Below are 144,179 nucleotides of genomic sequence, written 5' to 3'. Positions count from 1 at the left end.
CTGAACACAATGCGGGTCATGTATAAAAAGTTTTGCAGCAGTTTTCGGGTCACGTTTATGGCACACTTGCCGTTTGTGTCTACTTATTGCCTTGCTTGGCCAGAATTTGCACCTCTTCTTACAATTTTTTTGCGTCACTTTTCTGATCTAATTTTCAGATCAAAATTATAACACTTGCTATGTATAAAAACGAGGCTCATCTCTTGCCCCTGTGTGGCAGAGTTACAGACAGTATTTGAGCTTTCTGAAAGGAAAGTGACATGTATAAAGGTTAGGGTATGAGATTTAGACATAATAATGTGGTGTGTCAGGAGAAAATAGGCACAGGTGTGAAATGAGTCCCATTTCATTTTATATATAACCCCTATTGTTACTTAGTGTTCTACTGGAGACCCCCATTCCCTACACACAAAGGGGTTATTTACTGAGGGTTGTACTCACTAAGGTCGTGAGGTCCCTTCTTAAATTAACTTACACTCTAAAGATGAGATTACGAGCTTTAGAGGAGCTTACAGTCTACTGATGAGTTCAGTCTAAGAGGAACTTGAGAGTTAAAGATGAGCTTACATTCAAAAAGGGAGTTTATAATCTAAATACAAGCTTACAGTCCCAAGAGTCATATATTCCAAAGACAATCTTACTGGCTAAAATTGACCTTACGGTCTAAGAAGAGTTTGCAATCTAAAGATGAGCAAGGTTCCAGTCTATATATGTGCTTAAAGGGACACAATAGTCACCCGAACAACTACAGCTTATTGAATTTGTTCTGGTGAGTAGAATCATTACCTTCAGGCTTTTTGCTGTAAACACTGTCTTTTCAGAGAAAATGCAGTGTTTACATTACAGCCTAGTGATAACTTCACTGGCCACTCCTCAGGTGGCTGTTAGAGATCCTTCCTGGGTCATGGCTGCCTAAAATGCATCCAAACATTCAGTGTCTCCTCCCTCTGCATGCAGACACTGAACTTTCCTCATAGAGATTCATTGATTCAATTTAATCTCTATGAGGAGATGCTGATTGGCCAGGACTGTGTTTGAATCATGCTGGCTCTGGCCCTGATCTGCCTCTTTGTCAGTCTCAGCCAATCTTATAGGGAAGCATTGTGATTGGATCAGGCTACCACTTCTGATGATGTCAGCAGACTGCTTGTTTTTCTGAGTCTAACAGCATGCAGAGTTACAGCTTCAGGCTTGAATACAGTAAGATTTTTCTATATTTATGGGGGCATGAGGGGCCCAGGGGGGCTAGATGGTGGTTTTAACACTATAGGGTCAGGAATACGTGTTTGTGTTCCTGACCCTACAGTGATCCTTTAATTCTTGAAACTAGCCTAAATACAAGCTGATAGTCTAAAGATGAACTCACAGTCAAGGCACTCTTAAGACATGCTTACAGACTAATGGTGTGCTTACAGACTAAAGACAAACCTGCAGTCTAAAGCTGTAGGTACTGTGATAAAGACTTGGTATCCTTAAGTTTCCATTAGTTGACCAAAACATTTAGTTTGCAATAAACTAATTAGACTCCAAAGTTCTGATCCACTAAGGCAAGTTTTATTCCTTAGTTATATGTATCTGGCTATGATTTACTTTGGTGATTATAAACTCAGGAAAATGATCTCTAAGATAATATTAGTGCCAATTTAGCCCAACCAGGGGGTTAAACCTCTTACCCTTAAACTCTCGTGGATTCAATAAAAATACTTTTAAAATCTTCCACAAATTGCTGAACCGATGAAAAACTGGCCAGCAAATCAAGTTTGGCGAGTTTCCCACTGAGCTGAACACCTGAGCCAAATCCAAATTTAAAATCAAAGGGACTTGAGCTGCGGACAGATCAGCGTGGATCAGATAATAGCTAATTTGTTGAGTGTTCCACTTTACCCGGGGTGATGAGTGCTCTAATCCTACAAAATTTTAGCTAAACGAAATCTTGGTGTGAGTGCATTTCATACAAGGGGGTTAATTTAAACGTATAAAGTTGTTGTGGTGTAATTGGAAGCTATGCTTTTAAAATTTAAGTTGTAAAATGAATGACATTATGTAACCAAGCTATTTTATGTAGTTAATTGGGGTCTGTTTATGTCTTGCGCTGTAAAGGAATGGGGTGTACTGCAGTCTGCTATATTTATTTTACTGTATCCTTGGGACAATGTCACCCTCACACGATGGCTAGTGCATATCAATTATTGTCTTTTATATATTGTATAATGTCGTCAAGTTCCACCTCAACAGACGTGTTTTCAAACATTTGTGTAACTATGTGCTATAAACTCCGAAGGAAGTCAGATCCAAGACTGCTTTTACTAATGCAATGCATATGAGGTTTATTCACCAAATACAGAATTGTAGTGAATTAAAAATTGAATTGCAAACGTAAGCCAAAACAGCTAATTGCATAATTATTCAGTTCAATTAAGTTAGTGTGTGCATGTGTGTGTTGTGTGAGTTAGAGTGATCCTGCCTGTAAGAATTTGAGTTTGTATAAAGGTGTGTGTGTGTGGAAGGTGGTGAAAGGTAGTGTTATTGTGCACGTGCAATTTAACAACTACAATCCCTCCATACATCCTGTATGAAAAAAAAATCTATTATTTATTTATTTATAAAATATTTCACCAGGAAGGATACATTGAGATTTCTCGCATTTTCAAGTAAGTTATACATATGTCTTAACATTTAAAGGGACTCTGTAGGCACCCAGACCACTTCATCTCAATGAAGTTGTCTGGGTGCAGTACCCCTATCAGCTTAACCCTGCAATTGTAATTATTGCAGTTATTGATAAACTGCAAAAATTACCTTGCAGGGTTAACTCCACCTCTAGTGACTGTCTATCAGACAGCCACTAGAGACGCTTCCGGGTTGTTAGGTGACTTTTGGTCTCACGTTCCTAATGCTTTCCTAAGGGGCTTTCCTAATGCACTCGCAGCCCTCGCCAGACATGCTCATTAGGTCCCCGATGTCAGCGGGGAGGATCGAAGGCAGAACCTGACCCAGCTCTGAGGGACATCGGCGCTGGAATCAGGTAAGTGACAAAAGGATTTTTAACCCTTTCTGTGCTAGGGCCTGTGTGCAAGGGATGCACTGTAGGGTACTATAATACTAGGAATACAAATTTGTATAGGTGCCCTTTAAAGAAACACTCCAACCCCCTAAAGCACTTCACTTGCTGTAGTGCTTTATGGGTTAAGACAATATCTTCTCTTTCACATTTTATAAGAGTGACAAATTCAAAATAAATTGGCACTTTTATAAAGGTTCTAAGTCACACCCTCACAGCTGTCAATCAGCAAGGAGATTGCTTTGTTTCCCAACACAAAGCAAAGGGCAATGCTTCTCATTGAGAATCACTACATGTAATGCTTCTAGAAACACTAGATTCATGTGCCTTGCTTCCAAATACTTCCCTGTGAGAAGAATTATTTGGGCATCTGATGATCTCCCAGCGAGTGGAGCGGAGCTGCAGTGAGAGATTGTTTAACCACTAGAATAGAGGTAAGTTAATCCATTATGTTATAGCTTTTAGGGAGAATAGGGACCAGTTAACACAAGCTGTTCCTGGTAGCATAAAACATTTATCTCAACTTTGAATCCAGAAAAGTCATCAATGTCTTCCTATAGCTATGCGGTTGTAAGAGGATGACGTCTACCCAGCACTACATTGCTATGTTGACTGCCAATTTTCAGTGATAGGTCCCATGTCCTAACTTGTGTTTCCCTCCCCCTTTTCCATAATGGATTGTGTTTCTGTTCAAAAGCTCCAAAACCTGGGGACATGAACACACTGAAATATATCACACATCTCTCTGGTTTCAACACCATTAATCAACTACTGATGAAGGGGTCACGGGCCTTGACCTTTGACACAACAGAAACTTTACAATGCCCAAGGTGTGGCTGCCTACCTCTAGCTACCAAACATTATTTTCCCATCATCTACTGGGCTAAGATCAAACCAGCAGTAAGTGGGAGATACACATGACTCTCTATAACCGTGTTGTAAGCAATTATCTTTATAATGCATCAATCCACAGGGAAAGGAAGAAAGCACGTTCGCCTGCTGTGCTAACGCGCAATAAGAGTTGAAAATCCATAGAATTCCTTAACCAATTCCCCTCATCTTCCTCATATACTTGTTATGCTTATCAAAATTTATATAGCTTCAAGATATTGCATTTTACAATAACAGCATATTTGCAAATAAGACAAACTATTACAAATGTTAACGGGAGGGCCCTTTTTTGAATGAGCTCACATTCGTTTTGAAGATATAAAAAAATATTGCAACCGCTAAGCTAAACTGCAAAATTATAAATGAGAAGAGGGCAATTGTGATACACCTCTGGCCGTCACATAGAAATATATGCTATGTAGTAAATATCTGGGCTGTTATGCTGGGTACATTTTTACAGGGTTATTCAAAGTAGTTTAAAGCCAAAGTAGCCAAACTGGAAACATAGATGGCTATTATGACACTAAATTTGAATTCCTACTTCAGTAAATAACCTTGTCAGTGCGACTCTGATACCTCAATTCACCTGCATGAAAATGTAATTGTCTCTAGGACCTAAAATGACACTATAGGCACCAAAAAAAAATTAGCTTAATAGAGCAGTTTCAGTGTACAGATCATGCCCCTGCAGTCTCAGCTCAGTTCTCTGCCAATTAGGAGTTAACGTGATTTGTTTATAGAGCCCTAGCCACACCTCCATGCATGTGACTTACACAGACTTCCTAAACGGCTCTTGTAAAGAGAGATCTAATGCTTAAACTTCCTTTATTGCACATTCTTTTTAATTTCGAATGTCTTATTTTCTGCTCTGTTAATAGGCTGCTGGATACTACAGGAGGTAAACAAAGCAGGAGATACAAACTTCTAAAGCAAGTTAACATATAATTAAACAATAAAAGATTTTTCAGTGTCAGTCACAGCCAGGGGAGCTGTGGCTAGAGCTTTATGGAAAAAAAAAAACGTTATTAAACTCCTAATAGGCAGAGGATTGAGCTGTGAGACTGCAGGGGCACGATCTATGCACCTAAACTGCTTCATTATGATAACGTTTTTTGGATGCCTTTTAAGCAGTGCCACAGATTTAGCCTTGCCTCGTTTTACAAAGATAGTGGTATATAATGATTATTTAGCACGCACTATTTAACACCTTTCAGTATGATTAAAATCTGACAGTATTTGTTCTCTTGCGGGGAAAAAAACGAAACTAAATAAAATTATTATTATTATAATAATACTGTTACGCATGTGATTTTAATGCCTTATCAGATAAACTTGTAAGAGCGAATTCGATTAGTTTTCATAATGCTTTCTAAATATATTCCCATATACATATATCCATGCACAGACAGTTTGGCTATAATTTGTAGCACTGACAGAACATATCAGTTAATTCAAGCTCAACAGCCATCACATCACAGAAGCACATCAAATGACTTAATCTACCACATATACCACCATTTGGATTATCTGTCATGTATTGTATGGCAGACTGTTTAAACCAATACTTAGTGGTGCTTATAAAGCAATGCAGTGTGATTGCAAAAATGCAAAGTTCCCAGAGCCTAACCAGACTCAGACACACCTGCCCACTTATTGAACCGGGATATGGGTTATTCTCCCCAACTGGCTACCCGACAGGCCACGGCTATACAATGAATGGGCCCAGATAACCATACAGTAACACATCCGCGTTATAGGCGGGCCTGCAGGGACAGACTGTACGACATTACACCTTGTCTTACGCTCCCATGTATCAATATGGTCGCGGAGATGAGTCTCCCCACTAGCCACCGTAGAGCCTAGACCACGCTGCACCATAACGACAGCCCACACGCTTACCGACTGACCTATTACTAGTACGATGTAATGACGATACCCACGAACGGAGCAGCGACATCCTAAGCGGAGACCCCACGAGCAATACCCAATCCCATACAGGGGAGCCCACATCATCCTAACATTTCACCTGCATGCACTATGGTCATTTACCCTCGTCCACCGGACTACCACAGACAGTCCACACGATCAGTTTGCCTTATCACTAGGTGCCCCTTCCAGCCATAGACCAAAACTGTACATAATACTCTTTAAACCATGTCTTATGTTTATAATACCTTCCAAAGATATGCTTGTAACAGCGGCTGTGGCTGCACAAGCCCATGGTTATATCCTACACAACCTTAAGCTACTGTAAAATCATATGTAGGATATCGGCGCAGGGAAGACAGATCTGCCCACAAGTAAGGCGTACTTATATCACTGGCTTAAATGCCCGACTTTTAGTCTGTCCTCACAGTTACAGCGCGCCAAGCGTAAGGATAGACAGATTAGTTATAGTTTTCATTTTGCTTTCTGCGCGCTGCAACTAAATTAGTCACCCTAGTGTCACTTACTATGCCAAAGCAGAGTTGTAATAACCTGGTGGTTTCTGACTTATTACTTATCTATCCCACCATGTACTCAAACTTTATTACTATGTCTACTTAAATACGCACGAAGATTGTTACATTCTAAAAATGTGCTGCATTCTATGTACAACTGTTTATAATTGACAAATCTATTTTTCGGTATATTTGTATGTTGTGCAATACTTGTTTTTTCACATGCAAAACAAAAATAAAGAATTAAAAAAAAAAAAAAAATGCAAAGTTGACTGTGTTATTTTGAGACCTGAGCAGGGATTTACCGAAGGACAAACTACTGAGTTTCTCTAAACTTTTCTCTGTTCTCAGAGTTCTCATATTCTGTGTTTGTATTGCAATGCATTAACTTGGCTCTCCCCAAGTTTAAAGAGTAATCCAGACGTGGACCCTGTGCTCACTGTGCCTAGAGTGGTATCAGCTACAACTCGCTGACGAGGTCCAAAGACGGCCGAAACGATAGTCTGGGGTTGCCGTATCTCTCGTGCAGAGGGAACTTGCTGGCATTTCAGATCTGGACTGCCTGTACGGGTGGGACCAGTCTGATATGCTTCAGATATGTTCTCTCTGTAAAGGCACAAGTAGGCAAAAACTATTTTGAGACCTGAATGGGGATTTATGGAAGGGCAAGCTACTAAGTTTCTCTAAGCTTTTGTCTGTCCTCAAAGTTCTTATATTCTTTGTTTTTGTACCTAATTTCAGCATCCTGTTCCTATTTTCTTTGATAAAATAATGTTTGATATCAAAGTCAATCAGATCTATCTTCAGGCTCTAAAAAATAAAAAATAAAGTCAGTTCAATGTTTAACGCATAAATTGCCCATCAGCGAAGCACTCCTGGAATTTATTTTATTCATTTTAGCAATATATTAATCCCCACTAATTACTAGATTCTGATCTCAATGAAAAGTTATCCTGTTTAAGATATTAATTAGGCCCCTTTTAATCAAAACATATAATACAACACATTGGTCAACTGACCGCTAGAAATAGGTAAGTAGTAGACATATGTGGATTGATTGATTAATTTATTTTAAAAAAACACACAAGCTGTCTCATTCCATATCTATTCCATGAATCCTAATCATATACTTATTATAGAGACCTGACTATACATAGACATGCCCAGTCCGTCTCCCGCATGCAGTGTAATTTCTGATGCCTGGGGCACAGGGGGATACAGCGACTAAACAATAGTTACTAGGAAACAAAACAAGAAAAGGACAAGGAAAATAATGTTATAATTAGTAATGGAAAGTGTCCTCTGGCAGTTTTGCAATGTATATAAAAGGCAGGAAGTGAAATTAACTGTACGACTGCAGCACTCACTACTTCATCTTTGCACTATTATATCTGCACATACTATTGCTGACCTGTGTACTAAAAAAATAAGACATTTGATTTCATTATTGCGATGGCCAAGGTTGTTTGTGTTTAAAGTAGTGAAGGTTGTTTGAGCTTAAATCTTTATTAAATACTCATATTGACTGTGTTGAAATTTAACTGAAATTCCAATCCAGTCAAAAGATATACTGACAACGAGTATGGACTACTTTGCATAGGTGTCAGGAAGAAGATGGCGGCGCCCGTGCGGGACAGTATCAGGTAAGTAAATCTCACATTTGTTAGAATTAAATGTTCATCGTTTTTACCTATTGTACATAGCTGTTGAATATGTTGGCGCTATATAAAAAATTGTAATTGTAGGAAAGGATGACGGTGTCCACGAGGGACAGGTTCAGGTAAGTAAATCTAATTTATCCCTGCCCCCTATGTTCATCGGACCCTTAGTGGCAATGTCGCCGTTGGGGGTCTTTGCGAATATCGCCTTGAGGATGTAGTTTTAGAAACTGGATTACCCTTTAAGGACACAAGCAATGTTTGCATTTTTTGCTGTTTGTGTTCAACCACAATTTGTAATTTTCTTATATATTACACCAACACATATCATATACAGTTTTTTAAAGGACAAAAGGGGCTTTCATTTGATGTGACATATACCTGTACATATATACATTGTTATTTATTCTAAAAATAAGCAAACAAAAAATGTTGTTTTTTTCACAGTTTTGACAATAATAACATGTGCATAATATGTCCAGCTTGGGAAAAATAAGTCAATATAAATTAATGTATGTGTTTTGATTTACAGAGTACATAGTATCTGTGGGATTTTTTTTTATTTTGAAAGTTACAGGTCACAAGAGTAAAATAAAATGTCAATGTGTAACAATTGTAAGTTTAATCGTCATCACAGAACACAAAATTACCACACAAACGTTAATATTTATATAAAGTAGACCTCACAGGCTATTAACGTAGGGTTATTTTGACACTTTTTATGTAGCCATTTCACCACAAATCTTTTCTAAACATTGTAGTAAAATTGTGTTCTTTTGTTTTTTGATATACAGACATATAACAATTTTTATAAGGTGTAAAGCTGATACATGCTATTCCTATACATTCCTGTTTTCATGGGATTGTGTCTCATTTTGGGCCATTACAGCAGTTTAACTGTTCAATAACAAAGGCCTTCCATTTGAGAAAGCAAACATTCCAGGGTATCTTGTGTGGTGTATATTGTGCCTTAACTTGGCATAATTTTTTCACCAATTTATGTCAAAGCTTGTGGTAAAAAAAGTATATTTTTACATACATGCTGCATTTTTGCTGGGTATTTTTTACAAATGCCCAGTGAGATAGCTCAGTGCGCTAATGCATCATCAGCAGAATCTGTTCAACCCTTGGGTAATAGTAACATCCCCTGGATGTTGGACAAAGGAAACATCCCCAAGACGTACTTGGAATCTAAAGTATATCTAAATGTATCTTTCCTAGTTAAACACTTTGTTATTATTATTAATATTTGATATGTGCCACTGTGATAAAATCTCATTGGTGGAAAATGGGCGTCCTAGGTGCTGGGTGGCTCAATTGACAATGCCCCTGTTGGCTGGAACTGGAGGGGTATTGTCATGCAGTACACACTTCTTTCACTACGTTCTTGCTCTTAGTGTGTTTGCACCTGAATAATTTAAGGCATAGAGTTATGGCAGTGTGACATGTCCTTGGTATTATTCAGGAGGAAACAGGGATGTATAGATGCAGAGCCAGAGCTGTGCATTGTGTGTGAATGCATATACTTTTGCTCTCCAAATCCTCTTGTTGGTATGCCCAATTCCTGGACTTGCTAGTTCCAAAACGGAAAACAAACATAAAAGTAGGAAATTGGATATCTAAGCTTGCTCCTTTCTCTCTCACTTTTGTCATATCATACAGGACAATTAAAACACTCCAAGCAAAATAGCCACTACTGCTCCTTGCAGTGGTTATGGTGCCAGGAGTTCCCCGTCACCCTCAATTGTAAGTAATCTATCTGCTGGCTATAAGTAGTCAAACCACTGTAGAATGGTTTGGATTCTTACCTGGGTTCTCCCAGGCACAGCTCCCCACCTCCACTACTGATGGAGAGCAATAAGCTCCTAAGCAGAAATTAGCTCTCCTAAGCTAAACCCTGGAATGCAGGGACCGGGTAACTCATTAACTGAGATAGTCAGCTGATTGCTTTCAGCCAATGAACTAAGCCTTGCATTGCATTTGACTCTCCACTGAAAAATGCTTGATCAGCAGCTGGTGGACCCCTGGAAATAAGTCAAATCATTCTAAAATGGCTTAACACTTTATAATGGGGTGAGCCAACACACTCCAAACAACAAAACCACTACAGTGAGCTATGGTGGTTATGGTGCTTGGAGTATTCCTTTGTGAATGACTGCACTGGTTAAGAATCCAATTCTGCAGATTTAATAGATGCTATGGAGTTTGAAGCTCATAGGGTTGACAAGTTGGTTGTGCTGAACAATCAGTACAAAGGCATAGACAAAGGGACACAAGGCAAAGAGCACAGCAGACCCCTAGTGCAGGTTACAGGAAGGAAGAAGTGAGTCGGGCCACAGGCAGTATCAGGACATACACTTAACCCTTGTGCCTGGAGCAGAAAATAAAACGAGACATTGGGAATAAGGCTTGCGAACAATAGAAACAAAGATATTGAAGGCAAGGAAGGCAAGACTAGAAAATAACTAAAATAAAAGTACTAAGTAGCACGGAAAATGATGCAATCTTGTTGAAAGAGCAGGTGTAGAAAATGCTAATTAACTCAGCCACCTGTCCTACCCCAGCAGACAGCAAAACAAAATGAATAAAGGGCAAAACAAAACAGGTAGAAGGATGGTTTCTGGTGATGCACCTGCAGCTGTGTGTTCGCCCACCCCAGGAGCTAGTATAGATTACTAGTCATGTTCCAAGAATGAGCTGAGCAGAGAGGCAGTGTACCCATAAATATACCAGGGGTACCCAGTCTTTTTACTACGCACACATACCCACACATGAAAAGCCCACACATGAAAAATACGAGTGTACCCTCTCTTTTGGGTATTCAAAAAAGTAGGAATTAAGAAGAATTGACAAAGGAAGTGTCAATTTTGTCCAAAATAGCTAAATTATAAAAAAAAGCAACTTAGCTATTTTTCCAGAAGTTCTCCTGTCGTTGCTCCTCAATTGGCGGTTTAGTGAATAGGCACATATGTGTTATCAGCAGACTACATTGGTTTGATGGTTTGCATATATGCTGTACCTTACCTATTTCATTGCGAGTCTCCCGCCCTGTCCATGTAATTGATATGTGTCTGGAAGCAGAAGGACTTTCTCTGCAGTAATTGGCTGTGATTAATGAGGGAGTCTGTTCGCTTTTTTAACAGGCAGAAGGTGACACTGACAGATGGTCCCTCTGGGCTAAGTGGAGAAAGGCGGGACTTGGGCACAGACCATTCTAAACCCAGTGGAAAAGAACACTAAATTAGGGATACTTAAAAAGCATCTACTATATTAACAAGACGAGGAATTGAAAGACCGATCTGGACCGTGCTTTCACTCAACAACATGTGTCACAAAGCACGGGGTACCCAAATTAAAAAAGGTAAAAATAAATTAAATTAAATTGCATGGGGACAACAAAAAGAGAAATAATGTGGATCGAATACTCTGCGCTTTGTAATGTGCAAGCAAAATTCGCGCCCTAGAATCTTAGTGTGAATTATTGACACCATGATTGTCAGTTTGATAGTACAGATTTGCCAATTCATTTCATGTACCTCGGTTTAAACACACCATTTGATTAAAATCCAAATTGTCTCAAAAGCAAGCCATAAATGTCTTTCCTGTAAATAATGCTGTGTTCTTTGCTCCAAGAGTAGTTACACCCTTCAAAACAAACGGAACTTATTATAAACATAGAGACAATGCTAGTACAGGATCCGGTGCTTTTAAGGCCAGGTAGGTTTGCCCTCTAGCAGATATTAAGAATTGTGACATCATCTTTGGGCCTTTATGTTTCTGAGCAGTTTTGTATTATTCTTTAAAATAAACGTGCCTCTATCTACTTGGTGCTATGCATACACACTCCTAATAAGCTGGTTTCGATAGGGGTTCCCTCATTTAAGCTGCATCGAAGAGGAATTCACTGATGTTATCTGCAGGTAGAAAGCAGTTCAGTTCTTCTGCTCCCACAGGTACTAAAACAGGAGCAAAGGAATGTCCAGTGGACATAAGAGAAGAAAATAAAATAAAGAAACAACGCAAAGACACCTTAATCGCTATAAAATAAATATATTTTATAACCAACAAGGCTAAAAATTTGAAATTTACTTTGAATTTCCTAGTATTTACATTTTAGTGAATAAAGAGAAGTTTAGGCGCTCTCTATAAAACCAAAACATGTGTGAGGCAGCAGTGAACCAGCAGGACCTCCCAATACCTGCTATATGGTGAACAGAAATGTGGAAATAGGAAAAGTGGTAAACCGTGCCAAAAAAAATGTGTTACAATAGTAAAATGATTATATCATACATACATATAGATCTCAGTTAGTACAGCATGGAAGAACCTCAAAAGAGGTTTGGCGCGGTTTACCACTTCTCCTATTTCCACATTTTAGTGAATAACTATGAAAGACAGATAGAGAGAGAGAGAGAGAGAGAGAGAGAGAGACTGACAACCTTTAGCACTATTGTGGACTTCGCATAAGATTCTCAGCAACCAAGACAGATGATGGCTAAGCATTATGAATGCCAAAAATGAAGGTGTAATAGAAGCTGCCTGTTTCAGCTGTAGGGAATTACATGTATCATGCTTTGTTTGTTACATTTTACTAACTATTTAGCAGGAATGATTTTTACCCAAATATGATGATCATAAGTCATCTGTACATGAAAATGTATTTGGATATACTAACAAAATTAAAAAACACGTTTAGTGTATGGTGCTCCAAATGTCACCTTTAAAAAGATGTAATAGAGATTTTGTAATGTCGAGGACACTACAGCTCATTTTATAATGCCAAATGCTATTACAGTGCATTGTACACTGCAGTACCTGTACTTGGTGCTGTCATGATGCTGGGTACATCATGTGGTCAAAATTTTCGAGTTCGGGTTGTTAGAGTATTAGGGATATCTGCCTTCAAGATGTAGTGCGCTGTAACTACCATGATTTTAGCTACGAGAAGTGCCATAACTCTAAGTTCCCTTAATGCTTAACACCAGACATTATTTCATTATGAACTGCAATTCTTCTGAAATTTGGCCGATTGGTTAATCACACAAATTCCAGAATTCTGACCCATAATGTAGTCGGTATCAGGACTTGACCCTAACACACAAACCTATGTAGAAACAAAGTAGGTATGCGTGGCCAGCCTCACACTGAGAAATGAGTCAGACTGTCTGCAAGCAGACACAGAATTCATGTTAACAAGCTGAGGTCAGGGAAAACAGAGGTACAGAGAAACGAGAAACAAGCCAAAGCCATACAGAAAGCAAGAATGGTCAAACAAGTCATTGTCAGAAAATGGAATAAGTTATATAACGCACTCTCGGGTATACAGAAAGCAGGAACTACCAGGAAGTTAAATACAATATACTATGTAGTGATTGGTTACAGGTATGTGTGATGTCATATAACAATAACATGTCATAAAACTGCACCCTGTATATTTAAATATATAAAGGAGCAGAGTGTCAGCGTTCCACATTATGAATGATGTTGGAACTAGGCTTCACACCATCAGGCAGGTGCATGGAGTCTCGGAGTCCAGAAGTAGTAGTGCCAGGTGTTGGGAACATACGGTGCCGCAGGGACGAGGTAATTCTACAGCCGGATCACTAACCAAAGAAAATGTGCAATGGACGAACATGTTCTTTTTGAATCGCGATTCAGAATTCCACCTGCGGCGCCAAGAAAAGAGATGATTGATTGGAAAAAAATATGGCTAGGTGATGGCCACTAAATGTAGATTTTATTCACACATCAAGTGAAAAGTGAGCAACAGATGGAAAAAAGGAGGAGTGGTAACAAAAATATCTGTATTTATATAAAATAATACATAAATATATAAATATACAGTTTTACTGCTCCTCTTCTTTTTTCCCTCTATTGGCTTCTTTTCCTCACTTGATCCGTGAGCCAAATGGCAACAATATTTGCCTATCAGTGTATGGCAAAATATATGCATAATATTAATATTATGTATATAGTTTGCAGTGCAGTGATTAGCCCATTTTCCCAGCCTTTTGGTTTGTCTAATTCGTTTTCCCAAATCGTTTTTCTTAACGAAATTTGGACAAGCTAAATGCAATATGGCCGAAACGTTGCCCTTCCAAAATTAATTTTTTTATTTTCAGAGAAGTTGTTTGGGTAAAAAAAAAATTGCAACACACAAGTCTCCTATAGACCCCATAACACCCTGAAACTTTAATTTTGCCCTGACATGAACCATTTAAGCTTTACTTTTTATACATTGTATTAGAAAATACAGCAACATTTCAATATTGCTCAAATGATGTTAGGATGACAACTATTCTATCGATATACATATCATTCCACACTTCATTTTATTTTACACTATTGTTAAACACTATTTATTAACTGTCTATTGTAAAATATATATACATATATTTCAACACAGCACATAGAAGTAACAGATGCTGCATTTTGTGCAATTAAACTACCTTTTCCCAATGTCATTTTCTACAATGAAATGGTTTCCATAAGGATTCTTCTCTATGTACTATTTAATTCAATTTAGGAAGACATACATCAAATTAGAGAAACAAACACAAACAGTCATAGGTAAAGCTAACTGGCATGATGTCTGTCAGGATTACGCTACATAAATAAAAACAGATATAAAACGAAACATAAATAACAATTAATACTAGAACATAGACACTTTTGTACTTTGTTCAAAAATATTACTTTTCAAAATTTTGTTTGCTCCTCTTTAAACGACCATTCATGATCACACAGTGGAAGGGCATATAAATATTTAATAAGGAATAAATCACAAAATTATGGAATACTAACTACCAAGAATCACTGCAATGCCCTTGTAATCTTATAGAGTATGGATGGATAATATATGTTATTCTTTATTACAACAGATGTCAGATTTGATCTGAGTGTCAATTTGACTTATCGCACATTGCACCTGTGCACCAAGGACCAACGCTAATTAGGAGGGCCTTTCGAGGCAGAAGAAAACAAGGAACCATTTCAACTAAACAGATTTCATCTTGGTGTATAATCCAAGTTAATCTCTTGCTAATTTGCATGCAATCTAAGTAGTCACCAATTTTGTAAATTCCTACCTGTTGACTGGATGTCCATACAATTAGCAATAGGTTGGTAATTATGGACTAGGTAGAAAGGGTTTCCCACCCTTGTCATTATTTGAGTTGTTTAGCTTGAAAGACTCAAAGGGAATTTTACTAAGGCATGGGATAATAAAAGTGCAATATTTAATTTGCTCGTACTAGTGCAGTGACCTTCAATGTAAGTATACATAATACAAAGAATGTGGGTTGGAAAAAGAATTCTGTATGGCCCTATAGGCATGCTTAGAAAGCTAACTCTCAACAGCCATCTTTAGATTACACAGACAAAGCAAATAAAACAATTATTCCAATAGGAATAATAAATATTTGATCTTTAAAAGACACGTCTCTGATTGCTATAATTGTTAGCTCACATCCATACAAACCATCTACAGGTCTTCAAAAAACAACGAACAAGTATTTAACATCAAACGGACATATCACTCTTTCCTACTGCTAGTTTGCTTTTATTTTGCTGTAAACAGACTGACAGACAAGCAAGTGACAGACAGACAAGTGACAGATAGATTGATAGACACACGCATACATATTTCATACATATTTAATCTTTCTATATAAAAAAAGAAGGTATTTAATCCCTTCTACATAATAAAAACATTTAAAAGATACCACATGGCTACTTCCATTCCTAAATATCAGTTCTAGCTTTTCACCTGCTTAAGTGACCAGAGATATGTAGGAAAAAAGGTTTCATTAGGGGGCCAGAGGTCTGCAATCAGGAAGGTCTGTCAGAATAAATAAAAGCAGATGGCTAAACATCGCCTGGCAAAATCTCACCTACCTCATAAGCTTAAAGTTAAAGGAACACTATAGTCACCTAAACAACTTTAGCTTAATGAAGCAGTTCTAGTGTATAGATACTGCCTCTCAGGTTTTACAATTCACTTCCATTTATTAGTTAAAGGAGCACTATAGGGTCAGGAACATAAACATGTATTACTGACCCTATAGTGTTAAAACCACCATGTAGCCGCCCTGGGCCCCTCATGCCTCCCTAAATATAGCAAACTCTTACTTGTATTTAAGCCTGAAGCTGTAGCTCTGCATGCTGTTTGCCTCAGAATAGCAAGCTGTCTGCTGACATCATCAGAAGTGGTGGCCTGATCCAATCACAGTGCTTCTCCATAGGATTGGTGAAACTGACATGGATGCAGATCAGGGGCAGAGCCAGCACAATTCAAACACAGCCCTAGCCAATCAGCATCTCCTCATAGAGATGTATTGAATCAATGAATCTCTATGAGGAAAGTTCAGTGTCTGCATGCAGAGGGTGGAGACACTGAATGTTTGGATGCATTTTAGGCAGCCATGACCCAGGAAGGATCTCTAACAACCATCTAAGGAGTGGCCAGTGAAGTTATCACTAGGCTGTAATGTAAACACTGCATTTTTTCTGGAAAGACAGTGTTTACAGCAAAAAGCCTGAAGGTAATGATTCTACTAACCAGAACAAATTCAATACGCTGTAGTTGTTCTGGTGACTATAGTGTCCCTTTAAATCACTTTGTTTCTGTTTATGCAGCCCTTGCCACACCTCCCCTGGCTATGATTGACACAACCTGCATGAGAAAATAATGGTTTCACTTTCAGTCAGATGTAATTTACCTTAAACAATTTTATCTCTTGCTCTGCAAATTGAACTTTAAGCACATACAGGAGGCTCTTACAGGGTCTAACAAGCTATTAACATAGCAGGGGATAAGAAAATCTAAATTAAACAGAAATTGCAATAAAGAAAGGATAAACTTTAGATGACTCTTTACAGGAAGTGTTTAGGAAGGCTGTGCAAGTCACATGCAGGGAGGTGTCACTAGGGTTCATAAATAAAAAGATTTAAATCCTAAATGGCAGAGAATTGAGAGCCATCAGCTTATTGTCTGGCAACCGACACTCACCCTAGACTGAATCTATCTCCAAACCCAGAAAGGACAGGCAGGTAGTTGGCCCAACCATCTTATCACCCGCCAGTGGAATCCCAAACACACAAGCCACCCATTCCAGCGTCCTAATCCTATCTGACACCCCTCTGAACCCACCGGCCTAACACAAAGGAAATTGTCAAGGTAATGGACCACGAGCTTGGTGTCCGCCCCCACTTTGACCACCCATTCCAGGAAACTACTGAACTTCTCAAAGTATGCACATGAGATGGAACACCCCATGGAAAGACAGAGATCAATAAAATCCCTCTAAAAAACAGCCCAGTAGAAGGTGACAGTCCGGGTGAATGGGTAACAGCAGTAAGGCTGCTTCCACATCTGCCTTAGCCAGTAACACTCCTTTTCTCGCGCGCCGAACCAACTCGACCACTTGGTCGAATGATGTATACGACACCGAGCAAAGGACCTTGTCAATATCATCATTCACCGATGAACCCTGCGGATACGGTAAATGGTGTATAAGCTGGTACTTACCAGGTTCCTTCTTGGGCACCACCCCCAATGGTGATACCCTAAGATCGCGCAGTGGGGATTCCCGAAATGGCCCAGCCATCCCCCCCAGCTGCACTTCCTTAAGAAGCTTGTCCCCCACAATGTCAGGAAATTCCCCTGCCGACTTCAAATTATGGAGGTGACAAACAACTACTCAATTACGATAAGGAATGACAAAACCTTCAGTGAAACCGTCCCTGAGCAGTGCCGCATCCTCCTGATTACCATAGCTGCTTAGCCATGGCAACATCGCGCCGACCTTCACCTGCGACAACCCCAACGGCAGCGGATGCCCATGGTGCTCCCTGTGCGTCCCCAGAGGTAGTAGACTTACTGCATTTGAAACATCAACCATATCCATGCGCACCCCCGCATCTGGAACATTCATGCTTGTAACGTCAAGCTTCCCCCACTTGCACTGGATATCGTTGAAAAGCCAGCAGAACCCTTTTTTATGAACGACCGACGAGGTAGAAAACGTCCCCGTGACGACCCCAGATAGCGATCCGGGAGGCGACCCTGGGTACATGGGGGATTTTCCTGTGTAGTGTTTTAAATTTAAAATTAAAATTAAACAGTGAAACTGCATGGGCATGACCTATACACCAAAACTAAAGTTGTTACGATGCCTATATATCTGGATTTAAAAAAAGGAAATGTAAGCTTTTTATAAAGATTGACTGTAATTATTCTTTCTCTTTCTTGTAAAAGGAGAAATGTTGAGCAGGATTCATTTTAAGTTGAAAGAAGGGGATTCTTCCAAAAATGAAAAGAAAACAGTGAGTGGGAACTGAAAACCCACTCACACCTTCAACCCTGACAAAAACTAAGCACTCAGACACATCCAGCCTGTAGACTCAGTGGCCGTCCTTCAGTGTAGGAAAAAATAGTGCCCTGTCAGCTAAATTTAATTTTAATTGGTGGGTAAACAAGGGGATGACTACCACCACCACCACCACAACTTTTTGGAACACTTTTTTCTATAAAAGGTTTTAAGAAAACAGACCTGCCAATGTCTGTCTGCATGGCATTCCTCAAAATATAGTATCTGACAGAGGTTCTCAGTTTGTGTCTCGGTTTTGGAGGGCTTCCAATAAACAATTAGGGAATGAATTGTCTTTTTCGTCCTCTTACCACTCCCAGACCAATGGTACAGCTGAGAGGGCTAACCAGTCCGTGGAATTATATTTGCGTTGTTTCGTTAATAGCACTCAAGACAATTGGTCCGAATTACTACCATGGGCAGAGTTTGCTAGGAACAATGCTGACCATGACTCCTCTGGGCATAGTCCATTTTTTGTTAATAATGGCAGGCATCCTACTGTCCTACCGGCTGTATCTTCTGATACGGCTATTCCTGCTTTGGATGACCGTATGGCTTCCATCCATGATACCTGGGTTGAAGTTCAATCTGCTCTGGGTACTGCTGCTGACCATTTCACGCATCATGCTAATACACGTCGAGGTGCCAACCCTGTTTACCAAGTGGGTGAGAGGATTTGGTTATCTTCTTGTAACATTAGGCTCAAAGTCCCTCGCATGAAATTTGCTCCTAGGTTCCTTGGACCTTTTCGTGTCCTTCGTAGGATCAATCCTGTTGTGTACTCTCTGGCCCTTCCGGCTTCCTTGAAAATTCCTAATACCTTTCATGTGTCCTTACTCAAACCTCTTGTGTCCCTCCTCCTCCCTTAGTTGTTTCTGGACAGGAAGAGTATGAGGTCTCCTCCATAATTGATTCCAGGTTTTCTCGGGGCACTTTACAGTACTTGGTGGATTGGAAAGATTATGGACCAGCCGATTGTTCTCGATATACATGCTGGCCGCAAGATCCGCTATTTTCACACCAAATTTCCTCTCAAGCCTGGTCCTGTGGGGGGTAATGTCACGTATTCATTCGCTTATAAAAATGTGGTTAATGACATTTACTGTCCACACAGGAAAAGTTGTGCCGAGCAGCAACCTAATCCACAGAAGGGTTAATGCTGAGCAGCAATTATGCAAATGGAAACCTGGTAACTGACTTTGGGGTCAAAGGCCGGTTACAGCCTATCAGATCTAGAGGAGGTGTATTTAGGCCCAGTTCTCATCCTGCTCAGTGCCCTGTCGTGGTTTCCCTTGTGGTTGTCCGAGAGCGCGTTATTGATTCTGGTATTTCTGGTTATTTGACTTTGGCATTGTTTTTGACTTCCCTGTTTTCTGGCATCCCTGACTCCTTTTTTTTTCTTATCATTGTGTCTCTTTCTGTATCCCTTGACCTCGGCTATTCCTGACTATTCTTTGGTACGTTAGTCCGGCCATTCTAAGGTCCGGTATACGTTACCTATCAGTCCTCTGTGTTACACAATTCTACGTGCTGGATCATTCTTTAATCCTGACAGCTATTTCCTAATCTGTTCCCCTACACCCACACACAATCCCTCCAAAAAAGTCTCGCACACATGCACACACACACATAGCACCCTCACATACACAGCACCCTTACATACACACACAGCACCCTCACATACACAGCACCCTTACATACACACACAGCACCCTCACAGCACACTACCAGCACTATCACACACACAGCACCCTCACACACACAGCACCCTCACACACACACAGCACCCTCACACACACACACACACAGCATCCTCACACATACACACAGCACACTACCAGCACTCTCTCTCTCACACACACACACACACACACACACACACACAGCACCCTTACACACACACAAACACACACACACAGCACCCTCAGACATACACACACAGCACCCTCACACACAGCACCCTCACACACACACATACAGCACCCTCACAAACACACACAAAGCACACTACCAGCACTCTCTCACACACACACACAGCACCCTCACATACACAGCACCCTTGCGCACACACACACATACATATACACATGGCGTGTGTGTTTGTGCTTTAGGGTGCACACCCTAATGCAATACACTGTGCGCGCCTATGGTTGGCATGTATTGCGGTTTGGGCACTCAGGCTCAAAAAGGTTTGCCATCACTGGTATAGATTATTTTACTGCTCCTCCTTTATTTTCCTATATTAGTCATTTGTCACTTGAACTGTGAATTAGATCAACATTTTGTGGCTGTACCATTACCATTAATCAGCTGTATTGTTTTTTGCAACCTCTTGATTGGACAGGAGATACATGCCATGTGATTGGGCAGACCTCTTGTTCATCATGACCTGCTAATTTCCTGCAAAAAAAAAAAGCCTATTCTCCATCCTATCTCCCTTTTTCCTGGTGCCAGGAACAGCACTCTAAATCTTAATCTACTACTGGAACAACCAAGTCGGTTCCCCTGAGATTCTGGCACGTGGTGGCTTAGAAATCTAAATTTTGGCTGATCACCCGATAGACCCGAATTCTGCCAAATCAAATTTGTTTGTCTAGTCTAGTTAAATGTATGTCAGTCAAATATAGACAAAAGGAAGCAGACAATTGACATTGTGCACCTGTCATGTTAAGCTTGACTTGGCAACACTGTTTAGCAGAATAAATTCATTATTATTATTATTATTGGCATTTATATAGTGCCAACTTATTCCACAGCGCTTTACAATATTCATCTATATATTGTGTGTCAAATTGCTAGCTAATGTCTAGTTGAGAAATTATTCCCATTCTGATTTTTTTTTTTTTTTATCTGACAGGCTTATTTATTAAAGTGAGAAGTCATAATGAATTCTAAGTGGATTTCAAATTTAAGGTCAAATTAGCCGAACTCGAAACATTTTCTTGTGTGTATAATGCATTTTCTAACTCAGCTATGCTTTCAGTTCAACTACTCTGGCCTTAAAATTAAAATTCACTTGGATACATCCCATAATTCCTTGAGTGATTTGATTTGCAGGTAACTGGTTTATTGAAATCATTTCCAGGCCTGCGTCCAGCTGAGACATGGATTGTGCGAATGCGCAGGGCAGGCTTTGAAAGGAGTATGGTAGGTGCCATATATGCTATATAGAACTGAAAGTAGTACATTTAGTAAGTGAAGCTAAGCACATCTGGAAACTCTCTAATGTGACCCTGAGCCACAGAGTTTTCCTTTCAATCTCAGGGTTACACAAGCTGGAGATGACTTTGTGTACAGTGTACACTGATCAGTGATGATGCGAAGTGAGCCTCCTAATTGGTCTTTCCTTACAGGATGGCACAAGCTAAAAGCACCACGTGCACCGCAGTGACTAAATCTTTCAAAGTGGGCCCGTCAGCAGAAAAAAAAGTTTACATTAATCGGCAGAGCAAGTAAAAATGTCTACATGCTGTGTTAACACTAAAAAGAAAATTCCACTAATTCCAAACTAGCGTGTTTTAATGCAAATCCATTGTAATTGGATTTGGTGAATATAGCTCAGGACAATAGATAGATAATACTAGCTTTAAGAACACATTTGCACACCAGGAGACACTGTCTGTCTTCCAGCATGTCTTCATCACCTACTTGATTGGCTGCTTATTTCCGGTTGTTTTACATTTTCAAGATGTGCTACAACTGCTGCAAAAACACACCATGCAGCAGTGCTGGATTTAGGCTCCTGTTCCGCCATCTTGGGTTGTTTTGCTAGTGTTCCAAATCCAGGGACGAGTGACAGCCTCCCATGCTGGCGTCACTCAAGGCTGAACAAACACAGTGTTGCTGAAGCATGGTCCTGGTACCTGGGCACCAATGTGCACAGCACTGGCATGTCTCATGATACACTTACACTGTTGACAGTTCCCTCTGCCTGGCATGCATAAATGCCAGGCTGCCCCTTTCCTTGCCCGTCCACCTGGGCCCTAATCCTCACTGGGTAAAGTTGGCAGATAAGCATAAACAAGGAGACAGGAACTGGATTAGATAAGAGCAACACCAGCATAATGTAATTCACTCATTGGCATAGAAAGTGGGGAAACATTGTTCCCCACGACCCCAACCGTATTCTATAGCAGGCATAGGCAACCTTCGGCACTCCAGATGTTTTGGACTACACCTTCCATGATGCTTTGCCAGCATTATGGGTGTAAGAGCACTATGGGAGATGTAGTCCACAACATCTGGAGTGCCGAAGGTTGCGTATCCCAGTTCTATAGTATATTCAATTTCTGATGGGCGGTAAGCTTCTAACTCTCTTCCTGCTGTCGGTGCTCAATGAGAGCAGCCTGGGGTTTATGTGTTTCTTCCAGTAACCCCCACCTAATACAGACAGAAACCTACCTCGCTAATACTTGAGCTACTTCCACCACAATGCATATTTAGAATTACCTCGCATTCTCTGGAGTTCAGTGGGAGCAAGGCAAAGTGCTTTTAAAACGACCATGAGAAATGGTTTGAGTACTCCTCTGGATCCTTACATCCTGTCCAGTAATATAAGTTATTCTTATCATCAATACTTGTAAAGTACCTACGTACCTACGTTTACACAGTGTTGTACAAAAGGTTCACAAGACGTACAAAAAAGTCAAACTTACAAGTAGTGAGGGTTCTACTCAAGTGAGCTTACAATCACTGGAGGAATTACCACGGTCGCAGGGGTCACAGCTGCGACCGGGCCCGTCACTCCAGGTGCCCGCCGGCATTGTGGTACGGCCCCGCCGCGGCCGCGTTGAAGGGGCCCATTGGGTGCCTATCAGGTGGCCCATGCTCATGGGGCCACCCAATGGCAATGGATTTCCTGGGGCCTGGTCAGCGCTGCAGCTCTTTAAAAGTGCAACCCCAGTGATGACATCAGAGTTGGGATAAAGCTGTCACTTCCTCCCTGCTAGCAGAGCGCCCCGCGGGAGGAGACTGCCTTGGAGAAGTGGAGGGAGTCAGAGTGGGAGCTGCAAGGGTATCTGTTTGCCTGTATGTGTATCTGAATGTTTGTCATTAAGTGTATCTTTGTATCTGCATGTGTGTCTGCATATGTGTATCTGCATATTTGTATCTGTTTGTATGTGTATCTGTTTGTCTGCATATGTGTCTGTATGTGTATCTGTATGTCTCTGTGCATCTGTATCTGTATGTGTATGTGTATCTGTTTGTATGCATGTGTATCTGTATGTGTATCTGTTTGTCTGCGTGTGTGTTAGTGTTTGCCCCTATGTATCTGTATGTGTGTCACTGTTTATATCTGTATGAGTGTCATTCTGTGTATGTGCATCTGCATGTGTGTCTATATGTGTGTCATTCTGTATGTGTGTCTCTGTATCCGCATGTGTATCAGTGTGTGTCTATGTATCTGTATGTGTGTCATTCTATGTATCTGTATGTGTGTCATTCTGTGTGTCTATGTATTAGCATGTGTGTCTGTCTGTGTATGTATCTGTATGTGTATGTGTTATACAAATGGAGAGGCGGGGGGAAGATGCATGGGGGGGCCCAGGGCACTTTTAGCAACAGGGCCCTGTGGTTTCTAGTTACGCCTCTGCTTACAATCTAATATTTATGGCATAATGGTTACAGTGTTGGGCAAATAAAAGTTGTAACTGTCCATGATATAGTACTTTAAAATTAGAGATTGATATAAATCAGTTTTTAAAATTGTGCAGTTATTTTCCAATGTTGTGGAGGAAACTGTTCCCATTAAAAGGTTAGCGTAGTTACTAAAAGCTCAATAAATAGATTAAATACAACATGTTCCTCATGCAAACGCTTCAAAAGTGTATAATTATATTAATCATGCATCATTTATTCATATTTAAATATCTCAAAATGAAGAATATAAAAAAAAAAACTTGAAACCTTTGCCACTTCAATTTCCTTGATTTTAATCCAACGTTATTGGTAATATGCATGTAGCACTTGTGTCTATTTTACTCTTTAATTTTATTATTAAATACAGAGTTTGGGTACATTTCTTGAAGGTATAGTAATTACCCATTTTTCTTTGCTTTATGTTATTGCCAGTGGCCTGAGATCTTAATGTAGCAGAATTGATGATCACTTCAATTGCGAAACTCCAACTTGACATTTGCACATGCAAAGGATTTTCTATTAATAATTCTAAGTACACCTTTCGCGTGCAAGCTGCAATTATATCGTTTCTGAAAAATTTGCCAAGTCGGCCTTTCGTGTAACATGAAAATTTCACACTTCGTTCTCTTTTTCTCTCCCTGTCTGTCTCTCTCATGTGCAACTCAATGTATAACGCATTCAAACATGGTCAAGGAGTTAACTTACTGTTCGTTGAGACATTTGAATGAGGAATGATATGTGCCGGTTTGACTGGAGTAAAATGGATTGTGCCACATATAATTGTTCCAACAGATCTGAGACGGCTAATCTCCTGGGAATCCCTACACTCTGTAGGGATTACAGAGAATAGGGCAATACAGAAAAAACATCAAGTGAGTGACTATTCGGAGGAAGGAAACACTTTGCTAACAAGAGATCTGGGCAGAGAAGAATAGCCAGACTCTTAACCACTTTTAACAGCAGTGTTGTGTATTACGACCTCTCTGAAAATACGTTGCGTTCATCTTTGAATTAGATAGGCTAGGACAGCAAAACAACACACTGGATTCTATTTCGGACAGTTAAGAACAGTTATGAAGCTTCAGAGGTTCACGATCAACATAATGGGATTGAAGAATTTGTATACACAAATCTATGTCTGCCGCTATATGCGGATAATAGGGTCAGAATTTGTTGTAAACCACATAAATATGTTGATACATCATGTTTTGTGTCTAAAATCTCTGCTGTGGCTAATGGTGCTGGAAGCATTTTCTTGGCTCACATTAACCCCTTAAGACCGCAGCCAAATGTACAAGTTGTGATCCAAAAAAACGTAAACAAAACCTGGCATTTGCGCTATATGTCTGTCCAACCATAATTCACCTCTTTCATATTAAATGCACCCCCCATTATTATATATCATTTTATTCAGGGGAAACGGGGCTTTCGTTTAACATCAAATATTTAGGTATGGAACATAATTTAATATGAAAAAAATATTTAAAAAATGGGAGAAAATAAGAATTTTTTAAATTTTTTTAGTTCTACGTGACATTCTAACTGTGAATGTCATAATACTGTTTGCTTTTACTGCAATACAATACACATATTTGTATTCAGCGATGTCTCGCGTGTAAAACAGTACCCCCTATGTACAGGTTTTATGGTGTTTTGGGAAGTTACAGGGTCAAATATAGCGTGTTACATATTTCAGTTTTTTTTACATTGAAATTCGCCAGATTGGTTACGTTGCCTTTGAGACCATATGGTAGCCCAGAAATAAGAATTACCCCCATGATGGCATACCATTTGCAAAAGTAGACAACCTAAGGTATTGCAAATTGAGTATGTCCAGTCTTTTTTAGTAGCCACTTGGTCACAAACACTGGCCAAAGTTAGTGTTAATATTTGAAAATGCAAAAAACTAATTTGAACGCAAATTTTGGCCAGTGTTTGTGACTAAGTGGCTACTAAAAAAACTGAACATACCCTATTTGCAATACCCTGGGTTGTCTACTATTGCAAATGGTATGCCATCATGGCAACCTGGCGAATTTTAATGTGAAAAAACTGAAACGCAAACCTTATATTTGACTCTGTAACTTTTGAAAACGCCATAAAACCTGTACATGAGGGGTACTGTTATACTCAGGAGACTTCACGGAACACAAATATTAGTGTTTCAAAACAGTAAAACGTATCACAACAATTATATCGTCAGTGTAAGTGCCATTTGTGTGTGAAAAATGCAAAAAATTTCACTGTCACTGACGATATCGTCGTTGTAATATATTTTACTGTTTTGAAACACTAATATTTGTGTTCAGCGAAGTCTTCCGAGTAAAACAGTACCCCCCATGTACAGGTTTCATGGTGTCTAGGAAAGTTACAGAGTTAAATATAGTGCTAGACAATGTAATTCCCTGAACTTTTGGCCTGGGTTGGCAGGCAGGTCCTGCAAATTGTAATTAATAAAATGACCTAATTATGTAAAATTATTACATAAATATATGCGTAGAATTATTATATATATATGTGTGTATATATATATATATATGTGTGTATATATATGTATATAATTTTTTTAAATTTTTTTTATTTATATATAGGTATATACATAGTGATATATACGTATATACTTATGTATATAGATATATATATTATTTCGTTCTACATGTATTTTGATATCAATATATATATATTAATTTTAAAATACAGTTAGAACGAAATTACGCATGTTTATATATTTTTTATCTATTTTTTTTCATTATTTTTTTATTATTTATTTATTTATTTTTTTAACGTATTTATATATTTATTTATTTTTTATTATATATAAATATATATATAATGAAAATTATATATATATTTAATCAATATCATTGTACGTGTATTTTGATATTAATATATATATATAATTATGTATATATTAATATTAAAATACACGTAGGCAGTGTATGCATATTTATGTGTATGTGTGTATATGTGTGTATATATATACTTAGATCATATATATAATAAATATATATATGATCTAAGTATATATAATTTATTTTTACACTGTTTTAACATTTTTTATTTTTTTTTCAGACAGCAGGGGGAGTACCTGTCATTACAGGCACTCCCCCTGCTGGCAATGCCTTGGACGGCTATGCCGTCCATGTGATCGCGGGGTCCTCGCAAGGACCTCGCGATCACATGGCCCTGGGCGGCTGAAGAGGACGCAGGGGGACTCCCTGGGCTCCCAGGTAAGTCCCCCATACCGCGATCGCCGGCGTGGGATCGCCGGCGACCGGGTAAGTACATAAGATCGCAGGACGTACTATGCCGTCCTGCGGCTTTTAGAGCCACCAAAATAAGGACGGCATAGTACGTCCTGCGGTCTTAAGGGGTTAAACTCCTTGATTACTGTGATTTCTCTAGTAACCACTGACTCCTGCTGATAATGCTAGCCAACCACTAGATCGGGGGTAGGCAACCTTCGACCTTCCTGATGTTGTGGACTACATCTCACATAATGCTCTTACAGCCATAATGCTGGCAAAGCACCATGGGAAATGTAGCCCACACCATCTGGAGTGCCGAAGGATGCCTACCCCTGCACTAGATAGACACCTCGCTAATCCTTTGCTTCCCTTGTTTTCTAGAAGTGCCATGCAGAGCAATAGTGCAGTCTGTGGTACAGTATTCACAATACTGTGTGAACGTCCATTGCTGGGTTGGTGCGTCTTGCATACCACTATCCCAGGTCCTCCCAATGGTCCTCAGTCCCTCTGGATGCTGCTCTTGGTATAAAACTCTTAAACGTATCTAAGGTTTCTTTTAATCCAGTTAGTCTCTTTTCATTGTGCATGTGTTGTTATAAACTGATTTACTGTATAAGTAGTCTTATAATAATAATAATAATAATAATAATAATAATAATAATAATAATAATCTGAATTATTGTATACATTTATTTTATTTTAAAGAATCATTAAAATATTGCACAAATACAAAAACTATTAACACATGACAGTTTTTTGTTATAATGATCACAATAAATTATGTTTTATGTGGTGATGAGGTTGCTTGATGTAGTGAGAAGATTTTGTTTCCATGGGGATCGCTGTAGGTACAATTTCACCAGCACAATGTTTGAATCACTTTACAGGTGTCACGATATCTGTCCCTGTGCAATCATGGAAATGATGTCTCTTCTTTTATCTGATGCATTCCCACTCATCCCTAGTTTCTGAGTGCCTCATGATGACAATATATATGACATGGAACCCTTCTGTTCGTCTCATTTTATAATGTCAGTCTATGTGGCGCTTATTGATGAGGTATACATACTTGTGACATCATGGCTCTCTATAACCAATCACAATCCAGTATAGGGTATATATACTTCCTGGCTGTCCTTTTTTCCTTGCCCTGACATGGTTCTTGTTACCTGACAGTGTGTTTATACAGTGTATTAGATTTACTGTTTTTTTACCTCGGTTTGTTTGACCATTCTTGCTCTCTGTTATCCTAACCTTGGATTGACTATCGATTCTGTGTATCTCTTTATCCTAGACCTTGGCCTGTCTCCCGTTAACTCTATGTCTGTTCCAAACATTTTATTTATCTGTCTTAGGCACTAGCCGGCCACTCTAAGAACTGGTACGTGTTCCATTAATGTTTCCTGTAGATATGAGTGTTAAAGTATCTCCATTCCTGATACCAGGATCTTTGTGAACGGGTACTGTGCCATTGATAGTTTCTGCAGTCTCATTGTCTGCTCACTATTAAAGGAATACTGTTGTCTTCATAACCACTTCAATAACTTAAAGTGGCTATGAAGCCTGGAGTCCATGGGCGTTGTACATAACTACTGAACTGTTTATTCATTATTCATGTTTATTTAGTAGAAATGTTTGGTCTGAAGTCTTGGCTCCAATGACAATATGGCAATATGGAGATATGCTTCCCCCTCATGCCATACCAATTCATACTAGGCACTGGGGTAGTCATTTGCTAGGAGAGCTCAGCTGGCACTGGGATAACAGGGCATTGGTCTGCATGCAACATTTTTTCATTGAAAGCTGGGCTTTAGGTTGCTGTGGACTGAGTGAATCAACCGTTTGGTAATGATGCTCAACCTGGCGTTCTTGGACTCCAGGTACCATAACCACTTCAATCTGATGAAGTGGTTTAAGGTCCTACAGTGTTCCTTAACCCCTTAAGGACACATGACGTGTGTGACACGTCATGATTCCCTTTTATTCCAGAAGTTTGGTCCTTAAGGGGTTAAAAACGGACATTTCACTGTCCAAATACAAAAAAAAAACATTGTTACAGCATACCAACTGCAGGTTTATCTAAAGCCAGCTTGCAAAGCCCAGTGTTTCTGTGACTGTCCAATCACAGACTTCCCAATACAGCTCAATGAGAAGGCTTTGCAAGGCTTGTGCTCTGAGCTATTGCTGCGTCTTGAGATTTGCTCCACCGAACTAACCAAACCAGGAAGTAAGAGGAGCTGTACTCTGATTGAAAGCCAAGGAGATGTAATCAGGTTAATTTATGAAAAGTGTAAATTTCTACTGAAATCTGCACTTTTTGCAAAATTAAAAAAAGAGGACACACAAAAAGATTTTCAGCAAGCTGAAGTGCTTTAGGGTTCTGGAGTGTCCCTTTAAATGTTTCAAGTGTGATTGATATTATTGGTACTTTATAATGAATTAACCCTTCAGTGCCAGGTATGTAACGTGGCTCTCTAACGATCGTATAAATAAGGGATAAGATTACATGTTTGCTCTTCAAATATTGCAAAGAACCCTGCCACATCAGGATTCCCTTGCATAGTTATACACGAAGTCTGTCAGAATACATACCATTGCAGTTGGACAAGCTTTTTCGTCATCCAAATTAAATGGAAAAAATGTATGTAGGCGGAAGAGTGAGAATTCCCCAGAGAAAGCGTATGACACATTAGAAAGATAGAGATGAAACCTGCAGGAGGTAGCGAGAGTGACAGAGACGGATAATAGGGAGGTGAAGACACGCCAGGTGAGGGAGCTGATATAGACCACACAGAAGATTCAGACCGTAACTGCAATCAGATTAAAGATATTCTGACACGCACCCAGACAGCAGCTGCCCGCCTCTGCCTCGGGGACTCTGCACGGTCTTGGTTACTCTGCCAAGAACACAGAGTGAGGAAGGAAAATGGCAGACTTAAAGCAGAGGGAACAAGCGAGGTCATGGGATACTTTAAAGGATGGTGACCTGTACTTGTTCTAACGCCTTGTGAGCATCATGCTACCTAACCCGTTTTGGAATTAAGAGGTGCTCATGTTACACACTTCCTATGCCTGGAACATCTCCTTCCTAGAAGACGTCAAGAGACATGAATGAACAAAAACTAGTGCAAAAAAATAGACATTAGCAAATTTTTATAATAAGTTTATTTTTGCATTTAGCACTTCTGGCATTAATTAACTAATCAAATAGGAGTTTATAAATGCCGTAACTGTGTGTATATGTATATTTATATATATATATATATGGCGTTGTGGCAGACTTAAGCAATGTATGATCATATACTGTAACTAAACCCCCATTATTTTTTGCCTAGGTGAGTTGTTTTTGAATAAACTATTACATTCTGGGAGCTTTGAAATTACTGTTTAGTAAATGAGTCAGTGCACTGGATCTTGTATGTTTTGAAATATATATTTATATATATATTAGACTAGTTTGAATTTATGTATATATATATGTATATTCAGAAATTGGAACTAGTTGTTTATGTTGACAGATCGCATGGATGTTAAAATCAGACAGTAATGCATTCCTTTAGCATGTTATTTGTGCAAGTGATATTTACTGTGAACATTTTTAGTCTTTATCAATCAAAGCGGAATGATTATTTTGCTATCTTTTGGACGGTTAAGGCACAAAGAAAGAAAATTCAGTTTAGTGTTCATTATGAATATTTATTTTCACACACTATTCATTTTTAAGATTTACTTTTGCGTTTGCATTTGGTTACTATATACCCCCTACATAGCTGTGTAACTAGGGGACTATTCAGTGGGTTGCATTGATTTTCTATTGCGAAGGAATACTTGTATCAGCACCATTCCCTTTTTGCATTTTCGTTCAAACTCCCTAGTCCCTAGTTCAGCTCCCGAACAAGGACCACCCCAGCACCACATTAGAACGTGGAACACCAGTTCTCAAGTGCGAAACCGCAAAGGAAACAATTAATAAATGCTCCTCTGGGTGGCCGACATTTCGTGCAACCGAACGCACATGGTCGACAGAATGGATGGCGGCCATTTTGTCTCCCGAATGCAGGCAGCGGTACGTGGTCGTCGAGTGCCTGGAACTCTTTTCGGCTAGGCATCCGTGTTCAGAAGATAGGAACTACTGACTGGGGGAGCATTTGCTACTTGACAGCATTCAAATATATTGTGTGGTTTTCGTTCATAAACCCCTGAACAGAGATCAGCACAGGGATTATCTCTCAGGTACAGGGAGGAGCTTGCTACATTCCTGTATGAAGACCCCCTGCTGGGGGGTCTGTGTATAGATTGAGAGTGCTTGCCTGAAATAAACAGATCTACTCCCAGCATTCAGCCTCGACTAATGCATGAGGGAAAAGCTATACCAGCTTTATTCACTTTCACTTCTTGATAGAGCTACTTCACACTAAGAAAGGGAGTCCGTGGCGGCGAAATACTGGCAGTCCTCCACATCTATCAACTCTTATAAGAACATTCAAGACAAAAAAAAATCTTACTGCTCAATGGATAAACCTCTAGATATTTAAACACTTTGTAATACTCAGTACATTCACTCAATGGCAACAGGCAGCTTATATAATTAACTCGCTGGAGATGGGTTGCACATTTATTAATTTTAACTCATTGAAGTCATAGTTGATAAGAGTCCCACTTTTACCAGTACAGTCCCACTTCTGTGCCAAAAAAAAGGGGGTTCCAAGCACCTATCACACACAAACCTTCCCAGCAGTTACAGGTAGGGATTGGTTTTAAAGTTTTTCAGTATTATGTACCCACTAGAATATTGGGTGTATAATAGATGCGTGATGCATGATAAAGTTAAGATATTCTATCCCAGCACATTGCTAGTTTACAGGAAGAAGAGGTCTGTGCATGTAGCCGCCGCAGAGTTGGTAGGCTACCAGTCAAAATGTGTGAGTAATCAATTGTAAAATGTATATTTAGAAAATAAAAAATATCTGGCTTACCTAAATTACAACCTTTTTTAAAAAATCATTTTTTTGCAACAAGTTTCCATTTGGTGTTTGTCAGACCACAATTAACAGTTTTTTGAACATATTGTCTAACTAATTTCCCCTTAGGACATAGAACCTTTAATAGCACAGAGGGAACAATTATTTTAAAAAATGTACCTGGACACTCTGACCATGCATGTGCTCTTCTGGATACTCATACATTGCTGAATGGACATTCCTAAAGCTGTACTGTGACTAATTTGTCTTTTAATAGTTTTACCACATGCAATGCTTGCATCCCATATAGTGTTCCTAACAGTTTAACAACTGGGTATGGATCGATGACCCTACAGTGGGGGTAGGGTTGCCATATTTATGCAGGACGCTAATAAATTCTATAGGCAGTGGGATAGGCCATTATAGTGATGCCCAGCAGTGTATGGAATTCCTTAGTTCTCAGTGTGAAATCAATTAATTAATCACAGCTAGGATCCCAAAAGAAATGCCACGATTAATGAATTTACTTCCCTGCAGGAGCACATGAATCCCTGCCCAACAGAATACAGATTTGATAAGTGTTCTGAATAAATATGGAGATCTGGGAACTTTGGGACGAAGGTGTTTATGATTGGCCAAAACGGTATTGTAATAGAAATTAAAAGGAAATTACAAAAAAAATTACAAAAAATGTTAATGGACCAAGTGCAAACAAATTGCTAGAAAACCTATATGGAAGTCAGTCGGTCACTGACAACAATACAGTATATTTTGTTATTGGATACCACTAAAAGAAGCTGCAGTCTGTATTTAGACTGATAGTAAATCACTCTGACCGTGACAAGTTTACCGAGATTAAATGGACCTTTTAACATAGCTCTAAATCTACACATTGTTGTGAACAGGAAATCAATGATTTGTCATTGTAACATCCACGATTCAATATTTACAGTTTGTAGTGTGTTAATTCCGTTTTACAATATGTTTTCTGCATTAGATGGCCTTCAGTGTCTGATTTTTCATCAGACGAAAACCATTGCTTTATTTTCAAAAAACATAGCTCACTATGTCCAATAACAAGCCTCGAGCAAAATCACTCATTTAGTACTTTAAGAGAGGAATGCCTGCTTCTTTTGACACTTCTTTCAAATGTATCCATCTTTATTAATCAACTGTAACACGACGCATTTAAAAGGCCTTGGTCAGGTCCTGTTATTTGTTTCATTCATAGACCTGGAATTTTTCAATTTAAAGGGACAGTATAGTAACCATGTTTGTATTCTTAACACTATAGCATTCCTTTAAGTACTGTACAAGATATGTGGCAACTTAAAAAATGCAGACTACACCGAGAAATCCAATGTCTAATATCATTTGCAATCTAGTACAAACGGGGTTACATACTAAAGCAAACATTTCTAGTAAATTCTGTGTTGATTTAACATTTAAAGGGACACTATATTCACCCAGACCAATTCAGCCCCCTTAGTCCTACAATGTAAAACATTGCAGTTCCAGAGACACTGCAGTGTTTACATTGCAGTACCAAGACAACCTCTACCAGAACGCCACTAGAGGCGCTTCTGGGAGTTTACTGGACTTGAGGTAACCTAACTAGCTCTGGACATGCTCACACTTTGCATGAGGACATCCATCATCAGTGAAATCCCCAGAGGAAATCATTGAATTAATGCTTTCCTATGGGGAGTGCCTAAGACGCTTGCAGTCCCCCCTCCAAATGACGCCAGAGGAGGCTGAGCACGGGACATCTGTGCTGGAATCAGGTAAGTATATAAAGTTTTTTTAACCTTTTATTATATGCTGATGGCATGAGGGACGGGGGAGGAGGGGGGGGCAGAAAGCACTATAACAGAATTCCTTTAAGGTAAAAATAGTTGAATGGGAAAACATTTTACAAATCAATCATGCTTTCAGTTTAACTCTTTTGGTCTAGAATGTTAAATTCTTTTTGAATTCCTGACTCTTGTCACATTCGTGAATAGCCCGGATTGTGTGGAAGAGAGTTAGACAGAAGAGTAAAAAGTAAGGATAAGTGCACTAGTAAAATTACAATGATTTGATCATTGATACTGAACTTTGTCATGTTTGTGATCTAGCTTACACAATATTAGTATTTTCATATATTGTCATACTTCTAGTCCAGATCAATATTTTTTCAAGAAGAAAAAGAATAGTAGCATTCATGAAATCTAAAGTATTTCAACCATGTTTAAAAGTGAAAAGTATTTAAGCTTTTTATACCCTTTTTTCGTGATGTAGATAGACCTGCAATTTGAAAATGGAAGCATTTATTGGGGTTCACAGGGCAGCCATCAGGGGGGTACAATTTGTACACCTGTAATGGGCCTTGGCTTTATATAGCCAAAAATAATAATATATAAAATTCAGAGAAACCAAGCACACTTCTAATAAATGAAAATTTCTTATCCCGGTGTGACTGCCAACCAGCTAACACACTCAATAAACAAGCAAATGCACTCGTGGGATTTGCTGTAGAAAAATCCTCACTGCTTTATTTCATGAAAAAACAGGCTATAACATACATTTCAATGTTTCCGTCTCACACGCGAGACTTTCATCGTTCCAATTTTTATATTCACTTAGAATTTCCAACAATGCATACGTGTGTAAAAAAGAAAAACATCTGATACACTTAATAAACATTTTTTTTTTTTTTTTTTTACATCATCGTTATATTTGGGTTTTCACACGCCATTCCCAACAAAGTGGCAATCCAGTAATTCAATTTGTGGTGGCCACATGTTAGAAAACGATGTTGCATGGATGAGCGATTTTGTTGTTGAAACTCCAAAGACTCCCTGTAATTATCCTGCAGATTTAATAAGTGATTTTTGCTGTGAGTGTCTAAGTGGGGTGAGGAGGTGTTGTGATTTCTGCTTTGTGTCTTGTTGTGTCCTGTCCTTTGAGCAGTTCAGATCATATCTCTTGCAAAGACACTGCCTCAAACTCCCTCCTGGGGAGGTGGCTACATTCCTGTCCTGGTTGAAAAGCCCAGGTATGTGAATACACAGAATAATATAGTCCTGAACACCACTCCATGTAGCCACATATGACACCGAGCAACTCTGTGTCACATTCCAGACTCCTGCAAGATATTCTGTACAGCTCACTATTTTACAGAGGCCCGCAGGATATTATCCAAAGTACTGCAGACTACAGAGCGCTGTCTACAGCTGTGATATACCCCATTAGGTACTTTGGATGGGCCCAGAGGGAAACACATACTAATGCTTGGAGAACAATCTGTCAGTGATTGTAGTACCTGGTGGGAAAAAATGATTCATATACAGCTCTGTAGGAGCATGACAAACGCTAGCACTCAGGGCCCTACAAATCGTATTGTCGGTTCCCCTGCTTTTGTGAGTACTCTCTATAAAACATTTGATAAACATAAACATCTATAAACAATAAATGTATTCAAAAGACTCAATTACGCTGAATTGAAAGCATAATTGGAAATTTTAGGTAATAATCGCTGATTTGGGAGAATTATCTGACTCGTCTATAGTCAAGTTGGTATTCCTCCTTTGAAACGTTTGGTATTCCGCCTTTGAAACGTTTGATTTGGTTTCAGTGCTTCACTATGAGAAGCATCAAATTGGCAGATTGTGGCGATAGTTATAGTTGTGTAATGTTTCTCTAAAAGTACCACTGGATTGGACCACCTATCACTAATCTTGATAATCTCACTTTGAGCGGATTAGGCTGCAGCGAGGAGTGTCTCGGCAGTGGATTGGCGTTATCTTTAGTCGCTTTTTGCAGTTCTATTAGTTTTTTTTCAACAAGGGAGCTCCGTAATGTAAATCAAACACCTCTAACGTAATCGGATCTGTTTTTACAGTTAGAGTGTTTGTGTAAGCTCCAATTCTGTACAAATTAGCCGAGTCACAAGCACATTAGTGTATGGGAAGTCTTATATGGAGCACAGTGAATCACATCAGGCATAATCTGGTCTAAAACAACTGATTTTCTTATACAGGGTTATTAATGAAGTGTGTACTGTCCAGAACTGTTAATTAAAAATAAATTTGTAATTTCAGGACAGAGTAGACAGACTGGAATTATTCTCCAAGAGGGACCATATACCTAGACCAATACCCTCACATTTAGACATTCACCTTCCTCCAATTTGCATGTGGCTGACGCTGACTGACTGAGCATTGTGGGAAAGGAAGTCCATACTAATGGCTATGTTTATTCTTCCCTGGTATCTATTACAGACTATTTAGATTCACTTTGAAATCACTGTGAATTCCTGACAATTCCCTCTTTGGTGAATAACCTTGGTAGTCTGGCATGGCTGGTTTTATTGGGGTTAATTCAGACTTTCTTTCTCTTGCAGTTTGTAGGTGAGTATGGCTGCACATACAGCGATACACAATGCTTTGATTACTTCCACTGCAAACAATGGGACTGGGCATCACATTACTGTTTCTTTGAAGTGAAAGCAGAAGTTGCCGTTCCGGTCTCCCTTCGTCCCCTCTTCTCAGATTTAAGGGCGGCCCAAGCTGTCACGAGTTCCAAACATAAGGGATGGAGTTGTGTAGTTTAAAAAAATGCCGCTTGAGGGCGCTGTTGTTCCATTAGTTAATAGACAGAGTTGGTCTAGTCAGGATATTTGCAGATCGATGTAATGAAATTAAAATAACAAAAGATGGAAAGAGCTGTGGTCATTTTACAAGGTAGGGACGGACTTGGACACCCTCCATTTCCACCCTTTTCCTTCTCCGTCTGTGCCAGAATAACTAACTTTGGCATCCCAGATGACGGTACCTAGCCAGCTTATGGGGTAGCTAAGCATCATGGGAATGCAGTTCAAAAATATCTGGAGTGCCAAGGGCAGCCACCATTGGTCTATATCAGGGATGGTATAAAGATAGTTCCTCACACTTTGTAGAACTACAACTCCCATTATGCGGTGCCAGTTTATTCTGGCAGAGCATTGTGGGTGTGTTCGTACTGCAGCAGATTGGGATCTTACCAGTTGGCCTTGCCTGGTCTCTACTACTACACAGAGCACGTGCAGAAGTGGCATAAGAACTTTCTGAAATTAAGAACCTTAATTTTAACATTTAACATTTCTTGCTAATTAGTCATCTCACGGCTCTTAAAAAAAAAAAAAAAAAAGTTTAAAACGAAAGCAGATATTTTGATTAGTGAGTGTATTTAATTGGTGAATTGATTCCCCTCTGCAGCAAATGAATTCTGCATATTGCAGGTAAGTACTTTTCATGCACTGCAATTTGTGTCCAGAAATATGGCAGTCCTGTGCAATACTACAGTGATTTAATGAAGCTTTAAATGATATACAGAATCAGTTTCCCTGTAAACGGATGGCAAATAGTCCCTCTCACCCAGATCTAAATAAACTGCCCTTCACTGCTTTAAAACTGGCAAACACTTGCTCCTGTCTAGTAGTACAGAACCCTCATATATCCCCAGTGCCCCCAAATTCCTAAAAGTGACCCTGGCCACAAAAGGATGCCTCTAAATAAACACACACAGCCCTGCCAGCTGTTGGTATGTGAAGCATGTTAGGACCCTGTGTAGATCAACCAGAAACTTAGATTTATGTCATATTACTCAACATGCCAATACATCTAAACAATAAATAATGCCCACATTTACACAGGGCTATTTGCAATCGTGTGAAATCATACGAATTTGATACAGGATGAGAAGATATTCCTTGGATTGTGTATGGGCTTTTATTAACCATTTAAGGATGATGATGTTGGCTAACACTGGCATGTGATTTGAGATCAGAGGCTTTTAAATTCTCATATTAGCTACAAAAACTGTGCTTTTATTGAGCTGCTACTTTAACACCTCGCAGATGAGCTGGGACAGAGATCTTATCAGTTGGATAAGTAAGTGAAGGGACTTCCTTCAATCAGCACTTAATTTTCCCCTAGCTTACTGCCTGCAGACTGACTCCCACCTTCCTCCCCTCCTCACTGCCTGCGGTGACTTCACAAATCAAACCCCCTTTGCTAATCTGTTTATCCAAAGATTTTAGCACTTTCTTAAATTCTTAACTATGCCTACTTCTGCCTTCCCTAGAAAGCTATGGAGTGCATTAACAGCCTAATGGAGACCTTGGTACATTGTCATGTGCGCTTCACTTAGTGAATGGCTGGTAAACATAACTAAACCCAAATTCTATTTACATTTCTGCACTGTAATGTCTACCCAAATATTTAGGCCCCCTTTCCCCTGTTTACAAATCCCAATATGTGTCTGTCACCTACATTTTATACAATTTGTTTTAAATTAGCGAGTACAATAAAATAGCCAATTTATGTTTTCTCCCACATGACTTTGATTGTAATTTGTTTTATATTAAGTTATGAGTTCACTTGTAGACTGAAACACCAATAAAGGATGTTTTGATCTCACTGCAATCTGAAGAGAATCCAGGGATCTGGTGTGAAATGTATGTTGTGCAAATGCATCTTTCTTTAATATATATTTTATACATTTTATTTTTTAATTAAAATTTGTTTATTAATATATATATATATATATATATATATATATATATATATATATTGGATGGCAATGTTTTTGTATTATTATATAGCTGCATAAATGTTTGTTTAAAGTATCATATATTTCATATTTTGAAATTGTTAAAAGTTACATCAATGAGAAAGAAACTTTCAGTCTGTTTGCAATAAAAATACTTTCACTCATACAAAACCGCACAAACAAAATCTCTAGAAATTTTAACCACCTGGATCTGAGCATATAAATCAAAGACATAAAACAGTCACACGGGCATCTTTTAATCCCCCTAATATGACCTAAAAATAAAGGAAGCCTTTAATATGCCCATAAAATTGTCATTATTAGCCGGTAAAACTCAGACCTCACCTAGTGTAAAACATGTTGCTGCAGATTCTAATGAGACGAACAAGGTAGCAAATTCCTTAAACAAGAATTCTGTGCAATGCTATTTATTTCACTTTTATAGGTCTGATGCTGTATATAATGGTAGACTTGTGAAACAGCAGTTTAAATAGTTCACATACACAAGTGATTCCAAACTTCTGTCAACAATCCCAGCATGGCTTATATTTTTGTATTATAAAATATTGTACAGTGAGATGATAAACAATTCTGAATCAACGTTCTAAAAGTTGTGCTATCACCATGGATACAATGGAATGTTGCTGTTCATTGCTCCAGTTTTAGAACGTTGCCCCAGTAGTGCTCTTTGTAACACAACTTTCAGGGTGTAAATATCACTATCACTACAAGAAACGGTATAAAATAGCTTCAGTTATTTACCAATCGCCCCACAAGTGTTGAAATACAATAATTATTTTATTAATGCTCATATAAAAAAAACAGAGCTTTTAAAATTTATATTATTCACTATTTTAATTGGATAAGAATATGTTCCATTCACAGCTAAGTATAAGAGTGACTATACATTTGTAGATGAAGGGCAGAGACAATGCTATTTGTGATATGTTTCATGTTTTAAAATAACTCAATTACAGCACATTCACTCCAATTATGCTCCTAAAATGTCAGGATTCTAGTTTCCTGGGAACTGAAAGGTGAGAGGGGACACCTGAGAGGGATCACTAACTGTCTATTTAGAGTGTTGAATAACAAGGAGCTAAACGAACAAGTTTATACAGAGCTGAATGGAGCTTTCTCATTGTGCAGGAAAGTAGTGTGACTAAGGAAGGGGGCAATGTGAAAAGAATCTAGAAGTGACCTGTCCATTGTTTGCTGAAACATTAAGATGTGCAGGTGAAGCATGCCTTCAAATCCTTCTATAGTATGTTATACACCTACTGAATGAGGGGGTCACCCAGGGACTGACTACTGCAATGAGTGAGGCTGTCCTTCTGGGAGCGAGATGAGTGAGGATCACTTTCTGTGGCTGAGATATATTCTCTCCCTATGATTGAGATATAATCAATCCCTGTGGCTGAGATATTATTTATTTATGCATGCATGTGTATGTATAGGAAATAGACTACCAGGCTTAATGCTCTCTTACTGATCTATTACTGATCAGCTTGCCTAATAAGTGGTACTGATTAATCTGTTCATGATCCTGACCCAGTTGAGCTATAATGACTAAACTTTGCCCCCCACCAGATATTTTTACATTGCAACTCCCATTGTGAGATGAGTTTAGTCCAGTCTAATCCTGGTGGTTTTCATAGTGGGTTAAGTTCCACTCATATTAAATGGCTGCCCATGAACTGGCACTGCTTCTGGTGTGAACTACAACTCCCATGATGCTCAGACAGCCGTTGGAGGGTACAGCAGCGGTGATGGCTGGCAGGTTGTGATGTCCCGGGCCGCACTGACTGAGGTGATAGGTTAAAGCGATTTGCAATGACAGGGACACGGCTCCAGCTCTGCATACAGCACTGACCGTGCGCGGTCTCTTTAATGGGCGGGGCTTAACAGTGGTTCCCTCCCATCGGGCAGTGAGGGCGGGGTTTCCGTGCACGGACCCCGTTCCAAGCGCTGTGATTGGCTGGGAGTGAGCCGTCTGTGGCCCCGCCCCCGGGGGCGGGGGTTGTTGCGAGTCGCGGGTGCCCTGTGCTCAGTGTGAGCCGAGCGGCTGCAGGGATTGGTTCTCAGTTTGCTGTCACCGAGGAGACCGGGCATCGGCAGCCAAGATCACCAGCCAGCGGATCTCAGGGCACCGAGGGCAGCGGGCATGGAGCCGTGAGGGGCCCGGACATTAGCGGAGTGAGCGGGGATATTACACAGCGCTCCGCAGCCGGGCATGGCCAGTTCGGATACCTAAGGGAGCTCGGGATTGGGTTCGGATATTGCTCGGGAAAAGTTCGGCTAAGCTTGGATCCCTGGTGAAGCGGCGGGAGCGGATGGAGGGTCCCTGGCAACTGCTCGGGCTCCTGCTCGCCGTGTGCAGGGTGTGCTCGGTGCTCAGCAAGAGCCTGGAGCCGGTCACATGGAACTCACAGAACCCGCGGTAAGGAGACACCCGGGACTCGCTCATAGTGTACTCAGCACTGTGCCCTGTGTACTCGGCATACTCAGCACTGTGCCCTGTGTAACCAAGCCCGCACTGTATACTCAGGACTGTATACCCACAGCCACACCGTGTACTCAGCACTGTGCCCAGTGTAACCAAACCCGCACTGTGTACCGATAGCCACACCGTGTACTCAGCACTGTGTATTGTATACCGGCCCTCTCACTGTACCGTGTGTATCGGCACCTCTAACTGTGTGCTCCTCACTATATCCCCCCCATACCTAATCACTGTACCCAGCATCTCATAGTGCACACGGTGTACCCCAGATTACCCGGACTCTCCTATAATCCAGACTCTGTGTAATCCCTCTCTGTACCCCGGGAGCCCCTCACACCCTGATCCTGCCTCGCCTAATAGTTTCCCGGGTACCAGCTCCCTGTGCTCACAGTACCCCCCCCCCCCCCCCTCCTCTTCTACTCCTACTGTTTCTTAATGGCCTCCCTGTACACCATGTACTGCTCCTAATAGCACTCGGGCACCATCACACCCTGCTGATACTTCTCAAACCCCAGTACTGCTCCAAATACCCGGGTACACCCCTCCCCTGTACTCCATACACAAACCCCAGTACTGCTCCCAATACCCGGGTACACCCCCCCCCCGCCCTTTACCCCAGTACTGCTCCCAATACCCGGGTACACCCCTCCCCTGTACCCCATAGTCTCAGTACACCAGCCATACAGACCCTCTGCTCCCAGGCTGGTGAGGAGAGGCTTTCCCTCTTACTATTAAACATTTACTCCAGTACTAAAATGTTTTATCTGCAAATGGGTTATTTGTGTTTTTCATAATTTTGTGAGTCCTCACAATCTCAGTATATTCTTTTACCAGAAATGCGATTCTACAATTCTTTCCTGTGAATACCCACATACTGGGGTTAACAGCCCCCTTTCCTTCCAGCCAGTGGCCTGGGGGCACATTACTCTGGGGCTGGTGAAGTCACCGTTTGCTGTTTAGAGGCATAATATGGATAGTCTAGTTTTTTTTAATAGTTTATACAACCACCACAGCCAGTTGGATGCATTTGGATGAGCGTCTCTCTAGACCTACTTTTCAGTGTGTTCTGTTGCATAAGATTGCCATTATTTTATCATGTTGCATTGTGCTCTTTGTATATCATGCAACACAGATAAGGCAGACAGTCTCCCATAGGTCTTTAATATCATAAAGGTCCCTGTGATGGCAGACTTTATTGCTATGATGTGGAGGTGCTATGGAACTGAAAGTACTCTTCCCTTCTTCTAATGTTAATTTTCGTAGGGTTTGTTTGATAAGCTGACATTACACAAAAGGCTTGCAAGTTTGGAGGCGACATTAAATTCTGTTGAGTGACAGTGAGTCAGTGCTAGGCAAAAAGAGACCTGGTTTTGCGTAGATCCATGTGCATTAAGGTTCCCCTTAAATTTTTTTTATTTTTGCCACTTCATTTAGCTTTTGTGGAAATGTGAAATGTTTGGGTTTTTCTTGGCAAGTTTCTTTTGTTGGCAGAGTATTTGTTTTATGAATGTGGATATGGCATCTATTTAAAATGTTGCTTAAACAAAACTTGTCTTGTATTCAAGAATGAATTCCTTTTGAAAGTCATGGAGGTATTTTGTGTCCATCAACTCTCAAACACAAATAGATCTTGGATTATATTCGAAATATTGAGCCGATTTAAAATAAAATAAGTGTGTATTAGTTTTTCGTCTGTGGTATTTCATAGTTATTTATTTTTCTCAATACTGAAATTCTGTGATGTTTTTATTTGGTTTAATTTTGGTTTATTAGAGGTAAAGAGCTAAAGCTTTAGATGAGGTGCTACAGTCCATAATTATGTGATGGATGATTTAGTATTCACATTCAGACTTTGCCCTCAAAGGACTATCCTTAGAATGGAAATCTAAAATGTAGTTGTAAGAAGTGTTGAACAAAGAACATATCTAGAGCAGTTCAATCGCTTGACATTAAATAGACTATTTGTAGAGTTTTAGAAGGTATTTTAGACAGGCTGGGTTTTGTGGTGAGTTGGATGTGACCTACACCTCACCTTGCGTTCCTTGAATGGGCCTGTTCCAACCTAGCCATCTTCTGCTTAGTGGTATTTCATCCATACAATGCCAGATGACCAAACCATTGTCTACTTGTAAACGGTTAAGTGTGTCCCAGTTATGGCGTTTGAGGAGCCTTAAAATGCAGAAAAAATTAAAATCTCAAGTTTAGGAAAAAGTGTTATACAATTTACAATATTAATAGAAAATTAATTTGTTTGTCTGTCACTGAAAGTTTTAGTTTGCTGATCTACTAAAAAAGTTTAACTATGTTTAATTTACACCACTATGGCGCTCCAGCCCAACTGGGGCTTGACATCTGAAGGATTTATTAAGACAGTTAATAAACAGTGAATTAACCGCTGTTATTAAATGGTTTTCAGACACACCCCACCTGATCCCCAGACACAAAATTGTCTTCTAGTGCTATTTTAAAGTGCACTCGCCCCATTCCTATTTGGGATTTGTTAATTATTATTTTTTTCTGCTAAAGAGATTTTCAACTCCTTTGTTGCTGTTTGGGCATGTATCACACAGTTAAGCATTCCTCCTCGGTTAGTGTACCCAATACTAATTTTTGTAATTTTTACTTAAAAACTACATTGCGAAACAAAGAATGCCCTGATCCTGCAATGTAGTTTGATGTGCATTTCCTTAAGTGAAGGAGAGCAAGAGGTGTTTGTTTGTTTATTTATTTTTTATTACAGCACATCTACTCAGCCTGTTGTTGACCTTCTCAATCTGACAGTGGTCTCTCCACGTCACACAGAACTACTGCAGTACGTTCCTTTTTAAGCCTTGGACTGTGTTCTATAGCCATCCTATTTAGGCTTTTCATAAACATGAAGGCTCAGAGTCTGTGATTACCAGATCTGCTTGTTAAAATTCATTCTACAAACAATCCTCAAACCGTTTCGTAGCAGGGAGCTTCAGATATATTTGATTGTTACAGTTTGTTTTAGGTGAACACTGCCACCCATTGTGATGGCGAGATACAATTTAAGAATATCTATAAAAATCTTTAACTGGTAGCTTAGACTTTAGGATATACTGTGTGAATCTAGGGCTTCTTCTTGAAAGGGTCTTTGTAATAATTTGAAAATAAACCTGTCCGCTGCCAGAGGGAGCTGTAACAACCTCTACGAGTACTGCTGCTCCTTCTGCTAATAAACAGTGGATGGCTGGGAGATCAGCATACCTCTCTGCATTTTGTTAACACACTTTCACAGTTAAAATGAATTGGGTTCTTAGGAAACTAGCGCTTTGTTATGGTTAAGTCAAAAATTAAAAAACCCTCCAATCTTTTTCCTGAATGCTTTGGTTTAAACTTTTTTTTTTTTTTTTTTTTTTTTTTAACACTAAAATTCTGAAATAAAACAGGATGATTTTAAATGATTAAGGCTTTTAAAGATGGGATATAAGGCCCAGGTGGTTTTTGTATACTTTGTATTTTTTAATTTAATGACTGGCAATGTTCTTTCTCTTTTATACTTTTACAAACAGGCGGTCCATCTGTTTGAAAATACTATTTTTTATAAAGCGCTAACAGTATTCTTTGAAACAGGACTCTGTTCTCTGCTTTGGCCGGTAAAATACTAAAAGATTTAGAGTAAATTTGTCTTGCTTGTTAATGTGATGTGTTCTACTTTTCGCTCCTATGCCTTCTTAATGATTGAGCTGAAAACTACCTAAGAACTATTGATCTATTTAAGTGTAGATATTACTGTCTCTGCCAGAATTTGGGGGGTGGACGGTGGGTGCTCTTACAAAGCACAGCTGCAAGGAATCAAAATCGCAATGTGCTTTTGCCTAATTCCATCCTCTTTAACATTTTGACATGTGTTAACACCTCCGTGTTTAGGTGTCCACTCTTAACTGTACTTGAATAGTACCCTGCTTTCAAGATTTTTTTTTTTTTGCTTTTTATTTTAAAATTGTAGAGCCTTTTGGTTAGTTGCCATAAGTGCCTGCTCTACCATTTGTGCCCTCTATATTTATTAGCGATTGCCCTGGTAGGAAATTGAGTAAAATTATGTAACTGCCTAGACTAAAAACTGTGGCAAAGTTTTCATGATATACTTTGGGGAAAAAAGATTGATCTTATTTATTTTTTGCGCATGAAGGCTAGGTCAGTTCTTAAGAAAACTTTTCATAAAACCTGGTCTTTATATTCAATCTTGTCACTTTACTTTTGAGGGTTCTGGATTTTTTAAAGAATAATAGTATTTTAATTTGTTAGCGTACCTATATTCAAGGTTTCATTACTTTGAAAGGCTTTACTGTTCATCCAGAATACTTTTGTGCGTGTTTCCTAAATGGTTTAACTGCAACGGATATTTTTGTGCTGACCAATTATAAAAGTTATGATGAGCACATAAAAATCTACAATATGTTGTGAGGTACCCATATATTCCATAATAATACTGGGAATAAATTCAAAAATTCTCAGTTTTCTTAAAAAAAAAAAAAAAAAAAAAGTTTTTTTTTTCTTCTGCTTAAGCATTTCTTAGTGTGTATTCCCTCTTGCTTTTAGTTCCAAAACAGGTGACTTAGTATTCGTCTAAAAGTTATTGCTTAATTCTTCAATAATTAAGCATTAAGGTGCCAAAAAACTTTGTTAGATTTTTTTTTTTCTTAAAATAAAATATGTTCATGGGGCCTGCAACAAATGTCAGTGACAAAGTATTAAGCACACCCCAGAAATAATCATACTGTATTTAGATGGTAATATTTACCTAAATCTACTGAAAAATAAATATATTATAAATGTTTCATTTAGTAGTCTAACCAAACTGTATTTGCATCTCATTTTCTACACTCCCCTGAAAAGAAACCACTTTGAAACTTCTTCTTTTATTACACATATATTTTATTTTATATATAAATATTTTAACTTTGAAATATTTCCTTTTATTTTGAGTATTTGTGCCCCCAACCTGCTGTTTATTCAGCGGACTACTTTACAAGTCTGTGTATGTAGGACACACTGAAATGTCAGGAGCTTTTGGGGGCATATAATTGTGTAGAACAGTTTTTACTACAATGAAACCTTTCAACGCAATATATAACCACTAGTGTGTCTTTTTTAATTCTTCTTTTTTTTTTTTGACCTTTCTAATGTCGTTGTTTTTGAATCCAGTCTCCATTTTCCTTATCAGTTATATTGATGGTTTTTGTGGCGATTTATGTTGTTTATGATAGAAGGATCGTAGCCATGTACAATAATTGTGAAGTTAAACAGTCCATCAGGAGACTTCGAAAGTGTAGCAGATCTAACCTTTTAGTTGCCAAAGTAGTATTGGTAAACTGACATTTGTGTCTGCCTCGGCAGTAACCACTTGCTAACAAATAGGACACAGCATAGTTCGATATGCCATGTATAAGCTAACGGTTTAGGAAGCAGTGACATTTCTGCTGCTGTAATGGTTTTTGTCTCAGTTGTGGTAAATAAGACATTAGGCTTATGGTAATTACATTGTGCTGCGTTAGCAGTAGGATCGTTTCTCTAACAAGGGCTCATTTGCAACAGTGACTTTTTTTTTTTTTTATTTCCCTCCACCCTTATTTCACTCCAGCAGCACCTGGATTTAATGGCTTCAGCTCTCATTTACAATGCAGGTTTATTTTGTGTAGTCTGTTCCTCCAAAATACTTTGCATAGCAACTAAATTGTTCAGAGCTCCAGGACTGACAGATTAATATTCAACTTGTCACTCTCCCAGGTAGCTGGGGCTTTATAATTCACACTACTCTTTAGAGGCGAAAAGCAATAAGGCACCCCAGGGGATATCAAACCTTCCTCCTCAAGCATGTTATGTGCTAAAAGGATGTGACAGATTCTACCATGCAGACACCCCATGCAAACATGCTTCACCGCATGCTGTCTGGGGGATGCATTGAGTGTGCATTTTGGGATTTCTATGTAACAGTCCTCAATAGTGGTAGCGTTGTTCACTTTTCTAGTAGTAATGGTATTCAACCAAGCGACTGATTTTTCTGCTTTTCTTTTTCTTTTATATTTTCCTAACTTTCGTAAATCTACTTAATGCAATTTTGTTTGCCTATTGGTTTTAAAATCTACCTATTAAATAGCCTGGGTTAGATTAGTGTCATCTCGTATCTTTCCTCTGTTCAGATATTAAAGATCGTTAGTGATTCCAAGGTTACACAACAGGTAACTGATTATAATGCCTGAAACGCAATGTCGGTGCCCTGCCTTTAGCGCTCAAGTCACTGAGTTTTGTACGATTCTGAAATGGATTCTGGATGCTTATCTTGGATCTTAGTTAAAAATAAGCAAGTCTTTCCTAAACTTAATTCAGATTTATAAAACTTTTTCTCCCCCCTCAGTGTTCCTTTTCCGCTTAGTCATTTTAATTTATTTTGCATTTCAATCTGCAGAGTGAGTTATTGACATCATTTGGCACTTTTTTCCACTTTGTTACATATGCCCTTTTATCGGGAGTATTGCTGTATTTTATGAAAGTAAATTTGAAGCAGATTCTCTTTAGAAATCAGAGACCCACTTAACATTCCTTTTGTTAACAGGGCAACTTTCCCTATGAGGGCCTACTAGCTATGGCTTGGGCATATTGGTAATGTACAGGGGAGCAGTGCTTGTATTATTAGATCAGCTGCTCTAATATTCTGGGTCAGTTTCAGTCAGACTTGCATCTTCTTGCTTTTGGCTGGCCTCTGCTAAATTACTGATGTATTAATGAAAACCCTGCTTTCCTCAGCCAAACGGGACTCCTGGCTGAGCGAAATTAAATTAGAACTCGCTTGTACCTTGTGGTCCATGGACCTCCTGCTGCCCATTCCTTATCTGTGATAAGCTCCCAGGTAGTATAATATAATTGAGCTGTGCTAGTCACAGATAAGACTGTTGAATCAGCTGGAGCTGTGTGAAGATGCACAGTACCATTATATAGTCGTGTAACCTTTCCCCATTTTTTAATTTAATTTTGTTTTTCCTTCCACACCAGAGCAGCATTTTTGATGTGCTTTTGTGACTTTCTACTGAAGCGCAAGTAACTGTGCTATTTCTGTAGTCTGTCTTTCTCTGCTGTAGAATGTCACTGCATACCTATTCTGTCCCCCAATTTTGACCTACCAATCACTTGGCTTTCATGCTGTGTCTGTATGATTTTATTTATGTATTTTTTTTTTCGAGTTTCTTCGTTTTTATCCCCCAGGTAGCAACGTGTATGTGTTGCTTGCATAAATATTGAATAAGTTGCGTACATGATAGTCGGCCTAGACTTTTTGTGCATTTCTTATTTACGTTGTGCAGGCTAAATGTAATCTGCTCCAAATCCCTCTGCCTACAGCAGCGTTAACAGATTTTATATGCTAGGGGAGACTCTTGTTTGAGACTGTTTCACCCTAGTTAACCTTATGCGATAATAATGTTTAAACAGCAAGTTATCTTTTAAAAATAACAGTCTTATCAGCTGTAGAGTGCATGTCCAAACACTAGTGTGCTGGTCCCTGTTATAGTTACATGTGCTGGGAGCTTGTTTTAATGCTTCATCCGACAAAATCTTTTATCTGGAATAATTTACGCATTAAAATCAATGCAGCTGGGATTGCCTCCTTCCCTGCACACTCTTACTATGTGTAACCAATTCACTGCTACATCATTTCTGCCCCGTGCGTGCTTTCAACTAATTAAAAAAGCCACTTCTAGAAAACCTTTTTTATTTTAATGTAATTTTTTTTATAATAAGGGAAACTTTAGTTTGGTTTTTGAGGAAAACATGATTTATTTTTATTGTATGACCTGTGGAAATTTGTAACAAAGCTGAGCAGCCATTTTGCCTTAGGAAAAAGTAGTTTTTTGTCTTCTTTGATTTGTAAGGTTAGTTTTTGTAAGCAATCACTTGTTTTGTATGACACTAATTTTCTAAACATTTGAAAGAAAAGGGTTCAAATACAGTTGTCAGTAACTTTTAGAGACTTTACAATATACCGGATTCTATACATCCAGTGCTTGAACTGGTTGCCAAGTCATTGGATTTTAATGACAGATTGACGTGTCTCCATACTCGCATTTGGTAGACATATTTGGATTAAGTCTGTGGGCATACCGCTTTCTTGGTTCCCATAAAAAGTATTCAAAAGATGAAGTGTTGAGAGTAACATTTTCAAAGCTTTTGGCTCCTGCAGTTTGTCTGTTATTCTGTAAGCTCTATAAAATGGCTGCATAACTTGCTATGGAGTTTTTCATACTCTGAGCATGATTACGCAGTGCTGGCTATGCGGAGCCTGTCTCTGCTTTTGTTGTGCTTCACACGCACTTCTTGTTTTTTGTGAGTGTGCGTGTCTGAGTGCAGATATCCCAAGAGCTCTGGTCTGTAGCAACTTGTGTCATTATTCTTTTACTGCGGGAGATCCCTCACCTGACTTACTGAGCTCTGTCTAGAAAGAAGCCCTCAATGCCATTTGGAAAATCCATTAGCAAGACAGAGCTTCTGCCAAGACAGAAAACAATAAAACAAAGCATCAAGTTGTAAATGTGTTAATTAGTCTTGGGACCTAGCAAGCTGCACCATGGCAGATAATGAACTTTCCTGAAGTGTGCTGCTATCTGTGTGACTCTACAGTTTCCAAATGGTTAAAAAGTTTCTGTAGTGTAGTTTTAGTTTTGTTTAACCTCCCTTGCAATTTAATTTTAGGATGTCCGTTTGCTGACTGAATAAGAATAGTCCTGTGTGTTTGTGCCACAGGCTTAAAAATAGAACATTACATATTTTCAGTGTTGGCTGTTCGTTTTCTTCAGCAATTTCTAACACAAAGGGGGAGATTTATCATCGCGTCCGTGAATAATCTCTGCCTTTTCTGGGATTTTGTGTCTGTCGGGAATTGGTGTTCTCGCTGTTTACTTTATAGGTTTTCTATAAATTTTGTCAGTTTTATTTTGCTTTACTTTGTATAGCACATTTCATTTAATTATTCATTTTTTTCCCCCCCTCTTAAAGTGTTTTTTTTTTTTTTTGGTGTTTTTTTTTCTACATAATTTTTCATTGTGGTATGCAAAGCAGTTGAACATATCATATTTTTAGTGGCCCATAATTGTCAATAAGCAGAAACCTGTCCGACTATAGAAAGGCTAAAAAGTATAATTTTTTTGTATTACTTTTTTTAGAACATTGATAAAACTGCGGCAGACTTTTGAGTACTTCTTCTCCCCATTGAAAAACTTTTTGATTCACTTTGCTAAATCTCCCCCAAATATATCTGGATCATGAAACTTAAAACCATATGGGGATTCATTAAAACCTATATTAGTTTCGTATAAAGGTTAACATTTTTCTTTTGTCTCTAATAAATTCAAAGTGACCACGGGTAATTTTTGAGTCGTTCACTAAATACTGCATTTCAGATTTAAGGTCAGTTTAGCCAAACTAGAGAAATCCCCATTTCATTTTGGGCATTTTTAAAATCACTTTAAATTCTCTACAATTCATTCTATAGTAAATAACATGATTAATGTAACAAACTGAGGACTGAAAAAACAACTGCAATATTTCATTTGAAATCTTTGGACATCCCAAAAGTCCTGAATTTGCAGCCTATCTTAGTGATGGACATTTTAAACTCCTCAAAGTCTCCATTACATAAACTGGCTTACCGGACGGACTCCAGACTACGTGTGTTGGCCTATCTTATTGTATTTTTAGTGCATGCAGACAAATGGTTAAATCATTTAGTATCTGATTACTATTCTCTGCTTTGTCAGCTTAACCATAAAGTTCTGTAAAAGCCTGCTTTATAAAGTAAAAAAAGGGGATTATCCATAGTGGCGTGTTTTATAAGCTGCTTGTATTAAGTGTACTAGTTATGCCGCTCTCTCTCTTCTGGTTATAAAATGTGTATTTCTATTCAGCAACAGGAAGTGTTTGGGACCACCACTTGCATATAAATGGAATATGTGTTTATCATATATATAATTTTTTTTATTTATTTATTTTTTTTCTTCAGATTTTAGTTTCTTTTAAAACGTATTCTGATTTATCACTGTAATTTATTCCGTATTGACTTACACTTCAAAATCAAATTTTACGTGACTCAATCACCCCTTCCTTTCAAAAACATGAAGTATTTCATAAAGATAAAATCTTTATGAACTACTCACATTGACTGTGAAGGTATAACACAAAGTAGTGACTACTTTCTATGTGTTTTTTTGTACTCCATTGGCAAAAGGCGGGGCTACTGCCGTCAAGATTTGTCAGTTCCCCCAGCCGTCACTAGTGACAGCTGTCAGGAAAAAGGTATTGTCTGTGGAGGCTCCCACGGGATCCACCATAAACATCAGTGTTCTACTCTTGCTCATGCGCAAAAGTAAAGCACTGACGTGGGCTCCAGGCAGATGACGCGCCAGATACTGAAGAGGATCTTTCAGATGGTGGCGGCTGTAAGGAACAGCTTCAGGTAAGTATAATCTGCCTGCACCTCCAGGCCACTGCATACTATGCAGCGATGTCACCATGACAGGTCTTTGTCACCTTCTTGAGTCTTTGTAGATTTTGCAAAGCTGCTTTCAACAAATGTTTTTTTTATTTTTTTTTTTGCAGTGACCCTTATAAAGACCCATATTTTAATAATGCATTAGATGCACATATGGGGATTTTTTTTTTTTAGCTTTCCCTAGATTTTTCACCCTTATATTTACGTTCTTTGATAGGCTCTTCTAGTTAAAATAGTTATGGAAATGCAGTTTGAGGTCCCTAGCAGTTTCCTGTGTAGTAATGTACGTGATCATTGCTGGTTCTTTAATAGCTGTGGATCTTGGGCTGCCCTTTGTAATCCTTTTTAAAGCCCTCATCGTCTAGCCTTAAACAGTGAATGTGTATTTAATCTGTTAGCCCCAATTTGAGGCAAGTCCATTTTTTAATTTTACTTCTATGCATGCTGAATCATATTTTTAAGCTGCCTAACGCACATAGGGAAGTTGTCTAAGCAAAAAGAGGGTTTCAATGAAGCATGTTTGGGTGCTGGAAACACCCCTATTTGGAAAATGTATAAATAATTTTTCAGGATTTTGTGTCCCTGAGCTTTTCTTATTGGTTTGCATTGACATCAGTACTGTACTGTAACAAGATTTGGTGTCTTGGCTAGAAGTGGGAATTTATTTTAAAGGTTAGATTTTGGATGTCATTTTTAAGGGGCCAGCTCTGCTTTGTCTAGCAACCCGTCTTCATTCTATTACTGAAGATTGGTTTGCTTGCTTAACCCTTATGCTGGCTGCGCTGGACTTGACATGGGGTTTACATATACAGGCGGTTTGTCCAAAGACCACTGTGTAGATTACTCCTAAATATCCAATTATTTCAACTGTGAAGATTAAGAAAAAGCTGCAATTATTATAGATATAAACATTTACAGTAATACAGATGCATTTGTTAAAGTTGCTGGGATTGCGTACTCTGTTAAGTGTAACACCTTTAATAACATACATATTGCTTTTGGAGCAAATCAGTCGCCTGGATTTGTTGGTGACTGAATTCAGAATGGCCAAATGTAGGTTAGAATAGCGGATTTTTGGCCTGCTTTTTGCCATTCAAATGTAATTCAATGTTTAGTGAATAATCCTACTGAATGCCACCTGAAACTCTTCATTTAAGATAATGGTCCAAGTTACTTTGACTACACATTTATTAATTGTTGTTTTGTGTGTGTGTGTGTGTGTGTGTGTGTGTGTGTTTTTCTGAGTTTTAGAAGACACTGCATGGATGCTAAACAGATACACAATATTTGATAAATATTGAGAGGTTGGAGGGGGCCATACTCATTGAAGGACCCAGAAGTTGAATGCAAAATATTTCCCCTCGTTGGGAGCCAGAAGCCACATTTGTAGGAGCTGTGGCTCTCCCCATCTTACATTTATCAATCCCATTCCTAGCGACAGGGGAAATTAAAACCTCCAAGAGGTCCTTCCCTACAATTAATGACTGGAACATTCTTGCTTTGCAACAGTAATTTTAACATGTCTCCTAAATATTATTTTACTTTTCTAGGTGTCAAATTTTAGATTTTGGCAAACTCTTTTGTATATCTGTATATTAACAGTGGTGCCCCCACCCCTCCCTTGACTATTAGCCACTAGTATATGTGACAAGTATTGGATAAACGTACTACATGAACAGATTTTTCACTACTGTTACTTTGTTTTTTGGTTTTTTTCTGGGTATAATTTCCTGTTACTGGAGTTAGACCAAGACCTTCTTGCCTCCATGTTTTATGCACATCCATTAGTCTGCTATTGTTCTTGTCAATAAAATTATCTGCATGCTCTGCAGTTCTGGTCATCTAGCTGACAAACAAGGATGGCAACATACTTAAGAGACATTAGTGTCACTGCGCTTCTATGTGCATTCTTTTTTTTTTTTTTTTTTTTTAATTCAAAGTTTACAGTACAGATAACACAGAGCTGCCTCCCTCGGATTGGGATTCATTTTCTGTAAAACACACTTTCAGGCTAAAACCTAACCGTTCTCGAAAGAGTTGAAGGTGAATTACTTTAAACTATTGATGTATGTAAAATGTTCTGCAGGCTGTTTCCTCCAGAATAAAATCAGAATACTTATACAGCCTCTACACCTCACATTAGGGTGGGTGGGTATAATGTACCGGTACATATATTTTATAGTTGTTATACATGCTGGTTTTAGTAAGAAACTCCATTTTCTCTTCATGCGGCATTGTTGCTCAAATAATATTCATCATACTAATATTCTAATGTCAGTTTGTTTTTCTGGTGGTCTCTTTCGTTTTACAAAAAAGTAGGAATTTGTGTCTGCTGGGAAAGCAATGTCAATCAGATTTCATATTTAAAGTAGCTTCCATTTTTAATTATAGCAGAGATGCTAATTTCCTTGTACATATCCAAACTAAAAATGTTATCTGCATGATTGATTTGAGCCATGTGGGCTGCCGTGCATAGCATTTTGCTCTGTTTATGAACAAACTTTAATATTGCAAAGTATGTAGACCGCTTGAGGGAAGTCGACGGCCCCTCATACTTCAAGCAATGCCGACCAAAGCATTTTGTTTAATGATTTAGTCCGGGAAAAGCAATGGATGATTACCTATAATTAGAAAGCCGAACTATGCCCTGTTTTCTAAAAAAAATAAGTGGGGGGGGGGGGGGGGCGAAAGATAGCATTGTAATTGTACGCATAGAGGTCTCTCCTCCACCACTCAACTGTGCATTTGTTTTTTGAGGGAATAAATGTTTGTGGATGTTCTAACATTTATCTGCAGCCATTGTGTGATATGCTCTGGCACACTCACATGTCAGGAGATGCCAAAAACAAAGGTAAACCGGTTTATTCACTAAAGTGAGATTTATCGTGAATTCAAAGTTAATTCCAAGTGAATCTCAAATTTTAGACCAAAAACTAAAGTACAAAAAAAAATCTCCAAGTCACCTATACTGCGTAATTCTTACATTGGTAAACACCCCGAATTACAACAGCCCGAGAACTTGAGAAATTGCTCTTGACATATCAAAATCTATGAGGGCAATTGTGGGGAATTCAAAGGGAATTTCATATTTAAGGCTAAAGTAGTCAAACATTGCAAACTTGAAATATGTATGTATGTATTTTAATTTTTAATATTTTATTTTTCTAGCTATATTTTTGTCTTAAATTTGAAATTCACTTCAAATTTACTTTGCAGTCCTGGCAGCTCTCCATTTAGTAATTAATTCTGCGTGTTTTTTTAAATATTTTATTAATATTTTCTTTCTCCTCTATGGAGATTTAAGCTTAAATCATTGGCATCGGATAACATTTAAACTATACACTGCTGATATTTTAGCCAACACCACGTATAGATGTAATGTTAGTCTTTAAAGTGCCACCATGTCATGTTTTGCTTGACAGGTGCACTTTAAATTTAATATGCCTTAGAAGTCCCACTTTGTCTAGTATTTAATCCTTTGATTGGTGGAAAGGGAGCAGCATGTTGCTTTTACGCACCCCTCTGGCAGTCTGTGTTTTAAATATGTAAAATTCCTCTCTAATAATTCTTGTATGACACATGGAATATCCTATAGTCATTACACAGGGCTACTGTATCCCATTCCCAGTACAGGTGTTCGAAGGACAGGTGACTGTAATTTGTGTGTCGGTGGAGATTTAAAGCCGTAGTAAGAGGAATTAGGTTATTTCTATCGGAGTTGAACGGTCACGGGATTATTTATTTCTATATTTTTTTTCCCACATTCCCCCAGTGCTGCTTGTGGATTTAATCCTTCCCAAATCTCTGCAGATGTCAGGGAAAATCCCCTGCTTGAAAGTGGAAATCGATCTGATGATCTGAGCTGAAAATGACCTCTTAATCTGCGCCTTCCATCCTGCAATTCTGTACATATAAACAGAGATTCTGGCAATCTATTGTTTGCATGGATGCATGTAAATGGGTCAGGCACACTAAATTGTCTGGTGGTTTTATTTTTTTCCATCCCAAAATAAGTAATCTTTCACAATTTCCCATTTCAGTTGGTAGCTAGCGGGGAATATTTAACGTCGCTCACCATGTAAGACTGCCATGGCGCATTGCGTTTTGATTTAATATAAGATGGTGTGCTCAGCTATGGATTGGTGATGTCACCAGGTTTTACACACACAATGCCACAAACATTCTAAAACTGTGTAGTGCTTTTACTTTTTTTTTTTTTAATGTTGAACAAATGCATACATCTGTATTCTGATAATGTTAAATGCCTCTGTATCATCTCGTTTAATTTCCCTTTCAAGATTTGTGCATCTTGGCTATGATAATACATGTCTGCCATATTACGGTGTGCCAGGTCATGCAGGTTCTAATATACATTTGTGTGTTTTCTTATATTCTAGAGCAGAGGTAGGCAACCCTTGGCACTACATATGTTGTGAGCTACTTTGCCATTAATGCTCTTACAGCCATAATGCTGACAAAGCATCATGGGAGATGTAGTTCACAACATCTGGGGTGCTGAAGGTTGCCTACCTCTGTTCTAGAGTTTTTTGCCATGCCAGGGTGTGTGGGTTTGCCAGTTCTGTTTACACAAGGGATGTTTGTGAAGGCTGGACTGTTGAGGGTGGGAGCGAGTTCATTTTATTGGATTAACTGTCCGTCTGTAGAACTTTTGGAACTTTGTGTGCAGGCAAAGCAGTGAGAATGAAATGGCACTGTGTGTATTGGTGAGGGCTGATTGGTTTTCAAAAGTTCTAGGGCTCAATAGCTGGATAGGCCAGGTAACAGTTGCCTGTGTGCCAGTGTTTAGTAGTCACTCCCGTATAGGTCAGTGGGATGGGCTTAGTGTAACACCTGGTGGGCATAAAACTTTTTTGTTGTATTTTGGTATGGTCAGCTGTGCATTTATGCCCCTATAATGTACAACTTTTTGTATGGCTGCTGGTCCTGTATCATAGTACATATGAGCTGGTACACTGAAGGTTTTCCATGTCTGCACGAAGGGACTCAAATATAAACTGTACAGGGGGGCGTTTTTGAAATCTGAAAGAAACAAACCCTCACTTTAACTGATATCATTGCATTTACAGGTTTCCCTTAAAATTAATTTACAATATTATTTTTGCCAAGCTATAGTACTTGGTCCGTTTTATAAAAATGCAGAAAAGATTAAGAATATATTGTCTCAATGTAGAGGTCCTATGGATTCTGATGACTGAGCTGCTTCAATGATCCTAGATGGATGACTGCCAGTTGTGTCGTGGGCAGGCTTTAATAGAACCCAGGAGCCTGGGACGTCTGCAGTGTTGGCATGCCAAGGTTTTCATTGTTCTGGTGAGCCGCAGCTTCTAGTAATGGTACTGCATGCTCCTGAATGTTACATAGAGATCACAGCTTTCTGTCACTTGGAAATAATTTCAATTAAAGGAACACTCTAGCATTAGAAATAAAAACTTGTATTCCTAATGCTATAGTGTACTGCAATTTCTTTTTTTTTTTTTTTTTTTTTTTTTTAAATTCAGGCCCCCTCTCCTAAATCTAAATTAAAAACTAGAAAAAAGATTTTACTGCACTCCTTTTGGAGGTTAGCAAAGTCAGATTCTGTTCTGGCAGCAGAACCACCTCTAATGGCTGTCCGGAAGAACATCCTGTTTTTGTCCTCTTAAAGGACCACTAAAGTCACCCAGGCTACTTCATCTCAATGAAGTGACCTGGGTACTGTGGTCTTGCCATACAGACCTCCACTACAGGCACTTCCTGCTGCAGCAACCAAGTAAAACAAGGTCAGGCGATTGCAACTGCACTGCGCATGTGCATCACTTTCTATGAGTAGCGTTGGATTTGACAGACTCCAGAGGAGGCCATAACACCAGGGGTAAATCAAGGGAGCATTGGTGCTGGGGGAAAATAAATAATAATAAAACTATTTTTTATTTATTTTAATTGTGGACTGTGGTGGGTTATATAGACAGGGCTATTAAAGCATTAGGATTTACAGATGCTTTAGTGTTCTTTTAGAACTCTCATAGGTCATGTTTAATTGGTATCTCGTAGCATAAGCTATTCCTCTAACCTCCTGCACTTGGACGTAAAAGCCTAAACTGAGCAATGTTGATACAAATTTTTTTATTGATTTTTTTTTTTTTTTTTCCTTAAAGTGTGTTTTTCGACTTACATATTTTTCTTTTGCAAAACAAGGGTGTCTTTGTTTTTCTCTTCCTGGTTCTATTAAGTCTGAGTAATGTGAGTTGTGTGAGATGACAGGTGTGCGTTGTTACCATTGTAAAGTTGCCACTCACTTTGCCATTTATGGATGGCTTTTATCATGGGTCAGTTGAGTTTAGTGTTGAGTTTCATGGCCTTCATTTAAGAAATAGGTGTAGTTCAAGTAAAATTATGCTTGTGTGTGTGTGTATAGTACATGAACATGTATTTATACATGGATTTTATCCTTCAGGAAATTGAATTTATTTTTGCTTTATTTTCTAAACTGTTTGGTGAAAGCTCTATATATCTGCTTGTGGAAAGGGGGACTATCACTTTGTATGAAAGCCCATTGTCCAGGTTCCCTTAACCCATACAATCGTGCATCTGTTGACCGAGTATAATAGAATTTGCTTGCCTATAGCTGATAAACACACTAGATTAAAGCGCTACTATTGAAAACGCATGGTCACTGAACATGAAATCTGTTGTACACAACATTTTACCGTTCTTTTTAAAAGAATAAAATAAATATCTTCAGCCTCTGAAGTCTGAAACAGCTGGTATAGTTTACTCTCCTGGAGTTGAGCACTTCAAAGTACAGGCTATTAGTCCAGTCCTAATCATAAATGCCAGAGACTAGATTTATTTTGTCCTTAACGAGGAGTTTCCAAGTCTTAAAACCAAACCCAACACAAGACAGGAAAAGTGACTTGAAGCCACCTTTTGTGTTTAAGTAGCAACACAGGATGGGAGGATTCTGACAGGGAAAATACTTGCTCTTTGAGGAACAATAGGACCAGAGCTTTCTTCCTTCGGTCTAACCCATTGAATGCTGAAAGGGAAAACAGCGCATCAATGATGCTCTCTCTATAGGAAAATGGGGGAGGGGGAAATATTCCTCTTTATTGTTTGATTGAAATATGTCATTATATGAAACCTCCTGCTGCACTTTAATCTAATATTTATTCTCTGCACCTCCTGCCTAGTCTATGCTCATTCTTTTGAAATTGCTACATTTTTTAAATAGTATTATTTATATAGCACCAACAAATTCCACAGCGCTGTACAATGGGTATGAGTTCTGATCTGAGAGAATCTGTTATTTAAAAAAAAAAAAAAATTCTTGCTATGTCGCTTCAGCCTGGCACTAAAAAGACTCTAGTGTTACGTTGTATTTCTGCCATTCTATATAAAGCCTGGCATGTTTTGAAATGGTCCGGTAATCAATCTTTTCCTAATTTCTGTTGTGTGCAAATAGTAGTAGATGTAAGTTTGGACACATGTTTCAGACCATATGCTTTATGTTCCTAACATCCGTAATGTGATCTTAGCTTTGCAGCCACTAAATGCAGTTAATTTGAAGAAAAGGACATGTGTCACCGAAGCTCAACATGAGACTTACAAACTGGTGAAGTTTTGAGACAGCCCAACCAAATCCAAGCTCTTGAATGATGGTACACAATACTGTGACACATTTTATGTCATAACAAACTCGCCTCGGCTCAGTCACAGGTGTCTGATGTCAGTGTTTCTTCTCTGCTGTTTTCTGCAGGAAGCAACATGGGCAACTTGTCTGGGCAGTTGCACTGTAAGCTACATGGAATATTTCTGTGGTTTTTTTTTGTTTTGTTTTTTCTGTAAAACACATTTTTTGACATTTTATGTAGTACATTGAATACTATAGACACTTAAAGGAATGCTCCCGGACACACAACTGTTTTGCTCTGCTGCCTCCTCCTTCTAAAAATCTTCAAAACGGCTCAAGGAAAAATGCATAAGTTTAGTTATTTTATGATTTGGGAGCAGCTGACCACTGCAAGTCAATTAGCAGCAGTCCGCTGCTTCCGTTTTGAAAATTATCAGAAAGTGGATGATGAAGGGGGGCGGTGATGGAAGGTAGACTTTAGGGTTTAGTCATTTGTGAGCGATTTAAGCCCCAAAGCTAAATTGGCGCCTGGAACATACTGGCACCAGAAAAAATAAAATTCTAATAAAGTTGTTGTGGTGCCCGGAGCGTTACTTTAAGGGTTTGTTGTCTATGTACAGAGACAATTTGCCCTACTCCACATCATACTTTACATTGATGTGTGAGCTAATCATACATGCTTTTTTTTTTTTTTATATTAACTTCACTGCATTGCACAAAACTTTTTTACATGCTGAGGCTTTTTATTATAAATTATCGGCTTTGCATTTTTCTTTTATGGATAGACCCTAAAATGCATTACCGAAATAATACCGTGGCTAAACCAGGGATGGCCAAGGGGTAGATCTGAAACCTCAATGATTTGCTGGACTTGCTGCAGATCTACATGTCAACTTCTAGATTAGATCCCAATCCTAATTGTCCATCATGTTGTGTGTTGTAGCCATGGAGGTGAAGCGCTTAATTTTACTCCATCTCCTATGCCAATTAGGGACCAAAAGAGGCCACATAAACAGTTTATCATGATATGTAATAATCGTTTCTTTGACATATTTTTTTTTTTTTCGTCCACGCAAAAAAAAAAACCAAAACCTTTCTGTACTAAAGATTGGTTGGTATACTACTGCTGTGATATAGTTTTGTATGCACCCTCATTCTTTTGTCATTTTATTATTTTGTTTCATCTGTAGATAATGTCAATAAAATGTTAAATTTAAAAAAAAAAAATAGGGTTTTGCGGAGCAAGGATAGTTTTAAAATACTATCTGAATAACGTAGCCATTCTGGATATCCTTTTATAAATCCAGAGCGTAACTTCCTGATTGACGTGTTCTTGGGAATTATCTCCTGCCCTGAGTTTTTGGAGGTACAGACACTGCAGACCTCTAGTGCAAATCGCCTATTAAAATGCATTCTCTCAAGATATTCTCTGGTTTTAAGATCTCATTGTGCGTTCTCCTAAAAGATTGAGAGGTTCTATACATTTCCCTTATGTGAAAAGGTTAAGTGTATTCAGAGCTGAAGAAAGAAATGCATTCTAGCCCTCCGTTCTCAAGTCTGAGCATTGAATTAATCTGTTCAATTAGGTTTAATACAGTTTTTTTGCTTTTGTTGCCAGTATTGTATTTGTCCACTAGGGGGAGCAGTGTTATGCCCATGTTTGCTTTAGTCGGAAAGGACAAATCTTTTGTTTTCTTTTTTTTTTCTCCTCTGTTGCTCTCGATTTATACTGTCTTGTGCACTTGTAACTATATAAGCACCTCCCATTATTGGCCCATTTTGTCTTATTTGAAAGCAATATCAGTGCTGGGAGAGAATCCAGGGTAATGACAGCATGTTATGATGTCGTTACAGTTGAAGTCCTTTCATGTTGCCTAATGGGGTCTGGTGTACTCATTACCAGCCCCCACTACGAATGTGTCTCCCTGTCCACTCATTATGTTTTTTGAAATAGCTGAAGCTTACATTTTTCTCCTTTTTAATATGAATTTATTTTTATTTTTACCCCCTTTTTTTTCTGCAACAATTGTTCTCCGTTAGTTGGAACCATGGATATTTTGCACAGTTAACTGATGCCAGGATTGCCTTGTTTTACTTCCAATATGCTTGGCCTGTTAAAGGAAGTTCTGGGTCTTTTGGGAAATTTCTGGCGTAGTCCTAGACTGCAAATCCCAGAATGCTTTGCTTTGTTCTTATTTGGCTTGATCTTAATGCAGAAATTTTAAAAAAAAATAAAAATAAATAAAAATTGAAAATAATTTTTTTTTTTTTCCTTCAGTCTGGTAGATATTCATGAGAATAAAAATAAAATATACATGACACTGTTGTAATTAAACACGTTTACAAGAATGCAAGTAATGATTTACAAAGTTAAGATTTCTTTATTTGAGGCATAACACATGGAATTATTGCAGTTTTTTACTTTTTCAACCCCCGTATAGTCAACAAAATCTTTTTGTATGTATACAATGTATGTCCCGGTCTGCCTGAGATTGGTGAGCGTTACTAAGCAAAATAGTTTCCTGCTGCATCTTTAATGCAGTCTCTCTCCTTTTATTGATATGCGGAGAGACTGGGTAGATGGACAGTGAAATTCTGTCTCCCCATCTTCTCTCATAGGATATTATTAAAGGGAGAGGGACTGAATTAATGGTGGCTGCAGCAAGTAGCACATATTCCCTGGCCAACAACTACCTCCCTCAGGCAGATACCTGAAGCATGTATTATGAGAAAATGCAATCTTGAGATTCTGGAAACATCCATAAACCACTTGACCATTGATCTCATGGGTAATTATTTCTCCAGATCTGGCAATTGATATTTATTCTCTTGTAGTACTTTGATCACTGTTACAAATTGTGTATGAATAACCTTCATATAATTTTGCATTTAAAGGCAAAAATACAAATATTCACTTCAGGTTTTTGACTATTGTAATGTTGTACAGCTATATTGTACACAGATGGTTGTATTTTTCTTCGTTTTTTTTTTTTTTTTTTTTTTCCCCTTAAGGCGCCACTATAGGCACCCAGACCACTTCAGCTCATTAAAGTGGTCTGGGTGCAGTGTCCCTGTCCTCCTTAGTCCTGCAATGTAAAACACTGTAGTGCTAAGGCTGCCACAAAAGGTGGTCTACCAGACGGCCACCAAAGGTGCTTCCTGTTTAAGATTTTGATCCTCTATAGACCTCAATGCCATACCCTTGTGCATGTGAGGAAGATGGCCTCTCCTGCAAGGTGCAGGTTCCGGTATGTAAAACGCGTCTTTACCGGCCACCGGACCCACAGCAGCAATGTCACTATCTCGGGTCTTTGATAATTCTACAAAGTCTCCAGACAGTGACCGTTCAGCTTTAAGCATAGTTATTAGATGTATATGCACAGGCGTATGATGGTGTCAGATTAGCGTTCTGGTTTAAAAACCAAGCCAATTCATGTAGCCGCATTCAGTCGCTAGGTTTCAAATCAATATATATGGTATTTTATCCAGTGTTTTTAGATGTTCTCTAACTACTCTCCTGCTTTCCTCCCCAGTGTAGCTTCGGCCTTGTTGCTGGCCAGTTATGAAGGAAGTCCCCCTCTGAGTATGGGAGTGTTTGGTCTTCCCAGGACTCTTTCTTGGCCTTCTTTTATGTGTCTTGTAATCTATCCCAGCTGGGCTGCTGTGTGGAATCTGGCTCGCCTGGCCTCCTGTCCTTTCTCACTTCTCCCTTCTAGTCTTTTGTTCCTCTGCTTGCTGTTGCTTGACTATTAACAGCTGAGGGATTTTTCCAGTTGGGAGCAGTTTACCAACATTCCAAAAAGAATGACTTTCAAATTTGTGTCTCTCGATTTTAATATTGCTGTATAAGCTTAACAAATGATTTAAATATTTTATGGCTACAGGTTTACAATTTATTTAATATTATGAAACCTATTTTAATATTGTCATTTTGAGATACTTATGATTTTTTTTTCTTCATATTTTAATATGTTGAAAGTGTTTATTTTAAAAGTTCATCCAAAAATATAAAATCATTTGGAATTGTTGTCCAAAACTATTAAATTGTGGCCTTTATTTGAATATGTAGAGAACCATTACAACATTCTGTTACTGCTGTTTGTATCACATGAATGAGTTAGTAACTTTGTTCTGATTAGTTAAACCTTTTTGATCATTTAAACCATTTTAGATCAGATTGCGTAATGTTTACGAAGGCTTATGGATAAGTATTTATATCATGGGTGTAATTCATTATATTGGTTTCAAAGGGAAAAAATTGGAGCGTGTGTTGTCAAACTCTTAAAGGAAAGCTCCAGGCACCATAACAACTTTATTAAAATGAAGTGGTCCGTGTGCCAGTAGATCCTTGGCATTTCCTTACCCATAGGGGTTAAACACTATTCCCAATTTAGAACAGTAAATATCTGACCTGGAAGTGTCTAGATTTAGTGTCTAGCATGTTCCTTAATAATGCATAATGGTTCGCAACGCCAGACATGCATTTTAGTTTGTCTCAGACTTTGTAAAGTACAGTCTGGATCACCATTTACTTGTAGGGAGGACTCTCTATGTATATGGGAAAACTCCAAAGACTACTTGATATCTTAATGTAAATACATTTAAGAAAAAAAACCTTTTGGGCATAGATCTACTATATGGCCTGGAATTGAGTGCATTTTGAGTTGGTTTGTTTTTGTGTGTTTAATATTAAATATTGTATTGCCTTTTAAGGGCACTTTACATTTATCACCAGTCTTGTCTCCAAATCCCCCTATGGACATAGAAAGAACAGTGTGATAAACTGTGATCAACTCTTTTATGTAATCTCCAGAATTGAGTGATTTATGCTTCACTTGAGATGCACGTGGTTTGCCAAACCGCACATTAAATCCCAGTAACTGCTTGCTTTAATATTTTCCTTTTGTTACTATATAACAAAATTCCATTGGCATAGTGAGCGTTTGTGTATATACAAATTTGTGTACATGCGCCACATTCTTATTGTTCTTTTTAAGGGGAGCCTTTGATCAGTCTTCTGGACTAGGAATACTAAAGAGAAACGCTATGAGTCCAATGGCTGCGCGGTGCAGGGAAAGTGAGTTTCAGGATGTCCCTTGCGGCAGCTGTCTTGACGCTGCTGTCTTCTTTGGCTCCTAGCAATTCATTTGTCAGTAGCCTCTTCAGTCTATAGAGAATCCCTCAAGACCACTTGTTCCTCCATAGGAAGCCTGAATCCACAGCAGTCATTTGTGACGGCTGCTGGGATGGGCTCAAAGTTGATGACGGAGCTCTGCCTTTTAACTTTAGGCAACCTCATGGTTTGCCATAAGACACAGTAAGCCTTCCTTTGACAGACTACCACTAGAGGCAGTCTTAGCACAGCAATGTAAAAACTAGGTTTTGTAAAACTGCAGTGTTTTTACATTGCAGGGTTAATGGGACATGGACAATGCACCCAGATCACCTAAATGAAATGAAGAGCCACTTTATCTAATTTAATCACTTTAATAATTCAAAGTTTTGGAAGCACAGCTCTAACCCACCCCTCCGCGCCGTCTGGATAGGAGAGCCTAGACTGGTAATTACGGTCTCCTGATGCTGTAGCATTAGGAATACAGATTCTGTATTCCTAACAATATAGTGTCCCTTTTAAAACCTCATTTTTAGATTTCGATATCTTGTTCAGCCATGACTTTTTTTTTTTTTTTTTTTTTTTTTTATAAATAAAATGTAACAAACCTTTTACATTACAAAATTAACATAGTTGGGAAAGCCTTTATATAACTACTAGTTACAGAACTTCACAAATCTGTTTTCTTGAATTGTAGAGCCTACCAAACTATGCGATTTATCAAACTCTAACCATTTGCCATTTCGGGTTGTGGTTAAAGCTGATTGGCAACTGAAACAGGGCCTTGCTTAAACTCCACCCATTGTCAGGTTTTATCTTTACTGCTATAAATAAGTAGAACTCACTAGAGTGCTGATCAGAGAAATAAAAAATAGACGCAGGGAGCTATATAGAAGCATATTGGATAACGTTTATTTTTGTTGTTGACAGAGCCTCTTTAAGTGCATTGAAATTGCAATTATTCTCTGTTATTACTGTTTTTAATTTTTAAAAAAATTTATATATACAAATAGCTCTATGGAGTCTCAAAGCTTTTCTATTAGAATATATGTTTTCATATGTAACTTGACTAGGCAAGTAAAATGTGGCCCTTGTGCATATTTATGCAATTAGACTTTGTAATTGGGTAAGCATAAAAGATAATGTATGGAAACCGGAGCAAACTAAAATGAAGCATTGTAATTCTCTGGTTTCCCCACCTACCTGTGCGTGCTGCAGGCCCAACTGGTGACTCTAGTTTCTTCCTCCCGGCAGGTTGTGTTTTTACTGATTGTTGAATAATTGGGATCACTGCGACCTGTCAAAGGTCACAGTATGTTTCTGGTGGGGTAAATATAGTTGTTTTTCAATATATCATTCCAACATAATTCTTTTTGCGTGGTATAATGAAACACATTATGTAGTTTCAGACACTTAAACTCCTAAATCCCAGTACTTTTCCTTTTGCCACTGCCTTGTGATGCCTGGACAAGATCTCCAAAATACACAGATTTATTAACGATATTTGAAACTCGAGAAGATTCATCAATTCACTAGATAATAAGCTTGTTTGAACGTTGTGCTTAACCTACTTTTTCTTATCAACTTCGCTATTTTATCTTTTTTTTTTTTTTTTGTATTTTTTATTCCGCACAGTAAAATTGTAAAGCACTACAGAATATGTTGGTGCTACGTAAATGTCCATAATGACCGAGACCATTCAATCGTGTTGTAATCCCTACCAATTGCTCTTTTTCGAGGAACATTAAAAAAGGTAAATTAAAGTCTCCACCCCCTATGTTTATTTTCATTTGTGCTCTGAACTTGTCTTGTTCGTGCTACGTTGTTAGATAGCAAGCCTATTATTTTCTATAGGAAATACAGCTAGCTTCTCTTCTAAATATTGGAATTTGAGCATTACAAAGCGCTAGTCCTAAACAAAAGTAATAACTGCTGTAAAGACTGAAAATAATTGGCAAACAAAGAGCAGGGATGTTTTGTTTTTTGGGGGGGGGGGGTTTAAGTGCAAATTTTATCAAATCTGTAGGACAGGGGTAACATGTTCTCTTGTCATTAAGACTAGGAACATGTTTGAAACTGAATCGTCTTGTATTTTGTCCTCATGAGATCTTTTTAAAATCAACCTTTACTCTCTGACCTTGGTGCTGGCCTCTTTGTTGAGGAGTCACAGGTGGGGGGTGCTGAGTGAAGAAGTGTCCCCAGGACCCCTCGCTACCCACAACCATATCAGGGATCAAAGAGCTGGAATGTGTTTGTTGGGGTAGAATGCGGAATGTTGACCCTGATGGCTACTCCCTGATGGCTAATGAGCCAGAGGGGCTTGAATGTAGGATCTATAGTTTTCTTACATGCAAGTGATACGTGGAGCTGCTGGACCTTGCGACCTTAGAATGCTTTGGGTAACTTCTATTCTTAAGGTTAGATCTGCTAAGAGTTGACGTGTTGGCATTAAAGCCCAGAGGTTATTCTGTATAGCCTGTAAACTAGACTGACTGTGCAGTTTTTTTCATTCCAACTTTTATTTTTTTTTACTTTTTTTTTTCCCTCCCTTAAATTTGATGGTCTATACTTATAGACCAAGGAAAATTTGAGAGAGATTTTTTTTCTCTTCTTCTTAGTTTCTTGGTTTTGCTATCTAATAGAGCATAGGCTTGAAAATTGACTTGAGGATTAGATCAAAGGAGTTCTTTAAGTACCAAACATGTGTAAGAGCTATTGAAGACCACATTCTGGCACACGTGTTACTGAGGGCTTTTGTTTATTCACCTGCAGAATGTATTTTGGGTGCACACTAGGCATGCATGGTAGTCACTGGTCAAATTGAGTGCAATGACTGTTTGAGCTATTCTGGATGCTTTTAGTCTCTGAGGCCACATTCCCTAAAATATCCTGAAATGTTTTAAAGGAACACTACAAGCACCAGCCTGCAGGGAGTAAAACCCCACAGTGCTGGTCTCTGTTGGAAATCTCCACCTCCTTGGATGTTCTCAGCAAATCCAAAACTAACCCATAGGGCAACATTGGGAGGCACAGCGCGGTGCTGCAGCATGTGATAGAAATAGCAGAGTTTTACTCTATTACTTGGGAAATGCCACTAGTGGCTGTCTGAGTGACAGCCCCTAGAGGCATTTAGACCATGCAAAGAAAACATTGCCGTCTTTTGAAAAATGTGTATCCAATTGCATGGTTAAAATCTGGAGAAGACATGGTACCCAGACCACCATTAAAATTAAATGGTTTTGTTGTCGATATGGGTCCCCTTAAGAAAATTCACTCTCAATGAATGAGAAGAAAATGTTCATAAAGGGAAACATTGATCCTCCGTACACTGTAGACCAAAAGCTAGACACCCAGCCACTCCCAACTGTTGGATTACAACTCCCATGACTCTCTAGATTGAAAGGGACTCAAAAGTCATCCAGACAACTTCCACTCAAAGTGGTCTGAGTGCAGTGACCCTGTCTTTTTGACCAGCCAATGTACAAAATTGCAGCTTTTTTTGACCGCCACTAGAGGTGCTTCCGCTCAAATAAGCTTTGAATACAAGGTGGGAGCCTCCGCTCTGGAACAAATTAACAAAAATTTGAATTGTATTCATTATTATTGCACATGGGCAGAGGGGGACTTGTATAAGACTAGGGACAGGTTTGTATTTTTAATGCTATAATATTCCTGGCATGTACTAGCACCATAAACCCTACAACCCCACTCCGTGACAGGTAGTCAAACAGGGCTTAGCGAGCCAAAAGCCCTGTCTGAGCTATCTGCTGTAGTGGAAGCCAGGAGTGGTGCACGGTGGACCCCAGGTAAGTTCAAGCATTCTAAAACTGTTTGACTACTTACATTGGGCTCACCAGGGCACTCTTGGCACAACAACCACTACATGACACTAAAAGTGGCTCTCATTCAGTTTTTATGTTTCATTTTCTTGAACTAGTACGCATGACTATTGACTTTGATTTCTTCTTAAAATACATGCCTACCTTAGCATGTGATTGTTCTATACCATAATCCTTGGCTTTTGGTGTTGTATGCTGTGTGTGGCAGATATTTTTTTTCTTCTTCCAAGTTTCAGTCAGTCAGAGGCAGGCACCCAGCTTTGCCTTTCAGCACAGCTTGCTTCATGTTTAGCTTCCTCGTCTGCATACCTTGGGCTGGGGGAGATGAAAGAACCTTGAAGTATGAAAGGGAAGGTTAACAATTCACATTGTCTTGATTGGCTTTGTGATGCAAATTGCTATAGCGCTGTGCCTTGGAAAGGTGGCAGTAAATTAATTTTTTTTTTTTTAATTTTGCTTTTGTTTTGGTTTTTTTCTTGGCTGGTTTTCACCTATAGAGCATTCATATTTCCCCCTCCTCTAGCAGAACGATCAGCCGCTTGTGTTTTGAATTCTCTGCTTTAGAAAGCTGCATAAGGTTGGCAGAAATATGCCTACTCAGTGCATGCCTACGAGATCGCATGAGCTTATGTCATTTTTGTTCCTTTTCTTTTTCCCTTTTTCCCTGTTGTCCCGTTTGGGGGAGCACTTCCAGTGCACAATAGACAGAACCTAATTGGATTGGAGATGCTTGCTTTCGTCTCACAATGGCACAAGATCTGTTGGCGAAAAATGTTTTTCTTAAAACCTGCGGCAACCCCCATGTGGCTTTTAACCCCTCTATTGCCAGATGGTATCTACTACATATGCTTTTTGTGCCTGATGGCAATCCTATAATATTGGCTAGAAGGTAGGTAATCAATGTCTAAAATGAACCTGATGCAGTTGCTATAAATCTGCTTTTAAGATTTTGACTAATTGCTGTAAGGAGCTACCTTAAAGAGACATTGCAGGCTGTAGTTGACCTCCTTTGTTTTTAAGTCAATATGGAGATAATGCATATAAACCTCTACCTCCTGTATCTTCAATAGCTACAGTCTGCAACTTCTTCAGGCACCAGTAATGCATTTTTCTATTCTTCTTATTGCAAATTCAGAGTGTATTTTATAAATCCTGCCAAGCAGATGTTGATGGAATATTTAATGGAGCACTTGGCAGTTGTTTCCTTCATGAAAATATATAAATGGGGAAAAAGGAACCACTGGGCAAGCTTAACTGTATGAGTTAAAAGGTCAACTATGGATGCTTTTATATATTTTTTTTTATAAAGGCAAGAGTTTAGGATTCCTGCACTCTCTGAAGGCTAGTATGATTGATGGCAAGGTAGTTTTACACAACCAAAACATTGAATTTGTCCCTTCAGAAACTGCGATCACCAGGCATTTAGATTATCCATAAGCACTTAGTTGGTTAAAACAAAACTGCTAGAAGTTTTCTAAAGATTCTCCCAGGATCCCTTAGTTTTCCATGTAGACTGTTATTAAGAAACAACTCAAGAAATGACAGGGCCTCTTTAAGTAAATGTCTTGCAATTCTAAAATAGAGCTCACACAATGAGAAACCGTTCTCGTGTGCAACCTGTCCTAGTGATGAAGTTGATGTCGATGCCTCCATTTCTATGCACTCGCTATTTTAAAACCAAGACACGAATGAATCTCCTTTCTCACATTAATAATGTTTGTGTCTTTGTGAGTGAGTGACAGCGTAGGCTTGCCATTTTGGAGTACAGTGAGTAAGGGGCTCCCCTTTCTCAGGACTGCCGTGTTGGAGAGTTTTCAGACCTCTGTTTTATCACAGGGGAGGTGGTCCTGAGGGTCTCTTTCTCTATTCTGCCATGCAAAAGGTTTATTTCCAAAAGCTGTGCTGCTGACCCCATGCTCTGCTCTTGTCACACCCATTAACCCCATCAGCTGTCGTCCTTTCTTAATCACATGCCAAAGCAGATGAAAGCACAGTGTGCGCAAACTCCTTGCCAGACAGACCTTTCTATAACCGGTACTGATGATCTCATCTGGTCGTCTGATGTCATGTGCTATGGGTGTTGTAGGCATGTGAATCTATCTGCTTTACAGGCTCATGCAAAGAGATTGTCACGCGGGCCACAATATAATTTGCTTTATTCAGTATCTGCATTTGAAAATCCATTGCTGCCATAAAACAAATACATATTTTCAACCAAGCATTTTATATACAGCTTCCAAAATCACTTTTCTGGTTTAATAAATTGTAGGAGCGGTTTAGCCAGGCAGACACAAAGTCCATTATCTTCAGTTACTTAGTTATGCTTGTAACCTGCATGGCTGTCTTAAGGGGCCGCACCTCCCTTCCGAAGTCCTTTTAGAAAACCCCGTCTTGTATTTTTTTTTTTATTTTTTTTTAGGCTCTCAAGAGAAGGTAGGGGGCTTTGTGAAATTTGTCATGGTCCCTGCACTTTATCCATCTTCTTAAAATAAAGAAAATTGGAAGGGTACTTGGGGGGTGGATAATGCCCTGCTCCCTCCTCCTGTCAGTCTTGTTCAGAGCCCTCTCACTCTCAATGAGTTTGTGAATAGAAAGCTGCAGTAATTGGATGCAAATTATACAGAAGAAGCCTGAGGCTGCATGGAATTCCTATGGGGGGGGCAAGGGTATAATTAAGACGGCAGGAATTAGGAAGGAAAGCTTGAAGAAAGGGGTGGGAAGAGCATTCTCTTGCTTTTTAATCCTTTTATTGTTTGCGAGGAGGTGTGCAAGTGTAGCCTGCATGGGCACCACACATACCCATCTGTGTAGAAGGGGTTAAACACCTGGCACTGTGTGTAATATGATGTACAGTGGTATAAGACTCTAGGTATAGCTGCTTCTTGAACCCAGTATTGCTACGAAGGGCATAGAAAGGTAATGTAACTATTGAACGGTTTGCTGTGCCCTCTGCACCTGCCTCATATTATACATACACAACAGCTCTTTGTGTTACAGGCTATGCTAAATTGACCTCTCACCTTAAGGAGCATTACATTAATCAGTGGTGTACAAACGGCCTATGTTAAACAGCTGAACCCCTTTAAGTTAAGACTTTTTTAAAATATATTTTTGCACGCCTATTGATCTCCTGTGTTTGCAACACTATGCGCAAGGTTCCACTCTTTCTCATTTGACTTCTTTTTATGTTTGTTAATGGTGTAGGAGTCAGTAAAGCATGATTTGTGATTTAAAGGAAAAAAGTTAACCTATAAATCTTACATTAGAGGAACACTTATAGGGTCAGAAATATAATTTTTTTTTTTTTTTTTTAGCACAACAGTGCTGCCGCGCTGACCCTGCCCCAATCTGCCTCCTTGGATGAAATGATCAGAATTGGGGAAAGAAATGCTGTGCTGCGCAAATCTGCATCTCCTCATAGAGATGTACTGAATCACTGCATCTCTATTGGGAAAGTTCAGGGCCTCCATGCAGAACGTGGAGACGCTGAACGTCAGTGCTGAAGGTTGTGCAGCACTGACCCAGGAAACGCCTCTAATGGCCATCTCCGTGACTGCCACTGGAGGTGTCACTAAGGAGCAATGTAAACACTGCTTTATCTCTGAAAAGACAGTGTTTACATTAAACTGCCTTCAGAGACTGCCTATACACCCCAGAACCACTACATTAAACTGTATTTGTTCAGATGACTATAGTGTCTCTTTAAGGCAAGTCCTACGTGAACTATGTATCATGTGTTTATCTGATATGCAAGAACCTTGTTTATGTGCTAACGATTTCTGGACTACAATAAAGTTTTGGTGTTTGAATAGTGTTGGTAATTACAGCTTAATTCTATGTAACATTTAACTAAAATGGTCCAATGTGTACAGATTTAAGCATTCTCAGGGTTTGTCACGAAAGTTAGAATTGTAGATAATTTTCATATTTAAAGCCAGAATAGCCAAACTAAAAAGATTCTCAAAGCTATGCTTTCAGTTCAGCTAATTTGGACTTACTTTTTCAATTAATCTTGAATCCTTGACAATTCTCACTTTTTTTTTTTTTTTTTTTGTGTGAGTCCTATGTTCTATGGGGTGGAGACTACCTATTGATATTGGTATCTCCACCTGAATTACCTTCATATGAGTCAGTGCTGGCACACAGACAGTGTAAACAAATAAGTGCTGTATAACAGCTGCTAAATGTGTTCCAAAAGACTAAACTGCTTCTGTGCAGTACTGTCTGTTAAAGGGTTACCCTGCTTGGGAGAGCATACCCCCATGTGTTTGTTTTACAAGTTGCAGAGGAACTTCCCATTCTGCAAACCACCTGGGTACGGCTTCTGTCTGATTTTTGGCCAATAGTCAACATGTTCATTAGAAAGTGCAATTACTAAATCTTGCCATTTTTATAGTGCCTTGGGTCTGTTGCAGGTCTGAGGGAAAGAACACAAGTAAAATACAGCCTTTTAAATTTCTCATCAAATCTGGATTCTCTTAAACTTCCTGATGTCATGGTCTACTTTACATTTTATTTTTTTTAATACATCTCACTTGCTTGTGTGGGACATTGCAGATTCAGTGTTTTTATTAAAAGAGGGATTACAATGTCGAAACAGTAACTTCATTTTAACATTGTATATGACCGGAACGTAGATGTTTAATACGTGTATTGTATGTCGTCCTCTAAAGGAAACATTGGACATTTAGACAGATAAACTTTCCATAATTAATGCAACACATAGTCACAATTTTACATAGTTCTAAATCGCCTGTCTATAAATCATACTGAAGGAAAAAACAAATGTTTCCCCTTTGTAAGAGTTTATTATTTTTTTTTTTTTCCAGTAAGGTACTGTAAAGTTTCTACATATCATTACCCAGATAGGGCACTTACTGGTTAACAAGGTGTAATTTGAATATGGTGTTTACACCCTGCTTCTGACAAGAGCTGGTGTGTGCTATACTGTAGCGTTCACACAAGGAACCAAAGCAGAGAGGTGGGGTGACAGGGTGGGTCTGCACACCTGGTTTACATGCTTTGGTGTGAGAAAGGCATGCACAAACAGTACAGATTCATTGTGTGCAATACACACACTTGTTGTGAAATGTTTTACACGGTAGTCCTATCGGCCCAACTCATAACAGAGAAACCGTGGTGGGAAGTATCCATTTCCTCTGGTTTGACCTGCTCTGCTTGGATAGAGGCTACCAGACCAGAGATGGAAGCCTTTTTGTCTCAGTTACACCACAGCACTAGTCAGCAAAGAGTTGGTTGATTTTTGTGATTTCGGGAACAGCTTTGCAGGGACAGTCTGTTCCATTTGATTAGGAAATATTAATCAAAAATTCAAAAAAAAAGTTGAACTTTCTGTTTAAATTATCATTTTAGTGGGTAACCCTGACAATCTAAAGTAAATTTTGAAATCAAGGTAAAAATAAGCGAACTGGAAAATCCTCTAAGTTCGTTATGCTTCCAGTTTCACTACTTTGGCCTCAATTTAAATTCAAGTCAGGTTCACTTTGATTTGTCACGTAATCAATAGCCCTGTGTGTACTAAAATACAACACTGTCACTTTTTGTAATGTGTACAATCTCATATGTACATGGTTCTTGCTAAATTAATAGAATATTTTATAGATTTAGTCTATTTTATTATCAAATATTTAGCTTCTCCCTGAGCACTTGTCCTAGAGGTAAACACTGCATTCACTGCCCTTCACAAAATCCCAAATGCTGCGTCCCGCATGGCCAGCAGCTGGTTTACCTACTTTCCTCTGATATTAGTGTGCACCAACTGAAAAGTTTCATAAAATCGGAGCTCCCACATGCAAAGCACTCAAAGAGGAAAGGGATAGGCTGTGCCAACTTTAATATTTTCCGCACCCATGGCTCCCAGGTTTGTCAAACCCTAAGCAAATCTATAGGCCGTTTGAGTTTTTTTTTTTTTTAATTTATAAAACCTAATGCAGTCACACAACATTGGGCAGACTATATCTGCTCTAAACAGATGTTTGTCAATTTAAATTATAGGATTTTTTTTACTTAATACATTCACACGCTCTCACAGAATCACGCATTCCTAGCCTCTGCGGGAATTCGTCTCCCATACAGGGAATGAGGTAAGACCAACGATTGCAAAGTTCTTTTTCTTTTCAGATGCTGTTAGAGGAGGTGGATAAAGGGAGGGGGTTAGAGGCTGTGTGTGTGGAGGGCTGGGGCAGAAAGAAGGTTCTTGACAGGAAATGACAGTAAGGGAACAAAAACCTTGGAACACAGTGACTGACAGCCTGGAGTTTTAATTGAAGCAGAAGAGGAGACAATGAGACCAGAATCTGTTGTCTGAAGCTCACAGGAGTTCCTGATGGAAATCCACTCCGTGGACCCTTTATACGCTTTACTTTATCAGACCACAGTGCACTGCTTACCAATACACAATGGCGTTCATTTGTAGATTTAATAGCAAAACATTCCCCCTTAATTATAAATGATTTTGTTGCAGTTTCTTAATTTCGTCTAGTTGCATGTGTGCGGTGTTGCTGCAAAATCATGGACATACGGGTACAAACACATTCCCAGTTTGTTATATTTATCTTCGCTACCCATACACAAGCTTGCTTATTTGTTCCCAATTCTCAAAATTGCAATAACTACAGTTCTGGAAATTGTAAATCTCAACTACAAAAAAACTTTTTGAAGAATACACATATGTACTTACCTGTGGCTATTTAAATGGAACACTCCAGTAGATCAATTTGATAAAGTGTCAATGTATTTTGCGTTGTTTGTTTTCTTGTCGAGACCAAATTGCTGTCAATGCAGACTGTTTGCGGATCTCATTTTAAAAAAAACAAAACGTATTTTCTTTTTGTATTTTTCTTTAAAAAAACAAATACATACAATCTAACTCTCCCTTTTGAGAAGGGAATGGCCATGTAAGAAAACATGGAAAGATGATAGGAAGTAGTGGGGGGCTTGGGGTGTTAGAAAAGGGTGAAAAGGAGCAAAGGTTACTATGGAAACCACTTTCTGCCTCACTGGTGCATCTTGTAAATCTATTTGGAAACCAGAAAGTGGGTGTGTAGGGAGCACATCAATAGAGGCCGGTGTGTGTGTGTGAAAGAAGAGAGCTTAAGTGTGTCTGTGAAGGGGAGCCCCGTGAATAAGCACAGAGAGCAGAAGCACAAAGAGAGCTCTGCCTGTCCCTTGTCTTGGACAGTCCATTAAGAGTCGCCCTTTAACCCCGGACAATAGAGCTATACTTGTCTCAAGTATATAGGCTCGTTCGATCTCCTAGTCTTGGCCTCTGGGTGGGGTTATTTTTAATTAGCAGGGATGGAGTTTGGTTCTCACAGTAAAGATGCTCTCCGCCCCAGTTTTGTACCTCTCTGCATAAAAGATCTTGTAACTCTGAGCAGCCGCTCTAGAATTGGAGAGTAAGTAAAGACTGTGGCTGACTGTTCTGTTTCTATAGGGAAGTCTTGTATCATAGCAGCGTGCCCCTTGACAATGATCAGTGTTATTCAGTGATACACAGGATCTCTATAGCTTTCAGGAGTCTGTTTAGTAGGTTATTGTGTGGAAGGGTTCTTGTCAGCGCTGTGCTCAGTAGTACTTTATTTTAAAATGCAGCATTGGGTGATGTAATTATGGGTTCATATCAGTTATTTATATAGCGTCATCAGATTGTTCTATGCAACAGTGGGAAAAAAAATGCTATAGATTTGTTTGTGGAGGCCTTAAAGTAGGATTGTTTTTAATAGTTATCTATTCATTATAGATTAAAAAGAAACAAACAAAACCCTTGCATGCAGCAAGATCCTGCTGCCGTACAATCCATCTCCCACGATGTTACACTGACTGCTCAAATTCTGCTCATAGAGAAGCGTTGTGAACGAGAAGCACATGCATAACAAGTGTCTTACCTCTCCAAGCAAATGCTCTTTATGAGAAGCACTGATTGAACAGTCTGATTTTGTATTGTACCAGTGGACGCACCCTCTAGTGGCTGTCAAGAATACTTCTCTAGAGGTGTGTTTAGCTCTGCAATGAAAATATTGCCATCCCTACAAAACATGTTTTTTTTACATTGCTTGGCCAAGATGACCATAACACTGCACCCAGACCACTTGAGTTATATGAAATGGTTTGGGTGCCTATAGAGTCTCATTTTAGCGTACCATTAGAGAACGTTTGATTAGGCAAGAATTGGCATTATTAGAAAAGATAATGCTTGCAAGGTAATGCTAAATAAATCCATAATGGCAGGGGTTGCAGAGAGAAAAAAAAAAGTAAAACCTTAAACCTGATGACACATTATGATTGGTTTTAAATGTAAGCCATCTTTTGCTTCCTGTGACTCAACACTTCACTTAGTTTACTTGTGTGGTGCACTTTAAGCAAAGTTTTATATCAGAATACATATTGAGCGCAGGCAGGGTCGGCCTTTAGCAGTGTGCTAAGCAGGGGGCGCCCTACGGCCGCACAGCTCACATATGGCTGGCCGGGCTAAAAAAAAGAATTTGCGGCAGGGCGGAGCTTACCGTGCGGCGGGGGCGGAGCTAAAATGCAGTCTAACTGCTGTAAGGGAAGCAGGAAGGAGTCCCTGCTTCCCCCAACAACCAGAATCCAGGAGCTGAACTGCCTGTCTGCCTCCACAAGGAACAGAGGTAACTATGTGATTGTGTGTGTGACTGTCTGTCTGCCTGCCTCTGTGTGTGTGCGTGACTGTATGGGCCGAATGGTTCTTATCTGCCGTCACATTCTATGTTTGTGTGTGTGTGTGTGTGTGTGACAGGGTGTGTGGGAAGGGGGAAGGAGGAGTGGGGAATGGGGGGGACGGGAACGGGGGGCGCTGTGAAGATTTTTCACACAGGGCGCACAAAGGCCTAAGGCCGGCCCTGAGCGCAGGTGATCGATTTTAGAGCTCAATGTAGGTAAACTCTTCTTATGGCCTAGAATGATGCAATCGTTCCAGGTAGCTGGATTGAGGAGATCCCTGCTTGGCTAGCTGCCTTGGAATGTGTTCACACACACACTAGTAACTAGGTTGTTAAAACACTTGGCAGAAATGCCTGCTTTTATCCTTTCTCCATGTATGATTAGAAAGCACTTTTTATAGTGGTGTATTTTTTTAATTTTTTTTTTTTTTTTAAGCTTTACCTGAGGTGGGGAATTAACCAAATTTTATACAATTGTCAGGTTTTTTTTTTTTTTGGCGGGGGGTTTAAAGGGCGCTTACTACTTTCCCATGGCTCTTGGGGATTAGACATATACAGTGTTTGCATTCAAGTGTTCCCCTCCACAAAGTGTGTTTAGGACCCTCTAGATGTGTTTAGAAAAGCAACCACTGCTTTAGAAGAAGGCCTCTAAGTTTTTGAGTTCATGGGAACTTAATATATATATGTATATGTATATGTATATTTAAAAAAAAAAAAAAAATTCCAATCACTCTAATTTCTCTGATGTTCTTAATCCATTCAATTTATCTGTAGCCGCAGAACATTATTTTGCTTCTACGAACTGTTGGATTAGGTCATGTCGGACATTCTGACATTATGCAATTACTATGAGCATTAAAGGGCTTTTACTTTTCATGGGTGATGGAAGCATCAAATTGCTTGGCGCACCTTTTACGGGCCAGTATAACATTTGCAGGCTGGGTCCTGTCTTTGTAAAGCCCATTAAACTGTTTAAGAGTAATGATTCTCTGTTAAATCCTTGATGGTTGTTGTGCTTTGGGTGCAGAGCTTTTTCATGAAGGCGTAAGAAGCCTAAACAGAGCCTCATCAGACATGTCATACCGCGCCTGTAATGGCGCACCAGTAATCAGCCTCTTTCATTGGAGCCGACCGTACGTTTGTGTTTTTTTTTTTTTTTGTTTTTTTTGTTTTATGTTTTAAATGTATAACTTAAGCTTTTCAGTGGAAAGGAAAACTGAGGCTCAATTTTACCTGATAAACTCACTGTTTAGAGACTTGATCAGAATAGTTTGTCGACATTCTTCTTGATTTTACCAGCGGTTGATTTAAAAAAAGTGTTTTATTTTATATTTTTTTGCTTCTACCAAGATTTAATGTTATGTTGAACATATGCTTTGCGCCTACTTTCTGAAGAGGATCATGGTTGTATCTGTTTTTATTAAATCCGCTACCTGCTGATGTTCTAGCTGGGTTTATAAAGTACAATTGATAATGGTGTTAAAATCTTTGACTGCCTTATAACTTAATTCTGCAGTTAGACATCCACAGTTGAATAAATTAGGATAGTGATGGCTAATCATTGTCCCCCCCCCCCCCCCCCCCCCCCATGAAGTGTACTATATTGCCCCTTGGTGTGCTATAGGATGTCCAGTTTGAAGAAAAAACTATTTTAAGATTTGATATGTAGTCTGTCACAAAATAGTAAAAATATTTTACTATCAGACTCCCTCTTGTGAAATCTCTAGTCCATGATTTGCTTGTTTTACCAGATAAAGTTTGCCACTACAACAAAAATATTGCAGAGTGATTTTATTTATCAAAAAAAATTGTTTAACGCCCCTTTGTGCTTTCCCAATAATTGCTGTTATGATGATTTGTGGCTGCTTATACTTGTTATATGTTGGCGCTTAATTTGTCTGTCTTCGGTTTTAGTTGTGAAATCAGTCCTTGCCTTGAAGACTGTTCCATGAGCCAGCTGCCGAGTACAGTCCAAGGGCAAGTTTTACCTATGAGTGCAGCCTGTAAGTTCCTGCCTGGTTGAATGGGAGCTTTCTTTTCATAGCAAATATAAAATAGCAGCAAATAAACAGTCTTATCTGCTGGTTTACCACTAAGCCCTACATTTAATAAAAAAAATAAAAAAAATAAAAAATGTTATATAATAAATATATCAAACTAGACCCTAATTTGAGTGCATTCTCATCTTGTCTCAGATCACCTTTTTCTTTTCTTTCAACAAATCTTTTACCTCCTAAAGACTTTAGCATCTGTTATCTATCTGCGCCCTCCTTCCCGAAACCTGTTTGGCTTCAGGTGAGGCATCGTAGGGGTGCTGATGGATCCCTTGCTAGCAATTCTCTTGGTTCTGAGTTTTTGTTCATCTTTCTGTGCCCTGTTGCCAACTGGCTAAGCTGTCCCACCCCCTCTGTGCCAGTCTTTATGCGGCTGAATGGGCTAGGAATGTAAGCTGCATTACATAGCTTTGATCGTTAACTTCCCCACTTCATAAGGATAAGGGGAGTTGTGAGCAGTTGAGAGGGGGGCTTGTTTAGACTCTCTCGTATGCAAATGGGAGGCATTGAGAGCTGTGGAACGTAATGAGATAACACGGCTTTAGAGACCCCAGCACAATCGTTGAAATCCTAAAACAAAAGCCAGGCCGGGACGTGAAAGGGATTTGTCAGGCGGAGGCTGGGGGGAAACCTTGTTCTCTCTCTCCCGACACACACACAACAGATTTCTTTCCCACCCCCAATGGAGCCAAAGACCCTAAGGATATGCTAATTTGGTGCTTTAATATTCATGAACTTGTTAGGCAGAGGTTCCTCCTGCCTGGCAAATCTTACCCATTCTCACAATGTAATATATATATATTTATATTTAACTCATTCTAGGAATGTCAGCAGATAAAGCCGTAACACTTGTTTGACTTTACCATATTGGTGTTGTGTGATTCGGACCACTTGTTTTAATGTAAAGGAACTACAAGCATTGCTTCTGCTAAATTTGGTCTGAGTTCATCAGCCCATCTTCCTATAGGATGCTGCTAGTGTGTAAGAATTAGTCCACAAAAATATACGAACACACGCACCCAGGTTCATGCCTGTCAACACACACATTAAAACACACACATTTATCACACAGCTTGTGAATCCGGACCAGCAACAAAGCGTTTCTTGTTTACCCAACTCCAAGGGATCATTTTTCAGACCTCACAAATCCCCTCTTCACCTTTCCCATCAGAAAACACCTCCCTGAACAATAAGAAAATTGGGGCCTGCCACCTGATAGCTCTCCCAAGGAACTAGTGAGAGAGGAATGTGGCTCTCTAACTGGCTCCTGTGAGACAGCCTTTGTGCTCAGTGTCTGAATCTGCTGGGGGACGCCCTGCCGAGGCTTTATTCCTTCCCCCCGGAGACTGCAATATATATGTTTTGTGTGTAGAAATATATCTTTTCTATAAAGCTGACTGCCAAACAAGTCAGATATTTAACTGCTTCAAACCCTTCTAGACACAATCATTTTACTGTAACTTCGGACCATGCACTTGTCTCTGCGTTTTCCGCCAACCCTGATTTATGATCTGTGAATGGGGGGGGGGGGGGACTTGCTTTTTCTGTGTGAGATGCTGTACACTTCAATCTGTATGGGAAAGCCATTCATATTTTGGAGGAATATAAAATGTATTTCTTTCTAATTTTTTTTAATTTTTTTTTATTCTCCAGTTGATTTTTATTTGTAGTCATTAAATAAAATGCCATTTTTATTTTTAGCTCTATATAATTTTTTTTGTTACGTTAGTAGGCAGTATGTGATTTATTGCCTTTATTTTAATTCGGTTCTGGAGTAGCTTTATGTCACCTACTAGCATACAGTATACGTGTTTCACCTCTCCAGGGAATTTACCCAGTTTAAACGTGAATACACTTTTTTACATTAATTTATCCCTGTGTGGCTGTCGGCAATGCCTGATGGGATTCTATACTTTGGGTACTGCTCATTTACTACGTCATATAGAACAGGCTGCTGCTTATGAACGTCTTTCATGGATATAGCTCTGCATATGATTTCCCCATGTTTCTATTTGAGTACAGCAACCATGTCAGCCTTCAGACACTTGAGACCTCAGCTACCATCAGCCTCAGTCAGCCTCTTAATTTTTGAAGGTCATTAAGTAAAAGGTTGATAGGCTTATATCCTTGACTTTTCACAACTTGGTTGTTTTTTTGGTTTTTTTTTTTTTTTTCCTTGTTAAAGAATATCCATACTCCCAGCTCAGGTAATGACCTTGAGATTTAATATAGCCATTATACCGCATAAGGACCGTTCCTTCGATGAATGTGTCGTCAGGTAAATAACTTAAATAAAGCCAGTAAGGCTTTAATCAATAAAATCCATCTACCAATTGCTTATTGCATTTTATCTGTCTGCAGAGTTCAGGAAAGTGGATAGATCACTTCTGGCCTGTGGCTCCTGAGTCTGCCTTGTTCCAGTAACAAAGCTACATTTTAAGTGTCTCGGCGCTTTGTCCATTAATGTTCCTTACTGGAGAGCCCCATCTTTTCTGTTATGTCTTTTATTAGATGTCAACACTTTCTACAGCGCTGCGCTAAGAGTCTGAAATATTTAACAAATCAAATATTACATTTATAGATACAATTACATACAGAGAAAAGAAAATGTTACCTGCGCTTTCTCCTTAATCCCTATGTATATTTTGACAAATGGAGGTCATTTAGTTGCTCCAATGGCCATTGGAGGGAATGCCCGCCTGCCAACGTCAAGGCATACCCCCCTAAGCGGGTCCTAACACTGACCCTTCAGCCTGCTTCCTTGCGCTTCTGGCAAAGATATCTCTAATGAGACAGAAAGGGGTATTTTTTATATACACCCCTATACTTATTAACCCTTAATAGGGAACACATGGGATGGGCAGCAGCAACATACAGAGTTAAGTCTAGCACAATAGCATTTACATAGAAAACAGGGGGCAGGGGGGGGTTTATTACATAAAGTTCTCCTGTAGTGTATGGGTTTAATATTGCAAATATCTGCTGTTTGGAGGATAGATTTGATTTTTTTTGTTCCATAAATTTTATCCCTTCAGGACTTGCCAGCATCAGAAGGGGTTAAAGTCCTCTAACAAAGCAGTTGAATTTTCATGTTGTGAGTAGAGGGACAGTTACAATCACAATACTGTATTTGGTTTCAAACCAGACTTTCGAGATACCACCATCACAAAAATGCATAAACTTTTTAGTCTTTGTAATGTGCGTTGGGGGTGGGTCTGCTCCTTGGAATGTGGCGTAACTGGCAAGGGTTTTGGATTTGTTCACATTGTTCCCGCAAATAACATCTGTGTAGGGACAAGCAGCGTGTGTACGGAAAGCTGCAGAGCCTTTGAGAAACCCGCTGTTTATGCATTGGTGGATTGGGCTGCTACCTTTTTGCCTGAGCAAAGCCTGAAGGGTTCAGACAAGCACAGTGAGTCACATCAGCTACCTGTCTGCACTCACTGAACTGGCTGTCTGAGCAAAACAAAATACATCCTCCATTATACCATTACCCCACCCCTACCTCCACCTCTCATTCATATCGAAGAAATTGATGATACTCTTACCAGTTTGCTTCCGTTTTTAACTCTTCACTTCCCAGTTGTCAACTCTCACACGGTGTAGGAGCCAACCTTTATTGTACACAAGGCAAGGAAAGACTGTCTAGAGCTCCCCCCTCCCTCCCCAGTGTGTGCATTGGTTATACATGTATTGCATTCACGGATGGATGTTTTAGGGGTTCTTCCAGTTTAATGCTGTTGCAGGCTGGTGTTCTGAGCATCTGCTGAGTTCACTGTAAAACCATGGAGTGCCTTGCTTTCTTTTTTTTCTTCATTCATTTGTGCCTTGCATTGACTGACATCCTGAGGGGAGCTACTTATAAAATGTAATTCTGGAGCAATCCCTGTGGAAAACGATGTGGTCCTGCTGATTTCTCCTTAAAAAAAAAAAAAAAAAAAAAAAAAAAAAAGAACTGTTCCCCAGCTTTACGCTTTAGAAACACCAATTTCGCCCTCCCCTTTTAAAAAGTATGTATGTATGTATGTTTTAAGTTCCTAATTTAATCTGTTTAGGGGCTGTTTGTCCTAGCTCCAGATTAACTTTTTTAAAGTGCAGTACATCATATCTGGCTTTTTAAAACAAGACACAAACTCTCTCTCATGCTGTTGTCAAAGGCTTGTTCATGGTGACAGTGTTCCAGCCCCCTACCTGTATGAGGAAGGATAGGGTGTGTATGCTGACACTTTCTGGGAAGATCTAGGTTGCCCCGGCCTGCGGTATGCCAACGCCCCAGTCTCCGTACAGCTTTTGTTAATATTGGGTACTGTCCAAATGCCAAACCCCGTTACTCCTTGAGTTGTTTGTTTCTGGGTTCGGTATTTCCCATTGCTGCAGGCATCTGATGTTCTCATTCTCAGACTTTGCATTCACACATCCATTTTCCTTTTCTCAACCTGTTCTGCTATATGTATTTACTTTTCATGTACCAAGCAACACAGACTGCGCTGATTTTGGGCAAAAATTAAAGGATTAACAACAAGGCCTAAGATAGGTAGTTTTATGTATTTGGTGCAATAGTAAAGGAAAAGGTGCTGCTACTTGGTATTCTTTTTGTCTGATGGCCACAAGTTGAGTTTGCCATCTTTGATAAGGGGGCAGGAGCATTATATTGAAATGGTTAATTTGTCAGTAATATGGAAAATAAAGTCTTAATGTTCTTTTCTGTTGCAGGTTTTTATCTGGAAAAGGCCTGGTTATTTATCCACAGATTGGCGACCGTCTGGACATAATCTGCCCCAAGGGGGAGCAATCACGGCCCTACGAATACTACAAGCTGTACATGGTCCGCAAAGATCAGGCAGAATCCTGCAGCACAGTTATGGACCCTAATGTGTTAGTAACCTGTAACCAGCCAGAAAAGGAGTTCCGGTTTACCATAAAGTTTCAGGAATTCAGCCCCAACTACATGGGCCTGGAGTTCAAGAAACACCACGATTACTACATTACATGTAAGTGTGGGTATGTGGGCAACTAATGTACAGTGATGTGAATGAGACTACATTCCTATGCTTTGTCCAGTTTGCAAACTTTAAATGTCGTTTGCCTTATTACTCCGTTATCAGTTGCAGTTTAACTGTTCACTGCTTGGCAGCCGATACAATATTTTTTTTTTTTTGTTGTTACATTATCTGTATAAAACACTAAACATGCATACATGTAAAGTCATCTAAAGCACTATTTCCCCCTTTTAAGTGTTGTGATGAGACCGCATTATGTACGGTTTGAAAAACAAAGTCGACTTTTCTTTTTTAATATATATTGTAACACAGTTTAAAAAGAATAAAGACACAGGGACACTTTGTTAGCTCTGTACACGTGGAAGACAACGCTTGATAGGAGCTGTATGTTGGTGCCATTCTCGAAGATAATATTTTTTGTTGTGCACCAAACATGACCTTAGGCTCTCCAGGTGCTTCCCTCATTGCATGTCATGGGCAATACCGATAGTACCAAAGACAATAGACCTGCAGGAGCAAATCTGAGGTCATTTCAGGACTTTGTGTACATTGAGGGCAGTATGGCATTTTGGAACCCTTAGGTGTGGTTTTGAGGAATTGGTCACATTTTATAGAGTAATTCTGGTGTTCCTGACCAGTATCTCTGCAAATTCTTTATCCTCTGTATAATCTACATTTATTAAAGTCATTTTGTGCACAGAAAGACCTATTTCTTACAGACCTCTATGTGAAACAGACTCCCTACTGTAAGCATATTTCTTACACACTCTCAATTTAATGCAGAAATAAAGCATTTCTCTCCCGCAGTCACCCCGTACATTTTTCATCATTTGTGTTAAATGTGCTCACCCAGCAACACTGAGCACATCACATGCATTCCCTTTAGTGGAGTTTGTGGCCTGTTAAGTCGAAGGGTTTCGACAGCTAGGGTCATACTAAGGTTTATTGCTGCCCAGGGCACTTTAATAAACCTGAACCCTCCCCCCTTACCTCCCACACTAGTAATTATTTTATTCCTTAGACTGTGGGAACTGAATAAAAGGTCGATTTATTTATGAAAAATCGCTCTCTTCAAAGTGTCATGTATAAGTTAAAAAAAAAAAAAAAAAAAGAATTGGTGTTTTTATATAGGGTAATAATGTACTGCTTACTATAGAGTGTTTATGAAGATATGAAGATCAGAGGTGCTTTGACACTTTCATCACTAGCTGGTTAGATCGTTTTAGGTTTTTTCACATTAACACCATCCTTCTTTCTTTAACCCTTTCAGGGTTATTCACTTATGTGAGAATCAAATGTAAGGCCAAAGAGGCTGAACACAAAGCATAGCTGGTTAATTCACTTCAGTTACAAATAATTCTCACTTTAGTGAATGACCCGGTTTGTGGCAGTCTAACCAATTAAAAAAAAATTTGTACAAAATGTAAAAAATATTTTTTTTTGTTGGGGGGAGGGTGGGGTGGTTTGTCTTTATAAAAACACATGTATATATGTGTTTGTGTTTGCTTCAGTGTTCTGTTTTTATCTAATGGTACCACTGAAAAAGCCATGTAGTCCACAGGTAATTTGGCGATAAGTAGATGCTCTGGCTAGAGAGAGGAGGGGTGATTGACAGGACTATTGGGAACATGCAGCCCACCCCTCTATTTTGTTGTACCAACATGCAACACGTTGTGGCCTGGTTCTGGAATTTGTCCACACGTGAATTGGGCCAGATGGAGCGAGTGAAGCTTCCCTGCTCGTGACAGGAAGCGTGTTCATTGACCCAGTCACGCCAGCATCTTACCGCAGGGATTCAGAGCTCACTGAGCGTGAAATGGCAGAGCAGGGCCATGCAAAGAGCTCTCCGGTCCAGGCTCCAGAAAGGCTGGAAATAAAAACTGGGAGGAACGCAAACTAATAGATTTATTATTTTTTTTTTTATATTTTTTTTTTACTGTGACAGTACTGTAAAGAGACAGTGGAAATGTCCCTCTCTGCCCTCTTACTGTCATCAATCTCTGGTTAAGATTGTATTTTCTCCCTTTCCTTACATTATATCCTCCCCAACTGTAAGCCTCTTCACCCTCCCCCTTTTGAGCCTTGATTTTCTTTCTTCATTCTTCATCCCTGGCCCCTGGCACCAGTTGGCTGCACATTGTGTCTGAGGGTGCGTGAGTGTATGGCAGAGCTCTTTCACAGCATTACACATCTGGAAGTGTTCTGTCCCTCCGTTGGCAGGTGGGGGAGAGTCCAACACACCACACAGACGACAGATCCTTCGATTGATTCCACTGTATGGAAAATCTGTATGCCTTTCAGTGGGTCTGTGTGTGTGTGTTCTATTCTGTGTCTCTCCAGTGCTACAACCTGCTGGCCTGTTTTACCTCGCGCTGCTCTTGCTTCACTCCAGCCTTATTTTCATAAACCGGCCTTAAATATTTCTACACTGGGCTAGGATCTCCTTGAGCCAGATTAATACTGCTCTACGACCTTTCTGTGTTATAAATTATGTTCTGCAGAATTCTCTGTTAACCAGTTATGAGCCTGACATTTTAGAATGCACTGTCCTAGTGAGCTGCTCAGTTTAGTGAGTTTTCATCCCACCGTATACCCATGTGGACACACAGAGCAGGTTCACGATTAATGCAGTTATTTTAATAAAGTTCCTGCATGTCACTTTGTCCTATACAGTAAGTAAATCATGACACGCTGTACATGCAGGCTTTGTTTTGGCTAAGCTCGTGTTAGGATATCTACTTCTACTCTCAAGCTGCCAGTTCACTTCCTCTGTGCAGCAGTCTATGTGTGCCCCCCCTGGTTATATTGTTTGACAAATTTAGAAACCAATAAAGCATGTGCAATTGTGTGTTCATTCAGCAAATTCACAAACGTTCTCAAACTACTATAGTCAAAGCTTGGCAGTTTTTAACCTTCATTGTGTCTTTTGGATTTCAGTTGCTAGAATTCAGAATTTAGTGGATAAACCTCCAATAACTCTGCTAAATCTCTTGGCTTTGTTCATTCCTACATGACATTAAAGGTTAAAAAAAAAAAAAAAAAGTCTGTTATAATAGCCCTATTTTAATGGGTGCACTGAGCAGTGTATTATTAAAGATTTACAATGCAGTTTATGTTCGTTCTTCTGTATCATTAGTGCCATTAACTGATATTTAGATGCTCCCCTTTCCCGATTTAATTCACTCCATATATTTTGCAGCAGGGTTCTTGCTACAGTAAGCAGGTACTTCATTCAGAAGATCCTTCAGATTTGTACTTCTCCACCTTGGCCTACACCTCCTTTCCTTTTCATACGTACACACACAAACTGGCTTCTTTTTCTCAAGTGCACACAGCTGTGATCAGCAGCTGAGGCAAAAAAGCCTTGGGGATGGTGGTTAAGCCCCTGTGAAATGAAGTGTTGACCTGCAGAGTGGCATTTGCTGTGCGCTCGGGAAGGCATATGGACATCCACCCGGCACAAAGTCTTCACTTTTCTCAGGCCTATTGCCTGTGCTAGCAGAAAAGGTTAACCTGCACCCATTGTGTGTCAAGTCTTTCATTGTTCCTTTCCATTTACACATTTGGAATTAGAAGCACTTCTGCAGTCATTAAAGATTCCATATGGGAATAGTTGATTGGAAAAGTTCCTTGGCCCAAGTTTAACTTCCTGGAACAAATGCAATTTGTCTTCAGTATAGTGTTAAATCTCTGCACCACTCCTTAAAATAAATAAGGGGTCCTTCATAAGGGAAGCATTTTTACTTGCTTTGCTGTATTATTGTTGGCTATTTCGTTCTAAACTTTTCCCAAAAGGTGTCTTCTCACTGCCTCAGAACTATCACTGTGTATGTTTACGGCTTCAGGGAGTGTCCCTTCCCTAGCTGAGATCTTTTCCTTCTCAGAATCCACGTATTCATATTGCTGCCAACCTTTCCTGTATAGCGTGACCTTCTCCTCCTCCTCAATCCATGGACCTCACATTGTGTGTGTTTCTGGGATAGGAGGGTAGAAAATAACACATTCTCTTACGGTGGTTGGAGCTCCATTTTGTTTTGTACACGGTTTAGAGGTGCTAACACACTGAAACCATATATGAAGCCAGTAGGGATTCCTCATTTATAGGGTTGGGGGAGAAAGATTTAGAGAAGTACGTACGTTGTCAGTGAAGTTTTCAATGAGTAACTGGAAAAGCTAGCAAGATTGGACTTGTGGGGGCCCCCCTCAATGTATCTAAATTGCCATTTGTGTATCACTTCTTAACTTGTACTATTCCCTTGAACACTTGTTTGTGTTTGTTAAAACTAAGTTTATCCACAAAATGTGTTGGTGATCATTTCCTCATTATAAGTTAACTCTTAAGTGTATAAGTGAACCTGCAAACAAATGTGTATATATGTAAACAGAAATGTATGACTAGGAAGAAAACACTCACATGCAGTAATGGTTTGGGGTGTCTTATGTATTCCATGTGACTTGTGAAATCTTGAAAATATACTGCATAACGTGGTTAGTAAAAAAAAAAAGTTAATTTCAGAGCCTAGTCCATGCTCCCCAAGATAGATAGATCTTCAGAATGCAATCGAGCTACAGTGATCTATTGGCTATGCGTTATAGGAGAAATAACTTTCATTTCTTATGAATTACTCTGAGAGGGAGTAGCAATTTTTGTAAATACAGTTTACCAGTAAGAGGAAAAATTATGGATCAGTGTTATGATCTGGTTCTGCAGTGTTGTCCCTTAATATCTCTCAGACAGAGTGGACTGGCAGCAGTCATGCAGGGGTGTTTTGGGAGCTATGTTTTATGTATGTATGTATGTATGTGTATATTCAGCACTCTAAGGTTTACAGAAAAGACAGCAGATAATACAGCAGAACACCTGAACAGTAAGGCTCCCTCAAAGGCCTTACAGGTAGACAAAGCAGTACAGTGTGTGTGTGTATATATATTTTATTTTTTATTTTTTTTTCAATTTATTTTTTCTCTCCTGTAAGTGGTTATTCAAGAACAATTCACATTTTTGTTTCTCTGTTCAGTCGCATACCCACAGTACTTATTCATTAAGTGTGACCAGGGGAGAGCTGGCAACCTTTGGCCTCAGTGGGCGCAAGTAAAAATCAATGGCTTTTATTTGCACACACATTTTACAGATCTCTGCGGATGGTCTTACTGTACTAATGATATGCAGGTTTGACATACTGGAGACTTGCAATGTGTGATATCCTTTCACCCTGCACCCTCAATCAAAACCCTGCACTGCATGAGGGAGTATTCATAGTGATATGTGCTTGTCAAAATGATTGACTCTTTCCCATGGCTTCATTGACACAAATGGCTCGTATCACCCTGTATCCTCTTGTAAATACTTCCACATGGTACATATACCTCCATAGTCTGGTCACCTGGTCTCCCCCCAAATACTGCAGTCTCCCAGGTAATATACCAATGGAACAGTTCAGACTTTATGAGCTTTGAGATTATGGGCTACCCGCCCAGCACAAACCCACATAGTATCAAAATACCTGCACAATTGTTGCCTCACTCCTGCATTGCTTTGTTTACAGGCGTACTGTCACACTTCTCAGTAGCTTTTAGTCAGAAGAAGCATGTTGTTCTGAGGCTGCAACCCATAAGCCCTGTATGCGAATGGCTGGGGAGCCAATTTTCTTCTCATTGGCAGCCCTCTCATGAGTGTGGATTCCTAAACCCCACAAGTTCACACCTCACCTGCACAACATATGAAAATTTTTGTCTGGATTTATAAATCCCTTTTCTACTGAAACAAAACAATTAAGAAATATATATAGGGGTTTGCGTTTGTAATAGGTTTACATCTGACATACACCAAGCGCCTTGTTTACACCATTTATTTAACTTTTTCTTAACACTTTTTTTTTCTTCTTGGCTATGGACTTATACCGTCTTTCCCAGAAAACAAAACCGGGTCTTAAATCATTTTTTTTTCCTCCTGAGAAATGTACTACGACTTGTTTTTGGGGTATGTCTTATTTTGGTTAAAACCGGTAGCAAGCAGATCTACGTTTGAAGGACTTCCCCGAAACATAGACCGGTTCACTAGGGCATTGACTCCTACGTATCTATGTTCGGGGAAACTTTCCCAAACCTAGATTAGCCAAATAATGTCTGGGGCTTATTTTTGGGGTAGGTTATATGATGAGCCTCCCCCGAAAATAAGGTTTCAGGGAAACAGGGTAGTGTGTGTGTGTATATATACTCTGATTTTGCCTTTCAAGGGCCTGGAACAAAGGTTTAATTTCCTGTGCAGCGGGGGAATCCTGCAGAGAAGTAAAGATTAACCCTCTCACTGCTACACACACGCCAGCAACACTTTGAAGTGGTTTGCCTAGGGCAAATCACTTTCTGAGTGACTAGACATTGTTATGTTTAATATAAAAGTTGCTCCCTATGTATGTTTTTTTTTTTTTGTGTGTGTGTGTGTGTACGTGTGCCACCAGGGGCATTATCTAAGAAACTATTTATTTTTACAAAATGTAACATTGCGCTTAACTGCCACACCCCTGCCCACTGTAACATTAAATGAAAAATAATGTCTGCAGAATTTAGGTCATGTAGTTGGACTGTAATCCCTGCCATTATAATTAACGTAACATATTTTATTTTTTTATGTAAAGTGTTTTTTTGGATTTGTGTGGTGGTGCTCATTTTATTTATTCATTTTAAGGGTTTCTCTGTGCACCATGACCATTTCAGTGATTTTAAGTAGTCATTGTGTTTGGAGTCTGTATGTGCAATGATTCAGTAAGAAATGCATACTATCATTAAAAGGATCTAAAGAACGGTTCTAAGTTCTCCTACGGCAGTGTCATTAGCAGCGCAGAACGAGATTGGCAACTGCCTCCAAACTTTTTTAAAAATCAAAATGGCCAATGCAGTTTATGAATGTAAAGAAAACATTAATATTTGAGACTGAATACCTGGATTCAATTTTTTTTTCTGTAAAAAAACAATGGTAATAATCAAGCTATTGTTTGGCTTGAAAGGAAAGGTAGGGCTATGCCTTTTTAAACTTTCCTTTTGATCAAAGTTCACAGGTTCCTCTTGCGCACTAGTTCATGATCGGCCCTGGCCTGCAGGGCCTGGAATAATAACCTTCTAATTCAATCACTAGCCTAGCAAATGGATACTTTCCTGGCATTTTATAATGCTATTCCAGTAATGAATCTTCGTCAGCAGCATTTAGTTATGCATTTCCTCCCACCCCATAGAAGATTTCTGTAGAAGGAAAGTGAACACATGTAAACAATATTCCCTAATACTTAGGAATAGGCCAAATTTGGAAGAGTGATTTTTCTGTACTCTATTAGTTTCAAGCTATTGGGGCACTGGTCCCATTAGGAGTCTGTTCAGTCACACCAGCTTCTTGTATGGCTTAAGGTTGATGGAGATAGACAGACAGACAGCCACACAGTCCTTCATAAAGTTCTCCATGATTTAACAAACTTAAGACCTTGTTGACTTGAATGGAGATTATTTGGTTAAACTCATGTAGCCAGTTGCTGGATAGTTTAACAGAGTTGGAAACCTGGGGGAAATGTGTCTATATCTCTTACAATTCCAGAATTCTATACTGTTAAAAATACAATGCTGTAAGCTAAATGATTTCTCACTTGATTCCATTGGCACTGAGTAAGCGCTCAACTTCCTCTGTCATCAGGCGACGGGTGGTAATGCATAAGCGCATTAGGCCCTCCCCATAGGAAAGCATTGCTTCGGTGCTTTCCTATGGGAGTTTTACTGAAGCTGGATGTTCTCATGCAGAGCGTGAGGACGTCCATCGTCAGACAACCTAAAATCGGTTAGCAAGCAGGAAGTTCCTCTAGTGCTCGGAACTCCAGATGTTTTGGACTACACCTCCCATGATGCTTTGCCAGCATTATGGGTGTAAGAGCATTATGAGAGACGAAGTCCACAACATCTGGAGTGCCGAAGGTTGCCTACCCCTGCTGTAGTGGCTGTGTGAGAGCCACTAGAGGCAGTCTTAGTCCTGCAATGCAAGTATAATTTACATTGCAGGACTAAGGGAGACAGGACACTGCATCCTTACCACTTCAATGAGATGACGTGGTCTGGATGCCTATAGTGTCCCTTTAACTGGCATATGAAATTGGAAAAAAGCCAGAGATTGTATCTGTAGATTCCCATTGAGGGGCACAGTGTAAAGGATCTGAAGGTATGCATATTTGTATTTCCATTTATTTATCATTTTGAAGAAATATATGTGGGGGAAAAAGTGTTTTGCAATCTTTCTACCAGATTTATAAACATTCTCACTAAGGACATATAAGCGTTTTATAACCTACAGAAGGAGTGACTGAAGTTAATGCGATGCTAAACGATCATGCTCATGGGTATTTGCAACAATGGGAAGGTACTTTATGTACTTTAGGATATGTTGATCCTCAAATACCTACAGAATGTAAACAGTGTCTGTATGTGTGCATACAGTCTCATACTTAAACCAGGCCTTCGGATTCAGTAAAATATAGCTATTGCAGCTGCAAGTATGCTATGAGTTCCGAGCCATTCAGAAGTCCCCTTTGCTGCTCTTCATGCAACTCTTCACATTGAGCATTGACGGTTGTATTGCATATCTTTGTGTGGCTTATATCATAGGGCTTTGATACATTTCACATTTTGTATTTATTTAAAGGGACACTATAGTCACCAGAACTACAGCTTAATGTAGTTGTTCTGGTGAGTATAATAGTGCCCTTCGGGCATTTTCATGTTTGTGTTCCTGACCCTATAGTGATCCTTTAACCTCCCTAGCGGTATTCCCGAGCGTGACTCGGGGTTAATTTTCGCTGCCAGAAGCGGTAACCCCGAGTCACGCTCGGGGTAGAAAACTCAGTCTCCTTACCTTCTCCCTGCGATCCAGCGATGTCCCCGCTGTGATTGCCGGTGAGAGCCCCGGCGGATGCCTCCATCTGCCCTCCCGGATCCGTCTCTGTGAGCCGCAGAGGCTCATGGGTGCGGAACTGGGCGGGTAATTCAAATGTCTAAAAGTTCTAAAAGTGACACACACAAAGTTAGGTGATACAGTGTAATCCTGTCAGATTACATTGTATCACCTCAGATTTGACACAGTATCACCTCAGATCATCCTACACTGCCCTGCCTGCCCCTTTTGCTGTAATTTCTGCCCATAAAATAATTTTTTTTACCATGGCATCAAAGCGTCACTTTAGCATCTCCAAAGCGGCTTTGGATCAGATGAGTGACAGCGGCAGCGACACAGAGCCCCTCGCAGAATTGAGCGACGGCGATAGCGATTCGTGGCAAGATTCGTCATCCGACTCTGACAGTGACCAGAGTAGTGGCGACAGCGACGATTCTGCACCCGAGCTCAGTTATGTGCGCACTTGGTGCCTTATTGATTGCGGTATGGATGAGGTACCGCCGCCAAGATTTCCGTTTACTGGATCACCTGGGATGAAGGTAGACGTTGAGCACAATGATCCTTTGGCATACCTAAAATTATTTCTCTCAGATGACGTCATTGAAAAGATTGTCACGGAGACAAATCGCTACAACGAGCAGCAATCAGCTACTCTGCATAGCAAGTTTTCCAGGAACAGAAAATGGAAACCGGTGACTAACGAGGACATCTGGAAGTTTCTGGGGCTAATACTTCTTCAGGGGGTGGTGGGGAAACCCCAGCAGAAATGGTACTGGACTACCAATAAATTGCTGGCAACCCCATTTTTTGGCACCATCATGTCCGAGTACCGATTTTCCCTCATAATGAAGAATTTGCACTTCACCAACAACGAGGAATTTGACGAAGCCACACATCCAGCGCCAAAACTCAAGAAGATCTGGGAAGTATACCAAATGATCCTAAAAAATTTCCAGCAGGCCTATGTGCCAGATAGAGACATCAGCATTGATGAAAGTCTGATGGCTTACAAGGGACGCCTCAGCTGGATTCAATACATCGCATCCAAGAGAGCACGGTTTGGAATAAAATCCTATATGCTCTGCGAGTGTGCCACTGGCTATATATGGAATTCCGTCATATACACCGGTAAAGGAACACAATTCAACCCCAGGTACAGCGGCTATGGGATGGCAACGTCATCAGTCCTTACACTGCTTGAGCCATTGCTGAATCAGGGGTATTGTGTGACAACGGACAACTTTTACACATCGCCTGAGCTGTACGAGTTTCTGATAAAACACAAGACTGATGGATATGGAACCGTTAGGGCCAACCGACGTGAACTGCCATCTATGTTTGCCAAGCAAAAACTGAAAACAGGAGAAATGGTTGCCTGGCAGAAAGGAAAGATGATGGCAATGCGTTGGCGTGACAAAAAAGACGTATGCCTAATGAGTACAGTGCATAACACCTCCACTGCCATGGTCCACACAAGAGGTGGGAAAGATGTCATGAAGCCACGACTTGTGATTGACTACAACAACACCATGGGAGGAGTCGATAGAGCTGATCAGGCGATGACATTTTATCCGGCTATGCGGAAACAACAAAAAAAATATTACAAAAAAATCTTCAGGCATCTACTGGAACAATGCCTCTGGAATGCCTATATACTGCACAAAGGAAAGAGTGACATGCCTCTTGTTCATTCTGACTTTATCTGGAAGGTGGCGGAGCGGATTTTTGTGAACTACCAAACGGCATCAGTGGCCGTGAACAGATCTGGACGTCGTGCTGTTGACGTTGTCAACGCCTGACTGGTCGTCACTTTATGGATTACATCCCGCCAACCGCAAAAAAGGAAGCACCTACAAGGATGTGCGTAGTTTGCTGCTCAAAGCGAGATAGCAATGGAAAAAAAATCCGAAAGGAAACCAGATTCCATTGCCCTGATTGTGATGTCGGTCTCTGTGCAGTCCCATGTTTCAAAATTTACCACACCCAGGATGTTTACTGAATTTTCTTTGTTTGACAAATTTCATTATTTATTACATTATTGAATAAAATTATATTATTTATTAGATTATAATTCATGATTTTATGTTTCAAACTTTATCACATCTGAGAGTACTTTTGGTCAGGTTTAAGAAAGTAATTACTGGCCTACAATACATAACACCAAATTTCCATGCAAAAAAATGGTACCGCTTTTGGTACAAAATTCCTGACATAATCATACCGCCAGGGAGGTTAAAAAGTTACCTGCTATCTCCATCTATAATAGCATTTTTTTTCTCTTGTTTCTTTTAGCCACATCCAATGGCACTCTCCAGGGTATAGAAAATCGAGAGGGGGGCGTCTGCAGCACACGATCTATGAAGATTATCATGAAGGTCGAACAAGGTGAGAAATTGGGTAGCATTAATCTAGAGCTGATGGTGATTTCTGCATTGCTGGAAAGTTTAAAAACGTATTGCCATATAGTGGATTTTGTACTTGCGATGAATAGTATCTGAATTATTATGGCAGTTTTTGTTTCTATTTTTTGTTTGTTTCCCTTTCCCGATCTTATATGGTATGTTTTCTTTGTTTATACTCTGCAAGTCACTGTCATATTCACACTCTGTGCCTGTTTCCAAGCATGAGTCTACAACTGGCTGCTTTGATCAGTATGTGTTAAAATGTTACAAGCCTTAAACCACTCAATAATTTAATAATAGATTTAATAAACATCTGTAGTACTCATTGCTTTTATGTACTGGAAATACATCTTCTTGCTGAGATGTGCCAAGAAGTTCCATTGTGGAAACTGTTTTCAACGTAAGAATGATTTAATTATTAAAAGCTGTCAAAATGTACATAACGCATCCTCCTCATCTCACAGAATATCTGCATCATTCATAGAACACGTTACAAATATTTCAAAATTAGCTTGAAAAGATCAGGTGCCCGCTAGATAATATCTTGTATCACGTGTACATATAGACCAAAGTAAGGTAATTACCTATTTGTTTTTCATGTAAATATTACTAGTTAAAGTGCTTGCTAAATGTCAAGACAAGTCTAAAATGACTTGCCTTGACATTGACAAAAAGCTGCTGTGTCAGTATGGATGTGTGGACCTTTAATAACCTTTATTGTAAAATTATTACAAAGACACCCGGTTTCCATGTACATTTATCATCATTTGACAAGAGGCTGGGAATAACTGACTTTAGACTCGAGTCCAGTAATGCTTAGTGATAACTTTCCGGAGTACCGGTAGTGAAGTTAAAATATTTTAAGAAGACCTATATTTTAAAACTTGATTTTATTTTATTTTTTTAACACATACACGGTTTATTTTCTGTAGCTCAGTGTACAGTTGACTGTTATTCATGTACACTTTGACAGCCACCAGTAAACCTGTAGAATTGTTGTCTGTAGCATGAAAAAAGCTTACCCTTTCTGACGGGTGTATTAGTATACCAGTGTGCCCAATTCAGATTACAATATATTACATCATATACATATGACAAATGAAAATGGCTTTTTAATTTTGGCCCTGGATGGGAGCACGGGAACAATGACCAGAAAAAAAAAAAACATTTTTACTGGAATTTTATTTAAACATTCGTATAGTAGAAAATGGCAGACTGAAAAAGCCAGACATGTTACAAAACCTCAAATTATTATTTTTATTATTTATACAGCGCCATCAAATTCCATATAGGTATTTTAATTGACTGTATTCAATTGGCGATGCGTTAGAATATGTATGAGGTGGCAGTTTCTCTATTATTTCCACTCTGTGGGATAATAAACCTGTTCTATAATGCAGGATTGCAATAAATCCAACTCCTGTGACAAATGGTTGGAATTGGGTTCATATATTAGGGGTTTTAGCCATACTTTGTAGTATGCTCTTTTAACAACCTCGATGCACCCTCTGCTACACAAGTAATGTCTTAAGTTCCAGGAAATGTACATATAATGTATGTGTCCGGTCATTTGTCCCCTGAGGATAGATTGCTGTCTAAACTAGTTATTCCTGTGTCTTCTATATTAGCTGTCTTAAGGTGCTTGTAGTTTGAGGGTTTTACACAGACCTTCTCGTTATCTTTGTTAAACTCGTAAAAAAGCTTGGTGGGCCTGACCATCAAGCTGAACAAAGTGACTTACTGCTTTGACATAGTCATTTTTAGTGTGCAGTAACCGATACACAGCAGTTTACGTGCTACTTTATCACAAAGACCTACAGCACATAATAGGACACAACAATGTCAATCACACTTGATGTGTCTTTTGCTCACTTTATGCCCATTTAGTGCTTTCTTGTATCTTTTGGTTTTAAGTCCATGTTTCTGGACTTGACAAAGGAGAAGAGGCTCAGGTGGGAAGGAAGGCAAAATTACTGGAAATTAGTAATGAAAAACATGGCATAATAGAAATGAGCAAAGGGTAGAAAGGCAATGGTGAGGGCAAAAGTTTCGTGTGTGTGTGTGTGTGTATATATATATATATATCACACTTTCTGACTATTCTAGTAACTGTGTGGTCCGAGACTTTATACTGATAGCAACTGGAAAAGTAGACTGTGTTACAATTTATAGTTATTGGTAAACCATTGTCCACGGGGTTTGGTTAACTGGGTGTGCTGTATTATGGAATCTAGAGAAGTTGGGCCATTGAAGATGAAAATATAATTAGCAGAAGTCATAAATCTACTTGGGCATGAAAGGGAGGACAGTACAGGCTACGGTTCCTGAAGGAGTAAATTTTTTGCTTTGTGTACCTCCATTCGTCTAAATAATAATTTCTTATCCCTTTTTCAGCAAAAGCAAGCATAAACTAATAGTATTATCCTTTTGTCATAGATCCCAATGCAGTTTTGCCAGAACATCTGACTACTAGTAAACCTAGCAAAGAGCAAGATAATACTGGAAAATTAGCAACTTCGGGACCTTGGATTCATATAGAAGACCATGCCAAACAAGGTAAGATCCTGCAAAGGCTTAGTCTATGTAGTATTAGAATATGTTTACGACTGACAATGTGTGTGTTTTCCCCCAGCAGCTGCTTAATCATAAACTGTGTTCATGTACAGGGTCTAAATGTTTCTTAAATGGTGCATTTTTTTTTTTTTAATGGTGAATTTTATTTTATTTTATTTTATGTATATGATTTATGGGTTTGTAGATGTACACAATTCAAAAAGCTTTTATAGCACGTTTGTGTGTACCCATGAGCTTATTGGAATGCAGCAGATATATGTACGCTGAACCCCACAGATATCTTCAAGCAGGCATCTTCTCCCCATGTAACTGAACACAGGGTAATATAAACATTGGTTTTATATGCGCTATGGCATTAATTCCATGTAATGGTTAACTTTATTATTTATTAAATTCCGTGTCCGTTTCATATATATATATATATCTATATCTATATATCTCTATCTAGTGATTTCTTCATTATGGTCTTGTAGGGTTCTTTGTAAATGTTTTGCAACATAACCACCACTGACATTAACTGTTTTGTCACCCCCTCCTCTCCTTTTTAAGGTGAAAATGCTGGGAATACTGGAGATGGAGTTGACAATTTCTTCAATTCAAAAATCGCTGTGTTTGCTGCAATTGGAGCTGGCTGTGTAATCTTCATCCTTATCATAATTTTTCTGATTGTCCTGCTCATCAAGATCCGAAAACGTCATCGTAAGCATACACAACAGCGGTCAGCAGCGCTCTCACTTAGCACATTGGCCAGCCCAAAGTGTAGTGGCAATGCAGGCTCCGAGCCCAGTGACATCATCATCCCGCTGCGGACTACAGAGAACAATTACTGCCCACATTATGAGAAAGTCAGTGGGGACTATGGGCATCCTGTGTACATTGTTCAGGAGATGCCCCCACAAAGCCCTGCAAACATTTACTACAAGGTCTGAGGAGGGCCCACAAATAAAACCTTGCTCCCCATCTGTGGGATAAGCCAATCCATCACCAGGAGCACAGGCCAAAGGTCACTCTGCATTAAAGGACTCTGGGAGACGGAGCAATAAGACTAACTTTCCCTATGTTAGGTATTTTTATATAGTTTGTCCTTTTTATTATGCTCCCTATCCTCTCCAAGGTAGGGTGGGATAATCTGCTCCTGTCTGTACTTTGCACACATGCAGTGTTTTTAACCCTTACTTGACATGGAAGTGACTGGAGCAGTCAGGACTCAACCGTGGAATTTACCTTGTTGGGACACAAGTACCTGAGTGAGAATTACTGATGCAATTCAATTGTGCATTGAAAAAGTGCCCTGCATGGTGTCCGAAGGGTTTGGCAAAGCCACCTGGTTCTTGGAGTTAGTATCCTAGTCTTGAGCGGTGTCTCCTAGTCTTGAGCAGTTTTTCTCCAGTTCCTTGTCAAAAGACCAATCTAATGGTAGTTTTTTGGGTTTTTTAGGGCACAGATGGGAGCTGCAGCCATGTTCAGCACTCTGGCACACTGCATTTGCTCTCTTATGTGTTTTCAGAGTGCTGTCACTTGGTGTGTCTCAACCACACACCCTAAAACGGAAATCTGGGCCTGTGTAGTTCCTATACTGTTTCTGTGCAGGCGGACAAAAAGAGTGAGCGCTAAGTATTTCTATACTGTACTACACACACTACCTGTGCACTGGTATACACACCACACATGCTACCTGTGCACTTATATGCACTTAATTGCACACTTGTGTTTAATATGACTGTATTTCAATCAACGCCCTGTCCAATGTGGTGAGAAAAGGACCCAATTAATGGTGGATACAACACCCTGAGTGTTACTGGGTCCTGGGACTAGATCCTGCCTAATAGCTGAAACTTTTGCCTTGATACCTAAAGCATAAAGATTAGACTTAAAGGCAAGAACCACTCAGGCTGTTGTCTCCACACATATTGTGTTGATTCTGAATCAAACATGTCATTAGATGCAGTAACTTAGAACTAAAAAGCATTGCGTGGAGTAACAATGACCTTAATATTGACTGGTGTGACCTCCGTATACAATGTTCAATGTAGGAGTGACAGGAGAATGTTTTGGATGCTAACCAATGTGGCGGTGGTTGCATTCACCTGACCAGCTTTTATCCCTATTGGTTATACATTTTTTTAGAGATGCTGGTGATATTTAAACCTATATTCCATAACTGTAGGAAGTAAAGGAAGAGTGGTGAGGGTGTGTTCTGATTTTTGATCACATAATGTTTAAATCTTTCAGTCGTTTTTGTTCCTGATGAGCCAGCCCACTTTTCTACTTTTTTCAAAATAATAATAATTATAACCTTGACCGGAAAAAAGTTTCAGGTGAAAGCAGTCTCCATGATGGTGCTTGTCACACATCCGTGTTGACTCAGGGATCTGTACGGTGTTGGCCATCACATCATGTGATGGCATATCTTGTGTGACCGCTTTGGTAAAGCTCTCTCTCATTTGGTTATTTAGCGACCCTGTGTCCCCTGTCTTGTCAGCTATATATAACAAATATGCTGGTGTTCACCCAATGTGATTCATCATGAGTGAACATTTGTTATATGCATTTATTTTAACATTTGGTGTGTCACACATGGTGCTGAGCTACATCCTGCAAGACAGGCCTAAGTTATACTAGTCTGAGCCATTGCAGCCTCCCCAAACCTGGTGTCCAAGTCTTTCCAGCATATGGCTCCTCTCTTGTAGAAATGCTGTAGATCTAAAGTAGGGGTTGGGAATCCTTCAGCCCTCAAGATATTTTGGACTACATCTCCTATAATGCTCTTACAGCCATAATGCTGGCAAAGCATCGTGAGAGATGTAGTCCACAACATCTGGAGGGCTGAAGGTTCCCCACCCCTGATATAAAGTAAAATCCCTCATACATACTTTTTTTGCCATGGTCTATATAAATATATATACATGTATCATGAGTGACACTGGTGGTTATAGTGACTAGGTCTTGCTCTTAAATCATGCAGTTGGCCTTTTCTGTCTCGCTTGTGAGCGGGGGAAGACATCAGATAATGTATACAGTTATGCCACCATGTTTTGTGTACACGATTTGTCTGTTGCTTGTGAGTCCAGATGCCAACCCAGCATGTTCTGTATTGCAGTGGTGTGGGCAGCAACTATGAACAAGATGAAGGGGACGATCCTTAGCTGCTAATGTACACCAACATAGAAGGTTCTATAAACTTCACTGACCATATTCGTGCACATAGATGATCTCACAACAATTTTACACATTTTCCCCCCTATTGTGTGTGTTTTCGCTCCATATTATAACCGTTATACATCCCTTTCCTGCCTTCTTTGTCCATAAAGGTTTTTAATTTTTTCTCAGTAGTGCACATCTCACACATTTAATATTAAGTCTTATCCCTTGCATTTCATTTAAACCCTTTTGCTGCGTTTTTGATAGCAGGGGGGCATGGTCTTGCCCTATTCATGGTCTTGGGGGCAACCTTTGCAACTCTTAAAGGGAATTTGGATGCCTGCCCACTGCCTTATACCTTGGTGTTTTGTACACCCTATTGCACACACACAACTTTTCTATCACATTGTATGCAGGCACACGCACATGCTTGTTCTGTCCTCCTTACTGGAACACACCCTATAATTTATTTTGTGGTAGCATTTCCTTCACTTTTTTTTTTTTTTTTTTGCTTAAGCTGCGGCAGCCAAGTTGAGGCATGTGCTGCATTTTTAAATTCCTTGCTCCGTACTGATCAATTAAAGCCTGCAGCATAAATGCAGTTATAGAAAAAGCCTAAAACTATAAAATTCTAGCACAATACTCCTTACACCTTTTTAAAAGGGACCCAAAAATTACAAAGATGCCATTAGATCGGCAACCTAACTTCGAAATAACTGTTGACCTGTAACCTGTTCTTCACGGGTAATAGTGATTACTATTAAAATACATTCTCAAAATAGGTCTTCAATGCATTGTATTAAATAAATTCTGGTGTTGCCTATAGCCTGTGCAAATTGGGACTGTTTTGGGTCCTGAGCTGGGGTTAAGAAGCCCTGTTGCAACATTTATATCAGATTCACACAAATTGTAGAATTAGTGTGGTGTACAGTCACATTAAAAAATACAGTGGGGTCCCCTGCCTTTAGACTCTGCAAAGGGCAGTGTGCCCAAATTAGTTTCAATGAACTTTTTGATATTGATCCATGCTAGGAAAGAACACAGGTATGTTTCATCTTGAAGTGTGCAAGTAGTGACTAAGGACACATGTAGCTGTGGTGGTCCATGTTGACAGCCTTTTTACCTATTCTACCTTTCTTGCTAGTAGTACCCTCCGAAGACCTCTATATAGCCCTTGGCAGCTCCTATTCCCGCTTCACGTTCTATGCAGAGTTATATCTGGTATCCTTTTGTATTGAGGCAGATTAAGGGCTTCTGCACTCGGAGGCAGCAGCTGTCTGTCTGCCGGAGAGGGGCTTTGAGACATTTAGTCTCTTGTGACAAGGACAAAGGCCTTAAAATAGAATTTTAAAAGCACCACCATTCACATCCTATATTTGCATCAACCACTGTTCGATGCTGATGCTCTAGATTTTATTTAATTTCTTTATTAATTATTACACCGAGATTGTCTTCTGATTTCAGAACAGATTAAGGTGCAAACTTTTTTTTTTTTTTTTTATCATAAAAACAAATTACTCGGATGTACTGCATTTTATATACTCTTTTTAAACTCTTTAGACACATCTTTCTTTAAGTACCAAGCTGCAGATTCTTTTTTTTTTGCAGATTGTAAACACTTTATCACTTCGAACAGTGAAGATATGTATGTTTCACCTCCTTTTTTTTTTTTTTTTTTTTTTTTTTTTGACGCTCCACGTCCATTTCTTCACGCCTTCATGTATTGGAGGAATAGTTTATTTTAATTACACACCATTTAACATTGCCTTGTGCACATGTACATATGAAGATGAAAGGTGAAATTTAAACTGAAATTTATTTGCACCTTTTACTTTTTCAAATTACATTGATTTTTCTTCCTTACCTTAAGAAATTAACTTTGATATTCTTTTGTAAATAATGTTTTTTTCTTGAAAGAAATACTGTAAAGCTGTTTTGTATAAACTTCAAATTTATTTTCATTTGCTTTCTTAGGAAAAAAATAGATTTTTTTTTTTGTTTGTTTTTTTAAAAACAACAAAACCCCATGCATATCTATTTGTACATCTGCTCCCAGTATACCCTAAATGTGTACTCACAGGATATGAAGCAGGCTTCAGTACAAAATACCTGCAGGGCTTTAGCACAGGATTTCCACTTTACTCTTGGTTATGACATTTCTAATCCATCATTGTAAATTAGAGCACCTTAGTACACGTGTAAATATAGATTGGTCTGTTGCAGGACTGGCTTGCAATGAACATCTTTACAGGAAGGACCTTGTTTTTGGTGTAATGACAAGCAAATGCCATATAAAACAGATTTAATTTTGTGGCAGTATGGTATCTTCAGCTTCATTTTGTATCAATCCGCTCTCTGGTAAACTGTTTAAGTTTGTGCCCTTTAGTGAACATATGAGCCAACACTATTTAATCTAGACCCAGTGTTTTTTTGTTTTTTTTTTCCACTCCACTTCACTGCACTATAATGAAGAGGCTATACATCTGCAAATTCATTCCATACACTGGTATTTGAGGACTGCAGCTTCTTGGGTACAGCGCTAATAGAAAATAAATGGGACAATTCATGTGTACAGAGCTACCAAAATCAATCAATACAATGAAGTAAAACCGTAAACATTTTAAGTCTTATGGAGGAAAAAATGGGCATGCATAGCTCTGTGCCACCCTTTCAGAAAACGTAAACACCATTGCAATAATTGGGGAAAATCCTGCTGGCGTCACCAATGCTGAATGAGATATTAACCCCGTCTCTATCGGTTTAATTACATTTTTGTTTCCTGAACTGACCATAATTTAAAATATATATATATATATATATTTCTTTGGGGGGGGGGGGGGGGGGTGACCTTGCGTCTTACTGCACAGTCAATTACCCAAATCCAAGTTTTCCTGTAAAGGTGGTTTACTTGTATGTGTTTATATAGTCTTATAAGACATAAGAAAATAGCGAGAAGCCTGCTATCCACAACACGCTTGTTTGAACCTCATTTGGAGATGATAAACCTCTCCTGCCTTCTTGTTATCACAGTATCTGTTACCTGTAACCAAACCCTTATGACTTTGCAATGACACCAATCAAACAAAACACCGTGATTTTTATTTCCCTTCATTCTTTTCCAATTTTTGGACTGTGCCTTCTAAACCCTGATTTCTCGGACAGGGGCCCCTGGCTCCAAACCCGCTATGCACGCCATTTCATGTCCGAGGCCTCTCTGCCAGGACGCTTTTCTCATATTACCTGGTTTGAGAGGCGGGGTTTGATTACATCATCTTTTAGGGAAGAGATTTCCGTGCACGCAATGAGTTATATCTGCATACCACATATGCTGACTCCTCCGTTTGCTTGTCATTTCATTCCTCAGGCACTCTGTTTTATTTCAAATTGACTTTTTATGCCTCACCTGATAGTCAGTTTTTAAAAAAATGTTATTACGTTTTGTTTTCGTTTTCTGTTAAATTCATGTTCCCTACGGCTCTGCAGTTTAAATGTCACCCATGTTCATGTTATTGCCTGGAACTCCAGTTCTCTGGAGAAATGTTGGAATCCTGATATATTGTTAAATAAAGTTTTTTTCCTATGGAAATTTTACTTACTTATTTTTACAATTGTTCATACACTCAATTTTCATGTTACAATGGCATCGTGCATCAAGATTCCAATCCTCTGAAAGTAAATAGAAATACACAGATTTATTTGGTTCACATTTTAATCTTCCGGTTATTCCAGCTGACTGTGACCTCCTTCTCAAGGCTTTCTTAATAACTTTATATTTTTTTCACTGCTCCAGCTTTTCTAGCCAAATTTGCTAATCTGTGTCCAGCAACCTCCAGTGCTATACCTGTTTTGAATTTTAGCTCACAGAAGCCCTATAAAATGATGCTCACTATGGAACAGCTTTGTTGTTGACCCTCTATAATTACTTTTTTAGGGTTTGAAACAAATTGTGAGCATAAATATGGTTTACATGTGGTTCAGGTGACACGAAAAGGTTGTCATGATTTGAGATTTATCTAATTCCTTGTCATGAATAATTTACAAACCATGCATAGATAGCTATTCAATAAAGTGTGGGTTGTCATGAGTTTAACCTAAATTTCAAATTCTGACTCTGTTTGGCTTAAAATGTCAAAGTCCGAATTACACACTTTAGTGAATAACTCTGGGGGGCTGGGAAAGCTCGTTATGTCATTCACCTGGCGATGTCATCCTGGTGCATGATAGTGGTAGCCTTGCTATACTCTGAAAACAACCTCAAAATTACACCTAGAACCCACAAAGAAGAGTTGATATATGTATGGAAAATCTGCCATTGATATGTGCAGGAAAGACTGTACTAAAGGAGCACAGGGTGTAGATACCTATGCTTTAAATTGCACTAAATCCATAAATTATATTATTCTATCACTGTTTTCATAATAAGGCTCTTACTAAATCCTCATTTTCCAGCTCGCTGGTTTTAGCCTAAAATTTGCAATTTCCTCTCCAATTATCCATAATTCCCACTTTTGTGAATAAACGTGAGCTAGAGCATCTACACTCTGCTTCTCTGGCACGTACTGCCTGTGGGAGCACATCAAACTCTTGGATCTGTGGATGGTGAAAATATGAAATCAGTGGCTGAACACCACTATGGGTAAATACATTAAAATAAAGTTTAAAAGCAGCTGAATTGTTGGGAGAGTTAGCAATTGAATTGTGCATTTGTGGCCAAAAAGCTGAAAAGAAAACAATGATTTAAAGTTTTTGGAGGCAGATTTCCATTTTCTATAGGGCAGTCATTGTTTGAACTTTTTAACCCCTTAAGGACACATGACATGTGTGACATGTCATGATTCCCTTTTATTCCAGAAGTTTGGTCCTTAAGGGGTTAAAGGAGTGTTGATAAATTCTACACTGGTACAACTTTTAAAAAGAATACAATATTGAATCAGCACTTCTGTGACCAAGCCTCTAAATGGTATATTGTTATGGTACTTTTTGAAAGTAAACCAAACTGTTCAAAGTCTATCTGTTCCTGTCCAAATCTGAGATGATTAAATTGCGTATACGCAGAAGTAAGCTCACACTGACACATGGAGTTCAGGTTAAAAGCACTTCAGAAAATTTAATACAATCTGGTTGGAAAACAGTTGTGCAGATCTTTTTAAAAGCAAAATGACATCATCATTGGTTATCAGATAATAACAAATAAACATCATTAATTGGATTAAACATTATGTGACTAACTTCGTGTCCACCCACCAAGAGGTGGTATTATTTTGGACACGGGTGGGGACAAGGGGGTCTTGAGCGTCATTTTACACAGTCAGTGATGTCAGATCTCGTGGTCAGGTGCAAGGTCTCTTATGAATAGAACATTTCATTACTACAGTGTTCTCATGGCCTTCAATTTATACTATGTTGCGAGTTAGGGGAAATTCAGCAGTTCCTGGGTTAGTCATATCTTTATGGAAAAATACAGTCTTTGTCTATTGTGTTAGATGTGCTGAGCAATTCTGTCATGTAATGTAGTTTTCATATGGAGAAGTCAGGTTATGAGGACAAAATGGAGGATTTGTCACAGCATCAGGTTAAAATGGAGTTAGTGCAATAATTCAATACAAGTACAATAAAGATTTTTTAATAATTCTACATCAGTCCCCCCTATGAAATGTAAATATTCTAAGAGATAAACTTTATTAGTTAGTTTCAGAAGACAGGTTAGCCCAAAGGCACAAAACCCTATGAAGTAACGGTTCTTAAAGTCTTCTTAGTTCTTCAGAGGGACATCATAAATAGACTAGCTTACATTACCGTATGGACCTGTGTTATCTGGAATATAGGCACAACAAGTCATGGTGACAGGTAAACGTTGTTGGTTGCAATAGATATAATAAATGCAAATCAAAATATTATTATAATTATTAGCAGTGACGATTGGGAAAATGGACTCAAACTTTCCTTTTACTGCAAAATCATCTGGTACCCCCCCTTGGCACACCTATGGCATCCATATATATATATATATATGTGTGTCAAACTTTCCCTTTAGAGGGGTGCTCCTCTTTATGTTCTGAAGCATGAATGTGGTGTGTCAAGAGTACCTTGTCATGTATTATGTGTATGGACATAATAACCGTGGCTAGGGCGCATTTGCTTATGCATTGTAGTATTAAACCTGTCCCACGCTACATCAGCGTAGGTGGACTCGGATCATTTAGTCAATATTAATATCACCACAAACTCAGGATGGGCAAATAATCCTGAGGGAGCTTGGCGTTTGGATCTTTTTAGCTTCACGAGGTCTCCTTTTGGGGTCCTCGGCTTTCCATCGATGGCAGGTGGTCAGGCATTATTATGGCCATCAAACACCTACTTGCTGGTATCTTTTTATTTAACAAGTCATTTTTTCTTTAGAGTCAAAAGTGTGTCAAAATCAACAAATGTCACTTCTCATGTTGCAGAGAGAGTCTTGAATCTGGAACAATGAATCCACTGAGTGATCTCTGCAACTTTCACAATGCACTACTGGGTATATGGTCTTGGATGTCACATTGATGACCGGCTAGACTTCTGGCCATCCTGACAAAATGTCTATGATAACTAGTGCATATTTGACCCAGTAGCTCTTTGTCATCTGGATTCTTGAAAGGGATATTAAGAGTTAGCTAGGTGCTTAGGAGTATTTTAGAGATCAAAGAGTTCATGAGGGTCTTGGATAGGTATAAAGTTCCATGGGCTCACTGCCCAGTACATGTTTTTGGGTAAACTGAGCTTAAGAGCGTTGGAGTACAGCCCGTCTTCAAGGGTTGCCCCTTTCTGTTTTTCCAGCTTTGTATTTCTTCAGGGTCAGTAGCTGCTTGTCATTCTTTCAGAAGCTTGAGATCTGTAGGTAGGATCTACATGGTGAGTATAGAAGTTTCTTTAGCGGACACCATTCTGTCCACTTCCCTTGGTGCACTTGTGGCTTGGTTGGCAGCTTTTAGTCAGCTGAGTGGTGCTTCTTATCTTCCAGATTGATCCAAAATAATGTGCTGCACCCAGGGCATGTCTTGAGTCAGTGTAGATATTGGCATGTCTTCCTTCAGGCATTTTGTATGCCACTGAGAAGGCTGTCAATTCAGCGTCTTGAGCAGATGTGAGTGAGGAAAGTGAAGGTGCTTGATGTACCTGATCTTCTGTAGCAACAGCAAATCCAGTATGGTACCTTTCCTCTTTATCCGTAAACAGAGTGGAGTCAGGATCTGGTAAAGCTACTGCATGCTCTGTTGAAAGGTGTCTTGTTTCTTCTTTCATCTGTTCAAAGCAACCATGAGGAGCAGTAGAAGAGGTTTCCTCACCTATTTCTGTGTGAGATTGGGGGGTATTTGTCTTTCTATTCACAGTTCTCTTGCTGACCCCCCTCTGTAGAGATCTGTAAGTTGAATGTTCATGTTTTGTTCTAATGAGTCAGGTTCCTTTCATGAGATTTCTGGGGACTTAGTGTAGAAAAAACATGAGGGACAGCCACCTCCCTTACAGGTGTCTTACTTCCATGGGAATCTGGGTCAGGACCGCACTATTTCCTTGAGAGTGCCCAAAACAGTTCTTTCATGTCTGAATAATTTTAATTTTTCGTTAGTGTGGTATTCCCCCCTGGGAAGTGGCGGAAGAGTGGCCAGAGCAACTTTTCTTCAAAATATAATGTTGTCAGGTAGAGGCAGAGTCGTCTATGAGTGGAGGAAATTGGTAAGGAATAAGAAGGGAGGAAGCATATAAAGGATACAGATATGGTGGTGGGGAGATGGAAGAATGAGTAGCGGATAGAGTGAGAGGGAAGAAGGTGGAGTAGGAGGAGGAGAAGGAGGAGTAGAGGAGAAGTAGGAGGAGAGAGGAGAAGGTGGAGTGGAAGGAGAAAGTGGAGTAGAGGGAGGAGTAGGAGGAGGAGTAGAGGGGAAGTAGGAGGAGAGAGGAGAAGGTGGAGTAGAGGGAGGAGTAGGAGGAGAAAGTGGAGTAGGGGGAGGAGTAGGAAGAAGAAGGAGGAGTAGAGGGGAAGTAGGAGGAGAGAGGAGAAGGTGGAGTAGAGGGAGGAGTAGGAGGAGGAGAAGAGGAGAAGTAGGAGGAGAGAGGAGAAGGTGGAGTAGAGGGAGGAGTAGGAGGAGGAGTAGAGGGGAAGTAGGAGGAGAGAGGAGAAGGTGGAGTAGAGGGAGGAGTAGGAGGAGAAAGTGGAGTAGAGGGAGGAGTAGGAAGAAGAAGGAGGAGTAGAGGGGAAGTAGGAGGAGAGAGGAGAAGGTGGAGTAGAGGGAGGAGTAGGAGGAGGAGAAGAGGAGAAGTAGGAGGAGAGAGGAGAAGGTGGAGTAGAGGAAGGGGTAGGAGGAGAAAGTGGAGTAGAGGGAGGAGTAGGAAGAGGGGGAGGAGTAAGAGCAGGAAGGAGGAGTAGGAGGAGGAGAAGGTGGAGTAGAGGGAGGGGCAGTAGGGGAAAGTGGGGGACTGCAGATGAAGGGGAGGGATCGGTGGGAGGAATAAGCGGGGGTGGGCAGGTAAGGGAGCAGACAGGTGATGTAGCAATGGAGGATACATCAGAAATCAAGACTAGGTAGAAATGCAATGGAGGCTGCAAATAGCCCATGTACAACAACTATTAACTGGCCCTATGCTTTCCCTAGAGAAAAATAATAAAAGGCTAACATGCTCATCTTGTCTCCACAAGCCTCGAACGTTTCACTCCCATGGGTGGCCCATGATGGCTTGCCCACCACTTCTCCACACGGGGTCTTGTGCCCGCGGAGACAGACGCTATCCCTGACTCTCGTTCTTAATTTAATAATTTATAATCTAACATCTCAAAATGTAATTTCTACTTATATCACAAATATACATTATCACAATTTTATGTCTCGTAAATGGGATAAAATTTATTCTACTCTTTACTGATAATGTATTTTTAAAACATACAAAATAGACAAATAACATTGCCTTCTGCAAAATAAATGGAAAAGATAATGGAGATTTTGTTAAGCTTATAAATGGCTATACATTAATTCACATTTCTTGTACTCCAGTTTCTGGCTGTTAATGACAATGTACAATGTAATAGAGCAGCAGGGAATGCTAGCAGAATGCTTGGTTGCATAGGGAGAGGTATTAGCAGTAGGAAGAGGGAAATGCTCATGCCATTGTACAGAACACTGGTGGGACCTCACTTAGAGTACTGGATACAGTACTGGAGACCATATTCTTCAGAAGGATATGGATACCTTAGAGAGAGTTCAAAGAAGGGCTACTAAACTGGTTCATGGATTGCAGGGTAAAATTCACCAGGAAAGGTTAAAGGATCTTGACAGGTATAGCTTGGTGAAAAGACGAGACAGGGGAAATATGGTAAAAGCATTTTTAAATACATAAAGGGAAACAACACAGTAAAAGTGGAGACTATATTTAAAAGAAGTAAAACTACCATAACAAGAGGACATAGTCTCAAAAATAGAGGGACCAAGGTTTAAAAATAATATCAGGAAGTATTACATTACTGAGAGGGTAGTGGATGCATGGAATAGCCTTCCAACTGGAGTGGTAGAGGTTAACTCAGTAGAAGTGTTTTAAGCATGCGTGGGATAGGCATAAGGCTAAGCACTTGCTGCTAGTAACAGATCTAGAATTAATATACTATAATGCCCAAAGTCTCAATTCCTACGCATATGCAATAATAAAATATCTGGGCTTACAACAAAAATTATGTTAGTCAGTCTTTAAACTTGGCTTATTCATTTGTTCAAGAAATCTTGGTTTATTAGAACTTTCTTTTAGTAAATGTTCTTTAAAATAACCCTTCTTTCAGCATGTTATCAATCTTTGTACACAAAGCTAAAACACACTTGTTACTTATACATGAAACGATAGACATATATATTCTATCTACATATTAACCAATACTTGTCACAGACACCTTCCTGACACAGGGAAACTAATAGCAGGATAATCCTAGTAACCGTAACCTTTTTGTTCATAATATATGGGAATTAAGGAAGACAGCATGTCTTTAAGATAGGATGAGCATGACACAATACACGGGCGGAAAATAAATAAATAAAATAAATAAATAAACTCACGGAATGCAAACAATATACCTACAGCCATTAATCACTTTTCCTCTTCACAATCTAGCTTAACAACTTTGCATATTCCCTCTATCCACATTGCATAGCAATGCAACAAATCACACTTGCCTTTACATTTTTAACTCGTCCAAATAATTCTCTATTCCTGCATCAGATTCACTTTCCTAACCTTCGTAATAAACACTGAGCTACATCCCTGACTCCTTATCTTATACAACAGTCTTGGAGAAAATACTTTGTTCCATTGCTAAATCTTATTAGTTTCTGAATAATTTTACTGAACGCTGAACTGAAAAACCAGGAATGTCACCCCTCCCTCTCCCCCCTCGCGTCTCACAGAAGGCAAGGAGAGAGCCAGCATGAAGTTTTTTAACCATGTCAGCGCTGGAAAGACAGTTACGTTACAATTATTGCAAAAGCAAAGGGACACAAAAACACAACATTTAATAATACTCTTTAGTGAAACTCAATACAAAACCCCCACCCTCTACCAGGGTAATGGCTAACACAAAATACAAAAACAATTATTATAATATACATACATTCTTAACCCTTTGTGATCTAGTTCTTCCTCAACCCTACCTTCCTGCTGAATAGCATTGCTACTCTGTACCAGTAAGCTTGCTTACTTCTCTGTCAGTAATCTACCACATGAAGGCACAGCAATTTTACACACTTTAGCAATCTCTATCTTCAACTAGATCACACGCGCTAGCCAGCCCTTATTGGGCTTTTCTAACCCTGTTCCATTCCCCTCCTATACAGGCGTCCCAGATATAGGGGGGAAAGGTTTTAAACAGTGTCTACAATGGTGGACTGACACTCGAGAGGGGTGGGTCCCCCCCCAGTGCGTCTCCCCCAGTGCGTCTTTCCAAAACGTAGACTAGTCACTAATTGGAGGTGAGAAGTGTGTGACCAATCACTTCTCTCACAATAGAAATAGAAGAGGATAGAATAATAATATAGGAAGTATAGAAAAGGTAAAGAGTAAGGAAAAAATCCTTAGGGACAGACACAGGAGTTTAAATGACTCCACATTAAACAAACAACAGTACAGTTGAAATACAGTGCATGCATCACAGTTCAAATGAAATCAACAGTAATCCCTTTCCTTCTACATGTGCTTACTCCAAAGTCACCTTTCTCAACCTCGTAGTGTCCCCGCTCAGAGAACGACTTTCATAAGTCTCACTACCAGCGGCCAAGGATAACAGCTAACACCGGTCCGAAATCCTTTCCAGCCTCCCTCTACTCTGCAGTCCACAAGAATGTGGCCACGTCTATCCTCATTCCCGTAGTGCCCCTATAAAACCCACTTTATAAGTCTCACTACTACGTGATGCGAAAAACAAGCAATACCTGCCTGAATTCCCCCAGGAAACAAAGTCCCCTGCCACAAGGCTAGGTCTCCTACCACAATTAAATAATCGGTGGGCCCTCAGCTCAACTAGAGCCGAAGGGTCCGGGTCAGGACGTCCCCAACTCAACTAGAGCTGGATGGTCCGGGTCAGGACGTCCCCAACTCTACCAGAGCTGGATAGTCCGAACGCGCACAGTGAAGCTAGCTAGGCTATCAAAGTGACACAAAACGGGATCACAGGGAAACTGTGATTCTACACAGATCCCACAGTTCCACAAACTTCTTTTTCCTTACAGCCACAGCCACGAGGCTCCTAAAAGAAGTAAACAGGCAAAGAAGACCCCCCAGGAACACATCCACGGGTCAACCCCTCTTTTTCCTTACAACCACAGCACCGTGGTTCCTAAAAGAGGTAAAACAGGCAACAGAAGACCCCCCAGGAACACATCCACGGGTCAACCCCCCTTTATCCCAAAAGAGGTAAAATACAAACAGACAGACACACTGAAGACCCAGGCAAGTCCCCTCAGGTCCACCCCCCTTTATCCCAAAAAGGGGAAAACAAGCAAGACAGAACCCCAGGCAAATCCCCTGCAGGTCCACCCCCCCTTTATCTCAAAATGGGGAAACAGGCAAACAATTCAAACACACCCAGGCAACAGATAGACTAAAATGCAGGTAAACAAATGAGTAACGAGACACCGGGCAAGATATTACCTGTCTTTGATGTCCTCCCGGGAAGCAGTCACAGACACGTGGACGGGTCAATCAAAGGGGCCGGAACATACCGGTGGCTCTGCAGAAGTCTCTACCGTGTACTTGGAGGTGATCAGTCTCCCTTCCTACCCCCAGGATTCCCCCGTCCAACAGCATCTTCCTTAGGACGGCTCACCGGCCAGACATAGCCCGATGCCCCACGTTGGATGCGCCAAGTTGTTATGGTACTTTTTGAAAGTAAACCAAACTGTTCAAAGTCTATCTGTTCCTGTCCAAATCTGAGATGATTAAATTGCGTATACGCAGAAGTAAGCTCACACTGACACATGGAGTTCAGGTTAAAAGCACTTCAGAAAATTTAATACAATCTGGTTGGAAAACAGTTGTGCAGATCTTTTTAAAAGCAAAATGACATCATCATTGGTTATCAGATAATAACAAATAAACATCATTAATTGGATTAAACATTATGTGACTAACTTCGTGTCCACCCACCAAGAGGTGGTATTATTTTGGACACGGGTGGGGACAAGGGGGTCTTGAGCGTCATTTTACACAGTCAGTGATGTCAGATCTCGTGGTCAGGTGCAAGGTCTCTTATGAATAGAACATTTCATTACTACAGTGTTCTCATGGCCTTCAATTTATACTATGTTGCGAGTTAGGGGAAATTCAGCAGTTCCTGGGTTAGTCATATCTTTATGGAAAAATACAGTCTTTGTCTATTGTGTTAGATGTGCTGAGCAATTCTGTCATGTAATGTAGTTTTCATATGGAGAAGTCAGGTTATGAGGACAAAATGGAGGATTTGTCACAGCATCAGGTTAAAATGGAGTTAGTGCAATAATTCAATACAAGTACAATAAAGATTTTTTAATAATTCTACATCAATATCATGGTAAACTACTGGTCTCCAAGGCCAACAGACTAAATTGTATAGACTGGCATAAGAAACGCAAAGCCTAGACCCTGAGAGATGGGAACAATAAAGCATCGTACTACACTTCTGAAACACTGATACATTCTGTCTGTTCATTTAGTTTTAATTTTAATAAAAAATATTCTGACAGCCAGAGCAGCAGGAAAAGGGACTATGGCTGTACTGACATGTAAACATGGCTACAATATTGCCTGGCCTAATTGACGACTCCTGGTACAATTGACCACCCATTCACCCTTTCCCATCTTTGAGTGCCTGCTATCTAAGTAGACACAGTTGGGAGAGGCTGATGGCGCATTGCTTTCCCCACCACCACACACACTCCAGGACAGTGACTTCTTTTACTAAGGAAAAAAAATGAGTGGGCATGGGCACTTGACAACCCACTCACCCTTTCCACTATGACAAGAACAAAGCATTCCTACACACCCAGCCTAAATTGTTGTGTGCATCCTTTAATTTCAAAATAGAATAAAATCTACTTTTTCCTTTTATTTTTGGGAAAAATCCCCTCGTCAAATTACGCCTTCTGCACATAACCCCACGCCTCCCACCAAATGCCTTTCATTATTGTGGCTTCTCCTTGCCTGGCTACTGCTACCTCCACAAACACAGTTGGTAGAAGATGATGGTAGGGCATGGCCCTCCTCCCCCACATTGAAAGATGGTTAACATGCCTTCCAATTGTCCTGCTTTTGAAGTCTTGTCATTCATCAGCCCCCTGGTGTCTTGGGCAGCGCAGCACAAGCGCATCATTAGACTGTCCTGTGCAGTGGCACTAGGACCATACAGAGAATACAGAACTCTCAGCATTGTTCTTTATGCAGTGAGCTGGCCAGGAAACGGTCTGTGAGCCTGGTGTACTTTATGCTAGACTCACATACCCTTTAAGTGGACAATCACTGGTGATGCCCCTCAGACTTGCCCTGTTCCAGTTGGGTTAAAGCTGAGAGGAACACAGTGGGTCTGGGAAAGCTTTCTGGGTGAGATGGTCATCAAATGTTGAATTACCCATTAGGAGGGTAAACACTTGCCTACAGGTGCATTTCCTGTTTTCGGTATTTATAATCTTTTTGGGTACGTTTTTGAGTGTGCTAGAAGGGACGGACATGCCTTGTCCAGTGTCCCTGTAGTCCAGCCAAACGTAATGGCAGAGCTGCAGGAACATTTATAGAAGATGTAAATCTTAGTGCTGTCCCTGCTCTAACCAATGTCCGTGTGTGAAGCTGGACAGGAAGTGGAAGGGACCATTTCCAATCTGCCCACTAAACCGTCTCTCACACAGGAAATTCCTTGCAGAAGGAGCCGGGACATTAATCAGTATAAGAGTTGCTGTAGCTCTCCTCTCAATCATTGGAGAGTAACTACTTTGTAACAACTGTACCCTTAACACCCCTTTTCCCTTAGCACTAAATTTAACCCCTCCCAAAAGCTAAACAAACAGAGCCCTTGGTCCCAAGTTTCATCACTCTAAGCTAAAACCTGGGGAAAATGCATTAATCCTTGGTTTACTTCCTTAAACAATAAACTGCCTATATACCCCAATACTAAATTTAACCCCACACCAATAATTCTTGACACCCCCTATACCACAACTAATACTCCTTTTTGCGTTTACTCCTCTTAACTTTAATCTTACTGGCATTAACCCCTCTCTAACCTTAATATTCACCCCACCCTAACCACTTTTAACAGTAACTGTAACACTGCATACATTTACACTATACTCACAGATTCAAACACAATACATTACATGCTGAACTACACACACACACACACATACACATAAATAAAAAATCTACACACACAGTGGGACCTTGGTTTACGAATTTAATGCGTTCTCTGGGACGTTTCTTATTGCGAAAAATTTGTAAACCAAAATGCGGTTTCCCATAGGAATGCATTGAAAACCAATTAATCCGTTCTGGAGGTCAGAAAAAAGTCAAAATGAGCTGGCATGGAAACCAACCCACAATGCACAACACACAATAAAAGGCATGCAAACGATGAAGCTTAGCTCCCTGCCTTTCCACAGCTTGAGAAATGCACCAAAAAGTCCCAAAACAACTGCAAACAATTGCAGAATGGCTTTAAAACTCGATGCAAAAGCCGCTCCAATACCTCCACACTCTACGCCACGTGTTACCCACAGGCTCCAGCATGCAGGGGGCGGTGCTATAAACCTCCCAGGTGCAATGCATCCTGGGGAAACTTTATTTGTATTGCGAAAAAAATTTGTAAACCGAGGCATTATTTTCAATGGATTTTCATTTGTAAATCGAAAATTATGTTAACCGAGGCGTTTGTAAACCGAGGTCCCACTGTGTGCGTGTGTATATATATATATATATATATATATATATATATATGTGTGTGTGTGGAAGGCAAAATGCCTGAATTTGTGGGAGGGGTTATTTTCCTATTTAAATCCCCAGTAAATCCCAGCTTACCTATCGTCGCCGTTTCGAAGTTCATCTGCTCTGCTTCCGGTTCACAAAGCTCTGACGTCATTTCCGCCCGCCGGCTGTCCGTACAAACACAGCCCTCCAAAATGACTTTCATACAATTCGTGAGTATTAACAAAAAACGAACGCAGCCGTCGCACGAGCAGGCTTACTGGCAAATTCTACTAACTGTAAGTAGTTCGTCTTCACGAACACCTTAGATTCCGTATGTTGATTTCATACAAATCATTTTGTGGGATTCCCCCGTTCGGTTACATCTCCAGGCACTATCACGGGACAATTCGTATTAATTCAGTTTTCTATTCGGTTAAATGGAATATCTTGTTTTAGGCTCATTCATTCATCTGCATTCAAACGGCATTTCGGGTATTAATTTGTGCCGTTTCCTAAATCTTATTTCAGTCACACTCGGTACAGTTTCACCATAGTTCACAGTATACTCGGTACACTTTGAGCACTGCTCACAGTATACTCGGCTCTGTGTGGGTATAGGTTAGAAACTCAAGGTTCTAAGTGCAGAGCGCAGAACACAGTAACAGACAGAGCGCTTAGCTCAGGACGCTGGCTTTACATACAGCAGAGAACAGGTCTGTAAAAACACACCGTATGTACGGCACTGTGCGGCATTCTCAAAGCACACAGCACAGCATTCACTGACCTGCGGGCACTCATACAGCAGGTATACTGTGGGCAACCAGCAATTTACAAGTATGCTTCAAACTCACAGTATACACGGTACTGCGTACGGTACACAACCCACGACACTCAACAATATACTTACAAACATATCTCAGTATACAACATGGCACGGTAATATACATAGTACTTTATACCAATAAACAGTGCAGCCTGCCTTAACACGGCACAGTATACTCGGTGCTGCATGCAGTATCACAGTATACACAGGGTTGCAATAACACAATATATAAGCTAAGGGGCCTATTACATATATTAGTTTATATATAGACGCTGCGATATACACAGCGCTCGACAAAAACACTCCAATCCAATGCTGGAATATACACAGTATGCACACATAGCGCTATACACAGATATTGACAACACTATGTGCGTTTGGGTGCTGTGTGCGTCTGGGGGGTGCTGTGTGTGTGTGTGTGTGTGTGTGTGTGCCTGGGGGTGCTGTGTGTGTGTGAATGTATTTATTTAAATTAAAATATATTTTTTATTAATAATTAAAAAAAAAAGTTATATCCCCCTCCTCCCTTCTTACCTTTAGCCTGGGAAGGGGGGGGGGGCGTTCTGCCTGGGAGGGCAGCCGTTCTGCCTGGGAGGGGGACCATGCTTCCTTCACTGGTGGTCCGGTGGTGAGAGTTCACTCTCGCGAGATCTGAGCGTTGCCGTGGGAACGGCAACGCTCAGACCTGGCGAGAGGACCCGGCGGAGCTGCTGGCTAGAGCTCTGCCGGTGTCCTCTCTCCTGCCTCCCTCCCTCTCCTGCCGGCGGCCACATCTCAGTGTCTCTGGGCCGGTGAGGGAGATCTTTGATCTCCCCACCGGCCCATGGAGGTACACAGCGGGGCCGGCACTTGGATAGCGCTGGCCCTGCAGGTACTGGCAGGTGAGATCCTGTGATCTCCCCTGCCGGCCTCGGCCCCACGGCCATCGCGGCCTACCGGGCATTTGCCCGGTGTGCCGATGGCCAGTCCGGGCCTGCTGATGATCCTTATACTTGTACTTTTCCTTAAAAAATAAAATGTATCTTTCTTTCTGTTGCATTACCGTGGGGTTCTAAGGACACTTGCCCAGTGCCCTCCCCATCCATCACTGCTATGACTATATGCCTAAATCCATGTGCATCACAGGTTCAGGGGCATTATACTTCAGCACTCAACTTTCTTTTGCAATCTTTCTGTAAAGTTATTCCACACTGTTGAGCTCTGTAGAAAAAGGCTGCTCATCGCAGTCTGTAACGCTGAATAGTAAAAAATAATATTTATTAAATTGTGGGCACAAAATGGTTTGTACGCAGGATATACTTACTTGCACACAATGTGCATAATGCTTAAAATGGCACTTCACTGCCCCCCACAAAACCATTATTTAGTAGATATACCTCTAAGGAAAACATGCATACATTTAATTATGCCTTTTTTTTCATTGGAAGTATTTCTAAAAACAACTTTCAAAAACTGCAGATATCCAATACAAAACCTTTGAAAGTCTCTCCCTTCTTCCCCAGCCGGCTTTCTGTCCATTTACAGACATTTCAACTCAAGTGCCCCGAGCACTTGCCACCTTCTTGCGTTTATCTCCACTGAGCTAAACTGTCTGATTGACAGCCTGGGTACTATAAGAAGGTTAATTTATTACAGAGTCAATACTTTTTGGAATTTGCACTTATTGTATAATGAAAAAAAAAAGGACCCAAGCTAAAGTGCTTTATGGGTCTGGAGTGTCCCAATTTAAGCAAAAAAAAAACAAACTTTTATTCTGTGACCTTCCCATGCAAAACTGGGTGTTTGTAGTCACAATCCAAATAAATGTTAGACAGGGGTGCTTCAAATATCCAATCTCACCATGCACTCTGTACTTCTTGTTCTTTTCTTCACACTGCAAAGAGCAATCAGTCACAGCACACCGTACATGGCAACAAGCATGTATTTCTCATGTTAGTGTTTTCATACCTATTTAGATTATTTGGCATGCCCTCTGAAAAGTTTAATAAAACGGTCTTACTAAACTCATAGCCTCACCCGTCTACCTGTTGCTGCTGCTCCACCCCAGCTGAGATTATCTTTACAGCTGATCTCAGCCAATGCATAGGGTAGCTTTGTAGGCATGCTGCACCAATCAACAACCCCCAATCACTGTGCGACCCACCACATTAGGAGACCAGGTGATCCCTGGTGTCTCTGTTCCAAGTTACATCCACTCCAGGACCAAAGTGAGGACACCCCAAAGGCCTCCCTCCTGTTTTGGATTATATTAGTAACAGGTGACAGTTTTGTGTGCCTAGTGTGGATTAAAAACATATAAAATGTGTTTTTAGCAACTGTTGGGATTGTAGGAAGGTGTCTCTGCGGGTATCATTGAATGAGAAGACCTCCAATAATGTAATCACTGGTTTTTTTTTTGGTCTGGTACCAACATTAAATCAAGCTTTAGGAAGGAAACTTCAGGCAAGAATGCGTTTTTAATCTAAACATTTCTAAATGAATTTGCAGGTACAGAGCTTTTTTTCTGTGGAGAATTGACAAATAAATGGCACATCTGAAGACATAGTAACCAGAATTGAATTTTTTTATTTTGGCCTATAATTCTCCATTCCCACGTAATTTCTCCTCCGTCCTAATATGGAAGATAACCCTAATTTTTAGATCCAACATTATTTAACCCTACGTGCACATGACAAATTCATCTTAGGTATATTACATAATCTTTCAAGATAATATATCTTGCATATTGATATTTTTTGATCGAGAAGGCAAAATAAAACATAAAAACAAAACATAACACAAATAGTTTTATCACAAAATGGTAAAACTAAAAAAATCCCTCAATGCTGGACTTCAAGTGTTGAGACAATCCTTCCCATAAAATTTGCAACAGAAAGGTTTAAATTCCTGATGACTAAACTACGTCTGCTGCTGTTGAATGCTCGGTGTACTTTTGTTTTGCCATGTCTTGCTTCCACTTATATTTCAGGAACGCACTGAATTTATGCTGGCGTTCTGTCTGCGGCTCTCGAGATAATTCTAGTTTTTTTTTGTGCCCATTTTAAATGATATAAAATAGCTTTTCTCCCAAGCATTGGATTCGATTACATTCCTGATGGATATTTCTTGGGGAGCAGCTATAGCTACAGAAGACCTTATGAGGATTTTTTGTTTTTACTCATGAGTATTATATTCCATATAGTATTATATATTATAAGACCTACTACTTCAATAAATGGATGTCAATACTGCTTATTTACATGCAGCAATTGATTGTGAAATATATGTCGAAAAGCGAGAAGAATTTGAGGTTAAGTCCAAACTTAAATAAAAACTAGATTGCAGAAGGTATTGTACGGTTTAAAGCAGTCAGGTAGAAATTAAAATGAAGTGCTACATGACCGCTGAAGTGAAAATGTGTTTGAGCAGAATCCTGCATCTACACCAAATCTATATTGACAATATGGGTAGATGATCTCAGCGTAGCGGCCAGTAGTGAAACAATATTTGAGGATGTAAAAGGAAAGCTTACAGCTAAATATTAGATTAAATACCTTGGAACAATCAAACATTTCAAAGGCATTAAATGCAAACAAAGTGGTGGTCTAGAAAAGATGAACCAAAAGATGTACATATCAAAGATTCTGATATGACAAATGGTAAGCCCAGATCAACACCATCTGAACAAAAGCCAAACCATGATGGTCACAATAATCCTGTGGATACAAAGGATAGATAAATAACAGGTACTTTACTATACACAATGACCTGTATGAGGCTGGATAATTTGTAACAACATTTGCAACAACATCACAACCAAACATGATGAGATAACAAAAGGAAGGTGAGCGGGACATTTGAAAATGCATGCGATTGGCCAGAATGACCTCATGTGACCGGGAAGAGAGCTCAGAGGCCAGCAATACGAAAACCAGCCAATCAAAATGTGTGATCACCGGAGCTGGAAATCAATGTTACTTGGCGTGTATAATGTTCAGCTGGGTCCTCCTCTTTAATCCACTCTCTAAACGTGTTCAATTGATATAGATCAAAATCTTTAAATAAACTGCTTCAGAACAGATGAAACTATAACAAAATGAATTAAATAAGTAAAAAGAAATTGCTCAGAATATAAATAAGACTAATTAAGTTTAAACTGAAAATCTCCCCAGAAGTGCTGCTGCAAAAATCAATTAACAGCAGGGACTGTGGCTTAATTGAATTAATCAACTGTGAAGCGAGATCAATATGGAGATCGAAGTTGTGTATGTGGCAAGGAATGTCTGTCTGGAGGTTCCCATCTAGTGTGAGTTTATCATCAGTCTCCAGTGTCCTTAGTCTCTCCATCTATTGATAATATATCAATATTAAAAATAGAATGTTCACTCACACTAACAGTTCTCTCGCCAGTATAATCCCACAGGCCTGCACTTCAACCAGCAGGAAATAAGAGGACATTTAACCATTTTAGTGCCAGAGGAGGTAGGGAGCCCTTTGCTGCTGCTGAAGTCATTAAAGAAAAAAAGTAAAATGTAATGTTTAACCCCTTAAGGACCAAACTTCTGGAATAAAAGGGAATCATGACATGTCACACATGTCATGTGTCCTTAAGGGATTTTTGTTTCTTAACTTTTATTTTAACTAGTAATGCCCTATTGGGTATTACTAACTCCCTGCCCATAAGGGTTACAAGTAACCCTAATAAAAAACAATAAACTTACCTGGAATTCAGCACCTGGTGAATATCCCTGTCTGGTTTTGACTCTCTGTCTGACTTTATGGTGGTCGTTACAAGGTCCAATCACATGCATCTCATACAGAGCACATAAGTGAGGAATGGAGGGCAAGGGCTGACCAGGGGAGGAGATTTCTTAACCCCCACCCCAAAATAAACATCCAAAAAAGGGATAGGATGGTGTAGACAGCAAGGAGGTATTAGATGAAGAAAGTAGAGAGGGGAGATAATTGCTAGCGACAGACATTTGTAGTCAGGGACAATGTTATGTTAGTGGTACACAAGTCGGTTGTGGTGTGCCGAAACCAACATTCGGGTAGGCCTGTAAAAAGAGGGGCCACCAATTTAAATGGCTTGATAAATGGAGTGGTGGGTGGGGTGAACCATACGGTCTCAGCCCAGAGGAAGAGGCGACCTGTGTATTTATAGCAATATCCCCGCTCCGCCTTTCCATTTGTAGTCGGGAACAATAAGCAGAGTTATGTTAGTGGTACACAAGTCGGTTGTTGTGTGCCGAAACAGTGTAAACACTTATAAAGCATCATAGAATACATACTCACGGAGCCAAATAACGGGGTGTCGGCAAACAGAATCAAAAACGGGAACAGAGACCCATGCGTCTAGAATGCCAGAGTGGCTGAACAGGCTAGTGGCCGTGACAGCTGTACACAATACATAGGAAGAGACAGGAGATATAAGACATACATTAAAAAGACCTACATGTGGAATGCTTAGGAGAATGATAAACACTTATGCATACACATCTGGCATGGAAGAATAGGGTGGAAAGCAACAGGAAATGCTAGAAGAATGGTAGAATATCTAAGTAATATCAACATCGGCTATAACTTCATGCCTAAACGGAACGAGGTTTACACAATGCATTATTTGTAGACCCTACAAATAAGACTGTAAAAGTAATCACAATACCTGAGCCGGCCTAATATGACTAAATATGATTGACACGTGTTCGTGCAACCGATAAAACAAGCGGCCTAAGTGGGCCATAATGTTAACCATGTCTAAATAGTGGACGAGGTTGTACTGTATAAGGAAAACCTGCGCAGTCGAATGCGGTCCGAATTAATGGAAGGTGGAAAATTGATGTGCTTGAGTGGTCGAATGAGGCAATAGCAAGCAATAAATCTTAAAATGCAGAAATCAAATTGAAAGCCCATACTAGGTGGTAGAAGCCCTGGGCTTATCAAGACTCACTTGTAAATTGCTTATGACAGGAGAAACTAATATAAACAGGAAAACTCACTCAAAGGGACACTCCAGACCCCCAAAGCACTTTAGTGTGTACTTTTTTGAAAAAGTGCAGTCTTCAGTACAAATTGACACCTCCATAAATCAACCCCCTGACTTAAATTTAGACTGTTGCAACACCTAGTCACATAAATACTAAACAATGCAGGCCTAATGAGTCCATGAATACCCGGAGGCAGGGCCGTCTTTAACAATGGGCTAACAGGGCAGCTGCCCCCTGGGCCCAATTATTCCTGGGGGGCCCAAAGCAGCTGCCTCTTGGGGCCCCTGCCTGCAACTAGGACCTGACAGCCCACTGGGATCCCGGTGGGCTGCAGCAGGTGATGTAATCAGGGGCCCCTGGCCCTTTAAGTGTGCTCCACACTCTGGCCTTGTCTTTCTGCCTGCTGGGAGGAAGTGATGTCAGACCACTTCCTCAAAGTAACAGAGTGTCGCTGGGGAGGAGGCAGTGGTGTATATAGTAATGTGTATGTAGATCTGTGAATGTATAGAATGCATGTGCATACATCCCAGCAATCAAACACAACATGCAAACACAAACATTACATGCAAATACACCCCTGAATTCAAACGCAAAAAGAGTATAAAGAAACACACCCCTTCCATCAAACACCGATACTACACCCTACATACACACATACTCTATACAAAAACATGCTCACATTCAAATGCACAAACACTGCTATCAAATACAGCCCTCCTCGAATGTCCAAATTGTAGATCCCTAGCTGGCATAGCATTGTGGCAGTTGTACGACAGATGAGGATCTTTTCTCCACTCTTGAGCTAGAGGGGAGGCCCAAAATCTTTCTTGCACAGATCTCTCTCTACATTCATTCTGCCACTGTGTTGGGGTGGAGGGCATGATCGAATGCCAGGGGGTGCAAGTGTGAGTGGGAGGCAGGATCCAGGGGGCCCAAGCAAATGCTTGCCCAGGATTAATTTAATGTTAAAGACGGCCCTACCCAGAGGGCAGAAAATTAAACATAAAAAGAAGGGTGACAACCGAATTGCATATGATAAAAGTCGATATGGCCAAATACACTAAGTAAAAGCATGAACCTAATTGAGGCATCGCTGTAATGCTATGTATGATTGAAATGGGTTGAATTTGCATTAGTAGTGAAATTTCCCATATCCGGATGAACAAACTTAAAGTTTTGAAGAGGAAAAAAATAAAAATAAAATAAAATGTGTGAATAGTAACAGCCGCAACTGGGCCAGACACAGTGGTGCACCATAAGCTTTGAGGGAGCAGGCTGTTTACTAGAGTGAGGTAAAATGAATACTTGCATGGGCTGCACTAGACCAAGACCAGCTTGTTTGGAGATTACGTTGTTTGTGTTGATGACCTTTGACCTGGAAGTAGATTGTTCTGTACTGAACCAGACCGTCTCAGCCAGGGGTCAAGTCCTGGGGAATAAAGTGTGGGAACTCTCCCAAGATTTCCTCTCCCCCCCAAAAAAATCTATAAAATACACTCGTGTATTCGTGTATATACACACACGCGTGCACACACAGAGACACACATATACATATACACCTGCACACACACACTCAGACACACTCACATACACACACACATACATTCACAGAGACACACACACACACACATTCACAGACACATACATTCACAGACACATGCACTCAGACACACATACTCAGACACACACACTCACAGACATACACACTCTCACAGAATACATACATACACTCAGACACACACACTTACAGACACACACACTCACAGACACATGCACATACACTCACACACACACACACACACTCAGACACACACATATTCACAGACACAAACAAATCACAGACACACACACATTCAGAGACACGTTCACAGACACACACATGCATTCACAGACACACATATACATTCACAGACACACACACACATTCACAGACACACACACTTACATTCAGTCACACACACACACACACACACACACACATTAACAGTCACAGACACACACATACATTCACAGACACACACATACATTCAGACACACACAAACATTCACAGACACACACATACATACATTCACAGTCACACACACACATACATTCACAGACACACACATACATTCAGACACACACAAACATTCACAGATACACACATACATACATTCACAGTCACACACACACATACATTCACAGACACACATATACTCAGACACTCACACACACACACAGAAATTGTTTGTTTGTTTTTTAAATAAAAAATGTCCACCCAGCCTCCCTACCTGGAGAGCTGGCGTGGACGTGTTCCTGGGGTCCAGTGGGGCGGGCGGCTCTCTCTCTGTCACACGCGGCGAGGGAGCTGTGTCCTCTCTGCTCCCTCGCGCCGCACAGGCTGTCTGCTGATGCTGGGAGCCGGAATATGACGTCATATTCCGGCTCCCAGCATCAGCAAACGGCGCGCGGCGAGAGGGAGCAGAGAAGACACAGCTCCCTCGCCACGTGTGACAGAGAGAGAGCTGTCCGCCGGGGGGGTCCAGCAGGTGGCCATTAGGCCACCTCTTGGGCCCCCCATGACAGGGGGAACACGGGGGCATTTGGGAGCGGCATGAGTCCTGCAGCAACAGCGGGAACGGCGTTCCTGCTCAAAAGAAAGTGCAGGAACGCCGTTCCCACGCGTTCCTGCAGGACTCGAGCCCTGGTCTCAGCCCAGATGAAGGCGCAACCTGTGTATTTATAGCAATATCCCCTCCCACAACTACAGGCTCCGCCCACATGCTCAGCATTCCCATATTTTGCGTTAAGTTCTGGTCTGCCTAAGTCACGTGTGCTAGGGTGTTACTGGTTAACCGGCACAAAAGTGATTATATCTCTAGATATGTAGTGTTTCAAGCAGACTACCACGATGACCAATTCTAAAAGCAGTAATGGACTTGGTGGTTGGAATAACCTTGTAAAAGCAGCTAAAATGGTAGAGATAACTCAGATTTGAACATCTGGGGCTTATATCTGCATCCAAATGGCTTTTGGTAAATACTCATAGAAACTTTCTTATCCCCTTTAACTAGTAAAATCCAGTTTTCCAGTTTGGATGCAAATTCAAGGCTTAATAAATAAGCTAATAATTAGCTATTAATTAACTTAGTAAATTATAATAATAATTATGATATTGTACGTTTTCTGTTTTAAATTAGTGATTCATTGCTGTAGGTTGTTCTTTTCCCACGCAGCTAATGCGAGTCATCACTAGCTGCGAAGTAACAATGATGTTATAAGCATTGTTGCATCTTTAGACCCAGGTAGAGAGTTTTGTCTTTTAGAAATGTTAGAAGTATACATGTAACCTGGAAGGGATGCCCAACTGCTATGAGCTACTAATCTTGTTCCACTATAATTACCCAATTCTCTGCCAGCCAATGACTGCCAGAAAATGATGAAAGACGTAGTCCAAAAACATTTAGAAAAAGGCAGCTGGCCTCACCTGTGTGTGCATTCTGTGGCCTGGATCTCCAATCTTTTCCAGCGGGCTGAGAATGATATGATTGCAGGTGAACTATAGCTAAAAGATGGTAGGATGCCTAACTCCAAACCAGTATCTTCTAGAACTGTGCACATTTTAGAAGTTAAAGGCATACTATAGTTATCAGAACAACTACAGTTTAATGTACTTGTACTGGTGTCTACCTATGGGAAAGCATTGGATTTCTTGAGATCATCAAATTTGATGATCTCAGCCACGGAGCCAGAGCCTGGAGTAGCCAGACACGGAGAGACCAGTGAGGTGCTGGAAGAAAGGTAACACACATTTTTAAAGGGGGGGAGGGGGGGGAACGACGAATCAACAATAGTATGAACCCCCAACAAAGATAGCCACTTTCATTTCATTTAGAACAAAAATGTAACTTAAGACATGAGCAATGTATCTATTTTACACAGATTGATTTCTAGACACATTTAATGTAGTTTAAAGATACATTACTGTGCATTTATTGATATGGAGCTATGTCATTCACTCAGACACACCGACAATATGAAGCTCCTAGAAAAGAGGGACAGAAGGAATTTAGGCCCAGAACAGGGACTGTCCCTCCTAAACAGGGACACCTGGGAGGTATGGACCATGCAAAGCTTGCATGGTGACAGGGAGTCCTCCTCTGAACTTCTGAAAGCAATAAACAGTGATCACATTCTCTTTTAACCTTTAGAATGTTAGCCTTTGGTGGTCAGAGAATTAATTGTATTTTGCAATTCAAATTAAAGTAATTTTTGGATTTTGGACACTCATGAATTACACCCTTTTACCTTCCCAGTTATTTCTAAATTGAACCCCTTTGAAGTGTCACAAAGATGCTGATATAATAAAAAATGAAGGCAGGAACAGCAGTGAATTATGCTATAGATGTGGCCAGTAAAAGGGTCTGTGTGTCTGTGTGTTTGAATGACTCATACATTTCCATTGAATGAGTATTCCATTCTCAGCACTAAATGTTCCCTCACTGGACCTGGACCTCATTCTATACTCTTCTTTCTTTTTTCTCTCTTGCTTGGAAAGTTGTTTTTTTCTGTGAGTTTTCATTTGTACATTAGACATAGAGTGCAAAGCGTCAGGATCAGGACTTAATCTGTTTATAATCATTATAAATCCCAAACTCTGGTGTTCCACATCACCTACATTTCCCATAGCAATTTTAAGAAAAAGCCCGTCTCAGGCACAGCAGCTCTTAAAAATATGTTTCTACAAATCTCCCAGAATTCTGTGTGGAAAATGCAAATGAGTGCAAGCAGAATTCCATTCCTCGTTCTGCTGGTCTTGCAGCAATTATAGAGTATTTTATATCAAAATGTGGGTTATGATCCTCATGCATAAAAGACTATCAATGGATTGTACAGTGTCATGCATCCAGTGTTGAGAATCTGTGTGTTAGTGTGTCTATGTATCTGTATGTATGTGTTTGTGTATTTGAGCGTGTGTGTTTGTATATTTGTATGTGTGTCAGTGTGTGTATTTGTGAGTCTGTGTATCTGTATGTGTGTCAGTCTGTGTCTGTGTATCTGAATGTCTGTACCTGTGTATCTGTATGTCTGCTAGTGTTTGCATCTGTATGTGTGTCAATGTGTGTATCTGTGCATGTGTGTATCCGGATACGTCAGTGTGTGTCTGTATATGAGTGTGTATGTGTATCAGTGTGTGTTTGTAGCAGTGTTTATGTATATGAGTATGGTCCACACAAATACACCCATACATTCATACACACAAACAACATACAAATGCCTACATTCAAACATACAAACAAACACGGCTCACTGCAAAGTATAGCCCTGCGAGGATGGAAAAATGGTAGATCCCCAGTTGGGCAGGTCCAAAACAACTCTTGCACCGTGGCCCTCTTTATTTTAGTTCTGCCACTGCTACTACTAGTGACGGCTGTGGGGAAAAGGCTCTATCTATGTCAATTATTTCTAGTCAAAAACTGCTAGAAATAATTGGCCCCCATTTAGGGAATGCATTAAGTATTTCTTTACTGTTGAGCTGTAAATAGGGCAAATACAACCCAGAGTGATTGACTTGCCAGGAGGAAAATGAATGTGAAAAATAAGAATGACAGGAATCTCCATGTATCAGGACAGCAGTAAGACAAACTGTTCTGGATTAAGATCTCTGGCTGTCTATAAACTGAGCTCAAAGAAGCACCTGAGTCTTTCAAGTTCTCCGACTGGGCACCTGCACGCAGAACAGAGCCAGCTCCTTTCCAAGCATCCTCATCTGGAAATGAACATTCCTGGCCTGGAACATATTTCATCTGTCAGTCCAGGAAATGAGGCCTTGAGTGTATGTGTGTTTAAATTGGGCTATAACCTGCGTGTGTATGTGTTTATATATTTGTATATATTATATATTTGCTGAGCTGGTTGTACTCACTGGGCCATTATTCCAAGATGAGTCAGATAATGAATTGCAATGATGATTGAAATAATAAGCTATGTCTCTTAAGAATTGCATTGTGATTTCAGTTCTAGAAAGAAAGTATTCTTACACCTGGCAGTCAGTGTTTAGTGGGAGTTTTAGTTTTGGACTCTATAGTAAAAGAAGAGAGTAATTGGTTTTCTAGAAGAAACTAGATGTGAGTAGCGAGTGAGATTTGTGTGTGCATCGCAAACAGATAAATAGTCTCTAGTTTGGCAGACTGCAGTCATCTAAAATATCATGGTGATAAGAAAGTGATGACATTAATAAAACAAAAAACATGAAATTTACTTGCGTACAGAAAATAGGGAAATATTAAAGGGACACTCCAGGCACCCAGACCACTTCTGCCCATTGGAGTGGTCTGGGTGCCAACTCCCACTACCCCTAACCCTGCAACTGTAAATATTGCAGTTTTCATAAACTGCAATATTTACCTTGCAGGGTTAACTCCTCCTCTAGTGGCTGTCTACTAGACAGCCACTAGAGGGAACTTCCTGGTTTATAGCACAGATTTTCTGTGCTATAGTGTCGCTGGACGTCCTCACGCTATGTGAGGACCTCCAGCGTCGCTGAAATCCCCATAGGAAAGCATTGAAAGCTTTTTTCAATGCTTTCCTACGGGGAGGTCTAATGCGCGTGTGCGGCATTGCTGCACATGCACATTAGGTTTCCCCCGCCGCCGGCCGCGCATGTGCAATAGGTCTCCCCCGCCTGATGACGTGGGCGGGGGAGGAGCATGGGCGGATACAGGTAAGTCACTGAAGGGGTTTGAACCCCTTCAGCAACCTGGGATGGGGGGTGGGAGGGAGAGGGGACCTGCAGTGCCAGGAAAACAGTTTGTTTTCCTGGCACTGGAGAGTCCCTTTAAAAATGGGTACTTAAAGGTGAAGCACTTTCGAAACACATTTATTAAATCTTATCAGAGTGGTGTGTTTAAAGGGACACTATAGTCACCAGAACAACTACAGTTTAATATAGTTGTTCTATTGTCTGTAGCCTGTCCCTGCAGGCATTGTCATGTGGCAGTGTTTACAGTGCTCCCTAGTTTACATCACTGGAGGTGCTTCCTGGGTCAGTGCTGCACAACGCTCTCTATGGAGACGCTGAGTATTCCTCATGGGGAAGCATTGATTCAATGCATCTCTATAAGGAGATGCTGATTGGCCAGCGTGGCATTTGGCTTTGCCCTCTGCCCCACCTACTTGACTGAGATCATCAGAACTTCCCCAAAGAAATGGCCGAACGCCTAAATAGTGTTTTAACACTATAGGATCAGGAATGCATGTTTGTATTCCTGACCCTATAATGTTTCTTTAATCTGCTCTTGCAAGAGGTTTGACATGGGTAGTAGAAAACAGAGAATTCCTACAGGAATATTTACTAAAGTGGCAATGCAAAGTGTACTTCAGATTAAAGGCCAAAGTAGCCGAACTGGTAGCATAGACAACTATGTTTGTTGTACAGTTCATCTGTTTTAGACTTAAATTTCAGTTTGAATTTCCAACAATTTTCACTTTAGTGACTAACTCTTGTTCAAATATTTCTTGGGATGCTAATAAACTAAACTAAATTTTTTGCACGGGAAGGATCTTTGCTGAAAGTTACAGTTAAAGCAAAATGAAAAAGACTTAAAGTGGCACTGTCACTGTCTGAGGGCACGGAAAGGGGACATCATGGGAGGCAGGCAACTGAGCTGAAAAAGGTAAGTAAAATACTATTTTACACACATTTTTATGCCGAACTGGGGGAGATTGTATTCCTAATACTTTAGTGTTCCTTTAAGTCCAAAATATCTGAATATGTTTCCAGTTCACCTAGTTTGGTTTAAAATGTGAAATTTACTTTCAATTATCTTTGAATTCCTGACAATTCTCACTTTAGTAAATAATCCTGTTCGTTTCTGTTACACCTGTCAAACAGGCCTGCTGGATATAGTTTGTATTACTTGGTAGAACCGTGTAGGTAGAGTGAAAATGATCTTATCTTAAGAAATAATTATGTGTTTTTGGGGTGTCAGACACTCTGCCAATTCTGAATGCTTTAACCAACCCGGCACTAAACATTTATCACATATAGCTATATAATTTACTTGAAGAATATCTTATATGACATGGAAAGCTAACCTAATTACCAGAAATATATTTGGACTAGATTTCCCATAATGCCTTAAACCTGGCTTAGCATTATGGGGAATGTAGTTCACAATCATCTTGGTTGCCAAACTCATTGATCACTGCCATATGAGCATGGGATATCTGTGTCGCTAAAAGCACCTGTAATATGGGGTTCTATGGGCAAGCTAAGCAAATGAAGGTTAAACAGAGCTACATCAGGCAGGGCGAACTCACGTACAGTATATTTTTTGTTATTTTTGACATGTAGCCACTCTATATTCTGGTGATTTATGTTCTTCGTTGCATTGAAATCACATTGCCTGGCTTTACAACTTTAAAGCAACCTATCTCCATGAAAGCATTTGCTCTCCCACAGAATTTCAGTTGTTGTTTTGTTAATAAGATGGTCCCATAACAAGTAAGTGGAAGCTCTGTTTGTCGAGTACAAAGCCCTATGTGTGTTGCCAGAGTTGGGTGCTGATGGAGAGGGTCATGCGATCCTTTGTGTGATAAGCAGGCAGTGGGTGGGATGCAGCTCCAACATAGCATCTGATCGCGTGCCAGCAACTGCAGAAGGGCATGCTGAGGTGTAATATGCCACCCACATGTACAAGAGGCATAGCTCTCCCAGGAGTTCTCCCTCTGGCCTTTAGTGCTCTCTTCTTTAATGAGGATCTTGGAGTTTCTCTCTGCCGGACTGTCTCAAACGTTACTCTCTCTCTCACACAAGAACTCTTTCCATACAATAGTGGGCACGGTGTCGTCACTCTGTGATTATTCTTAAAATATATATTATATACTAATAGATATAATAGATATACTAAATATGAATAATGAGGATCTGTACTACTACTAATAGTCAGGGCCGGTGCAAGGATTTTTGGGTACATAGGCGAAGATGCATTTTTACGCCCCCCCTCCTCTAAAATTAACATCTTCACCTATGTGCCTCCTAACCAGCCTCTCCCTCTTCCCTGTCCCTTAGTGTTCCTTAGTGTTCCTCTCCCCTCCCCCCTCTTTTTCCCTTGGTGTTTCTCTCCCCTCCCCTCTCTGTCCCTTGGTGCACCCCCCACCCTCTTAGCGGTCACACTCCCCTTCCTGGTGTGCCTCCTACCTGTCTTGTAGCATTGCGGAGCAGATCCTCTACAGGAGCTTCAGTTTTCTGTACCTGGCTGGACTGACAGGAAGTGCTCTCTCAGTGAGAGAGCCGGGTACAGGAAACAGAAGCTCCTGTACTGCGCTCCGCCACACTACACTCAGTGGTGTATACACACTAACAGCCACACACACTCAATGACAAACACACAGACGTCACTGACAGACACAGACTCACTGATCTGACACACACTCATTCATTGACAGACACACACTCAATCACAAACATACTCTCACTGATTTGACAGACACTCACAAACACACACTGATAGACACACTCACACTGACAAAACACACTCATACACTGACAGACACACACATTCATACAATCATTCACAGACACACACACACTCACTCAGAAATGCATAAACACACACACACTTACAGACACACACTCACAGACAAACACATACACACACAGACACATACACACACTCACACACAAACACATACACAGACACATACACACACAAACACATACACAGACACAGACACACGCTCTCAGACAAACACATACACAGACACACACACTCACAGACAAACACATACACACACACAACCACTCACAGACAAACACATACACAGACACAAACACTCACAAACACATACACAGACACTCACAGACACACACACTCACAGGCAAACACATACACACACAGACACACACTCACAGACAAACACATACACAGACACAAACACTCACAAACACATACACAGACAAACACATACACAGACACACACTCACAGACAAACACTCACAGACAAACACTCACACATACACTTTCAGACACACACAAATTATTAATAATATCTACCCAGCCTCCCTACCTGGTGAGCTGGCGTGGATCTGTCCCTGGGTCCAGTGGGGCTTCAGTGCAGCGGGCGGCAGCGTTCTAATGAGAGGCGGCGAGGGAGCTCTAACCTGTCTGCTCTGCTCCCTCGCGGGCTGTCTACTGATGCCGGGAGCCAGAATATGACGTCATATTCCGGCTCCCGCAGAATCAGCAAACAGCGCGCGAGGGAGCAGAGCAGACAGGTTAGAGCTCCCTCGCCGCCTCTCATTAGAACGCTGCCGCCCGCCGGGGGTCCAGAAGGTGACCTGGCAGGAGGGAGCGCTTCCCTCCTGCCGGTCACTGAAATCTGGCACCCCCAGAGCCGGTGCGCCCTAAGGCGGCCGCCTGTGCCGCCTTATGGACGCGCCGGCCCTGCTAATAGTGCTACCCTAACTGGGATCACTACCAATAATGCCACATAGGTTTTACCAATGCTAATAGCGCTGCCATTTCCAGGACACTGATAATAACTAGAACACTGACCATTTTTCAGCTAGGGCCACTGCTCATAGTCATGGGCGTCCGCAGGAATTTTTCCAGGGGGGGGCATAATTGTAATGACATCCATGCTTGGTCCCTTCTTGACAGTGTCATTTAAGGGAAGTCATTATAAAGCCAGGGTGAATAGCGGTTTCACAACTATGGTGTCAGGAATACATGTTTGTATTCCTGACACTATTGTGTTCCTTTAAGCAAATTATAGGAACATTCTGGTCACCATAACAATTACCTCTAAATGAAAATGCTATGATGCCAGGAAGCCCCTGGGTGCTCTCTTTCCTTTAAGGGGTTAAACCGCTCTCAAATGGTTTAACCCCAAAGGCTTCCTCCAGCTCCAGATCTCCAGGTCACTCAGTGTTATTCGGCTTCTGAAACGGAGTGTCAATAAGTGCAGATTGACGTCAGGCATGGGTGCTGCAGATTGACTAGAGTGGTCAGCTGACACTCTAAGGCAATCGCTAGTTCCCAGCTCATAAAAATGTTTGACTTTTTTATGAATGGGGTGCTACTGATTGGCTTAGAGTGCCAACTGACCGCTCTAGCCAATTAGCGACACCCCTACCCAGCAGCACTCTGTGTTTCCTGACACTCAGTAAATAAAAGTGAAAACATTAACACTGATATTTTTTTTTTTACCTGGGGAGATGAGAAGGTCCAGAGTTTCCCTGCTAGGCCCAGATACCAAAGCCTTATGATGTGGTGTCCAAAATAAAGTGGAGGGTTCACTTCACTTGTCCTTCCTGCTCCAATCTCCTTTTCTTCTCCTTCATTTGACACAGTCTTCTTTTTCTTCTGACACTGTCTTCTCTCCTCCTTGGCTCATTCTGCTCCTTTACCTTTCTGTTACTTTCTGCTTATTTTGCGCCCTTCTGCTCCTTTCTCTTTCCGATCCCTCCTTGCAGAACCTTTCTGCTCCTTCTCCTACTTTACCTTTGTGCTCCTTCTGTCCCTTTCTGCTCTTTGCAGACCCTTCCTGCTCCTTGACGACCCTTCTCCTACTTTACGTTTGTGCTCCTTCTGCCCCTTCCAGCTCATTGCTGATCCTTTCTCGTCCTTGATGTCCCTTCCTGCTCATTTTTGTTCCTTCTCCTACTTTACCTTTGTGCTCCTTCTGTCCCTTCCTGCTCCTTGCTGCCCTTTCCAGCTCCTTGCTGACCCTTTCTGCTCCTTCCACTTTACCATTGTGCTGCTTTAACTTCCAGCTCCTTGCTGCTTCTCGCTGTCCCTTCCTGCTCCTTGCTGACCCTTCCAGCTTCTCGCTGCCCCTTTCTGCTCCTTGATGTCCCTTCCTGCTCATTTCTGTTCCTTCTCCTTTCTGCTCCTTGCTGACCCTTCCTGCAGGCTGCCCCTCATGCCTCACTTCCCTGATCTATAGGCTGCCCCCCCATGCCTCACTTCCCTGATCTGTAGGCTGCCCCCCATGCCTCACTTCCCTGATCTATAGGCTGCCCCCCATGCCTCACTTCCCTAATCTATAGGCTCTCTCTCCCCATGCCTCACTTCCCTGATCTATAGGCTCTCTCTCCCCATGCTTCACTTCCCTGATCTATAGGCTCTCTCTCCCCATGCCTCACTTCCCTGATCTATAGGCTCTCTCCCCCTCCCTTCCTCACTTTCCTGATCTGTAGGCTCTCTCTCCCCCTCCCTCACTTCCCTGATTTGTAGGCTCTCTCTCCCCCTCCCTCACTTCCCTGATCTATAGGCTCTCTCTCCCCCTCCCTCACTTCCCTGATCTATAGGCTCTCTCCCCCTCCCTCCCTCACTTCCCTGATCTATAGGCTCTCTCCCCCCCCTCCCTGACTTCCCTGACCTAAAGTCAATGCTCATAGTGCTACTGTACCTGAAACAGTAACAGCATTGATAATAGATTGGAATTAGTAATCATTCCATCAAGACTGGGGCCACGGCCAATTGTTTCACTATATGTGACATAGTTGATTGGTTGGACCACTGCTGAGGGTGTCACAGTAACTGGGATTATAATTGTGAAAGTAGCAAATGTCACTTCATAAAGGTCCAAAGCTAACAGATTCACCCATAACTAGGCCCATTGTTATTGTAGTCATGGTGGGACCACCAGGTTTACATTATGAGTGAAATCATTATGACATGCCACCGTGACTGGGACCAGGGTAACGATGCAACATAACTCCAATATCAGATTGTCCAACTGTGCAATATCATAAAGAGAAAACAGATTTTTAGACAAAAAATGGGCTACCAGAGGGATATTTACAATATGTTAACTCATTTGCTTGGTTTTCTTGTTTTTTCATTTTATACTCAGATTAAGTTTGTTTTTTTATAGATGTCATTAACTCTTTTAACAGTATTTTACATACCTTTATATTTGTGATATTTTGTTGCCTGCTGTGCGGAGTATAATGCTGGTTCGTAAGAGGTTACATGTACAGAGTTAGGATCTCTTCTATAAAATGTGGTCTGGGAGATTTAGCTGATGATCTCTGAGCTGCCGTGAGGGGCCTGAAAAAAGAAATCTCAGCTCCAGAAAACAGAGAGGGCACCTCCATTACCACGCATTTTACGAGCTGCTTGTTACCGACTGCAGCTGAAAGTGAGGAACGTCTGGAAGAGACATTAGAGGATTAAGGGGTAGTGAGAAAAGGGGTGGGGGGAGGGGGGTACAGTCTCCTTAACTCTCTAATAGTAAGGATAGGATTTATATAGAGACTCCAGATTCTGAATATGAAGAAGTAAATGGACATGTGAAGTGGAAGAATAGGCTGGTCTCTGAAGTGAAAGTCAGATTTAGGAGGATATCCTATTGCAATGGGAATTTCAGAATTGCAAGTCTCAATATGGTGCGTTTAAAATAATGTCTTTGAAATGGTTAGATATGGGTCCTTGTTAAGGGGTTAGAACTTAGATCAAGGATAATGATTTCAATTGATTAATACTTAACTGGTGTGTGTGCTATCCACGTGACTTCATTTGTAATTTGCTATTGTCATGCTGACAACTACAGTAGAATTCATACAATAGTAAGCTGGTTTGCAAATATTTACTATGCCCCAAGTATGGGAGGTCAAAACTCTTTTAAAACATCTGCAAGCACACACACACACACACAAAAATAAAATCAACGAAAAACACTTGAAAACCCTATGTTAAGTGGATGAGATAACAGTTAATTATATTTTAGAACATAGGAAGTGAAAGTCAGATTTAGGAGGATATCCAATTGCAATTGGGAATTTCAGAATTGCAAGTCTCATTAAACATAGAAACATAGAATGTGACGGCAGATAAGAACTCTATTAGGCCCATCTAGTCTGCCCAATTTTATAAATACATTTAATTACTCCCTAGCCTTATCTTAAGTCTAGGATAGCCTTAGCTTAAACTCTCTCACTGTGTTAACCTCTACCACTTCAGCAGGAAGGCTATTCCATACACCCACTACCCTCTCTGTAAAGTAATACTTCCTGATATTATTTTTAAACCGTTGTCCCTCTAATTTAAGACTATGTCCTCTTGCTGTGGTAGTTTTTCTTCTTTTAAATATAGTCTCCTCCTTTACTGTGATGAATCCCTTTATGTATTTAAATGTTTCTATCATATCCCCCCTGTCTCGTCTTTCCTCCAAGCTATACATGTAAAGATCCTTTAACCTTTCCTGGTAAGTTTTATCCTGCAATCCATGAACCAGTTTAGTAGCCCTTCTCTGAACGCTTTCCAAAGTATCAATATCCTTCTGGAGATACGGTCTCCAGTACTGCGTTCAATACTCCAAGTGAGGTCTCACCAGTGTTCTGCATAATGGCATGAGCACTTCCCTCTTTCTACTGCTAATACCTCTCCCTATACAACCAAGCATTCTGCTAGCATTTCCTGTTGCTCTATTTAATAATTACATGATTTAGCTATTTCATGACGAAAAGTCATGATTTTATAAAAGACACGGAGGCGAGTATTGCTTAACCCTTTCTTTACTGTCCACCAATAGCAGCAAAGTATATTAACAGTAAGAAAAAACAGTAACCATAGAGATAGGACACTCCCATATCCAGTCACAGTATAATAGGCAGCACCTCCTCCTCAAATTCCTCTTTCTTTGGAGATGCTACCCGCCAACAGTAACCGGAAGTCAGGAAACAGTCCAGCACTAGAAGGGCCACGGCCCAGAGTCCTTGTTGATACAGGAACAGCGGATGCCCTCGAACATAGGCAAAACCGGGAACGAATGGTGAAACTTTAACCATAGGGAGTCCATCTCTTTGTCAACTCTTGAACTTGTGGAAGTCCTGAGCATAGAGACGTCCTTCATGCGATGCGCTTAGAAGTGGATCAACCTGTGAAGACATAATGACAGGAGCCCAAAGGTTAAATCGGTACTAACACTATTTGCCCATGTCAAGATACGATACATTGGAAACCAAGCCACCCGTTAGTATACCCCCATTCGTACCTGAGTCAAGAGTCCCCATGTATGTGAAGTGTCATGAGTCAGATGTACATATAAGTCATACATTCATGGAAGGCAATGTTATACTTACCGCCCGAAGCGAGAAATGACAGGGGGGGGGGAAATTATATAAATAAGTAATAGGGAGGGGCAATACTCGCCTCCGTGTCTTTTATAAAATCATGACTTTTCGTCATGAAATAGCAAAATCATGTAATTTTATGTCAAGACACGGAGGCTCATATTGCTAGTTTAAAGCTGAGCAATGACCGACGAGAAAACGTGTGGCTGAGGTCGGAAGTAGAATTCCCTGAAGGTGGATTCTCTGGACCAGTCCGCCATCCTCATAAGGTCTTCCAGGCGTGCCCCCGAAGAGGCCATGGACGTGGCTGACGCCCCATGTGTGGAGTGGGCGCTAAAGATGGATGTATCCGCCCCCGCTTGCGACATAATCCACTTCACCCAACGAGCCAGAGTCGTGCTGGATACAGGGGTGAATGGTCGACGGGTCGCGAGGAAAAGTTGAGGCGTTGGGTCCGACCTATGGGCCTTCGTTCGAAGTTCGTATTCCTTCAAACAGGTCACTGGGCACAACAGTGGGTTAGACAGAAAACTCGGGTACGAGACTGAGCGTATGGCCGTCTTCGTCCTTCTGGAGATATTGAATGTCACCCCATCCTGGGTGAAGGATCTCGCATCATGGTCCAGGGCACGTACCTCCGAGACTCGTTTACATGAAATGAGGCAGAACAGGCATACCAATTTGGCAGAGAGTTGTTGCAAGGTGAGGTCCGAGTAGTATCGCCGTAACAGGGGCCGTCACGGGATCCAGGTCCCTAGCCAGGCACCAACCAGCCCAAGCTCTCCAAGCGGTCCCATATGAGCGTCTAGTGCCGGGAGCCCATGCGTCAGCCAAGAGGCGTCGAGTTGTGTCCGAAACTCCTGGGACTTCCCAGGGTCCCCCTGAAATTCTCCATGCCAGTAACCGTAATGATCCATCCAGTAGGAGGGGGTGTTGTTGGCCCATCGGGTTCAGCAGAAGGTCCCGGTTGGGCGGCAGAAGAGCGGGAACGTCTATTGCCAGTTCCAGGAGTTGAGGGAACCACGACTGGGTACCCCAGAATGGGGTTAGCAGGACCATATCCGCCATCTGGTGCCGTACCTGGAGTAGCACTCGGGGGAGCATGGCAAATAGCGGGAAAGCGTAAAGGCGTGAGTCGGGCCATTCCTGTAGGAACGCGTCCACTGCCTCCGCGGCCGGGTCCGGGCGCCAGCTGTAGAACCTGGGTAGTTGGGCGTTGAGTCTGGAAGCGAAGAGGTCTATAGAGAAAGGCCCCCAAAGGGACAAGATAGTGGAGAACACCTCTGTATCCAATTTCCAATCGCTGGTGTCTGCGAGATAGCATGAGCTCCAATCCGCATGGGTATTGTGAAGGCCAGGAAGGTATTCCGCCTGGACCGTCAGGTTCCTGGCTAGACAATAGGTCCAGAAATCTTTCGCTAAGCGGGCCAACATCGCTGAGCGTGTGCCGCCCAGGTGGTTGACATACCGGACCGCTGAGATGTTGTCCATACGCAGTCTGATGCATGCACTGGCCGTGCCGTTTCGCAAAGCTCTTGATCGCGAAGGAACCAGCCAATAGTTCTAGGGCATTGATGTGGAGTCGGGACTCTGCGTCTGTCCCTCGACCCCCAGTGGTCACCCCGTTGCAGTGTGCGCCCCAGCCGTGGAGACTTGCAACTGAGTCCACCAAGAACTCTGGCTGAGAGTCGAAGATGGCCTTGCCATTCCAGGCGGATAGGTTGTGGATCCACCAGGTCATCTCGTCTCGGGATTCTGAGTCCAGGGGGACCAAATCTGCATACGAGGCCCCTTTGCGAAGGTGTGCTATCTTCAGGCGTTGAAGAGCTCGGTAGTGGAGCGGAGCCGGGAACACCGCCTGGATGGACGAGGTCAGTAGTCCAATGAGTCGTGCCAGGTGTCGCAACGACAGCTGGTGTCTCGTGAGGGCACGTCGTAGTTCCTTGTGGATTAAGCGTATTTTGGTTGGAGGGAGACTGAGAGACTCCGCTTCCGAGTCGACCGTGAACCCCAGGAACTCCATGTGTCGGGTCGGGAATAGGCAGGTCTTCTCCCCGTTGAGCAAGAAACCCAGGCGACGTAGGAGATCCATTGTCCATTGAAGGTGTTCTAAGAGGACTCCCCGATCTTGTGCCATGAGGAGGATATCGTCCAGATAGACTATCGGCCTTACCCCGCGACTGCGCAGCCAAGCCATGGCCGGTCGCATCAATTTGGTGAAGCACCACGGAGCAGATGAGAGTCCGAACGGGAGGCATGTGAATCGTCATGTTCTGCCTTTCCAGAGGAACCTCAGTAGGTCCCTGGATGACTCGGTCACTGGGACCGTTAGGTAAGGATCTTTGAGGTCTAACTTTGCCATCCAGTCTCCACGTAGGAGTAAGTCCCGAAGGAGGTGGATTCCCTCTATTTTGAAGTGTCGGTAGCGCACTATGGAGTTTAGGGCCCGAATGTTTATTACTGGGCGCATCTGGCCGCCTTTCTTTTCCACCAGGAAAATGTTGCTGATAACCCCAGCATGGTTCAGTGGTGCCCGTTCTATCGCTCCTTTCATGTGGAGTGACAATAGTTCCTTGTCTATTAAGGCGCGGTTTGCCTTTGACATTACCATGGGGTGAGGGCAGGGCCAGATTAAGAGCCCTGTGGGCCTGGTGCTGACAATTATGATTGGGCCTAATTACAGAATCTTATCGACCAAAAACACTAAAACGGTCATACCTCCCAAGCGTCATGTATCTGATGGAGATGGTGTTGGAGGGAAACTCATAGGATGCAGCTATAAGAAAACACATACTCTATGCTAATCTCTCTCTAATTTATGCTTTCATCTTTCAAGTAAATCCATACCCCCTAACAGCAGTGTCCAGTGAAGCAGGAAGTCAATGGGCGGGGTAAAAGGGTGGGCCACTGGTGCGAATCACGTCACCAGACCTGCCAAAAGGGGAGAACATGCCCAAAAAGGGGGCATGTCTGTCCAAAGAATTTGAAGGACAGCCTGGCATGAATGCATGTCAGGCTGCCCGCCAATCCTGCAGGCTGGCCAACTAAGGGCATACTATGCAGGCAGCATTCTGAGCTTGACATAAATGCGTCTAATGATGCGCTCACTCCATGCTTTCTAAGGACTGTCCCCTAGCACTCGCTGGTCCACTTGTCTCCTTATCTTCTTACTAGCAGGCAGAAGTTCCTGGTATACAGTCTGAGACAGAGAAAAGGTGTATGTAGTGAGTGTAGAAGAAAGGAGGGGACATACCACAGTGTTAGAGAGACCAACAGCATTACCTAAACTAATTTTATTGTCAGCCAGTCCACACGGGTTTTGTTCCCATACATCCCTCTTAAGCTTCCAAACTTAAAGGGACACTATTGTCACCAGAACAACTACAGCTTATTGTATTTGTTCTGGTAAGTAGAATCATTCCATTCAGGCCTTTTGCAGTAAACACTGTCTTTTCAGAGAAAATAACTCCACTGGCCACTCCTTAGATGGCTGCTAGAGGTGCTTCCTGGGGCAGTACTGCCTAGTGTGCAGTACTGCCATTCAGTGTCTCCACCCTCTGCATGCAGACACTGAACTTTCCTCATAGAGATGCATAGATTCAATTTATCTTTATGAGGAGATTCTGATTGGCCAGGGCTATGTTGGACTTGTGCTGGCTCTGCCCCTGATCTGCCTAGTTAACAGTCTCAGTCAATCCTATGGGCAAGTATTGTAATTTACTCAGACCACCACTTCTGATGATGTCAGCAGACAGTCAGTTCAGAGGCAGAGCCAGCAGCTGCAGACTTGAATACAAGTTATATTTTACTATACTTAGGGAGGCAAGCAGGGGCCAGGGTGGTGGTGGTTTTAACATAATAGGCTCAGAAATACATGATTGTGTTCCTGACCCTGTAGTGCTCCTTTAAGCAAGAGTATGTGAAGAGTAGTTAGGGTTGCCACCTTTCTTGGGAAAAAATACCAGCCTAAATCATTTGTATAATCACAAGGAGTGACATCAGAGAAAATTCTGTAAAATCACCAACAAACTACTCACAGTTTGATTCTGCTGTATAGATGGATTGCTCCCAATGTCTCCCTGTCTCCCAGTGTCTCAGTCTCGCAAGTCACCCAGTGTCTCAGTGTCCCTATGTATCACAGTGTCAGTGTCCCCATGTCGCCCAGTCCCCTAGTCTCCCAGTGTCTCAGTGTCCCCATTTCTCCCAGTGTCCCAATGTCTCAGTGTGTCCCCATGTCACTAGGATACTGGGGACACAGTGAGACCCGGGGACACTGAGAGACATGGGGACACTGAGAGACCCGGGAACACACAGACATGGGGACACTGGGAGACATGGGGACACTGAGACATTTAGGGAAACTGGGAGAAATGGGGACACTGAGACACTAGGAACACAGACACAGACATGGGGACACTGAAACATTTGGGGACACTAAGACACTAGGGACACAGAGACATGGGAACACAGACACTGGGAGACTAGGGGACACTGGCTGGGAGACAGACACTTAGGGACACTGGGAGACATGGGGACAGTTGTGGACATAGACATGGGGACACTGGGACATATAGGGACACTGGGAGACATGGGTACACTAGGCACACTGAGACACTAGGAACACTGACACTGGGAGACATGGGGACACTAAGACACTAGGGACACAGAGACATGGGAACACAGACACTGGGAGACTAGGGGACACTGGCTGGGAGACAGACACTTGGGGACACTGAGAGACATGGGGACACTGAAACATTTGGAGACACTAATACACTAGGGACACAGACATGGGAACACAGACACTGGGAGACTAGGGGACACTGGGAGACTAGGGGACACTGGGAGACTAGGGGACACTGGGAGACTAGGGGACACTGGCTGGGAGACAGACACTTGGGGACAGTTGTGGACATAGACATGGGGACACTGGGACATATAGGGACACATGGGGACACTAGGCACACTGAGAGACATGGGACACAGACACTGGGAGACTTGGGGACACTGAGACACTAGGGACACTGGCTGGGGGACATGGGACACTGGGAGAAATGGGGACATAGTGTCTCCGTGTCCCAATGTCTCAGTGTCTCCCAATGTCCCTATGTCTCACAGCGTCCCCATGTGTCTCAGCATCCCCATGTGTCTCAGCATCCCCATGTGTCCCAGTGTCCCCTAGTGTCTCAGTGTCCCCATGTTTTCCAGTGTCCCCAAGTGTCTGTGTTCCCAGGTCTCCCAGTGTCTGTGTCCCCATATGTCCTTGTGTCTCAGTGTCCCCTAGTGTCTGTGTCCCCTAGTGTCTGAGTGTCCCCATATGTCCCTTAGTGTCCCCTAGTGTCTCAGTGTCCCCATGTGTCCCCTAGTGTCTCAGTGTCCCCATGTGTCCCCTAGTGTCTCAGTGTCCCCATGTGTCCCTACTATCTTTCCCCCCATCCCTCACTTACTGTAGAGCTGTTGTCTGGACTCTGTGCTGTGTTGCTGCTCCCTCATGGATCAGTGAGTAGTAGAGAGAGGCAGGGATATGCTGTAACTTCCTATACCTGCCTCTCTCCAGACACAGTGACCCCTACTGGCCGGTGCTGGTATTGCAGAGTAATCTCCATTTATTCTGAGAAAGATACCTGCATTTGTATTGCTGGTATTACTGCAATACCGGTAC

The 144,179-nt window shown here is 40.5% G+C and overlaps 1 protein-coding gene across 1 annotated transcript; it reads left to right on the top strand.

Moving 5' to 3' along the window:
• The first annotated feature begins 40,909 nt into the window (after positions 1–40,909).
• On the top strand, positions 40,910–102,891 carry EFNB1 (ephrin B1). The gene is made up of 5 exons (XM_063432175.1): positions 40,910–41,283; positions 83,902–84,179; positions 95,404–95,496; positions 97,950–98,069; positions 98,637–102,891. The coding sequence occupies exons 1-5, from the start codon at positions 41,177–41,179 to the stop codon at positions 99,014–99,016; spliced, it is 978 nt and encodes a 325-aa protein (XP_063288245.1). The 5' UTR covers positions 40,910–41,176; the 3' UTR covers positions 99,017–102,891.
• Positions 102,892–144,179: the final 41,288 nt, after the last annotated feature.

This window comes from Pelobates fuscus, chromosome 9 (assembly GCF_036172605.1).
Source record: "Pelobates fuscus isolate aPelFus1 chromosome 9, aPelFus1.pri, whole genome shotgun sequence".
NCBI lineage: Eukaryota > Metazoa > Chordata > Amphibia > Anura > Pelobatidae > Pelobates > Pelobates fuscus.
Note: the sequence above shows the minus strand (reverse complement) of the source record. Positions and strands in the feature narration are given on the sequence as shown.

Coding starts and splice junctions, on each gene's coding strand:
- EFNB1 (XM_063432175.1), top strand. CDS start 41,177: ATGGAGGGTCCCTGGCAACTGCTCGGGCTCCTGCTCGCCGTGTGCAGG. Junction 84,180..95,403: donor CCACGATTACTACATTACAT/GTAAGTGTGGGT, acceptor TGTTTCTTTTAG/CCACATCCAATGGCACTCTC. Junction 98,070..98,636: donor AGAAGACCATGCCAAACAAG/GTAAGATCCTGC, acceptor CTCCTTTTTAAG/GTGAAAATGCTGGGAATACT.